At 43.8% G+C, this 144,179-nt stretch overlaps 2 protein-coding genes and 1 pseudogene across 6 annotated transcripts; all 3 read right to left on the bottom strand.

Moving 5' to 3' along the window:
• Window positions 1–37,936: 37,936 nt before the first annotated feature.
• Window positions 37,937–128,113, bottom strand: LOC122545466 (arylamine N-acetyltransferase, pineal gland isozyme NAT-10-like). Of its 5 annotated transcripts, none has more exons than XM_087999224.1 (3): window positions 128,039–128,113; window positions 52,815–52,867; window positions 37,937–39,866 (listed from the first exon to the last, which is right to left on the bottom strand). In XM_087999224.1, the coding sequence occupies exons 2-3, from the start codon at window positions 52,837–52,839 to the stop codon at window positions 38,986–38,988; spliced, it is 906 nt and encodes a 301-aa protein (XP_087855350.1). In that variant the 5' UTR covers window positions 52,840–52,867; window positions 128,039–128,113; the 3' UTR covers window positions 37,937–38,985. The 5 variants fall into 5 exon arrangements, with proteins under 5 accessions (XP_087855350.1, XP_087855349.1, XP_087855347.1 ...); XM_087999223.1 differs by lacking the exon at window positions 128,039–128,113 and adding an exon at window positions 57,017–57,335; XM_087999221.1 differs by lacking the exon at window positions 128,039–128,113 and adding an exon at window positions 55,996–56,016.
• LOC148146009 (arylamine N-acetyltransferase, pineal gland isozyme NAT-10-like) lies at window positions 109,957–128,165 on the bottom strand. Its single transcript, XM_087999137.1, has 3 exons — window positions 128,039–128,165; window positions 125,573–125,625; window positions 109,957–111,886 (listed from the first exon to the last, which is right to left on the bottom strand). The coding sequence occupies exons 2-3, from the start codon at window positions 125,595–125,597 to the stop codon at window positions 111,006–111,008; spliced, it is 906 nt and encodes a 301-aa protein (XP_087855263.1). The 5' UTR covers window positions 125,598–125,625; window positions 128,039–128,165; the 3' UTR covers window positions 109,957–111,005.
• LOC148146010 (uncharacterized) lies at window positions 114,846–123,747 on the bottom strand (annotated as a pseudogene).
• Window positions 128,166–144,179: the final 16,014 nt, after the last annotated feature.

The following is a 144,179-nucleotide window of genomic DNA, read 5'->3' as shown; positions in this document are numbered from 1 at the left end:
ACGGAAATACACACTTCAGTCCAACTCATCCATGCAGACCAGATATCCTATATAAATCTAGTCCAGTTTGCCAGCATTTGACCCATATTCCTCGGCACGGTGACACAGTGGTTAGCACTGCTGCCTCACAGCACCAGGGACCCAGGTTTGATTCCAGCCTCGGGCGACTGTCTGTATGGAGCTTGCACATTCTCCCTGGGTCTGCGTGGGTTTCCTGCGGGTGCCCCGGTTTCCTCGCACAATCCAAAGATGCGCAGGCTAGGTGAATTGGCCATGCTGAATTGCCCGTAGTGATAGGTGTATAAATCAGAAGGAAATGGGTCTGGGTGGGTTACTCTTTAGAGTGTCGGTGTGGACTTGATGGGCCAAAGGGCCTGATTCCACACTGTAGGGAATCGAATCTAAACCCTTCTTATTCATCTACCCATCCAGTTGCCTTTCAAATATTGTAATTGTACCATCCTCCACCACTTCATCTGTCAGCTCATTCCATACATGCATCACTATCTGCATGAAAAAGTTGCCCCTTAGGTCCCTTTTATATCTCTCCCTTCTCATCTTAAACCAATGCCCTCTAGTTTTGGACACCCCCACCCTAGGGAAAAGACCTTGCCTATTTATGCTATCCATGCCCTTCATGAATTTATAAGCTTCTATAAGCCCTTCGCCTCCAACACTCCAGTGAAAATAGCCCCAGCCTATTCTGTCTCTCCCTGGAGCTCAAACCCTCCAATTCTGGCAACATCCTTGTAAATCTTTTCTGGACCCTTTAAAGGTTCACAACATCCTTCCTATAGGAGGGAGACCAGAATTGCATGCAATCATCCAAAAGTGGCTGAACCAATGTCCTGTACAGCTGCAACATGACCGCCCAACTCCTATACTCAATGCACTGACCAATAAAGACAAGAATACCAAATGCCTTCTGCACTATTCTATCTACCTGCAATACCACGTTCAAGGAACTATGAACCTGCACTCCAACGTCTCTTTGTTCAGCAACTCTCCCCAGAACCTTACCATTAAGTGTATAAGAGTTGAACTATGGTGCTGGAAAAGCACAGCCAGTCAAGCAGCATCCGAGGAGCAGGAGAGTCGACATTTCAAGCATAAGCTGTTCATCAGGGTTCTGATCTCCAGCATCTGCAGTTCTCACTTTCTCCCATTAAGTGTATAAGTCCTGCTCTGATGTGCTTTTCCAAAACCCAGCAGCTTGCAGTTATTGAAATTCTATTTATTGTGCTATTTATTATTTATATCCATTGCAATTTGCCCATTAATTTATATTGATTTTGGATTAAATGTTAAAGTAAAAGCTAAAAACAATCCAGTTTCTTGACTTCCTTGTATGTTTTCAGTAAAATAGTTCCGATTGGACTCCACCAGGATCAGAACATCCTCAATGAGAAACCAACATTTAACCAGTGGTTATTTTGTACTTCTGTGGACCAGATGGCCTTGAATCTGGTGGCCGCAGCAGTCTGTGAGTAAAGCCACAGTAGCATTATTGAGGAGAAAGTGAGGTCTGCAGATGCTGGAGATCAGAGCTGAAAATGTGTTGCTGGAAAAGCGCAACAGGTCAGGCAGCATCCAGGGAACAGGAGAATCGACGTTTCGGGCATAAGATTCCTGAAGAAGGGCTTATGCCCGAAACGTCGATTCTCCTGTTCTCTGGATGCTGGCTGACCTGCTGCGCTTTTCCAGCAACACATTATTGGCAGGTTTGGGAGCTGGGCAGGATGTGGTGTGGGTGTTCAGTAGACCCAGGAAGAAAGGAGTAGAGGGACTTCTGAGTTATTTTTATCAGCGCACAGGATTTGGGCAGAGGTATGTGTGTGTTGTTAGAGAGTGGAAATGAGGTTGGAGAAGGTAGATTGGAAGTAATGTATCTTTTATGTGATTTATTGCAAGGACCATTGTTTTGTAGAATTTTGATTATTTTTTTTTTGCGTGGGACTGAAGTGCAGCCAAGGTCCCTGTTTGTTTTTTTTTCACCTCAGTGCGGTAGTGTTTATTTTATCCCCAGCACCCATGGTGTGTGTGTGCAGGTATGAGACACAGTGGAAGACACAAAGTGCACGAATCTTTATTCAATTTCCACCACCAGGAAGATAGGAAAACACCCGGGTGGCCAGTGACAAACATTGCCCTTCATATCAAAGGGCAGTGCTGTGTAATCAAAACAGTGAAGGGGAGGGTAGGGACTAAATCAAAATAGAATTGGAGGGAGAAATGATGCACTCCACTCCCTGTGGCACCCACCTCTCCCTGAACAACTCCAGGGCGTTGGTAGAATTTTGATTAATTCACCGGGTGAGTGGGATGTTATTGGCCAGCATTTATTACCCATCCCTAATTACCTTGAAGAATGTGGCGGCGAGATGTCTTCTTAAATTACTCCTGTCCATGGTTTTTCTTCTGTTAAGTTAATGACGACCAACCTTTTATCCCTAATCTCTGAACTACTGAAGTGTACCTTACTTTGTTTGGTCACTCTGGTTCATAATTGTCCCTTCTCCCTCACATGCTCGCTGAATCTCCCCTTCAGTACATCTTCACTATGTCTCATCCACTCGATGAGGTTGCAAGTTACCCTCTGAATTTCCTATTGGATTGCTTCATGATTATGTTACATAAAGCTGCTTAAATTCCATGTGCCTAATCTTGGCTTTTCACATTTGTATCAGCAGTTGCCCCCATGTGTAACTGAACTCAAATTACAACATTTAATGTACTGAAACTCTAGTGGTGTACACAAGAGATTACTTTGGAAGAATTGTAAAACAAATAAGCAGTAATTTAAGGTTATAAAATGTCACTGGAATCTGCAGTTTAAAGGGGAGTGGCTGTCGGCTGATTTCAGGAAATCACTCATTGTTGGAATATTTTCTTGGGTATCTAATTTCTGTTTCGCTTTGATTTTGAAGCAAATCTTAACTGATTTCGTGTTTTAAGACCATCAGATATAGGAGCAGAATTAGGACATCAATTCTGTTCCACCATTCAATCATATCTGATATATATCTAAACCCCATTCTCCTTCCTTCTCCTCAACTAATCACGAACCTATCTATCTCTGTCTTAAATACAGTGACCAAAATGAGACGGCATAAGTTTAAGGTGAGAAGGGAAACATTTAAAAGGGACCTGAAGGGCAACTTTTTCACGCAGAAGGTGGTGCATATATGGAATAAGTTGCCAGAGGGAGTGGTGAAGGCTGGTCCAATTACAACATTTGAGATTTTGGAGAAGGTTTGTAGTTTAGGTTGTAGAACATTGACCAGATACTCAACTATAGGAGCAACCATCCCAACACTGACAGACAGAGCTGCATCAGGACATTATTAAAATGATCCACAATGCACTGCAGCAGCCAGGAACTATGAGACGCTAAGCAAAAACTCCCATACACCGTAGTCAGGAACAATGAGTATCCGATAAATGCAGTTCATCGATTCCTATACAACAGACCTAAACAGGAAGACACAACACGCCTAGAGACTCTCGCCCCTCTGCCACACATCAAAGACATCTCGGAGATGACGGCCAGACTACTCTGGCCCCTAGGCATCATGGTAGGCCTCAAACCTACCACCAGACTGAAACAGCTGCTGATGAATTTAAAGGACTCCATACCAACAGCTAGCAGAATGAACGTCATATACAAAATACTCTGCAAGGACTGGAACAAACATTACATTGGACAAATGGGCAGGACACTAGCCACCAGGATACATGAGCACCAACTAGCCACCAAAAGACAACTATCACTGGTATCCATACACACAAACGAAGAGGGACACAAGTTCGACTGGGACAATACATCCATCCTGGGACAGGCTAAACAAATACATGCACGGAAATTCCTAGAGGCCTGCCATTCAAACTGGAACTCCATTAACAAATACAAAGATTTGGACCCCATTTGTTAAGTGTGCACTAGAAAATTTTCTAAATCAGTATGTCAATGTCCCTACTAGAGAAGGAGCAAAACCTGACCGACTCTGAGGAAATAAGATAGGGCAGTTAACTAAGGTATTAATGGGGGAGCACTTTGGAACCAGTGACTGTAATTCTATTAGTTTTAATAGTGATTGTGAAGGATAGACTGGATCCACAAATAAATGTACTTTGGAGAAAGGCCAATTTTGACCGTATTGGACATGAACGTTCAATAGTAGAGTGTTTGCAGGTAAAGGGACAGCTGGAAAAGGAGAAGGCTTCAAAAGTGAGATAGTGAGAGTCCAGAGACAGTCTAATCCTGTCAGAATGAAGGACAAGGCTAGTAGGTTTAGGGAATGGGGGACGATTAGAGAAATTGAGGTTTTAGTTAAGAAAAAGAAGGAAGCATATATCAGTATAGACTGCAGTGATCCCATGGAAGAGTATAAAAGCAATAGGAGTATACTTAAGAGGGAAATCAGGAGGACAGAAAGGAGAATGAGATAGCTTTGGCAAATAGAGTTAAGGAGAATTCAAAGGGATTCTACAAATACATTAAGGATTAAAGGGTAACTAGAGAGAGAATAGGGCCCATTAAAGATCAGCAAGGCCAACTATGTGTGGAACCACAGGAAATGGGGGAGATACTACACAAGTATTTTTCATCAGTGTTTATTGTGAAGAAGGATATGGAAGATAGAGAATGTGGGGAAATAAGTAGCAACATCTTAAAACAAAGTCCATTTAACAGAGGAGGAGGTGCTGGATGGCTTAAAATGCATTAAGAGGGATAATTTCTCAGGAGCTGATCAGGATTATCTTTGAACTCTGTGGGAATCTAGGGAAGTGATTGCTGGGCTCCTTGCTGAGATATTTGTATCATCGATAGCCACAAGTGAGGTGCCAGAAGACTGGAGGCTGACTAATGTGGTGCCACTATTTAAGAAAGGTGGTAAGGAAACACCAGGGGACTGTAGACCGGTGAGCCTGACATTGGTGATGGGCAAGTAGTTGTAGGGGATCCTGAAGGACAGGATTTACATGGATTTTGAAAGGCAAGGACTGATTAGGGATAGTCAACATGGCTTTGTGCATGGGAAATGGTGTCTCACAAACTTAATTGAGTGTTTTGAAGAAGTGATGCAGAAGACTGATGAAGGCTGAGTGGTGAATGTGATCTGTACGAACTTCAGTAAGGCGTTCGACAAGGTTCCTCATGCTAGACTGTTTAGCAAGGCTAGGTCACATGGAATAGAGGGAGAAGTAACTATTTGGATACAGACAGGGTTCGAAGGCAGAACACTGACGGTGGTGGTGGAGGTTGCTTTTCAGACTAGAGGCCTGTGATCAGCAGTGTGCCACTGGGTCCATTGCATTTCATCATTTGTATAAATGATTTGGATATAAACATAAGAGGTATACTTAGTAAATTTGCAGGTGACACCAAAATTGGAGGTATAGTGAACAGAGAAGAAGGTTACCTCAGAATACAATGGGATCTTGATCAGATGGACCAAGGAGGAGTGGCAGATGGAGTTTAATTTAGATAAGTGTGAGGTGCTGCTTTTTGGAAAGGTAAATCAGGCTGGGCCTTATACACTTAATGGTAAGGTCCTGGGGAATGTTGCTGAACAAAGAGACCTAGGAGTCAGATTTAAAGCTCCTTGAAAGTGGGGTTGCAGGTAGAAAGCATTTGGATGGTGAAGAAAGCATTTAGAATTGGGCACATAAATGAACACAATGGTACTAATGGACTGAAGTGTGTTTATTTCAATGCAAAGAGTATTATAACAAGGCAGATGAGCTTAGAGCCTGGATCAGTAACATGGGGCTATGATATGTGGCCATTACAGAGACTTGGTTGAAAGAGGGACAGGACTGGCCGCTCAACATTCCAGGGTTTCATTGTTTTAGATGAGATAGAGAAGAGGTAAAAGAGGTGGAGGTGTTGCATGACGAGTCAAGGAGGATGTCACATCTGCACTTAGAGAGGACATACTGGAGGGCTCATTCACTGAAGCAATATGGATGGAACTCAAAAATAAGATGGGTGCAATCACTCTTATAGGAATACACTATACACCCCCCCCCCCACCCCGCCCCCCAACACACACCAAGACATTGAGGAACAAATATGTAGGTAGATTATAGAAAGATGCAATAAAAACAGAGTTGTCATAGTGGGTGAATTTAACTTCCCCAATATTATCTGGGACTCCCTTAGAGAAAAAGGCTTAGATTGGGCAGAATTTGTAAAATGGATTCAAGAGGGTTTCTTGAAACAGTATGTGGATAGTCCAACTAGAGAGGGGGACCTTGTACTGGCTAATGGTCTGACTGACCTTTCAGTGGGAGTGCATTTTGGAAACAGAGATCACAACTCCTTAAGTTTTAAGATAGCTATAAATAAAGATAAGTCAGGACCTTATGATAAGGTATTACATTGGGGGAGGCCAAATTATGTCAATATTAGGCAGGAGCTAGGGAGTGTTAGTTCGGGGAGCTGTTATCAGGCAAGTCCATATTTGACACACGGGAATTATTTAAAGACCTACTGATGAGAGTTCAGGACCAATATGTTCCAATAAGGAGGAATTACTTCCATTGAATCCATACAGTGTGGAGACAGGCTATTCAGTCCAACAAATGCACACCGATCTCTGAAGAGCATCCCACCTAAACCCACATCCCTACTCTTTCCCTGTAACCCTACATTTCCCATGGCTAATGCGCCTAAATTACATATCCCTGAATACTATGGCAATTTAACATAGCCAATCCACCTAACCTGCATATCTTTGGACTGTGGAAGGAAACTGGAGCACCCAGAGGATACCCACACGGACCCGGGGAGAACATGCAAACTTCACATAGACAGTCACCTGAGAATGGAATCAAACCCGGGTCCCTGGAGCTGTGAGGCAGCAGCACTAATCACTGAGCCCCTGTGGTGGACAAGGATGGCCAAGGATGGTGAGGTAAGGGACCCTTGTATAACAAGGGAGATTAGGAATTTACTTAAAAGGGAAAAAAGAAGCATATGTGAGGTTTAGAAGCTAAAATCAGACAGGGCCCATGAGGAATATAAAGAAAGCAGGAATGAAATCAAGCAGGGAATTAGGAGAGCAGAAAGGAGCAATGAAATGACCAAGGTAAGTAGTGTTAAAGAGAATCCCAAGGCATTCTATACATACATTAAAAACAAAGGATAACTAGGAAGAAGGTAGGACCACTCAAGAATAGAAGAGGGAACTTGTGGTTGGAGGCAGAGGATGTGAAGAGCAGAATACGGAAGATGGTGAGATTGCTAATATGCTAATGTGTAGAACATGCTAATATGCTAGGACATTCCAAGATCAAGAAAGAAGTGGTGTTGGGTATCTAGAAGAGCCTTAAAGTGGATAAGTCTTCCATATCCTGCTCCTGGCTGAATACTGTCACAAAGTACTCATTTAGGATCTTACCCACATCCTCTGCCTCCAACCACAAGTTCCCTGAGCAAGGGGGATATTGGCTCCCCTCCTGTTTAGCTGCAACTTGTCTGTCTTGTACATGTCACCCCTGCCCCAGAAGAGATCCCTATGATCCAAGAACCTGAAACCCTGTCCCCTACACCAGCTCCTTAGCCACACAGTCATCTGCCTTGCCTTTCTATTCCTTTTCTCACAATCACATGACAGGGGTAAGATTATTAACCCTGAGGTCCTGTTTTTTTCAGCCTCTTTCCTAACTCCCTGTGCTAACTCTGCAGGAGCTCATCCCTCTTTCTACCTATATCGTTGGTACCAATATACACAATAACTTTTGGCTGTTCACCCTCTCCCTTAAGAATTTTGTGAATCGCTCAGTGGCATCCTTGACCCTGGCACCAGGGAGGCATCACACAATCCTTGAGTTTCGAACACGGCCACAGAAACACTGGCCTGTGTCCCTAACTAGCGAGACTTCTACCACTATTACTTACTTGGATCTTGCTGGACCCTGCTTAATAGCAGAGCCAGTTGTGGTGGCATAGACCTGGCTGTTGTTGTTATACCTCCCTCAGAGGTGATGCTCCCAACAGTATCCAAAACAGTACACCTGTTAGAGAGGGGTATAAGCCACAGCAGACTCCTGCACTATCTGCCTGCTTCTCCTGGTGGTCACCCACCTACCTTACTGAACCTGTGGTGTGATCACCTCCCTGTAACTAGTGTCTATCACATGCTCTGCCCCCCTGAATTCCCCTCTGAGTCCAACTGCTTCTCCAACCAAACAATGCAGTCATACTTGCTGAGGACATAGTTGTCAGGGACACTAGACTGTTCCCCAATCTTCCACATCTGGCAGGAGGAGCACACCACTGCCCTAGCTACCATCTCTGTCCCTTTACACTCTGAAAGATGAAAGAATCTTACCTTGCTCACCTTACTCACTGAAGCTCAGTATTCACCTAAGCCCGCAATTATACCAACTAGCAGCACAGACTGGTTACTTAAATTACAATGCAATGTTTACAAGCAGATCAAATGCCCTCCAGGCTACAATAAACTTCCAAACAGCTTGTCTCAATGTCTCACTTCTTTTCTTTTGGTTAGAGAAGGGGGTGAGGGGTAGGATGGAAACACTACAGTCATGTAATGTTTGGAGCTTACCATTCCTTGGCACTGGGGTCTTCCTCATTCCACTGATCAGTCGTGGTGACTGAGCCGACTTCTCCCAGAATTATTTTATTGCAAAAATATAGTTTATTCATAGAAGGAAATCTTTACGTATATACATAGTTAATGAAGCTGTCCAGACCTATACTGTCTTTACGTACAGACTACAGAAGACAAACATTGGGGTTCTGCTTTCTTTATATTTCAATTAAACTCTTGCCATTTAGCTGAAGTATCAGGGAGGGTTCGAATACTGGATGGACCGCCACTATGCTTTATCAGAAGGACCTTAGACGGTGGTCTTTCTCCACTGTGTCTCAGCACATAGTCCTGGACTTTTGTATGTGCTAGTCTATAACACCCAGTCGGCATCAACTCTTTCCTAGCTCATCAGTCATCATAGAATTCCGACAGTGTGGAAACAGACAATTTGGCCCAACAAGTCCACACTGATTCTCCAAAGAGTATCCCACACAGACCCATTCCCCTATCCTATTACTTTACATTTCCCCTCATTAATGCATCTAACTTACACATCTCTGAACACAGTGGGTAATTTAACATGGCAATTTAGTCACTGAATAAATTTCCTGAAATTTTCTTCCTAACAGCATATGGGTCAACCCACAGCATATGGACTGCAGTGTTCAAGAAGGCAGCTCACCACCATCTTCGGAAGGGCAACTGGGGACAGATAATAAATGCTGGCCAGACAGGAATGCCCATATCCCAAGGAAGAATTTTAAAATAGGAACTAAATTAGTATTTTGCATCAATTTTCAGTGTGAAGGAGACCAGCAGCATACCAGAACTTCAGAGAGTGGGAGAGAGATGAGTGTAGTGGCTATCACTAAGGAGAAGGTGCTGGAGAAGCTGAAAAGCGTTAAAATGGGTAAATGACTTGGATCAGAGGGACCATATCTCAGGGTTCTCAAGGAGATTACTGAGGAGATTGTACAAGAATTTGTGGTGATCTTTCAGGAATCACTGGAGTCAGGGAGGGTATCAGAGGACTGGAAAATGGCAAATATAACACCCCTGTTTAAGAAGGGAGGGAGACAGAAGTGAGCAAATTATAGGCCAATTACCTGACTTAGTCATTGGTAAGATTTTAGAGTCTATTATTAAGGATGGGTTTGCAATAAACCTGGAAATGCATGGTGAAATAGTGCAGGGCTGTATCAAGGGGAGTTCATACCTGGCAAATCTATTAGAATTCTTGGAGGAGGTAATGAGCAAGTTAGATAAAGGAGAGCCAATGGATATGATCTATTTGGAATTCATGGATTGCTGAAAGATTCTGTCTATGAACTCTTGGAATGTCACACCCAGTAGGAAACTTCTGTGGAAACTTCAAATAGCAACTTCAAAAGGGAGACATGCAAGGCTATTTAAGACAAGATATAGTTTCAAGGCCTGAAAGGGTGGTAGAAGCAGACACGCTCAAAATTTGTAGATATGAAGTGAAGAAGGTATTTGGTATGTCTTCCTTTATTGCACAGAGCATTGAGTATGGGAGTTGGGAAGTCATGTCACGGCTGAACAGGACATTGGTTAGGCCACTTTTGGAATATTGTGTGCAATTCTGGTCTCCCTGCTATAGGAAGGATGTTGTGAAACTTGAAAGGGTTCAGAAAAGATTTACAAGGATGTTGCCAGGGTTGGAGGATTTGAGCTATAGGGAGAGGCTGAATAGGCTCGTGCTGTTTTCCCTGGAGCGTCAGAGGTTGAGGCGTGACCTTATAGAGGTTTAAAAAATCATTAGGGGCATGGATAGGATAAATCGACATAGTTTAAGGTGAGAGGGGAAAGATTTAAGAGGGATCTAAGGGGCAACTTTTTCACCCAGAGAGAGTGGTGCATGTATGGAATGAGCTGTCAGAGGAAGTGGTGGAGGCTGGTACAATTAAAACATGTAAAATGCTTCAGAATAGGGTACATATACAGGAAGGATTTAGAGGGATATGGGCCAAATGCTGGCAGATGGGATATCTGGTCGGCGTGGACAAGTTGGACTGAAGGGTCTATTTCCGTGCTATATGTCTCTATGACTCTATGACTCAACGACCCAAACTTAACAGTCCTCTCTGGTAAAGTTTTCCATGAATTCACAACCCTCTGAGAAGAAATTCCTCCTCATCTCTGTCTTAAATTAACCAAGAGGCCATGGAATGAACAAAAAACATCTCTCTTAACCTTGTCTTTTCTTAAAATATAAAATTTATGTTATTAAATGGCATTGCTCTTGTCATGTCTTATACACATTTTACTGCATTTCACAGATACAAGTATCTATCTATCTATCTATCTATCTATCTATCTATCTATCTATCTATCTATCTATCTATCTATCTATCTATCTATCTATCTATCTATCTATCTATCTATCTATCTATCTATCTATCTATCTATCTCTGTACTTTTCCAAATCCCTCTGTGTTGCAGATTTCCGCAGTCATTCCCCAATTACTCAGCTCCTCTATTCTTCCTGCCAAAGTGCTCAATCTCCCATTTCCCCAATTTCTCCTGCATCTGTCATGGGTTTGCCCACTCACTTAACTGGTTTGTATCCCTCTACTCACTCTGTCCTTCTCATCATTTGCCTTTCCTGCATGTTTTTGTCATCTGAAAACCTGGCAACAGTACATTTGCTTTTCTCAACTAAGTCATTAATATTTATTGTAAATAATTGTAGCCCCAGCACTGATCCTTGTGGCACTCCACTAGTTACAGCTTGCCATCCTGAAAATGCTTCCCTCCGTGTCCCCCCCCCCACCCCCACCACTCCATCTTCTTTTAGTTAGTTAATCCTCAAGCTAAAATACTACCGTGGACTTTTAATTGTTGTATCTTACCAAAAGACCTTTGTATATCAAAGTATATTACACCTACAATTTCACTTTTATCTATCCTGATTATTACTATGTTAAAGAATTTTAAAATTGTCAGGCATGATTTGACTTTCATGAAGTCATACTCTCTCTGCCTCATTAAATTATTAAATTAAAAATCACGGACCAGGTTATAGTCCACCAGGTTTAATTGGAAGCACACTAGCTTTTGCAGCAACGATCCTTCTACAGGTTATTGTTAATCACCTGATGAAGGAGCGTCGCTCCGAAAGCTAGTGCTTCCAATTAAACCTGGTGGACTATAACCTGGTGTTGTGTGATTTTTAACTTTGTACACCCCAGTCCAACACCGGCATCTCCAAATCATTAAATTATGCATTTCTAAATGCTCTACTCTTGCATCTTTTAAAACAGACTTTCTATTTACCGATGACAGGTACTAATCCCATTAGTTTCTATAGTTATAGTTATTGTCTTTATTCCCTCCCCATCTTTTGTCACCTGATTATTTATTAATTTTGTAATGTATTTATTCAATTCCTCTGCCATTTCCTGATTCCCTATTATTATTTCTCCAGTCTCATTCGCTAAGGGGCCTGTGTTCACTTTGGACTCATCCTTCCTTATATATTTAAAGAAGTTCTTAGTCATAGAGATGTACAGCATGGAAACAGACCCTTCGTCTAACTTGTCCTTGCCGACCCAAGATACTCTTCGGAGGTCGGTGTGGTCTTCCTGGGCTGAAGGGCCTGTTTCCACACTGTAGGGATTCCATGATGATTTCTATGAAGGAGGAGGAGTAGGATGGGGACAGTTCAAGCCTTTTTTCCAGAAAGAAGCAGCCCGAGACCATCCTGATGGGGGATGGATGTGTAAAGGGATTTGCATATCTATGAAGAGTCGGTGGCTGGAGTCTGGAAATTCTGAAAGTGACGCATAGCTGGAGAAGAATCACGAATATAAGTGGGAATTGGACAGGGGGAGAAAAGAAATTGAGTTGAGGTGGTTTGGTTTGCAATTTCTGTGGGGCAGGAGCAGGCAAAAACAAAGGGTGTGCTGGGCAGTCCTTTGTGTGGGTTTTCGGATGGAGGAAGAAACAGGGTGTGAGAGGTTGGGGAACTATTAGCTTGCAGACAATGGAGAAGTCAGGGTGTGGGCTGTAGATCACCAGATGAAATAAGGTTAGTGACCACTGTGGAAACAACAACTTGGTGTTCACTGATGGGGTCACAGTTCAGGGGGAGGTAAGAGGAGGTGTCCGAGAGCTGGTGCTCAGCCTCCACAATTTAGAGGTCTGTACACCAGATAACGGTAGCACCACCCTTGTCAGCAGGCTTGATTATGAAGTCAGGATTAGATATGAGAGCATGGAGTGCAGTTAGTTCAGAGGGAGATAGGTAGGTTTGAATGGGTAAGACGACTGGGAAATTATGGCAACCGATATCACATTGACAGTTCTTAATGAAAGGGTCGATTGCAGAGGCCAGAGAAGAGTATCCAGGTGGAGGGGAAGAGTATTGGAAGCAGGTGACGTGGTCAGTAAGATGGGGAGAGGACTCTTGTCCAAAGAAATGATCACAGAGGCAAATGGCACAGAAGAAGCATTCAACGTCACGTCATGCCTGAAATTCATTGAGGTGAGTGCATAGAGTAATAAAACTAAGACTTTTGCTGAGTACAGAACATTCAGCATCAGAATGGAAGATCAGGAAGAGAGGATGGAGTCAGAGAAAAGGCAAGGGGTGGGCAGGAATCTTCCAGAGAGCTGTGGGTATCTCTGAGGTGTTGCATCTTGATGTCTGAAAGGAAAAGAGAGTTTTTGTCAGCACGTTGAATGAGCAGGAAGTTGGAGTTGGAAGTTGGAGTGGAACTAGACTAGGTGGGATTGAGGTTCACAAGGAAGAGGTGTTTGAAATCCTGCAGAGTATGAAAATCGATAAGTCCCCTGGGCCAGATGGGATTTATCCTAGGATCCTCTGGGAAGCCAGGGAGGAGATTGCCGAGCCTTTGGCATTGATCTTTAAATCGTCATTGTCTACAGGAATAGTGCCAGAAGACTGGAGGAGAGCAAATGTGGTTCCCCTGTTCAAGAAGGGGAGGAGAGACAACCCTGGTAATTATAGACCAGTGAGCCTTACTTCAGTTGTTGGTAAAGTGTTGGAAAAGAATAATTTGATTGGGGATAGTCAGCACGGTTTTGTGAAGGGTAGGTCGTGCCTCACAAAACCTTATTGAGTTCTTTGAGGTGACCAAACAGGTAGATGAGAGTAAACTGGTTGATGTGGTGTATATGGATTTCAGCAAGGTGTTCGATAAGTTTCTCCACAATAGGCTATTGTACAAAATGCGGAGGAAAGGGATTGTGGGAGATATAGCAGTTTGGATCAGTAATTGGCTTGCTGAAAGAAGACAGAGGGTGGTGGTTGATGGGAAATGTTCATCCTGGAGTCCAGTTACTAGTGGTGTACCGCAAGGGTCGGTGTTGGATCCACTGCTGTTCATCATTTTTATAAACGACCTGGCTGAGGGCGTAGAAGGGTGGGTTAGTAAATTTGCAGACGACACGAAGGTTGGTGGAATTGTGAATAGTGATGAAGGATGCTGTTGGTTACAGAGACACATAGATAAGCTGAAGAGCTGGGCTGAGAGGTGGCAAGTGGAGTTTAATGTGGACAAGTGTGAGGTGATTCACTTAGGTCGGAGTACCAGAATGCAAAGTACTGGGCTAATGGTAAGATTCTTGGTAGTGTAGATGAGCAGAGAGATCTCGGTGTCCAGGTACACAGATCCTTGAGAGTTGCCACCCAGGTTGACGGGGTTGTTAAGAAGGCATACAATGTTTTAGCTTTTATTAACAGAGGGATTGAGTTCCAGCACCATGTGGTTATGCTGCAGCTGTACAAAACTCTGGTGCGGCCGCACTTGGAGTATTGTGTACATTTCTGGTCACCACATTATAAGAAGGATGTGGAAGCTTTGGAAAGGGTGCAGAGGAGATTTACTAGGATGTTGCCTGGTATGGAGGGAAGGTCTTACGAGGAAAGGCTGAGGGATTTGAGGCTGTTTTCATTAGAGAGAAGAAGGTTGAGAAGTGACTTAATAGCGACATATAAGATAATCAGAGGGTTAGATAGGGTTGACAGGGAGAGCCTTTTTCCAAGTATGGTGACAGTGAGCACGAGGCGGCATAGCTTTAAATTGAGGGGTGATAGATATCGGACAGATGTCAGAGGTAGTTTCTTTACTCAGAGAGTAATAAGGGTATGGAATGCTTTGCCTGCAACGGTAGTAGATTCGCCAACTGTAAGTCGTCATTGGACAAGCATATGGATGTACATGGAATAGTGTAGGTTAGATGGGCTTCAGATTGGTATGACAGGTCGATGCAACATCGAGGGCCTGTAGCACGCTGTAATGTTCTATGTTCTATTTAGTCCTATTTGATTAGATTCGATTGCTTACAGTGTGGAAACAGGCCCTTCGGCCCAACAAGTCCACACCGACCCGCCGAAGCGCAACCCACCCAGACCCCTACATTTACCCCTTCACCTAACACTACGGGCAATTTAGCATGGCCAATTCACTGCATTACTGGGCAAAGATATCACAGCTGTGCTGAAGGAGGGCACTATGGAAGACTCGAGCAGTGAGACAACATGGTCAGAGCTCAGAAATAGGAAGGGTTTGGTAACAATGTTGGGATTGTACTACAGGCCTCCCAACAGCGAACATGAGATAGAAGTCCAAATATATAGAGAGATCATAGAAAAATGTAGGAGCAACAGGGTGGTGGTGATAGAGATTTAAATTTTCCAAACATTGACTGGGATTCACTTAGTGTTAGAGGTTCAGATGGAGCAGAATTTGTAAGGGCATCCAGGAGGGTTTTCTAGAGCAATATGTAAATAGTCCAACTTGGGAAGTGGCCATAATGGACCCGGTGTTGGGGAATGAGCCCAGCCAGGGGATTACTTTGGGATTAGTGATCACAATTCACATCACAAAATGAGTATTTTAGACTACTCATGGACAAACACAAGAGTGGTCCTAAAGGAAGAGTGCTAAATTAGGAGAAGGCCAACTATACCAGGAGCTGGAGAATGTAGATAGGGAGCAGCTGTTTGAAGGGAAATCCACATTCGATATGTGGGAGGCTTTTAAAGAGAGGTTGATTAGAGTGCAGGTGAACTAGAGGACTTAGGTTTAGGGTGAGAGGGAAAAGATATAAAAGAGACCTAAGGGGCAACGTTTTCATCCAGAGGGTGGTACGTGAATGGAATGAGCTACCAGAGAAGGTGGTGGAGGCTGGTACAATTGCAACATATGAGCAGGAAGGGTTTGGAGGGATATGGGCCGGGTCTTGGCAGGTTGGTATACCTGGTCGGCATGGACGGGTTGGATCAAAGGGTCTGTTTCCATGCTGTACATCTCTATGATGCTATGACTCTAAGAAGGTAACCAGGGAAAGGGTTGGCCCACTCAAGGACAAAGGGGGAAAGATATGCATGGAATCAGAGAAAATGAGTGAGATTCTTACTGAGTATTTTGCATTAGTAATCACTGAGGAGAGGGACATGGCAAATGTTCAGGATTGGGATAGATCTTTAATTATTCTAAGTCAAGTCAGCATAATGAGGGAGGAAATGTTGTGTATTCTAAAAGGCTTTAAGGTGGACAAGTCCCCAGGTCCAGCTGGAATCTATCCCAGGTTACTGAGGGAAGCAAGAGAGGAAATAGCTGAGGCTTTAACAGATATCTTTACAACATCCTTGAACACGGGAAATGTCCCAGAGGACTGGAGAATTGCTAATGTTGTCCCCTTGTTTAAGAAGGGCAGCAGGGCTAATCCGGGTAATTACAGACTGGTGAGCCTGATGTCAGTGGTAGGGAAGCTACTGGAGAAGATACTAACAGATAAAATATATGCCTATTTTGGAAGAGACTGGGCTTATCAGTGATAGGCAGCATGGTTTTGTGCAGGGAAGGTCATGTCTTACAAACCTTATAGAATTCTTTGAAGAGGTGACAAAGTTGATTGATGAGGAAAGGGATGTAGATGTCATGTACATGGACTTCAGTAAGGTGTTTGATAAGGTTTCCCCTGGTAGGCTGATGAAGAAGGTGAAGTGACATGGGGTCCAGGGTGTTTTAGATTAGATTAGATTAGATTACTTACAGTGTGGAAACAGGCCCTTCGGCCCAACAAGTCCACACCGCCCCGCCGAAGCGCAACCCACCCATACCCCTACATTTACACCTTACCTAACACTACGGGCAATTTATCATGGCCAATTCACCTGACCTGCACATCTTTGGACTGTGGGAGGAAAACGGAGCACCCGGAGGAAACCCACGCAGAGACGGGGAGAACATGCAAACTCCACACAGTCAGTTGCCTGAGGCGGGAATTGAACCCGGGTCTCTGGCGCTGTGAGGCAGCAGTGCTAACCACTGTGCCACCGTGCCGCCTAGCTAGATGGATAGAGAACTGGTTGGGCAAAGGAGACAGAGAGTAGTAGTGGAACAGAGCTTCTCAAAATGGAGAACTATGACCTGTGGTGTTCTATAGGGATCCGTGCTGGGACCACTGTTGTTTGTGATATACATAAATGATCTGGAGGAAGGTATAGGTGGCCTGATTAGCAAGTTTGCAAATGACACTAAGATTGGTGTAGTAGCAGATAGTGAAGAGGACTGTCAGAGAATACAGCAGAATTAGAGAGTTGGGCAGAAAAATGGCAGATGGAGTTCAATTTGGACAAATGCAAGGTGATGCATTTTGAAAGATGCAATTCAAGACAGGAAATGGAAATTAGACAGGAAATTGAAAAGTCTTGGGGAAAATTGATGTACAGAGAGATCTGGCTGTTCAAGTCCATTGTACCCTGAAGGTGGCAATGCATGTCAGTAGAGTGTTTAAGAAGGCATACAGCATGCTTTCCTTCATTGGACGGGGTATTGAGTACAAGAGTTGGCTGGTCATGTTACAGTTTTATAAAACTTTGGTTTGGCCACATTTGAAATACTGCATACAGATCTGGTTGTCACATTACCAAAAGGATGTGGATGCTTTGGAGAGGGTGCAGAGGAGGCTCACCAGGACGTTGCCTGGCATGGAGGGTGCTAGCAATGAGAAGAGATTAAGTAGATTAGGATTACTCCCATTGAAAAGAAGGAGGTTGAGGGGCGGACCTGTTTGGGACCCACAAAATCGTGAGAGGTGTAGACAGGGTGGATAGCAAGAAGCTTTTTCCCAGAGTGGAGAACTCGATTACTAGGAATCACAAGGTCAAAGTTAGAGGGGAAACATTTAGGGGAGAGAGAGAGAGATGGGGCAAGTTCTTCACACAGAAGGTGGTGAGTGCCTGGAATATATTGACAGTGAAGATGGTAGAGGCGGGAATGATAGCGTCATTTAAGATATATCTAGACAGACACATGAATGGGCAGGGAGCAAAAGGATTTGGATCCTTAGAAAACAGGCGGCAGATTTAGATAGAGGATCTGGATTGGCGCAAGCATGGAGGGTCGAAGGGCCTGTTCCTGTGCTGTAATTTTCTTTGTTCTTTGTATGACTAACATGCTGAATTTATATCTCCTGATTTATTCTATCCTATAGTATAGTTCCTGATAGTAAACCTATAGAGTACTCCTATTTCTGCTGTCTTCACCTTATTCTATCTCATCTCCTCCATATGGATTCTCCATTTTCTGATCCAAGATCATTTCTTGCTTTCATACTTATTCCATCCAATATGAACAAAGTTACCCACCACACTTTCCTTCCTGCCTGTCCTTTCAAGGTCCAATATCCCTGAATATTTAGTTCTCAGCTCTGATTTCCTTGTAAACGTGTTTCTGTAATGACTATAAGAGCATTCCCATTAATGTCTATTTGTCCATTTATTTTCTACTGAACACTACATGCATTGAAGGCTCAGTTATTTTGCCTTTATATCAACTTTGATCTTAGTTACTGCTTCTTGTTTGTTTGTACCCTCCATCCCTACCTTTCTCACTTTGGATATTATTACATAAATAACTGCCCTTCAATGCTGCCACATTCTTTTATTTTGTAGGCTGATGTAACCCTTTGTGAAAATCCACTCCATTTTTACTTAGTTTTGAAACTGACTCTACAGTCCTAGTTATTCAATTCGCAAGGACACTGGTCCCAGCACAGTTCAAGTTAGGCCTGTCCTATCAGAACAGCTTGCTTTAAGCACGTACAGGTGTCAATGGTACACATTCGACCACTCCAATCTTTGAGCCATGCATTTAATTCCTCGACTTTATTTGCCCTTGTGACACCAGGTATTTTATATTGTGAACTACACAGGTCCAGTGATTGCAGGGCAATTGATGAGCAATGAGCTATCCTCAGACTCGATTCCTGGTAATGGTCAGAAGTCACATGACACCTGGTTATAATCCAACAGGTTTATTTGAAAGCACAAGCTTTTGGAGCATTGCTCCTTCATCAAGTGAAGTGAAGAGATGCAGACAGGCACAGAATTTATATGATTCGGAGATGCCGGTGTTGGACTGGGGTGTACAAAGTTAAATATCACACACCAGTTTATAGTCCAACAGGTTTAATTGGAAGCACACTAGCTTTCGGAGCGACGCTCCTTCATCAGGTGATTGTGGAGGGCTCGATCGTAACACAGAATTTGTAGCAAAAATTTGCAGTGTGATGTAACTGAAATTATACATTGAATCATTGATTGTCTGTTAAGCATTTCATCTGTTAGAATACAGTGATAGTTTCACTTCTTTCATGTGTAAATCACAAACCCCTTTTTTTAAATTTGCATTCTCGGGTTACCTGTTAACAATGGTGATAGCAAGACAATATGTTGAAGGTGTTAGCCCCCTGTGTTCTCTGTCTATGACCTGATGTTTAGATTGATTCCAATCTAAAAAGTGAAATAACAGATTTATTTCTATAACAAGCTATCAAAACAAGAAGTAAGTAAAATTCTGTAAATACAGAACAGTGTGGTGCTGTTACATGTATGCAACATGAACCCAAGATTATGGGTGAGGCTGTCTTCATGGGTATGATTTGGACTTGCCCGTGTTGGACTGGGGTATACACGTTAAAAATCTCACACCGGGGATCCAACATGGCGGCGACCCAGCAAGACTGAGTCTATAGTGCTCCTCCCAAGACTTGGGTACAGTGGGTCACCCACCCCCTACCACGCTCACCAAATCATTTATAATAGTTGTGTAATTTAATTAGTTGTGTAATACTACATTTAAACAATTTAATCCTAAGTAAAAATGACTAAAAGGAAGGGAGCCCGCAGCTCTCAGCAAGCAGGATCCCCTCCCCCACCCTCTCCAGCTGCAGCAGAGGCGTCCACAGCCGCCCCGGGGGACTTACCTACAGTAACAAGCCTTGCAGAAATGATTTCCAAGCTGGATTCGAAAAACGAAGCCTTTATTGCAGAATCCAGAAATCGTTGGGACTCGCTCTTGGCCGCGCTGCAGAAACACGACCGAGAAATCCAAGAAATTGAATGCCGAGTGGGAGCGGCGGAGTTAAAGGCCGCGACCTCCGAAAATACCGCGCAATCGGCCGTGGATCAGGTCCGGACTCTCGAGCAGCGAGTCCGGACCTTGGAAAATCATATTGACGACCTCGATGATCGAGGAAGAAGAGAAAGGCCAGCTTACAGCATTCCTGGAGCAGTGGCTGCCACAGCTATTAAATCTGCAAGCTGGATCAGGCCAGGTAAGGGTGGAATGGGCCTACCGGGTCACAATACGCGGGCCCGGCTCGAACCAGCGCCCACGCCCGGTCCTGTTCCGGGTGCAGAGCTACAAGGAGAGGCAGATACTCCTAAAAGCCTCTAGAAATCTCGGAAAAGACCCCCAAGCTATGATCTATAAAGGATCCAAGATCATGCTATTTCAGGACTTTTCCCCGGCTCTGGTTCGAAACAGGAAGGCATTCATAGAACATAGAACATAGAACAATACAGCACAGAACAGGCCCTTCGGCCCACGATGTTGTGCCGAACTTCTAACCTAGATTAAGTACCCATCCATGTACCTATCCAAATGCCGCTTAAAGGTCGCCAATGATTCCGACTCCACCACTCCCACGGGCAGCGCATTCCATGCCCCCACCACTCTCTGGGTAAAGAACCCACCCCTGACATCTCCCCTATACCTTCCACCTTCACCTTAAATTTATGTCCCCTTGTAACACTCTGTTGTACCCGGGGAAAAAGTTTCTGACTGTCTACTCTATCTATTCCTCTGATCATCTTATAAACCTCTATCAAGTCACCCCTCATCCTTCGCCGTTCCAACGAGAAAAGGCCGAGAACTCTCAACCTATCCTCGTACGACTTCCTCTCCATTCCAGGCAACATCCTGGTAAATCTTCTCTGCACCCTCTCCAAAGCTTCCACATCTTTCCTAAAGTGAGACGACCAGAACTGCACACAGTACTCCAACTGTGGCCTAACCAAAGTCCTGTACAGCTGCAACATCACTTCACGACTCTTGAATTCAATCCCTCTGCTAATGAACGATAATACTCCATAGGCCTTCTTACAAACTCTATCCACCTGAGTGGCAACCTTCAAAGATCTATGTACATAGACCCCAAGATCCCTCTGTTCCTCCACCTGACTAAGAACCCTACCATTAACCCTGTATTCCGCATTCTTATTTGTTCTTCCAAAATGGACAACCTCACACTTGGCAGGGTTGAACTCCATCTGCCACTCCTCAGCCCAGCTCTGCATCATATCTAAGTCCCTCTGCAGCCGACAACAGCCCTCCTCACTGTCCACAACTCCACCTATCTTCGTATCATCTGCAAATTTACTGACCCACCCTTCGACTCCCTCATCTAAGTCATTAATAAAAATTACAAACAGCAGAGGACCCAGAACTGATCCCTGCAGAACTCCACTTGTAACTGGGCTCCAGGCTGAATATTTACCATCTACCACCACTCTCTGCCTTCGACCAGTTAGCCAGTTTTCTATCCAATTGGCCAAATTTCCCTCTATCCCATGCCTCCTGACTTTCCGCATAAGCCTACCATGGGGAACCTTATCAAATGCCTTACTAAAATCCATGTACACTACATCCACTGCTCTTCCCTCATCCACATGCTTGGTCACCTCCTCGAAGAATTCAATAAGACTTGTAAGGCAAGACCTACCCTTCACAAATCCGTGCTGGCTGTCCCTAATCAAGCAGTGTCTTTCCAGATACTCATAAATCCTATCCCTCAGTACCCTTTCCATTACTTTGCCTACCACAGAAGTAAGACTAACAGGCCTGTAATTCCCGGGGTTATCCCTATTCCCTTTTTTGAACAGGGGCACAACATTCGCTACTCTCCAGTCCCCTGGTACCACCCCCGTTGCCAGTGAAGACAAGAAGATCATTGCCAACGGTACTGCAATTTCCTCTCTTGCTTCCCACATAATCCTAGGATATATCCCGTCAGGCCCGGGGGACTTGTCTATCCTCAAGTTGTTCAAAATGTCCAACACATCTTCCTTTCTAACAGGTATCTCTTCTAGCTTACCAGTCCATTTCACACTCTCCTCTTCTACAATACGGTCCCTCTCGTTCGTAAATACTGAAGAGAAGTACTTGTTCAAGACCTCTCCTATCTCTTCCGACTCAATACACAGTCTCCCACTACTGTCCTTGATCGGACCTACCCTCGTTCTCGTCATTCTCAGGTTTCTCACATACGCATAAAATGCCTTGGGGTTATCCTTGATCCTATCCGCCAACGATTTTTCATGCCCTCTCTTAGCTCTCCTAATCCCTTTCTTCAGGTCCCTTCTGGCTATCCTGTATCCCTCCACTGCTCTGTCTGAATCCTGTTTCCTCAACCTTATGTAAGCCTCCTTTTTCCTCTTTACCAGACATTCAACCTCTCTCGTCAACCAAGGCTCCCTCACACGACCATTTCTTTCCTGCCTGATAGGTACATACATATCATGGACACGTCGTATCTGCTCTTTGAAAAAGTTCCACATTTCCACCACATCCTTCCCTGACAGCCTATGCTCCCAACGTATGCTCCTCAAATCCTGCCTTACAGCATCGTAATTTCCCTTCCCCCAATTATAAAATCTACCTTGTTGTGCGCACCTATCTCTCTCCATAACCAAGGTGAAAGTCACAGAATTGTGGTCACCATCACCAAAATGTTCACCCACTAACAAGCCCACCACTTGTCCCGGTTCATTACCGAGTACCAAATCCAATATGGCCTCCCCTCTGGTTGGACAATCTACATACTGCGTTAGAAAAGCTTCCTGGACACACTGCACAAACACCGCCCCATCCAATCTACTTGATCTAAAGAGCTTCCAATCAATATTTGGGAAGTTGAAGTCGCCCATGACTACGACCCTGTGGCTTCTGCACCTTTCCAAAATCTGTTTCCCAATCTGTTTCTCCACATCTCTGCTGCTATTGGGGGGCCTATAGTAAACACCCAACAAGGTGACTGCACCTTTCCTATTTCTGACTTCAGCCCATACTACCTCCAGAGGCAGATCCCCCTCAAACTTCCTTTCTGCAGCCGTTATACCATTTCTAATTAGCAATGCCACCCCCCCTCCTTTTTTCCCACCCTCCCTAATCTTACTGAAACACCTGTAACCAGGAACCTCCAACAGCCATTCCTGTCCCACATCTATCCACGTTTCCGTGATGGCCACAACATCGTAGTCCCAGGTACCGATCCACGCCTTAAGTTCACCCACCTTATTTCTGATACTCCTTGCGTTGATGTATACGCACTTGAGCCCATCTCTGTGTCCGCTAGTAGTCCCTGTCAGTGCTACCTTCTCCACAGCCCCCCTACAGTCTTGGGCATCCTGACAAACAGCTAACCTACTTGCTGGACTACAAGTCCGGATCCCATCCCCCTGCCAAATTAGTTTAAACCCCCCCGAAGAGTGCTAGCAAACCTACCCCCCAGGATATTGGTGCCCTTCTGGTTCAGGTGCAACCCGTCCTGTTTGTACAGGTCCCACCTTCCCCAGAATGCAGTCCAATTGTCCAAATATCTGAAGCCCTCCCTCCTACACCAGCCTTGCAGCCACGTGTTCAACTGCACTCTCTCCCTATTCTTTGCCTCACTGTCACGTGGCACCGGCAACAACCCAGAGATGACGACTCTGTCTGTCCTAGCTTTTAGCTTCCAGCCTAACTCCTTGAGCTCTTGAATGACCTCCCCACCCCTCTTCCTACCTATGTCGTTGGTGCCAATGTGCACCACGACTTCTGGCTGCACACCCTCCCCCTTAAGGATTCTGAAGACACGGTCTGAGATGTCTCGGACCCTAGCACCCGGGAGGCAACAAACCATCCGTGAGTCTCGCCCATGTCCACAGAACCGCCTGTCCGTCCCTCTAACTAGAGAGTCCCCTATAACTAGCGCTCTCCTCCTCTCCCCCTTTCCCTTCTGAGTCTCAGAGCCACAGACCCCTTCACTGCAGCTTACACTTGCAACGCTATCCCCCCCAACAGTTTCCAAAGCTGTATATTTATTTTTTAGGGGAACGACCACAGGGGAACCCTGCACTGCCTGCTTCTTCCCCTTCCCACCTCTAATTGTTACCCAGCTACCTCTGTTCTCTGGCGTAGCTATGTCCCTGTAGCTTCTATCTATCACCCTCTCAGTCTCTCGAATAATCCTCAGTTCATCCAACTCCTGCTCCAGTTCCCTAACGCGGTCTGTGAGGATCAGGATCTGACTGCATTTCCTGCAGACGAAGTCGGCAGGAGTATCGGTGGTCACCCCTACCTCAAACATCCTGCAGGAGGAACATTCCACCGCCTGCGCTGCCATGACTGTACACTTTCTCCAAAAACAAGAACACTGAGTCAATAACACTGAGTCACTTACCTGTGGACTTTAAAGTTAGGTTAGAGGAGGAGGGTGGGAGGGAGGCCCTACGGAAGTAGGACCTGGGGTCTAGAACACACCCACTCAAATACTAATCACTTACCTTCCCGCCCAGCTATGCGCTCCAACCTCACTTCCGCTGCTCCCACTCAAATGACCGTTGGTGATTAAAGGGTGAGTATTTATACTCACAGTTCTCCTTCCCGGCTGCCCCTCTGCTTGCCGTCACTTCCTCTGCTGCTCCCGCTCTTTTTGTGAAGAGAGAATAAAAAACACCGCTGCCCGCTACAGGTAAGTAATTTTGAAACAAACTGTTTTACCTTAGCTGTAGTCTCCCGGGTTTGCCTTTACTCGGCCGCTGCTCCCACTCAAAAAAAAACGACGAGGCGAAGAAGCGTTTAAGGGACTTAAATATTCAGTACTCCTTACGCTACCCAGCGACGTTACGCTTTAACCATGAAGGATCCGTATATAACTTTGGATCACCAGAAAAGGCTAAGGAATTCTTGGACTCTCTTAGATAAACTGTAAGACATAATGGATGTTGGTCTGCCTTTCCCCCTGCTTTGGTTTATATCCCCCCCTTGTTTTTTTTCTCTTACCTTACTGTTTAATATTATCATGGGGGGGTGGGGAGAGGGATTTGAATTTCACCCCCCCCCCCTTGGGGTTGTTTTCTGTTATTATTTTATGTATATATGAGGGATGTATGTATATGTGTGTGTATATATATATAAAAGCTGGGGGGTTTGGTTAATGTTGGTGGGGGGAGGTGGTTACCTTATTCAATCTTACCTCTGTCTCTAGGAGCGGGGTTGTTTTCCCCTTGTTATTTTGTATTATCATATTTAATTATTATTTGTTGAGGTGGTAATTTTATAGTTATATGTTTATATATGGTATTAACATTACCAAATATATCCAGGTGTTGGTATGGGTGGGGGTAGGGTGCTCACTGTTAACTCTAGCTTTGTATTATATCTGAATTCTCCTCATTTTATTGAGGCGTGCCTGGGTCAAGGGTGGGGCATTGGTTGGGAGAGGATATGATGGACTTTTGGAGAGGAAGTGACACCCCCTGGGAACAAGGGGGAAAGTCTCCACTTAGATACGTTTTATATTTTTTTAATTTAGAAATAGTTTTTTATTGTATTGTTGTGGGTGTATTAAAGAGGTTTTATTTTTGTAAATTTTATGTGTTCTATGCTCGGGATGTTCTGGATAGGGTTCCCTCTTCCGAGGGGTCTCGGATTGGCCCAGAGGATTATGGTTGCTCAGTCGGTTAAGTGGTGCACCTGGAATGTCAAGGGGAGTAATTCGCCAGTTAAAAGGAAGAAAATATTATCAAATCTTAAGAAGGAAAGAGTTGATATAGCTCTCCTACAGGAGACACACCTGTTAGATAAAGAACACTTGAAATTACCACAGGGCGGATTTGATCAGGCCTTTTTTTCTTCTTTTAGTTCAAAAAGCAGGGGAGTTGTTATTCTTGTTCGGAAGAATTTCCCTTTCAAAATCCTAAAGCAGATAAAAGACGAATCTAGACGATATATCTTGATTAAAGCCCTCATAAATGGAGAGGAATATGGGATTTTAAAATTGTACTGCCCCCCCCGGCACACCCCTTTAAATTTATAACGGAAGCCTTTTCAAAATTGATGGCTTTTGATGCCCGTCATATAATTATAGGGGAGACTTTACTTGTATTATGGATCCGGAAATGGATAGGATTCCCAAGAGTACTGCAGGAGTATCTCCCAGATCTGGACAATTGATGGATTTGAACAAAGAATTAGAATTAGTAGATGTATGGAGATGTCTTCATCCACAGGGCAGAGATTTTTCTTTCTACTCTAATCCACATAAATGTCATACAAGAATTGATATGTTTTTTGCCCCCTCGATTTTTTAAAATTCCATATCACCCTGTAAAATAGGTAGTATAGCAATTTCTGACCACGCTGCTGTATATATGGAAACTAAGGCGAGGAACAATGGGACATCCCCTCGGCATTGGCGTATGGACCCCTTCCTAATGAAAGATAATAAATTTGTAAAGTACTTCTCTCAAGAATTTAAAACTTTTTTTAGAAATTAATTCAGGTACAGCTAGCAACACGTCAATGATGTGGGAGACCATCAAAGCTTACACACGAGGCTTGATCATCTCCTACTCAGCGACCCAGAAGAAATTAAAGGGAGAACAACAGCGTCTGCTTGAAGCCCGCTTAAAAGCGGCTGAAACAGCATACACTGTTAGACCTTCTATTATTAAATTGCAAAGGATTACAGCTCTTAGGATAGCTCTAAACACTACGCTTACTCAAACGGCTAAGAAGGAAATATTATTTACAAAGCAAAGGTTATGTGAATATGGCGACAAACCGGGTAGATACTTAGCATTTCTTGCAAAGAAGAAAAAGGCCCCTCAGACTATTACATCTGGTCCACTTATGGACATGTATAACTATGCATATAGTCAGGGCTGTCTCCCGCCTTCGCTGAAAGAGGCAAATATCTGTCTTATCCTTAAAAAAGAAAAGGACCCAGAAGATTGTACATCATACAGACCAATATCCTTGCTAAATGTAGATTTTAAAATCCTCTCTAAAACGTTAGCACTGAGACTAGAAAGGATACTGCCACATATTATAAAGGAGGATCAGACGGGGTTTATTAAGGGCCGTAGATCATCCAATAATGTTAGAAGGGCTCTGAATATGATTCAAACCTGTCATCAGGGAAAGATACCAGGAGTAGTGGTTTCATTAGACGCGGAAAAGGCATTTGATAGGGTCGAATGGTCATATTTGTTTTACACATTGGAACGGTTTGGCGTTGGACAGGTGTTTACCAAATTAGATTAGATTAGATTACATTAGATTAGATTAGATTACATTACAGTGTGGAAACAGGCCCTTCGGCCCAACAAGTCCACACCGACCCGCCGAAGCGAAACCCACCCATACCCCTACATTTACCCCTTACCTAACACTACGGGCAATTTAGTATGGCCAATTCACCTGGCCCTGCACATCTTTGGACTGTGGGAGGAAACCGGAGCACCCGGAGGAAACCCACGCAGACACAGGGAGAATGTGCAAACTCCACACAGTCAGTCGCCTGAGGCGGGAATTGAACCCGGGTCTCTGGCGCTGTGAGGCAGCAGTGCTAACCACTGTGCCACCGTGCCGCCCATAAATGGGTCTCAACATTGTATAGTGATACCAAAGCAGTTGTGGTTACCAATGGATTAGGTTTGGATAGCTTCAGTGTGGGTAAGGGCTGCCGTCAGGGATGTCCCCTCTCGCCATTGTTATTTACGCTAAGAATTGAACCACTTGCAGAAGCTATATGAGCTGATCCTAATAAAGCGGCCCTGAGGATTGGTACAGGTAAACATAAAATTACCCTTTATGCAGATGATGTTCTTCTATTCCTCAGTAACCCTCTGATGTCCATACCTCGCCTAATCCAAGTTATCAATACATTTAGTGCATTCTCAGGCTATAAAATTAATTTTTCAAAATCGGAGGCTATGCCAATGGGTGGCCTTGCTATGATACCCCGCTTAGCGGATGGATCCCTTTTTCCCTTTCGCTGGTCCCTGGAGGGCTTCTTATATTTAGGCATTTTTATTACTCCTGTATTTGGTCAGTTGTATAAGGCTAATTTTGTGTATTTATTGGAAAGGATAAGGCAGGACCTCTAGCGATGGGGAGACCTTCCAATTTCCTGGTTGGGTAGAATAGCACTAATCAAAATGAATGTCCTGCCCCGTCTCCTTTCTCCAATGAGAATGCTTCCGGTGATGCTGCCGAGGACGGCTCTACGTAAATTATATGGCTGGCCGGGTTCCTTTATCTGGAATCATAGGCGGCCCTTCATTAAGCTGAAGAAGCTACAGCTTCCACAGACAAGGGGTGGATTGGACTTCCCAGACTTTAGGAAATATCAGTTAAGTTCCCTATTAAGTTACATAGCTGATTGGGTCTTGTCTGATCCACAATCAATCTGGTTGGACATCGAGGCCTCTCAAGTAAAATACCCACTTATTAACCTTTTATTCTCAGACAAGAGGAAAATCATTACAGATCACTGTAAAAACCCTATAATACTAAATACAATCAAGGCTTGGAATATAATGCGGCAAAATGAGGGCAATTCACATAAAACATCCACCTATGCACCGATAGTGGGAGCATGGGGATTCCAACCGGGGTTAACAGATGCCACTTTTAAACTCTGGAGATCCAGGGGTATCTCATGTCTAGGGGATCTATTTAAAGACGGGGTCCTGATGTCTTTTGAACAGCTGCATCAGAAATTCGGATTACCCAATGGAGACCTCTTTTGATACTTCCAAATTCGAGATTATATACAGAAGAAGACTACGTTATTAGATAGTCTTTATATATAAGATAGAGAATGTAGTGTCCTACGACCAGTGGGGGTATCTTCCGTCAGTACTATTTATCATTTACTACATGATGAAGTATCGGGAGATATGGATAGAACATAGAACATAGAACATAGAAGAATACAGCGCAGTACAGGCCCTTTGGCCCTCGATGTTGCGCCGATCCAAGCCCACCTAACCTATACTAACCCACTATCCTCCATATACCTATCCAATGCCCGCTTAAATGCCCATAAAGAGGGAGAGTCCACCACTGCTGCTGGCAGGGCATTCCATGAACTTATGACTCGCTGAGTGAAGAACCTACCCCTAACTTCAGTCCTATATCTACCCCCCCTTAATTTAAAGCTATGCCCCCTTGTAATACCCGACTCCATACGCGGGAAAAGGTTCACACTGTCAACCCTATCTAACCCCCTAATCATCTTGTACACCTCAATCAAGTCACCCCTAAACCTTCTTTTCTCTAATGAAAACAGCCCCAAGTGTCTCAGTCTATCCTCATACGATCTTCCTTCCATACCAGGCAACATCCTGGTAAACCTCCTCTGCACCCGTTCCAGTGCCTCCACATCCTTCCTATAGTATGGCGACCAAAACTGCACACAATATTCCAGATGCGGCCGCACCAGAGTTTTATACAACTGCATCATGACCTCAGGACTCCGGAACTCAATTCCTCTACCAATAAAAGCCAGTACGCCATATGCCTTCCTCACCGCACTATTTACCTGGGTGGCAACTTTCAGAGATCTGTGTACATGGACACCAAGATCCCTCTGCTCATCCACACTACCAAGTATCCGACCATTAGCCCAGTACCCCATCTTTTTGTTATTCTTCCCAAAGTGAATCACCTCACACTTAGCTACATTGAATTCCATTTGCCACCTTTCTGCCCAGCTCTGCAGCTTCTCTATATCCTGCTGTAACCTGCCACATCCTTCCTCACTGTCAACAACTCCTCCGACTTTCGTATCATCCGCAAACTTGCTCACCCAACCTTCTAACCCCTCTTCCAGGTCATTTATAAAAATGACAAACAGCAATGGTCCCAAAACAGATCCTTGTGGAACACCGCTAGTGACGGCACTCCATGAAGAAACTTTGCCATCAACTACTACCCTCTGTCTTCTTCCATCCAGCCAATTCCTAATCCAAACCTCCAACTCACCCTCAATGCCATATCTCCGTATTTTCTGCAGTAGCCTACCATGGGGAACCTTATCAAACGCCTTACTAAAATCCATATATACCACATCTACCGCTTTCCCCTCATCAACCTCCTTCGTCACCTTTTCAAAGAATTCAATAAGGTTTGTGAGGCACGACCTGCCCTTCACAAAACCATGCTGACTATCCTTGATCACATTATTCCTATCCAGATGTGCATAAATCCTATCCCTTACAATTCTCTCTAAGACTTTGCCCACAACAGAAGTGAGACTCACCGGCCTATAGTTACTAGGGTTATCCCTACTCCCCTTTTTGAACAAGGGAACCACATTTGCTATCCTCCAGTCTTCTGGCACTACTCCTGTAGACAAAGAGGACATAAAAATCAAGGCCAATGGCTCTGCAATCTCCTCCCTTGCTTCCCAGAGAATCCTAGGATAAATGCCATCAGGCCCAGGGGACTTATCTATTTTCACCTTTTCCAGGATTTCCAACACCTCTTCTCTACTTACCTCAAAGCCATCCATTCTACTTATTTGTGACTCAGTATTCACATCGACGACAATGCCCTGTTCCTGAGTAAATACTGAAGAAAAGTATTCATTCAGTGTCTCCCCAATCTCTTCCGCCTCCACACGCAACTTCCCACTACTATCCTTGACTGGACCTATTCCTACCCTAGTCATTCTTTTATTCCTAACATACCTATAGAAAGCCTTAGGGTTTTCCCTAATCCTACCGACTAAGGACCTTTCATGTCCCCTCCTTGCTGCTCTTAGCTCTCTCTTCAGGTCCTTCCTGGCTACCCTATAACTCTCAATCGCCCCAATTGAACCTTCACGTCTCATCTTGAGATAGGCCGCCCTCTTCCATTTAACAAGGGATTCCAATTCCTTATTAAACCACGGCTCCCTCGCACGACCCTTTCCTCCCTGCCTGACAGGTACATAATTATCAAGGACACTCAATAGTTGCTCCTTGAACAAGCTCCACATATCATTTACACTCTTGCCTTGGAGTCTACTTTTCCAAGCCACACATCCTAAATCATGCCTCACCGCATCATAATTTCCCTAACCCCAGCTATAACTCTTGCCCTGTAGTACACACTTATCCCTCTCCATCACGAGAGTAAAAATCACCGAATTATGGTCACTATCCCCAAAGTGCTCACCTACCTCTAATTCTAACACCTGGCCTGGTTCGTTACCCAGAACCAAATCCAGTATGGCCTCACCTCTTGTTGGCCTGTCTACATATTGTGTCAGGAAACTCTCCTGCACACATTGAACAAACACTGACCCATCTAACGAACTTGAGCTATAGCTTTCCCAATCAATATCAGGAAAGTTAAAGTCCCCCATAACCACCACCCTATTACTGTCACTCATCTCCTGAATCACCTTCCCTATCCTTTCTTCTACGTTTCTAGGACTATTGGGAGGCCTGTAAAAGACTCCTAACAGGGTGACCTCACCTTTCCTATTCCGAACCTCAGCCCAAACTACCTCAGATGGCAAGTCCTCATCCATCGTCCTTTCCACCACTGTAATACTATCTTTGACAAGCAATGCCACACCTCCCCCTCTTTTACCCCCACCTCTGACCCTACTAAAACATTTAAATCCTGGAACCTGCAACAGCCAATCCTGTCCCTGTTCTAGCCATGTCTCCGTAATAGCCACAACATCGAAGTCCCAGGTACCAACCCACGCTGCAAGTTCACCTACCTTATTTCGTATACTTCTTGCATTGAAGTATACACACTTCAAGCCACTTTCCTGTTTACAGACACCCTCCTTGGAAATTGATGCCATGTTCCTAACCTCCCTACACTCCAGGCCCTGCACCCTGAAGCTACAATCTGGGTTCCCATGCCCCTGCAGAGTTAGTTTAAACCCCCCCCCCCAAGAGCACTAGCAAACCTCCCCCCAAGGATACTGGTGCCCCTCAGGTTCAGGTGTAGACCATCCTGTTTATAGAGGTCCCACCGTCCCCAGAAAGAACCCCAGTTATCCAAAAACCGGAATCCCTCCCTCCTGCACCATCCCTGTAGCCACGCATTTAAGTGTTCTCTTTCCCTATTCCTCGAATCTCTATCACGTGGCACGGGTAACAAACTAATTATGGATAATCTGCTTAAAACATGGGATCAGGATTTAGGACTAGAAATCTCTACAGAAACGTGGAATGATATTTGGGAAAATGCTAGAAGAATTACTATTTGTAACAGAACCCAGGCTATCCAGCTGAAGATAGTTCAAAGGGCCCATATAGCGCCGGTTCGATTGGCAAAATTTAAGGCAGGAGCATCTCCAATGTGTCCTAAATGTAAAATAGAGGTGGGCACTCTTGTACATTGCTTATGGACCTGTCATAAGATCCGTAGATATTGGACTAAAGTAGCAAGTACCCTGACAGAAATTTTAGGAACGGAAATTAAAGTGGACCCTGTATCTCTCCTCTTGGGCTTTTCGAACTTTCCCTCCCTGGACACGTACGGGAAGAGACTATTTTCTATTCTTTCTTTCTGTGCAAGGAAAAATATTTTGGTGAACTGGGCGGCTGAGGGCCCCCCTGGACTTTCAAATTGGCACAGACTAATTATGGAAAGTATTCCCCTTGACTTCCTTACAAATATGGTGCACCGAAAGGATGAATTATTTTATAAAATATGGAAGCCCTTCTTGAATTACATAAATACAGATAGTTCGGCTATCCTAACAAGGGCTTTTATTGAATTGAGATTACAAACCTGGCTGGTCCGGGGTCCCTCAGTGGAGGAATCCCGCACGAATACGGGTTTTATTACATCTGATGCTAACACATTCCGAGCATGTAAGAGACTTAAATATACACTCTGGTTAGTTGTAGATTAGATTAGTAGATAGTTGAGTCTTGTTTGTTTTTTTTTTCTTTTTTTCATTTTTTTTTGTTAAATTTTGGCTATTGTATATTTGAGCTAATTGTATATCAATGTTTATATCTGAGAGTTTTGTTTATTTTTGTAAACTTGTAAAAATGTTAAATTTCTAATAAAAATATCTATATATAAAAAAAATCACACACCAGGTTATAGTCCAACAGGTTTAATTGCAAGTACACTAGCTTCCAAAACCTAATGTGCTTCCAATTAAACTTGTTGGACTATATCCTGGTGTTGTGTGATTTTTAACTTCATGGGTATGGAACTTGGCTCAGTTTCTGTTCGGTGAGTATATATCTTGAAGTCTGCCCTGGAGGGTACTTACCTGAAGATCAGAAGCTGAACGTACTTGACTGCTGAAGTATTCCCCGATTGGGAGGGAACATTACTATCTGGCAATAGTTGTGCAGTGTCCATTCATCCGTTGTCATAGCATCTGCATGGTCTCACCAATATACCATGGCTTCCATGTTTGGAAGTCGATCTAACAATTCCAATAGATCCTGCAAATGTTCCCTCCACATGTGACTAAAAATCACCAGGTTGTCGATATACACCACACAATTGGAAAATCCCAAAATGACTTTATTAGTCTTTGAAATGTGGCTAGCACATTTTTTCATATTGAATGGCATGAGTTTAGATTGGTAGGTTCACTCAGTGAGACAAAAGCCAAAATTGTCTTCGCTCTTTCAGATAAACCAGTATCCCCTGATTAAGTCCAACTTAGAAATATAAGTTGCTAGTCTCATCTTCTCAACAGCATTCCAAACGCAGAATAGGATGTAAATCAGATTTTGTAAGTGCATTGGCTTTGTGATAGCCCACACATAATTGTCAGGTACCATCTAGTTTTAACACCATTACTATGGGTGAACTCGAGTCACTGCAATTCACTTTGATTTTGTTGTCTTTGAGCATGCGTTCAATCTCTTTTTGAACCTGTCCCAACTTTCAAAGTTTAAGTCGAAAAGGATGTTGCTTAATTGGAACAGCATTTCCCACAGCTACATCAAGCATAATTAGATTAGTAGTTCCCAGCTTATCCCCATATATCTTCCCATGTGATTGTAATAACTCTTTCAGGTCATTTTGATTTTCATCTGGAAGGTAACAATAATTTAACCTAAGTTGAGAACTTAATTTAATTTAATTAAATTTAATTTGAGGAATGTCCAATTCTGAATCATCTGAACTTTATACTTCACTCTGTGTTGTAACCAGTAACACATTCACCTTTTTCTTTCCTTCCCTATCAAAATAACCTTTTGAGCATAGTCACATGGCATACACAGATTTCTTTCTATCTGGTGTTCTTATCAAATAATTCACTCACTCTAACTCCTTTGGATTTGCAACACAAAACTTTGTTTTTAAAGGTTCACCTTCCACTGGAAGTAACCCTAACACTACTTCTGCTAGCAAAATTGTGAATTTTTGATTTCTTGTCAGTTTCCTATTGCATCACATACTGTGCAACTTCTAAATGCTGTCTGGCCAACTCTTCTATTCTATTTAACCTTTCCCTCAAATTTGATACACAGTACAAACAGAATTCCTTTATCCCAAACCTCTGGATAGTCTTGACTATAAGTCCTCAACATGGTATTTAAAGTTTGCTGCCACCATTCTAATGCTTCCAACAATTCTGGATCCTATTTTTGATTATTATTATTGACACCGTATAGTGTGAAAACAGACCCTTTGGCCGAACAAGTCCACAGGGACCCTCCAAAGAGTAACTCATCCAGGCCCATTCCCTTACCCTATTATCCTATATTTACCCCTGATTAATACACCTTACCTAACACATCTCTGAACACTATCGGCAACTTAGCATAGCCAATTCACTTCATCTGCACATTTTTGGATTGTGGGAGGAAACCGGAACATCCAGAGAATATGCAAACTCCACACAGCCAGACGCCCAAGGCTGGAATTGAACCTGGGTCCTTACTTTAGGGACTCTATATTAGAATAAAGTAACTCGACAGGAAAACCTACCAGAAAAATAGTTACAGTAACTATTACTAATTAACTGTTCTGAAATATCACAAACTCAATTGAGCTTTTTGAGGAAGTTACCTGATGGCAAAGGTTCCACATGGTAGACTAATTAGTAAAGTTAGATCACATGGGATTCAGGGTAAGCTTACTAATTAGATACAAAATAATTCCACAGCATCATAACTGGCTTAACGGCAGGAGACAGAAAGTAATGGTGAAGGATTCCTTTTTCAGAATGGAGGCCTATGACCAGTGGTGTTCATTTATGTAAACAATTTAGATGAGAATATAGAAGGCATGGTTAGTAAATTTGTGGATGTCATCAAAATTGTCAGCATAGTGGACTGTGAAGAAAGTTTTCTAAAATTACAAAGGGCTCTTGATCAAATGGGTCAATGGGCTGAAATATGAATAAATCACCTGGACCAGATGGTCTACACCCCAGCATTTTAAGAGAGAAAGCTAAAGAGATAGTGGAGGTGTTAGTGGTGATCTTTCAGGAATCATTAGAATCAGGGAGGTGATGGTGATAGGTTGGAGGGGAGAGCGGGGCAGATAGATGGGAAGAAAGATAGACAGGTAGGACAGTTCAAGAGGGTGGGACCAAATTGGAGGGTTGGATCTGGGATGAGGTGGGAGAAGGGGTGAGGAAGAAATTGGTGAAGTTGACATCGATTCCGTATGGTTGGACAGTTCCAAAGTGGAAGATGAGGCGTTCTTCCTCCAAGTATCAGGTGGCTTCAATTTGACAGTGGAGAAGGCCCAGGACTTGCATGTCCTTGACAGAGTGGATGGGGGAGTTGAAATGTTTGGTGGGTGTGTCCCAGAGATGTTTTCTGAACATTCCATAAGTTGGTGTCCTGTCTCCCAAGTCCAGAGGAGACCACATTGACAGCAATGGACACAGTATCTGGGAAAAGATCTGCCACCCTACCAGCCTATAAAAGTCCCACACAGAACATAGGAAAGCAATCTTGGCCAAACTTTACCAAAAACACCCAGAATGTCTCAGCAGGGACCAAGCAGACTGACAAGTGATACTAGACAGCACTCGCAGACAAGGGAATATACTTCCCAACACCCACTAACAATAGCAGATCAACACAGCTGTCCCAAAGTCCCGAGGGCAGTCTGACAAAAAAGAACAAAATAATTCCACAGCATCATCACAGGACAAAGGTGTCTTTTCTCAGGGTGGCAACTCGTGACCAGTGGAGTTGGACTATAACTTGGTGTTGTGTAATTTTTAACCTGGAAACATAGTTTAATTATACCAGTTCACTTTTACACATATTCTTCTATTGCATTCCATCCACCACTTATTTGCCCATTCTCCGAGCTTGTACAAGTCCTTATACAGCCTCCTTGCTTCCTCACCACGACCTGCCCCTCCACCTATCTGTCATCTGCAAACTTAGCAACATTGCCCTCTCTTTCTTTGTCCAGATTGTTAATATATGATGTGAATAGTTATGGTTCCCAGCCACTGACGCCTGTTGGACTATAACTTGGTGTTGTGTGATTTTTAACTTTGTACACCCCAGTCCAACACCGGCATCTCCAAATCATGTTTCCCAGGTTATTTTTCCCTCCATGTTGACAAACAAAAACATTATTTTATAGGACTGTTTATTTTATTTGTCGGAGTTTTAAAAGGTTAGACTTTTAACTAGATTATATGCTGATTGTTTGTAAGTTTACATGAGATTAGCATTTACTTATATGTAACAAATTCTGGATTAGTGGTGCTGGAAAAGCACAGCAATTCAGGCAGCATCCGAGGAGCAGCAAAATCGACGTTTCGGGCAAAAGCCCTTCATCAGGAATACAGGCAGAGAGCTTGAAGGGTGGAGAGATAAGTGAGAGGAGGGTGGGGTGGGGAGAAAGTAGCATGGAGTACAATAGGTGAGTGGGGGAAGGGATGAAGGTGATAGGTCGGGGGGGGGGGGGGAGGGTGGAGTGGATCGGTGGAAAAGAAGATAGGACATGTCGGACTGAGCTGGAAGTTTGGAACTGGGGAGTGAGGTGGGGGAAGGGGAAATGAGGAAACTGGTCAAGTCCACATTGATGCCCTGGGGTTGAAGTGTTCCGAGGTGGAAGATGTGGCGCTCTTCCTCCAGGCGGTGAAGGAGGCCCAGGACCCCATGTCCTCGGCAGAGTGGGAGAGGGAGTTGAAACGTTGGGCCACAGGGCAGTGTGGTTGATTGGTGCGGGTGTCCCGGAGATGTTCTCTAAAGCGCTCTGCTAGGAGGCGTCCAGTCTCCCCAATGTAGAGGAGACCACATCGGGAGCAACAGATACAATAAATGATATTGGTGGATGTGCAGGTAAAACTTTGATGGGTGTGGATGGCTCCTTGAGTGCCTTGGATGGAGGTGAGGGAGGAGGTGTGGGCACAGGTTTTGCAATTCCTGCGGTGGCAGGGGAAGGTGCCAGGACAGGAGGGTGGGTGGTAGGGGGGCGGGGGGGGGGGGGGGGGCGTGGATCTGACCAGGTAGTCACAGAGGGAACGGTTGTTGCGGAAGGCGGGAGGGAAATATATCCCTGGTGGTGGGGTCTGTTTGAAGGTGGCGGAAATGTCAGCGGATGATTTGGTTTATGCGAAGTTTGGTAGGGTGGAAGGTGAGTACCAGGTGGTTCTGTCCTTGTTATGGTTGGAGGGGTGGGGTCTGAGGGCGGAGGTGCGGGATGTGGACGAGATGTGTTGGAGGGCATCTTTAACCACGTGGGAAGGGAAATTGAGGTCTCTAAAGAAGGCGGCCATCTGGTGTGTTATATGTAACAAAGCCATTCCTGTAAAGTATGGCAACTCAATCAGTATTATTGGTTCACTTGAGTGCAAGAGATGGCTAAATGTAGGACTCTACACTTTGATTAACTTTTGTAATGGGATTTGAGACTCAATACACTTTCCTAAATGGGTCATAACACACGGTTCCTGGGCAAACAGTCAATAACAGATTATAACAGATGAATTTTCAAACAGGTATGCTTCTGAATTCAACATGCACTTAAACATGTCTCAAAGCTATAAAGAACGAGACAAAATTCCTTGAATTAGTCACATTTAATTTATTTGTTAAGATCCTCAGCAAAAGGTATAACTGCATCAAATTGCACAAGGTGGGGTGAAGGTTGAATCGGAGAAAAAAGTGCACTTTTTTTTTTACAATGAAGGAATTAAATGCTGAACTGGTAGTTCATCTGGAAACAGTTATATGTCAGCTTTTAAAAATGTGGAAATCTCTTGGTTTGCCATCAACTTTCTCTCAGGAATGATCACTTTTTTTGCAGAATGCAGTCACCACAGAAATTCCTTCTTCTTGATGTTACTGGATACTACTCCAAGCTTTTGGCTGTCTTTTTCCCCCTGGAACAATACCAGCAGGTTTATAAAGATAGCTTCTCACAGGAGGTTTTTGTACCTGGCTGTTGGATCACAAAAACGACAATCAATTTTTTCCAGAGAATTTTGATGGCTCATTCTCAGATATCCCCGTGCTATTCTTTGCTACAGAAATCCTCCCCTGGAGGACACATTACAGATTTAAACTTTTGTTTCAGCAACAAAAGGTATTTGAAAAGCTTCATCACCAGAGATACTTGAAGATCTCAATGTCGGCCATACTTTCTAGTGGATTAATATTCACGTTCAGGTATTTACCCCAAGATAACCTTTTCAAGCTGCTTTAGATAATGCTATTTAGAAATCCCTTAGTAAATTTTCATTTTATAATGTCCCAGCTTATTTTAAATTATTTTTCTCTGAAAACAAAATCCAAGGCTTTTAATCAGTTGATGAGATTTTAGATGAGTAGTTTGCATATTATGTCATCAATACAATGGAGAGCAGCATCCTTTGAAACCAGTAAACTGATTTCACTTCACCCCAATAAAACAAAAGGTAAATCTATAAATTGCCATCATTTAGCTATAAAATGATTAATCTTTAAATCTATAAATTGTTTTTTCATGTGTGATATTATTGTACATGTCCTAATAAAATTACTGATTTATTCCCCAATGAAATTGGTAAACCTGACAGATCTGAACTTCTATAATGCATTAACTTTCAGAAGAGGAAATATGATGCTGGAGATTTTTTTCTGATGTTATTCAATCAGGAAACAAGTAAAATTATTCACAGGTGTTATCTTCTTGTCCAAAATCAAATTGAATGTCTCCTTGATTGCATGTTGTAATTCCTCTTCAGTCAGAGTTACGGAGGTTCTCAGGTCCTTTCCATCTTTCCCATTATAGATCTGTTCAGTGTAGGTTGTACCCTTCAGAGTTTTTATGCCATTCGGGGTTTGATAGCAAACAAAGGATAATTCTTTAAACATGGCCCCAGGAGTTGTTAATAAGTAGGTTAATTTGTCTTCAAAATCCTCAATTCTACAAGGTTTGAGGTCAAAGCAAAACAGTTTTTGGTAGGAAGGTTGGTTCTGCAGAGACTCACTGTTAGTGCTTTGACCTTCAATGTAAATTTTTCTGACAGTTTTATCCATATACCAGATATTGTTATCTTCAGTCAGACGGTATGTACCTGGAAACTGAGTCTGCTCTTTGCCTGATACCAGCTCCAGGGGCTGTCGCATTTGGTTGGATGAAATAAAGCCCACATCAGCCATGTAACGCTTGGAATCAATGGTGACTATGAGGACACAATGAGATGGGTAGGATTCATAAGTATCCTTTGCTGGTTTGTACAATCTTACTGGTATAAACATCACTTCGTACCCCATCTCCTTTAGTACCCACCAGAATAATGCATTATTTTCCACACAGCAACCACCTCGATGCTTCCTCACCATTTTATTAAAGATCGCTTCCATGTTGAGCTCAATTGTTTCTCCACAGTGTGGACTGAGATTTTCATAGGGAATAGATGTGACATGTTTTTCAAGTATTATGCTTAGTGTCTCCAGGTCAGTGTTGTAGGAAGATCCTGTGTAGCCGATTCGTGCAAAATACTCAGAAAGCTTCATCTTCTCTGTGATAAAGAGAATAGGTTAGAAAGAAGGACAGTAAAGTCCAATATGCATGCAGTCAAAAGCTAGCTACTAATTTTTGGTTTATTTACTTCTTCAATATTTTGACTCTTTACGAGTTTCTTTATGGCTAGTCTTCCGCCTATCCAAATCATGGTCCTGTTACTGCCATGGTCTGGATCACTAACACAACTTCTGTTGATCCATAATGCTAGCGAGACCTGTTCTTTTTCAAAATTACATGTCAGAAATGCTGATTCTTCAATTACTGAAGAAAACATCCTTGCTCTGTAGGTAGAAAAAAAGAAAATGTGTTGCTTAATGCTAGAAGCTAGTCAACAAACCAGTAACTATTGAAATGAAATGGGATAAAAAGAGTTTCAGCTGCTGTGCAAAACTAAAACTCAAACTCAGCTGCTTAAATACCAGTGTCAATTCTACCAGTATCATCCTGCAAAATTTTGCAATCTATTCTTCATAAATAACCCAGAGACTTTCTGTATATCTTTTAACTTGATTTGAATTCGCTTCCCTTTTCTAATCTGTCTATTGGTATTGTGTATTCAATTCTCACATTTACTCACTAATAAACTCACTCATTAATCAAGAAAGTCTACTTAAATTGGTTCCTTCGAAACATATTTATTTCACTTTGGGAGAAAAGATATCCACATCGCAAAGGAATCTTTCTTCAGAAATTTCTAAAGAAAAAGTAAATATAATGTTTTTGAATCTCCCTTTATCTGGATCATTTCTTCCCATTGTGCTGCTTTTCATTTGATGCTGGATGCACATCCCACAGCACAACTTTGCTCGAAGCTGATCCCAGTCCAGTTTCAGTTCAGCTCCTTCCCTTCTGAATACAGGTTGCAGTAGCCAATGAATCAGAGCGCCCCCCCATACCTGTTAACCATATATTTGATTGCAATCTCTATTGCCTTTTTTTAAACCTTAATTGGCACATGGCTCAGGAAACAGTCAATACATTATCAATGTTGAGGTCCTGATTTTTAAATCTCATCTTCAACTTCCCAAATTCACATGGCAGAACATGTGAATGTTCTAATTCTCAGTTCTAATGACAATTTTTAAAAAAATGTGAACCCCAATGACCCAATCTGAAACTTCTTACCCAATGTTCATCTCCAGACAAGAGGATGCTCTTCAAATCTGGCATCACACAGGCAACACTCAGAACTCTTGGTCTCAGCCCAGAGAACAGTATCTATCTCCCTGGCTACACTGTTGCCTATCACTGTTATATTCCTTCCCATTCCCCCCTTCAGTCTGGTGACATCTGACACCACAGATGAAAAAAGCATGGTATTACTTAAACTGAGAATGACTGCAGAATTCGAAGGATCGAGGAAAGTTTTCAATCTAACACTGGTAGAGTTGAGAACAAAGTTGAGTCAAACAGTCAGGGCGGGTGGGGACAAAGCAGAGAAAGAAGAACCAAGCGCCACAATATCGTTTTTTTTAAACTTATCATTAAACTCTACAGTTGGTAATTGTCCTGTCACTTCCTCATCATTTCTTCTAATTAGGGTTGGCTCAAAAATAGGCACCAAGAATTCTTCCAGGAGAAAGTGAGGGCTGCAGATGCAGGAGATCAGAGCTGAAAATGTGTTGCTGGAAAAGCACAGCAGGTCAGGCAGCATCCAAGGAACAGGGGAAATCGACTTTTTGGGCATAAGCCCTTCTTCAGGAATGAGGAATGAGGAACGTTTCAGAGAGACAGGCCGCCTACTTGCGGAACTTTTCAGAAAACACCTCTGGGACACCCGGACCAACCAACCCAACCACCCCGTGGCTCAACACTTCAACTCCCCCTCCCACTCCACCAAGGACATGCAGGTCCTGGGACTCCTCCATCGCCAGACCATGGCAACACGACGGTTGGAGGAAGAGCGCCTCATCTTCTGCCTGGGAACCCTCCAACCACAAGGAATGAACTCAGATTTCTCCAGTTTCCTCATTTCCCCTCCCCCCACCTTGTCTCAGTCAAATCCCTCGAACTCAGCACCGCCTTCCTAACCTGCAATCTTCTTCCTGACCTCTCCGCCCCCACCCCACTCCGGCCTATCACCCTCACCTTGACCTCCTTCCACCTATCGCATTTCCAAAACCCCTCCCCCAAGTCCCTTCTCCCTACCTTTTATCTTAGCCTGCTGGACACACTTTCCTCATTCCTGAAGAAGGGCTTATGCCTGAAAGGTCGATTCTCCTGTTCCTTGGATGCTGCCTGACCTGCTGCGCTTTTCCAGCAACACATTTTCAACCAAGAATTCTTCGCCTTTTACTCCTGAAACCCTGAGATTCTTGTTAGTCAATTTAACACCGGTAGGTCTAAAACTTAGGGATGATCATGCCGCTCCCCTGTCCACCAAAAATACTGCCTCCTCCCCTTCAGGTCCCACCTTCAGATTTATCAAGGGTTCCTGGTGGGTTTCAGGAGGAAGGAACCCCTGACTCCCCTATTCCTCATCGAAGGTCATTAGGGAAACGGTTTCCCTTTCTCGAGCTAATCCCAGGCATTCCCGTTTAAAATGCCCCACTTTTCCGCAATGGTAACATCCTGCCTGTTGCCTCCTTCCCCGGATGTCTGACCTTTGTCTTTCGTGTCCTCCCCTATCCTTCCTGTTATCCCCGATCCCAGCCTCCTTTTTGTTATTTCTTCTACTGCCGCCACCATCATTTTGGCTTTCTGTTTCTGCTTCTCGTCTTCCCTTTTCACATACACTTTCTGTGCCTCACATAACAGCTCTTCCATCCGTCTTTCACTCCATCCATCTAATTTCTGTTATTTCTTTTCTATGTCCGGCCATGATTTAGTCACAAACTGGGCCTTTAAGAGTCCCTGAGCTACCGGATCATCGGGATCCATTCCCGAATATTTCCTTGTGGCCTCCTTGAGCCTTTGAAGAAATGCAGAAGGGGTTTCATCCTTCTCTTGTCGTACTTCGAAAGATCTAGGTGCCGCCTCTTTAATTCCCAATATTACCATTTCCTTTAGATCCCACCGGATCCTCTATCAGACTTTTCATTTCCTTCTTAAAAGCCCTAACTTCACTACTAGTTAAGGGAGCGTCTACGTATCCTATTTCCTGTCCTCAATCGGGACCTCTCTTAAGGGACATAATTTTATATTTTCCTTTATCTCTGCCCCTCCTTACGTGTGGTGGCTCGAGGGACTCTGGGCCCCCTAGGTTCTGCATCTTTTAGCTCAGAGTCCGTTTCTCTTTCAGTTACTGGAGTTGCTTTTGGTTCTGGGGCCACAGGCTAGCTGTAGAGGCGAGATAGACATGTCTCCAGAGGAGGGTATGGGGGCGGTAAGCAGGTTAAGGGATCCCATTGTGGTTTCCCTTGTTCATTCTTTTCTTGCTCTTTCCCCGATTCTTCCACCTCCATGGGATATAGTTTTACCCCCGCACCCCCTACCCAGCAAGCCGCATACTCTGACTCATCTTGACTGTATGTTTCTTTCCGACTGACGTATATATTCAGATCTTGGCACAGCCAATCTTCATCGGACCCATGTTTGGGCCAAAAAATACCAGAATCCTTAATGCTTTCTCGAGTCCAGACAAAACAACAATAGTTTATCATTATAGCCTTATCTTTCCCCTGCGTCCGGGAGTTGTGTACCCAATTTCCCAACATTTTCCCCATAGGACTGTCGGGTGGAATATATTCCCCTTTAACGTTATTTACAGATCGATCGTTACCCAGGCAACTCCCCGTGCCTCCCATTGTTGCTAATTTAAATAATGTCAACGAGGTCCGGTGTCACCTTCTTCCACACCCACTTCAGGGTCCTGACTAGACACCTTACTTGTCCGATTAATCTGACCAACTATATTTTATTTCATAATCTGTAAACTCATTAACCTTAAAAGAAATCATGTTAAAATTTCCAGAGTAGAAATCAGATTCAAAACAGTCCTGGATCTCAAGCTCCAGGAAACAAAGCACAAACATTCAATCACCAACAAACAAATGTGCATTCAAACTGAATCACAAAGGGTAAAACTTTCTATTAGCTGTACAGCTCTTCAGTACCCTCAGTAGCCCTTCAGCTACTAGCCCTTCTGACAAGGGCTGTTTCTCATTGACATATGCTTTATTCTATATCTTGCCAATTCCCCATACTTTTCGTATGTCCCCGACCACCAAGGCAATATTTAAAGGTCTATTTTCTTACGTTGGTCTGTGCACAGAGTTACCTGGTCGTTTCAGTGCGCCCAGTCCCGCGGCAACACCTGCAGCAACTACTGCTGCCTACCCCGGTCGCCCGGATATATCTTTTAAGACCTTTCCTTACCCGGGTCTTGTGCACAAGAGTTACCCAACCGAACCCGCCGCATCAGCCCGTCTTGTTTCCAGGGTCTTCCAGTCCGGATCACAGTCGCCCAAACCGCGAACGACAAGCAAGGGAGACAGAGATCACCGAAATCGGCGAGGTGCACCTCCCCAGTCATCCCAAGCGGTCGGCGTTTTGGGTCTCGGACGAGCCCCCAACTGTGAGAAACAAAACTCACTCACAATTCAGCTTGAGACAAAGCCTTGGAAACAAGAAGATTTTATTCTTTATGGCCTTGCAAGAACAGGCGTTTGCTCAAGCAATCAGGCTAGCTAAAGCGCAAATTACAAAGCATGTAAGCATTCTTTATTCAGTTTGCAAGTTGCGGAATCATGCCTTTCTTTTCCCATTTGTCTAGTCTTATCCTATCATAAGCCGCTACTTCACTTGTTTTTCTTTAATTTTCCTTATCTGACTACCCTGCAGTCCTTGTCCTTGTTTGTTACAGCCTGCCTGTTATTTTATCCAGTTCCCCTTCTCATACTATAAGCTTATTGCGAAATGCCCCGACTGCTTCTTTTGTGGTCAGCTACAACACTTTCAAGTTATTTCTTAGTTTAAAACTATTTCGTAAACAAAAGCCTCTATATTCGTTAAAATCTTAACCTCAAGTATGCTGCGAGAATCCCGCAACCGTTTGTGTAATGTTCCCCTTCCCCTCGCCCCACAACATCTCCTCACCCATCTGCAAAAACAACATCTCTAACCACCACCACCTGCAGAAACTACATTTCTAATCTCCCACAATAGTGTTCAGGATATAGATGGAGAAGAATTTGTTACATGCGTACAAGACAATTTTCTGATTCAGTGTGTGGATGTACCGACTAGAAAAGATGCAAAACTTGAGCTATTCTTGGGAAATAAGGCAGGGCAGGTGACTGAGGTGTCAGTGGGGGAGCACTTTGGGGCCAGTGACCATAATTCTATTCGTTTTAAAATAGTGATGGAAAAGGATAGACCAGATCTAAAAGTTGAAGTTCTAAATTGGAGAAAGGCCAATTTTGACGGTATTAGGCAAGAACTTTCAAAAGCTGATTGGAGGCAGATGTTCGCAGGTAAAGGGACGGCTGGAAAATGGGAAGCTTTCAGAAATGAGATAACAAGAATCCAGCGAAAATATATTCCTGTCAGGGTGAAAGGAAAGGCAAGGATGGTAGGTATAGGGAATGCTGGATGACTAAATAAATTGAGGGTTTGGTGAAGAAAAAGAAGGAAGCATATGTAAGGTATAGACAAGATAGATCGAGTGAATCCTTAGAAGAGTATAAAGGAAGTAGGAGTATACTTAAGAGGGAAATCAGGAGGGCAAAAAGGGGACATGAGATAGCTTTGGCAAATAGAATTAAGGAGAATCCAAAGAATTTTTACAAATACATTAAGGACAAAAGGGTAACTAGGGAGAGAATAGGGCCCCTTAAAGATCAGCAAGGCAGCCTTTGTGTGGAGCCGCTGAAAATGGAGGAGATACTAAATGAGTATTTTGCATCAGTATTTACTGTGGAAAAGAATATGGAAGATATAGAATGTAGGGAAATAGATGGTGACATCTTACAAAATGTCCATATTACAGAGGAGGAAGTGCTGGATGTCTTGAAACGGGTAAAGGTGGATAAATCCCCAGGACCTGATCAGGTGTACCCTAGAACTCTGTGGGAAGCTAGAGAAGTGATTGCTGGTCCTCTTGCTGAGATATTCGTATCACCGATTGTCACAGGTGAGGTGCTGGAAGACTGGAGGTTGGCTAACGTGGTACCATTGTTTAAGAAGGATGGTAAGGACAAGCCAGGGAACTATAGACCAGTGAGCCTGACCTCGGTGGTGGGCAAGTTGTTGGAAGGAATCCTGAGGGTCAGGATGTACATTTATTTGAAAAGGCAAGGACTGATTAGGAATAGTCAACATGGCTTTGTGCATGGAAAATCATGTCTCACAAACTTGATTGAGTTTTTTGAGGAACTAACAAAGAGGATTGATGAGGGCAGAGCAGTAGATGTGATCTATATGGACTTCAGTAAGGTATTCGATAAGGTTCCCCATGGGAGACTGGTTAGCAAGGTTAGATCTCACAGAATACAAGGAGAACTAGCCATTTGGATGTAGAACTGGCTCAAATGTAGAAGACAGAGGGTGGTGGTGGAGGGTTGGTTTTCAGACTGGAGGCCTGTGACCAGTGGAGTGCCACAAGGATCAGTGCTGGGTCGTCTACTTTTTGACATAAATGATTTGGATGCGAGCATAAAAAGGTACAGTTAGTAAGTTTGCAGATGACAACAAAATTTGAGCTGTAGTGGACAGCAAATAGGGTTACCTGAGATTACAACAGGGTCTTAACCAAATGGGCCAATGGGCTGAGAAATAGCAAATGGAGTTTAATTTAAATAAATGTGAGGTGCTGCATTTGGGGAAAGCAAATCTTAGCAGGACTTATACACTTAATGGTAAGGTCCTCGGAAGTGTTGTTGAATAAAGAGACCTTAGAGTGCAGGTTCATAGCTTCTTGAAAGTGAAGTTGAAGGTAGATAGGTTAGTGAAGGCGGCTTTTGGTAAGCTTTCCTTTATTTGCCAGAGTATTGAGTACAGGAGTGGGGAAGTCATGTTGCGACTGTTGGAATATTAAAGTAGATTCCCTACAGTGTGGAAACAGGCCCTTCGGCCGACAAGTCCACACCGACCCTCTGAAGAGCAACCCACCCACACCTATTCCCCTACATTCACGACTGACTAATACACCTAACACTATGGGCATGGCTAACTTACTTAACCTGCACATCTTTGGACTATGGGAGGAAACCGGAGCACCCGGAGGAAACCCACGCAGACACGGGGAGAATGTGCAAACTCCACACAGACAGTTGCCCGAGGCAGTAATTGAACCTGGGCCCTGGCACTGAGGCATCAGTGCTAACCACTGAATATTGCGTGCAATTCTGGTCTCTTTCCTATCGTAAAGATGTTGTAAAACTTGAAAGGGTGGCACAGTGGTTAGCACTGCTGCCTCGCAGTGCCAGAGACCCGGGTTCAATTCCCGCCTCAGGCGACTGACTGTGTGGAGTTTGCACATTCTCCCCGTGTCTGCGTGGGTTTCCTCCGGGTGCTCCGGTTTCCTCCCACAGTCCAAAGATGTGCAGGTCAGGTGAATTGGCCATGCTAAATTGCCCGTAGTGTTAGGTAAGGGGTAAATGTCGGGGTATGGGTGGGTTGCGCTTTGGCGGGTCGGTGTGGACTTGTTGGGCCGAAGGGCCTGTTTCCACACTGTAAGTAATCTAATCTAAAAAAAGATTTACAGGAATGTTGTCAGGGTTGGAGGATTTGATCTCTCGGGAGAGGCTTAACAGGGTAGGGCTGTTTTCCCTGGAGCATTGGAGGCTGAGGGGTGACCTTACAGAGGTTTATAAAATCATGAGGGGCATGGATAGGATAAATAGACAAATTCTTTTCCCTGGGGTCGGAGATCCAGAACGGGAGGGCATAGGTTTAGGGTGAGAGGGGAAAGATATAAAAGAGACCGAAGGGGCAACTTTTTCACACAGAGGGTGGTACGTGTATGGAATGAGCTGCCAGAGGAAGTGGTGGAGGCTGGTACAATTGCAACATTTAAGAGGCATTTGGGTGGGTATATGAATAGGAAGGGTTTGGAGGGATATGGGCCAGGTGCTAGCAGGTGGAATTAGATTGGGTTGGGATAGCTGGTAGGCATGGATGAGTTGGACTGAAGGGTCTGTTTCCATCCTGTACATCTCTATAAATCTATGAGTAATCAATGTCTTATTTAAAGTGTACAAGATTGTGAATAGTCTTGATCAGGTAGTCATAGAAAGAACACCTCATCTTGGAGGTGAATCCAGATCAAGGGGCCACTGTTAAAAAGTATGAGTTGCCCTTTTAGGATAGAGGTAAAGAGAATTTGTCTTCTGTCTAAGGGTTGTGCAACTTTGAGCTTCTCTCCTACCGAAGACAGTGGAGGTAGGGGCAATTAGTATTTATTTTTAAAAAATATATATTTTTTTAGATTAGATTAGATTACATTACATTACAGTGTAGAAACAGGCCCTTCGGCCCAACAAGTCCACACCGACCCGCCGAAGCGAAACCCACCCATACCCGTACATTTACCCCTTACCTAACACTACGGGCAATTTAGCATGGCCAATTCACCTGACCCTGCACATCTTTTGGACTGTGGGAGGAAACCGGAGCACCCGGAGGAAACCCACGCAGACACGGGGAGAACGTGCAAACTCCACACAGTCAGTCGCCTGAGGCGGGAATTGAACCCGGGTCTCAGGCGCTGTGAGGCAGCAGTGCTAACCACTGTGCCACCGTGCCGCCCCAAATTTTTATTGAAATAGACTTTTTAATAGTACAAATACTAAACAATACAATTCAAAGCAGTACAAAAAAAAGTTTAAAAACCCAACCCTCATGTACAAATGTATAAACATATATAGAAAAAAACCAAACTAACTATTTAGCTGAATAAATAATAGCCAAACTAATAAATAAATAAAAATAACTCAGCCAGACAAGACACTTACGTTCACAGTTCCTCCTCCCCGGATATTGGACTCGTCAAACACAATTGTTACGGCTATATTAAAGCCCTTGTTAGTGTGGCTAATAAGTCTGCATCCAGGTATTCCAAAAAGGACTGCCATGTCTTTATAAAAATTCTCAGTTTTGTGGTGTACCAGATTTGTGAGAAAATCCAGGGGAATATGCTCCACAGCAATCTTCTGCCAACCTAGCAAAATATTCTTTTTTTGCGCAGAAAGTGAGGATACTGAAAAGATGTTTCTTCTGCACGACTACAGAGAACACACTGGGCAGACCCAGAAGGAGCGAGATAGGGTCCTTTTCCACCCTTACACCCAAAATCCTCTCCATTGCACCCGCCATAGCAATCCAATATGTTTGAAGCCTACCACAAGACCAGAGACAATGGGTAAGAGTGCCATACAGACCTTGCATTTGGGATATGAAGATAGCCCTGGTTTGAATTTTGACAAACAATCCGGAGCCAAGTGGACCCCGTGGAGAATCTTCAACTGTAAAGCATGGGTCCTATTGCAAATTGATATCTTTCTTGCATTTTCCCAAATATCTTCCAATGCCTCAGAGGAGACTTCACATCTAGCTCTCTCTCCTACACCCTGCAGAGGGGATCGAACTCATCTGAGGGGGCACCCCCCAATTGATGATATAAAGTACTGACAAAGTATAGTCTTAGCACTGAGCACATCCCCCCCAAGTCGGATTTGTAGAGATCAAAAGTGTAGTTTTTTAAAAAAAATAAAATCCCTAACTTGGAAAAAAACTAAAGGTCCCTATTAGATAGCTTGTATTTCCATACTAACTGTTCGCAGGACATCAGTACATCTCCCTCAAATAAATCCCCCATGCAAGACACACCCCTCACTGCCCAATGTTTAAATCCTGAATCTATCATCCCTGGTTGAAAACCCAGCATACTCACTAAAAGGTGTAAAAGATGTTTTGCCAATATTGCCTTCCCTCTGTCAAATTGCCCTCCATGCTTTAACAGTATTGATGACTCCTGGGTTATGGCAATATTCCCTAACTGTCCTCATTTTGTCCAAAAACAGCAAACTGGTAAGGGGCCACCTTGCCTGGGAGGCTTTGACATCTAACCATATTGAAAGAGGATCCCCACAGGCCCAATCACTCGCTTAGGACAAAAGTGAGCTTAGTTGGTAATTTTTAATGTCTGGAAGTCCCACTCCCTCCCGCCCTCCCTCACCCCCCCCCCGCCCCCCCCCACCCCGCCCCACAACCTGTGAGGCAGTTGCAGTTTAGCTCATGTAATGAGGCCCCACTTACAAAGCCAAATAAAGGAGCTGAACCAGCCATTCAGTCTTCTGAATATTTGCTTATTGAAAGTCAGGGGGAGCATCCGTATAGGGTATAGCAAACGGAGGAGAATATTCACCTTAATAAGCACTATCTGAGCCAACCACAAGATCAGAAGTGCCTCCCATCTTTGAAGGGATTGTTTGATTTTGTCAAATTGAATAAAATTGACTTAGAACAACCTATCCAGAACTGGAGTAATGAATATGCCCAAATACACAAAATCTCCCCAGAGACTACTTAAATGGGAATCAATATTGGCCCTCAAGAGCTAGCTCCTTCGTAAGACCACCCATAGTTATACGTAGGTATGCCCCTAAAAAGGTGCCAAATGCACAGATGCAATGTATCAGGCGAGGCACTGAAACTGCTGGGACTTGACAAAAAAAAAATTAGGACTTCATTTGCATACAATGAAGTCTTATGCAACTTTGACCCCACTTCTGGAGCTAATATACTGGGATCCCCATGAAAGGCCTCCGCCAATGGTTCAATCACCAATGTAAAAAGCAATGGCAAAAGGGGACAGCCCTGCCAGCTGTCCCTGAAAATGTCAAAATTGCTTGCTCGTACCCAATTGGTGACACCCACCGTGAGAGGGCCACTATAGAGAACTTTTTACCATTTTATAAAGATTTCACCCAAACCAAACCACTCAACTCTGTCAAATGCCTTCTCTACATCTAGAGAAATCACCAATCTCTGTATTGACTATTGTTGACATGCTTGAATTACATTAAGCAGCTTCCTATCATTATTGGAGGATCTGCAGCCCTTTATGAAGCCCGTCTGATCCTCTAACAATAGAAGGTAACACAGTCTCCAGCCTTCACAAGACTCTTAAACGTGGATTTTAAAATCCTCTCAGAGTGAAATGGGCCTGTATGAAGCACAGTCCTCTGGGACCTTTCCTTTTGTAAGAATAAGGGAAATATTGGCCTCTCTCAGAGATGACGGAAGACAATCACGACTGTATGAATCATTAAACATATTGAGCATCGGGCCTGACAATATATTTATAAAATCCTGAGAGAATTTGCTGGGAGGTCCATCAGGACCAGGCGCCTTTCCACTCTGAAGCTGCCTCACAGCTTCCTCCACCTCTTGCTTTGATAAGGGGCATTGAGAAAGGACTCTTGTTCAGAGGTCACACCCGGGAGCTTCAGATCCTTAAAATAAAGATTCCGTTTTGGCCCACCTCTCCTCACAACCCTCAGATGGTGATAACAGAGTAAAATCTCTAAAATACCACATTAATTTAGAGTCATATGTCAGTTTCCCATACCCTTCCCTAATCGCCATAATGGCTTGTGGGGCACTCCTTTTCCTAGCAAGATATGCTAAGTATTTGCCTGGCCTGTCACTATGCTCATATAACTTTTGCTTTGCAAAAGCAAGCTTCTTCTTTGCCATCTGTGAGAGCATGGAATTCAATGCAGACCACAGTGCCATAATCCTCTGCAGTTTGACCAACAAGAGACTGTCAAAGTAGGCTTTCTCGGCTGCCTTCAACCGTGCTTCAAGGAGACTTTGCTGCTCCACCTTCTGCTCCTTTCTACTGGTGGAATAGGAAATAACTAACCCCGGCATAGGCTTTGGCAGTTTCCCAAAGGATGGATGGACTATTAGTGGGCGGCACGGTAGCACAGTGGTTAGCACTGCTGCCTCACAGCGCCAGAGAGCCGGGTTCAGTTCCCGCCTCAGGCGACTGACTGTGTGGAGTTTGCACATTCTCCCCGTGTCTGCGTGGGTTTCCTCCAGGTGCTCCGGTTTCCTCCCACAGTCCAAAGAGCTGCAGGTCAGGTGAATTGGCCATGCTAAATTGCCCATAGTGTTAGGTAAAGGGTAAATATAGGGGTATGGGTTTATCAGTTTAGAAAAAGCTTCTACCAAAAATATAAGGGAATGAGCTGGGGGCAATAAACATTAAAACACCATATTCTTCCCCATTTATCAAAGCTTTAAGAATTACAAACCTCCCGTGTGTGTCTTTAACACACTCTAGTAACTTAAATGAGAGATTCTTCCTTACCAATATAGCCACTCCATTACTTCTGGTATTAATTGATGAAAGATAAACTCAATCAAAACCATTCTGCTGTAATTTCAAAAGCTCCCTATCATCCAAGTGTGTCTCCTGTAACAAAACAATATCCAGCTTCTCTTTCTAAGGTTCAAATGTACCTTCTTCCTCTTAATTGGTGGGTGACTTCCCTCAATATTCCAGGTACACCATTTAATCAAGTCATTAGCATAACCTTCTGCAGTAACATTCCAGAAAGGAGAAACTTGAACCGCAAGTCACTGAGCCTTAGTGTCGCATGATCCATCGAGCATAAAAACTACACAAACTAAAACCACATGTAACAAACCTACAAAACTATTAAAAACAAAAACCAAACCAACAGATAAAGCGCCAACAGTGCTGAATAGGGGGATTCACCCCTGCCCATAAGTAGGCATCTAGCCAGCCCACCCATTTTCTCTTTTTCTTGCTAGAGCTGCACCATGAACACAAACAGAAAAAGAGTAAACACACCATAGAATAGCAATATTAATAAAGAAAACATTGTTAAAGAAAAAAAAGGGTGAATACACCACCCATTCTTTGGTATATCTTAACTTAGAAAATGGTATCTTTGGTATGTACAGTCTATGCTCTCAATTCTAGTTTGATACCAAAGAGAAACAGCATCAGAACCAGGATTGGTCTTACCACCACACACTGGTGTCTCCGACATACTTCCGGCACTTCAGTTACTTCTTCACCTGTTGATGTAAAAGCACCAGTGAGTTCTGGATTTCAGAAATTCAATTCCATCAATTTAGAAAACAGAGCTTTTGAATTGCAAACAGATCGACCCAGGGAAGGAGCATTAAACAAAATCCTGCACCCGAATTCTGTTTTATTTCTGTTTATGAAATTTGGTGGAGAAATGAGTCAGACATTTAGCAATTCTTAAAATCAAACACTCCTGGTTGGCTCAGATCAAGCAGAAAACACTTTCATAGTAACCCTAAATCCAATCGCTCACAAAAAACATTGAGGCAGCTCCAGTTTATTGAACACAGGAACCCTTCAAAGTGCAGAGCAACATGGTACCTTCCCTCAATTAATCAATACTAGCACACCAGTGCTTCATCACTGAATGGCCTTTTAGCTTGTTTTATGATTTTTTTCTAAGTGAAGCAAACAATGAAAGTATTGTGGCAAAAATCAGCACTTTAGAAATAGTTACATCATATAGGCCTGAGAACTTCACATTAGATGATTTAACAACATGTTAAAGATAGTGTCACACAAGTTCTACACACAGTGTAATCCAGTGACAAAGAGAGATTTCGAAACACCGACTGAGACAGAACCAGGGACAGAGCAGCATGCTTAACTATCGCAAAATTTGATACCTGAATTCCGTATTCAATTGCTTTGATAAAATGCGACTGGAAAGTACTTCCCTACAAGTCAGTACCAATCTCTCCTCACTCCAATCCAACAATGATCTGGATAGAATATGCTTTGAGTGATTAGACAGTCACAGAAGGAATATCACAAGCTAAAATCAGATAGTCTGCTCTGTAAATTGCACAAACAAGTAACTAAGTTTGTGCAATGGAGGGGTAGAGAAAGGAGACAAACAGGCAAAATTAAAGGCCACAGATTAGAGGAGGAGGGGCTCAGGGCAATTACACAAATTAATAGAATAGTCTTAGGAACACATATTGGATATATAGGACTTGGTGCAACCATCCCATAAATGTGTCGATGATCCACTGCAGTTTTCTCTCATGTTTTCCCAATTAAGTCTACACTTCAAACCACCTGTTCCCTTTCCCCTCAGATTCTTTCCCATCTGACTGCTCAAATCACAGCCTTTCACATTTCTTTCAATTCTCTTTGCTAGATGTGATTTTGAAAGTATTTGAGTTATTTGTATTCATCACTTTGCTATTCCACCCCAGGAAGCTTTCAGCCGCCAAGCTTTTCATCTGAAGGGCCATGTTTGAGTCAGGTGCTCATCAGGCAGGTCACAAATGCTCAAGGATTTAACAATTAAATAGAAACAATACAAACTTGTTTTAAAATCAACACAACATTCCACTAATACACAGTTGTACTTCTGCATCATTAGATACAACAGTGGGTTATTTGTTGACTTGAACATATAGCAACATCTCCCAATAAAATCTTCATAACATTGAAAACTTCATTGCACTGTTCTGTTTCTCCAGTCAAATGCCATCAGTCTTTGTGGAAAGATCACCCAAAACTCTGTATGAGACATTGTAAGACCACATTTGACTTAGGGGTTTCCTGATAGAGGGTTTATCAAATCATGAAGAGCAATGATAAAGTGAATAGCCAAGTTTTGTTTCTCAGGGTAGGAGCGTCCAAACATAGAGGGCATAGGTTTAAGGTGAGAGAGGAAAGATTTAAAAGGGAATGAGGGGCAACTTTTACACACAGAGTGTGGTGCATATATGGAATGAGCTGCCAGAGGAAGTGGTGGAAGTGAGTACAGTTTCAATATTTAAAAGAAATTTGGAGAGGTACATGGATAGGAAAGGGATATGGGCAAATGGAAGCAAATGTCACAAGTTTTACTGTGCTTTGGATAAGTTGAGTAGACAAATGCATAGCAGATGATGTATAATGTGGGTAAGGGGTAGATGCAGAGACCTTGGTGTTCTTGTGCACCAGTAGCTAAAAAGCTGCACTCAGGTGCAGGAAGAAGGCCTGTCCATCTTCCTTCCTACCTATCCACTCCACCCTCTTCGCTGAAATATCACCTTCTATCCCCACCTTCATCTGCCTATCAGATTCCCAGCTACCTTTCCCCTGCCTCAACCCCCCCCCCTCTCCCATTTATCTCTCAGTACCCTGGCCCGTTCCTGATGAAGGACTTTGCCTGAAATGAGGATTTTCCTGCTCCTCGGATGTTGCCAGATTTGCTGTGCTTTTCCAGCACCACACTCTATTCTGATCTGTGGCATCTGTAGCCCTCACTTTCTCATATGGGAGTTGGGAGATCATGTTGCGGCTGTCCAGGACATTGGTTAGGCCACTTTTGGAATAATGTCTGCAGTTCTGGTCTCCCTCCTATTGGAAGAATGTTTTGAAACTTGAAAGGGTTCAGAAAAGATTTACAAATATGTTGCCAGGGTTGGAGGATTTGAGCTACAGGGAGAGGTTGAATACGCTGGGGCTGTTTTCCCTGGAACATCAGAGGGGTGACCTTATAGAGGTTTATAAAATCATGAATAGCATAGACAGGATAAAGAGACAAGGTCTTTTCCCTGGGGTGGGGGAAGTCCAGAACTAGAGGACATAGCTTTAGGGTGAGAGGGGAAAATTTTAAAAGGGCCCTAAGGGGTAACTTTTTAAAACAAAAAGTGGGTGGTGCGCGTATGGAATGAGTTGCTGGAGGAAGTGGTGGAGGCTAATACAATTACAACGTACACATCCAGATGCCTTTTAAATATGAATAGGAAGGGTTAAAGGGGATGTGGGCCAAATGCTGACAAATTGCACTCGATTAGGGTCGGATATCTGGTCGATATGGACGAGTTGGACCGAAGTTAGTTTCCTTGCTGTACATCTGTCTGACGATCTGCTCTTTGATCCTGCTCTGCCACTCAACAAAATCATAACTCAAAATCTACCACCCCAATTCCACTCTCCCTATGTCCCTCAAATCCCAAAAAGCGAGCAATCTCTGAATTTACTTGATAGTCGAACAGCCATAGCTCTCTAAGACTGTGGTTCCAAAGATTCACAAATCAGTGAAGAAATCTCATCTCAATGATTCATTCCATATTCTCAAACTGAGTCCTTGCTATCAAATCGCGTTGAATATAAAAAAGTGAGATGTCCTCAGAAATGGGGTTGCTCTTACCGCCACACCCCTGGTCTCTGGGACAGACCACCGGGAGATCTTCAGTTGCCGCTGTAAAAGCGTCAGTGAGATCTGCAATTCAGAAATTCACTTTCATTCAGATAGAATGAGGTGTCGCTGTTGGACACTGGGCTGGACAAGTTAGAATTTACACAACACCAGGTTATAGTTATTGTCCAACAGGTTTGTTGGAAGTGGTTGATTTCGGGGCGTTGCTCCTTCATCAGGTGTTGGACTCTGGTATTGTGTGATCTTTAACTTATCCAGATAGAAAACAGAGCTTTTGAAGCATTAATAGACGGACCCAGAGATAGAGCATTAAACAGTGCTAAAATACTGCACCCGAATTCTGTTTTCATGTGTTTGTGAAATCTGAATGAGAAATGAGCCAGACATTTAACGACTCTTAAAGTCGAACACTCTCGGCCAAGTGAGAAACAAGCAGAAGATGCAGGCTCACAGTCACCGCAAAGCCCATCGCACGAAAATATTCAATCTTTCCACCACTTCTTTTAATAGTCAACAGAACCTTCTGGTTTAATTTTCATTAATGATGTGAATCTGATCGAACTCTCATAAGAGGCACCTCCAGTTTATTGCACACAGGAACCCTTCAAACTCCAGAACAATGTGATCTTCCCTGAATTAATCGATCTGTGCTGTTTCGCTAAATGGCCTTCAACTAACTCGCTTTGCGATTTAAAAAGGAAGTTTGCTAAGCACAAAAAATGTTGGAGCAAAACCTGCCCGACAACTTGATGACATCAGATGATTTACCGACATATTAAAGCTGATCTCACATAAAGTCCTATACAATACGCGGTGTCATCGAGTGACACAAACAGAATTTTTGAGACAGGGAGAAAGTGAGGACTGCAGATGCTGGAGACCAGAGCTTAAACATTTTCGAGACACCGACTGAGAGCGAACAGGGACACAGCAGCACACTAAACCAGCCCAAAACCCGACACCTGAATTCGGGATCACTTACTTTGATAAAATGGGACTGGAAAATATTTACCTCCAAGTCAGCAAATCCAATGTGTAGCAATCTCCTCCTCGCTCCAACCCAGCCAACGATCTGAACAGAGTGTGCTCTGCCTGATTCGACTGTCACGGAAGGAATATCTCACAAACTGGAATCATACTCTCTATAAGTTGCACAAACAAATGACTAAACTGACTCAGGAATCGGAAACAGGGAGAGAAACGAGACGAACTGTCCACGGGCAAAATTACGAAACAAATTAAAGGGGCTCGAGGCAATTACACAAAGATCCAGACATGACATGTCGGACTAAATCTGAAAAATGTGTTGCTGGAAAAGCGCAGCAGGTCAGGCAGCATCCAAGGAGCAGGAGAATCGACGTTTCGGGCATGAGCCCTTCTTCAGGAATGAGGAAGGTGTGCCCAGCAGGCTAAGATAAAAGGTAGGGAGGAGGGACTTGGGGGAGGGGCGTTGGGAATGCGATAGGTGGAAGGAGGTTAAGGTGAGGGTGATAGGCCTAGAGGGGGTGGGGGTGGAAGAATATTGCAGGTCAAGAAGGCGGTGCTGAGTCCGAGGGTTGGGACTGAGAAAAGGTGGGGGATGGGGTAATGAGAAAGCTGGAGAAATCTGCATTCATCCCTTGTGGTTGGAGGGTTCCTAGGGGGAAGATGAGGCGCTCTTCCTCCAGGCTACCTTTTATCTTAGCCTGCTTGGCACATCCTTCTCATTCCTGAAGAAGGGCTTATGCCCGAAACGTCGATTCTCCTGCTCCTTGGATGCTGCCAGCAACACATTTTTCAGCTCTGATTTCCAGCATCTGCAGTCCTCACTTTCTCCATGTCTGACTATATACCGGGTCCACAACACAAGAGGAGGTCATTTGAGGCAACCATTCCCATGAATGTGTTGATGATTCCCTGGAGTTTCTTCCCATGTTTTCTCAATTAAATCTACAATTGAAACCACCGATTCCTTTTCCTCTCACGTTCGTTTATTCCCATCTGACTGCTCAATCACAGCCTTCCACGTTTCTTCCAAGTCTCCTTTCAGTAGTCATGACTTGGAGATGCCGGTGTTGGACTGGGGTGTACAAAGTTAAAAATCACACAACACCAGGTTATAGTCCAACAGGTTTAATTGGAAGCACACTATCTTTCGGAGCAACGCTCCTTCATCAGGTGATAGTGGAGGGCTCGATCGTAACACAGAATTTATAGCAAAAATTTACAGTGTGGCTTTTATTGGTAGAGGAATTGAGTTCCGGAGTCCTGAGGCCATGTTGCAGTTGTATAAGACTCTGGTTCGGCCGCATCTGGAGTATTGTGTGCAGTTTTGGTCGCCATACTTTAGGAAGGATGTGGACGCACTGGAACGGGTGCAGAGGAGGTTTACCAGGATGTTGCCTGGTATGGTAGGAAGATCGTATGAGGAAAGGCTGAGGCACTTGGGGCTGTTTTTATTGGAGAAAAGAAGGTTTAGGGGTGACTTGATCGAGGTATACAAGATGATTAGGGGTTTAGATAGGGTTGACCATGAGAACCTTTTTTCCATGTATGGAGTCAGCTATTACGAGGCGGCATAGCTTTAAATTAAGGGGTGGTAGGTATAGGACAGATGTTAGGGGTAGATTCTTTACTCAGCAAGTCGTGAGTTCGTGGAATGCCCTGCCAGTAACAGTGGTGGACTCTCCCTCTTTATGGGCATTTAAACGGGCATTGGATAGGCATATGGAGGATAGTGGGCTAGTATAGGTTAGGTGGGCTTGGATCGGCGCAACATCGAGGGCCAAAGGGCCTGTACTGCGCTGTACTTTTTCTATGTTTCTATGTTTCTATCATTGAATATCTTTAAGAGGTGTCAAGGCCACTCTCCCTTCATTAACATGCACTAGATTGGAATCCTGGACCCGGAGATAAAATACAGTTTTTAAGGATACTTGTGGTGCGGGGATAGCAGTCATCTGAGCCAGCAGGCCTGGATTCAAATCCCATCTACTCCAGAGGTGTATAATAACATGTCTGAGCTGGTTAATCTGAAAAAAATATCTAAACTTTGATTTCAAACCAACACCAACACCAATGATTGCTGCATTGAAAGGACAAAGTATTTAAGAGACAATTTACAACATAACTGGTATAAAGAGAACATAGAACATAGAACATAGAACAATACAGCACAGAACAGGCCATTCAGCCCACGATGTTGTGTCGAACATTTGTCCTAGCTTAAGCACCCATCCATGTACCTATCCAATTGACGCTTAAAGGTCACCAAAGATTCTGACTCTGCCAATCCCACAGGCAGCGCATTCCATGCCCCCACCACTCTCTGGGTAAAGAACCTACCCCTGACATCCTCCCTATACCTTCCACCCTTCACCTTAAATTTATGTCCCCTTGTACCCGGGGAAAAAGTTTCTGACTGTCTACTCTATCTATTCCTCTGATCATCTTATAAACCTCTATCAAGTCACCCCTCATCCTTCGCCGTTCCAATGAGAAAAGGCCTAGCACTCTCGTAAGACCTATTCTCTATTCCAGGCAACATCCTGGTAAATCTTCTTTGTACCCTCTCCAAAGCTTCCACATCTTTCCTAAAGTGAGGCGACCAGAACTGCACACAGTACTCCAAATGTGGCCTAACCAAGGTGCTGTACAGCTGCAACATCACTTCACGACTCTTGAATTCAATCCATCTGGTAATGAACGCTAATACACCATAGGCCTTCTTACATGCTCTATCCACCTGAGTGGCAACTTTTAAAGATCTATGAACATAGACCCCAAGATCCCTCTGCTCCTCCACCATACTAAGAACCCTACCGTTAACCCTGTATTCCACATTCTTATTTGTCCTTCCAAAATGGACAACCTCACACTTGACAGGGTTGAACTCCATCTGCCACTCCTCAGCCCAGCTTTGCATCATAAGTAAATCGCTTTGCAGCAGACAACAGCCCTCCTCACTATCCACAACTCCACCAATCTTCGTATCATCTGCAAATTTACTGACCCACCCTTCGACTCCCTCTTCCAAGTCATTAATAAAAATTACAAACAGCAGAGGACCCAGAACTGATCCCTGCGGAACTCCACTTGTAACTGGGCTCCAGGCTGAATATTTACCATCTACCACCACTCTCTGACTTCGACCGGTTAGCCAGTTTTCTATCCAACTGGCCAAATTTCCCTCTATCCCATGCCTCCTGACTTTCCGCATAAGCCTACCATGAGGAACCTTATCAAATGCCTTACTAAAATCCATGTACACTACATCCACTGCTCTACCCTCATCCACATGCTTGGTCACCTCCTCAAAGAATTCAATAAGACTTGTAAGGCAAGACCTACCCTTCACAAATCCGTGCTGGCTGTCCCTAATCAAGCAGTGTCTTTCCAGATACTCATAAATCCTATCCCTCAGTACCCCTCCATTACTTTGCATACCACCAAAGTAAGACTAACTGGCCTGTAATTCCCGAGGTTATCCGTATTCCCTTTTTTGAACAGGGGCACAACATTCGCCACTCTCCAGTCCCCTGGTACCACCCCCGTTGACAGTGAAGACGAAAAGATCATTGCCAATGGCTCTGCAATTTCCTCTCTTGCTTCCCTCATAATCCTAGGATATATCCCGTCAGGCCCGGGGGACTTGTCTATCCTCAAGTTGTTCAAAATGCCCAACACATCTTTCTTCCTAACAAGTATCTCTTCTAGCTTACCAATCCGTTTCACACTCTCCTCTTCAACAATACGATCCCTCTCGTTTGTAAATACTGAAGAAAAGTACTCATTCAAGACTTCTCCTATCTCTTCCGACTCAATACACAGTCTCCCACTACTGTCCTTGATCGGACCTACCCTCGTTCTCTTCATTCTCATGTTTCTCACATACGCCTAAAATGCCTTGGGGTTATCCTTGATCCTATCCGCCAAAGATTTTTCATGCCCTCTCTTAGCTCCCCTAATCCCTTTCTTCAGCTCCCTTCTGGCTATCCTGTAACAAGACTTTCAACCTCCCTTGTCAACCAAGGTTCCCTCACACGACCATCTCTTTCCTGCCTGACAGGTACATACATATCAAGGACACGTCGTATCTGTTCCTTGAAAAAGTTCCACATTTCCATGACATCTATCTATGACAGCCTGTGCTCCCAACTTATGCTCCTCAGATCCTGTCTTACAGCAACATATTTACCCTTCCCCGAATTGTAAAACCTACCCTGTTGCATGCACCTATCTCTCTCCATAACCAAGGTGAAAGTCACAGAATTGTGGTCACCATCACCAAAATGTTCACTCACTAAAGCCCAGAAACATCTATTAAAATTGGTTTGTACTATCAGTTTTTTAAATTTCATTTGAAATTAGTTGTTTTCTTTTAAAAAGAAATTGCCATTACAAAAGCAAAATGTTGCAGAAACTAAAACCATGATGTTGGGAATACTCACTAGGTATCACATATCACCAGGTATACACATCAATGGTGAGTACTTATAATATTTCCTGCTTTTATTGTAATTTACCATGTAACCTATAAATGTAAAATAACTTTGAAAGACCAGCTTCTTGAAACACCTCACAACAAAGGCATCAGACCAAAAGGAAATAGCATTGTTTTACCAAGTACAGTGTTTCAAGAGTGAGGACTCACCAAGGGTCCTCGGCCCTGATGCCAAGCCTCCTCAATTGGCCACACTGGGAACTGAAATGCAAGTTGACATGACGATTGCTAGGTATCTTGCAAGTGATCAATTAAAGTAACTCCTCCCTTATGCTAAAATTCAGCAAATCCAATCAGTCCCAATCTCCTATCGTTTCAACCTCCAATCAAGGGATCTGAATGGAATGAGCTGCAATGGACAATCGCTAGGGGAATGTCAGAGAAGCTGGTATCATTGTCTCCCTCTGTGTCTCATTGACAGTGAAATAATATGTAAATTGTGCAAATAGGTAACGATATTGCAGATGAAATGTAGGTCAGGAGATGGCAAGAGGGAATTCCAGGCTGCTGACTCCAGCTATGGACTTCTTGAAATGCACTTTTAAAGCAACAACATTAATGAACTGTTATCAATCAATTATTTGGTACTCAAGTTGCTGGTAGTTGAATAATTCAGTATCTGCTTGTATGTATGCTTGTTTCACACCCTACCCACCCGATAGTTCAGAGTTGTGAAATAAATCCTGCTTCGAGTTTAACTTTACAACAATGCCATTGCAGTCATTTCAGGGAAGGAATAGGAAAACACATTACCACTTCTTAAGAAACAAGAAAAATTAAATCGCCATCTGATTACTGACATGCTGAAAATCAGGAAATTCATTTTAATACTTACAATGTGTCAATAAATCAGCTTTCTCTTGGTGCTCATTCCTGCATCTTTCAGTTCATTGTTCAATCTGTAACCTAATCGGGTTTTACCATCATAGAATTGAGACAGGTCCATTTTGATTTAACCTCTATCCTCACCTTCACACTTTCATTCATGCAGACTTTGCCAATCAGGAATGGGGCACTGCTTGTCCCTGGCCTCTCTGATGGTTTTTCTTCCTGGTCGTGGAATATGAATAAAGTTTTCTGCACTCAATGTTTCTTCACTGTCTCCTACACCTACACGCACACGACATGAGTGCTGAGGAGAAATAGGCACTACTGCTGTTTGGCAGGAAATAAAAAGAACTGAGACAGTGTTCCAGTGGTCTGTAGCTGTGTTTTAAAACTGGAAAGTCATTCCGTCAGTGATCATCCCAATATCAATGTGACTGATTTTGATGGTGATTTACAAATCAGACTCTCCTGTTTTCAAGACACAATGATGAGGGAAAGATTGATATGACAATTTCCAAACTCCCCCACTGTTCTTCAGGAAGGAAAGCTTAATGGCCTTTGAGAATTCACATAACTCATACAGATGGACCATCACCCTGGGGACTCATTTGGAAGAGCAATTCACTTGGGAGAGTAACTCATATTCTGAGACCTGGATGTTATTACCAAGCACAATCGCGATTGTTAAATTCCAAATGGTAACCTGTCTGGATACTATTCGCAGAGAAAGTGACAGCACAGAAACAGACCCTTTGGTCTAAGCCATCCATGCCAACCAGATATCCTAACTATGCATCTCTAACACTCTGACTGCAGATGCTGCAGAATCAGAGTGGAAGAGTGTGGCACAGGAAACGCACAGCAGGTCAGGCAGCACTAGGATAAAGGGTTCATGCCTGAAACGTTGACTCTCCCGCTCCTCGGATGCTCCCTGACCCACTGTGCTTTACCAGCATCATACCTTTCAACTCTGGAAATTATTCTAAGGTGAGTCTGTGGGGACTGAGAACAGGGGCAGGTCAAACTGGTGAAAGTGAAATTTTTAGGCCATTTTAAATGCGTTTCATCACAGGGTACAAGACCATTAGACAAAATTATTAGTAGACCATCTGGACCAAATAGTCTCCTTCTCTTTTCAGTGAGATCAGAGCTGATGGTAACTCAGCTTTTCTGCCTTATTCCCCATAAGCGTTATTCCCTCACTGACTCGAAATCTGTATATCACAGCCCGAAATACAATTAATGACCCAACCTCAATAGACCTCTGCTGCAAAACATTCCACTGAATTCACTAACCTCTAACAGAAGAAATTCCTCCTCATCTCTATCTTAAATATGGCTACGGGTCGTAAAGTTTGCATGTTGGGATCCCTTAAAAACTGAATTTTCCTACTGTTTACGATATAGCATGCGATTTTATTTAACAGCTATTGCAGCATGAATTAACTTTGCAAAAGTCTAATATTTTTATTTTTTCATTCATAGGATGAGGGTTTTGCCAGCTAGGCCAGCATTTGTTGCCCATCTCTACTTGTCCAGAGGGCAATTCAGAGTCGACCACATTGGGGTCTGGAGTCACATATAGGCCAGACCAAGTTAGGATGACAATTTCCTTCCCTAAAGGACATTAGTGAACCAGATGGGTTTTTTTCCCCAACAACTGACATGGTCACAATTACCTGTTAATTCCAGATTTTTATTGAAATCAAATTCCACCACCTGCTGTGCAGGATTTGAACCCAGGATCCCAGAACATTACCCTGGTTTCTGGATTAACATTCCAATGATAAAACTACTCGGGCATCACCTCCCTGAAACAAGACAAAAGGAGGATTTATAAAAAACGGAGGTCACGATGCCCATTGAAATAACATCAAAAATTCATCTGGACCAGATAAATTCTATTATCAGGATTCGGAGATGCCGGTGTTGGACTGGGGTGTACAAAGTTAAAAATCACACAACACCAGGTTATAGTCCAACAGGTTCAATTGGAAGCACACTTGCTTTCGGAGCGACACTCCTTCATCAGGTAGTAGTGGAGGGCTCAATCCTAACACAGAATTTATAGCAAACATTTACAGTGTGATGTAACTGAAAAATTGATTGTCTGTTAAGCCTTTCATCTGTTAGAATACAGTGATAGTTTCACTTCTTTCATGTGTAAATCACAAAACCTTTTTTATATATAAAAAGTTGCATTCTCAGGTTAGCTGTTAACAATGGTGATAGCTAGACAATATGTTGAAGGTGTTGGCCCCTTGTGTTCTCTGTCTATGCCATGATGTTTAAATTGATTCTAATCTAAAAAGTGAGATAACAGAGTTTTACATAAATCCATGCAGTTTTTGAGCAAAGTACACTGTAACCCTGCAAGTACAAATTCACCCCACAAAATATGTGTGTGCATGTGACGGACACCTGGAAGTACTCAGGGATGCCCTCACAAGAACGAGATATGATGCCCAACTCATCGACCGCCAGTTCCGACGTGCCACAGCAAGGAACCGTAATGACCTCCTCAGGACACAGACACGTGCTGCAACCGACAGGGTACCCTTCATTGTTCAGTATTTCCCAGGAGCTGAAAACTTACGCCATATTCTTCGTGACCTGCAACACATTATCAATGAGGATGAGCACCTCACCAAGATCTTCCCCACAACTCCGCTATTTGCCTTGAAACAACCGCCAAACCTCAAACAGATCGATGTTCGTAGCAAGCTGCTCGGCTTTCAGGACAACTCCATACAACCCTGTCACGGTAGACGCTGCAAGACGTGTCAGAGTGTGGACATAGATACCACCATTACGCACTGGGGTCAAAGAAGTCGCTTTGGAATTAAGAAGCCAAGATTCCACGCTAGAGTAACTGCCTTGGGCTGGGTCAAATCTGCACCAGAGGATCCACACAGAGGCCAAGAATAGACAAGTTTCAGCACAGAGGTAAGTTTCGCCAGACAGCAATCTTCATTGAGCAGTCTTCACTAGGAAGGTGGCAGACAGATCACAAGTAGATGAGAAAGACTGAGAGAAATGTTCCCAAACACCCCCACAATAGAGAGCAGGATGCTCTCCCAACCACTTTAATAAGACCGAAACGTTCCATATTGACAACTTGTCTGACCTCTGGTATCAGTCAACCATCCCCAATTGTCACCGGTGTGTAGCGAGAACATTGAACATAGCGCAGTACAGGTCTTTCACCCTCTATGTTGCACTGACCTGTGAAACCTATCTGTCCTACACTATTCCATTATCATGCATATGTTTATCCAATGACCATTTAAGTGCCCTGAAAGTTGGCGAGTCTAATACTGTTGCAAGCAGTGCGTTCCATGCCCCTACTAATCTCTGCGTAAAGAAATTACTTCTGACATCTGTCCTACATCTATCACCCCTCAATTTAAAGCTATGTCCCCTCGTGCTAGCCATCACCATTCGAGGAAAATGGCTCTCCATGTCCACCCTATCTAACCCTCTGATTATCTTATATGTCTCAATTAAGTCACCTCTAGATTAGATTAGATTAGATTAGATTAGATTACTTACAGTGTGGAAACAGGCCCTTCGGCCCAACAAGTCCATACCGACCCGCCGAAGCGCAACCCACCCATACCCCTACATCTACCCCTTTAACCTAACACTACGGGCAATTTAGCATGGCCAATTCACCTGACCTGCACATCTTTGGACTGTGGGAGGAAACCGGAGCACCCGGAGGAAACCCACGCAGACACGGGGAGAATGTGCAAACTCCACACAGTCAGTCGCCTGAGTCGGGAAATGAACCCGGGTCTACAGGCGCTGTGAGGCAGCAGTGCTAACCACTGGGCCACCGTGCCGCCCACACCTCTCAACCTTCTCTCTCATGAAAACAGCTTCAAGTCGCTCAGACTTTCCTCATAAGACCTTCCCTCCATCCTAGGCAACATCCTAGTAAATCTCCAAAGTTTCCATATCCTTCCTACAATGCGGCGACCAGAACCTTACGCAATACTCCAAGTGCATCTGCACCAGAGTTTTGTACAGCTGCAGCGTGACCTCATGGCTCCAAAACCTCTTGAGAACAGATAAGAGGTTCTTGGGAGGGTCTGTGTTGACCCGATGGGCCAAAAGGCCTCTTTCCACCGTATACCTTCTTTATCTAATGTATCATAGCTAAGCTACTAGGTGGCACAGTGGCTCAGTGGTTAACACTGCTACCTCACAGCACCAGGGTCCCAGGTTCGACTCCACTCAACTACTGTGTGGAGTTTGCACATTCTCCCCATGTCTGCATGGATGTCCTCCCACAACCTAAAGATGTATATGTTAGGGTAGATTGGCCATGCTAAATTTCCCATAGTACCAGGGATGTGTAAACTAGGTGGATTAGCCATTGAAATGCCGGGTTTCAGGGATGGTGGTGGTGGTGATGGTGTTGGGGGGAGGGGGGAGCAGTTGGCTTGCTTTTGGGAGGGTCTGTGTGAACTCGATGGGCTGAATGGCCTCTTTCCATACTGTAGGGGTTCTATGATACTGCTCCCTAATAAACTCAATAAGCTATCAGAAAATTACTACAAATGTAACCATGATCTCAAACTCCTAAAATGGATAATTGGGAAGGATGATGGGATCACAGGAGTCAGGGTTTAATTGGCTTTACGTTTGAGAGGCTGGGAGAAGCAGCATTCTTTCATTGAAATTAACATGTCACTGGGATATTCTGAAATGAAATTGCTAAATATAGTGTAATGGAACAATTAGCATCATTGGCAGCAGGACCTCCACAGGAAATTGTGGAAATGTGTGATGGCAATTATGCGTGTTTCCTTCAAGGGTTTTAAAAAAGGTTATGAAAGTAACAACTGAGTTAGGTACAGTCTGCAATAAGTTAGCCTATGGTACCTATTTATGTCCTTTACAGTTAGATATGGATTTAAAAATCCATGGAAACTGGTAAAAAGAACTGCAGGGTAAATATTATTTCTAACAGGTAAGCAATGTACCCATTATGTGTAATTTGAGGAAAAGGCTGCAGGTTGACCTAGTCTTGTGACTGGACTAACTGGATATTGACATTGAAACTGATCATGAAATGAACCTGTCCCTAGGTTTAGCAAATATCAAGCGTGCCAGACAGAGATCTGTGGACAGACAGCAGCTGGGACTGTTATCTTGCAAGACAAGAAAAGATGAGCTTGGGATGTCAGTAAGAATGTTTTCCCAACTGTTTTATACCAATGCAAAGTTAAAAATCACACAACACCGTGTTGCTGTCCAACAGGCTTATTTGGAAGCACTAGCTTTCAAGTAAATCTGTTGAACTACAACCTGATTTGGTGTTTTTGGACTGGGGTGAACAAGGTTAAAAATCTCACCACCAGGTTATAGTCCCAAATCACACAACACCAGGTTATAGTTCAACAGGTTTAATTGGAAGCACCCTAGCTTTCGGAGCGACGCTCCTTCACCAGGTGATAGTGGAGGGCTCGATCTTAACACAGAATTTATAGCAAAAATTTGCAGTGTGATATAACTGAAATTAAACATTGAAAAATTGATTGTCTGTTAAGCCTTTCGTCTGTTAGAATACAGTGAAACTATCACCCAGGAGTCAGATAGTGTGGACAAAAGAGTAGGACCATTAGGCAGAGTTAAACAAGTCTTTTTCCCCCATAGAAGTCAAAGAAGCATTCTGTGAAAATGGGATTATCTTCACAGAGAGCTCACTTGACAGTTACATTCAACTGAAATCAGAACAAGAACATCGATAAGATTAAAAACAATTTTTCACCTGCTGTATAAAAGATGATGTTATGGAAAAAAGTGGGTTCGCAAGAAATGCTTCTCAAAACATAAAACGTTTTGGGAGCCATCTCGTTTGAAGTCAGAATTTGGAATGAGAAATAGTTTGTCCATGTCGTCACATTGTTTTATTGAAGGTGGTCTTAGAAAAGGATTAAAAAGACTTTCTTTTAAGACAATATCAATTTAAAAGTTGAAAACTGTGGTGCTGAGAAAAGCACAGCATTCGAGAAGCAGGAGAGTTGACGTTTTGGGCATAAGCCCTTCATCAGGAATGTGGAGGGAGAAGGGGGCTGAGAGATAAATAATGAGGAGGGGGTGGGGCTGGGGGGAAAGGTAGGTGGGATGGCGATAGGTGGATGCAAGTGGGTGGTGATTATAATAGATTGATGAGGAGGGTGGAGTGGACAGGTGGGAAGGAAGATGGACAGGTAGGTCAGGTCAAGAGGGTGGTGCTGAGTTGGAGAGTTGGATCTGGGATGATGTAGGGGTGGGGTGATACAGACACTCGTGAAGTCAATGTTGATGCCATGTGATTGTAGGGTTCAGGGGCAGAAGATGAAGCATTCTTCTTCCAGTTGGTGAGTGGCTTTGATTTGGTGGTGGAGGGGGTGCCAGGATTTGCATGTCCTTTGAGGAGTACGAGGGTGGAGTTGAAGTGGTTGGCTGGGGGCGATAGGATTGTTTGGTGCATGCACACCAGAGATGTTCCCTGAACCGCTCCGTGAGTTGGTGCTCAGTCTCCCCAGTGTAGAGTAGACCAAGAGCAATGAGGTGGGATGGTGTGCAGGAATATCTGTGCCAGATTTGAAATGATCTCACGGAGATGAGAGGGGAAGTGTGGGCACAGGCTTTGCACCTCGTGCGGCAGCAAGGGATTGTACCAGGTGTAGAGGGTGGGTTGGTGGGGAGTGTGGACCCAACGAGGGAGTCGTGGAGGGAATGGTCACTGTGGAATGCAGTCAAGGGAGAGGAGGGAAACATATGCTTGTTGATGGGGTCTCACTTGTAGGTGGAGAAAATGCTGGAAGATTCATGGGGTGGAATGTAAGGACTGGGAGATTCTATCCTTGTTGCAGTTCGGTGGGGGTGGGGTTCAAGGGCGGAGGTGCAGTAAGTGGAGAAAATGCGATGGAGGGCAATATTGATCATGTGGGAAAGGAAATTGCAATAGGAGGAAATCTGGGATATCCTGGAGTGGAATTGCTTCTCCTGGGAGCACATGTGGTGGAGGCAGAGAATTGGGAGTAAGGGACCACATCTTTATAGGAAGGGGAGTGGGAAGATGTGTAATCAAACCTGGGAATCTTCAACACTCCAACCCCTTCCCCGGCCCTCTCTGGAACCGATTGGATGCCATTATCCATGCGGTCACTACAATCGCCACCACTGCCGCAAACAATGACATAATTACCGCGGAAACCGCTGCTGAGAACACCGCGGCCACCGCCAACCATGCGGCCTCTGTGAACACCACCGGAACCACCGCTTCCACAAACACCACCTGCTGTGTCGACACTTCCACCCCCGCAGTTGCCACCGAACACGCTACTTCTGTCTCTGCGACCACCGCGCTGATGTCAGTTCCCGGGATAGCCCCATCCATTTTGCCTCCATGGCCACCGCCAACCATGCTCCCTCTGCTAACACCACCGAAACCACCGCCTCCACAAATGCTGCCGAATATACCACTTCCACAAACACTGCCAGCCACATCATTTCTGCCCCCCACGGTTGCTGAGAAACACACCACTTCCACTCCTATGACTGCCACCGCTGACGTCGCTTACTGGAATATCACCGATGATGCCACCTCCGTATACACCGCCGGTGAAAACACCACTGCCACGTACACCACCGAGAATGTCACTTCTGTCCCCGCAGTTGCTACAGAATGCACCACTTCCACTCCCACGACCACCACCATCACTTCCTCCGATGAGATCACTTACAATGTCACCAACGATCGCATGACCGACTCCTCTCCAGAGACAGTCTCCACCTCCACAACTCCAGCTCCACACCAGGTCCCAGCCCCAAGCCCTACTGGGTATTCAGTATCCCTCCAAGGCCTCCCCCTCACTGAGGATGAACAGTCAGTCCTCAGCAAAGGCCTTACCTTTATCCCACTATGCCCCCGTGTGAGTGAATTCTGTATGCACTGCAATATTTAACTTTTCTACCGCCACCTCCGCCTCATCCTTACTTTTTGATTGCGACTCCCACCCATCCTCCAAAGATCCAGATCCATTCTCCTGCCTCCAATCTACTCCATCCTCTTGGACACACCGTGTTCACCTCTTATCCTCCTTCAACCTCTTTATCTCCAGCTGCCATTGTGACATTGACTGCCTCAACCTGTCTACCCCTCTCACCTCCTCCAACCTCCCACCCTCGCAACTTGCAGCCCTCCACTCCCTCCGCTCCAACCCCAACCTCAGCACCAAACCAGCTGACAGGGGGTGTACAGTGGTCATTTGGCACACTGGCCTTGACCTCACTGAAGCCAAACACCAACTCACCAATGTCTCCTCCTACTGCACTCTCAACCATGACACCATCTCTCAATACCAAGCCATCATCTCCCAAACCATTCACAACCTCATCACTTTAGAGGATCTCCCATCCACAGTCTCCAACCTCACAGTTTCCCAACCCTGTGCAGCCCAGTTTTACCTCTTACCCCAAATCCACAAACCTGACTGTCCCGATCGACAGATTGTCTCTGCCTGCTCCTGCCCCCCAGAACTCATCTCCTCATATCTCGATTCCATTCCGTCCCCCTTGGTCCATGAACTCCCCACATACATCCAAGATGCCACCCATGTCCTCCAAGTCCTCCATGAGTTTTGATTCTCCGGCCCCAACACCTCATCTTCACCATGGACATCCAGTCCCATTATACCTCCATCCACCATGAGGAAGGCCTAACAGCCCTCCATTTCTTCCTCTCCAGCTGACCCAACCAGTCCCCCTCCACTGACACTCTCATTTGATTGGCGGAACTGGTCCTCACTCTCAACAACAGCTCCTTCAAATCCTCCCATTTCCTTCAGACAAGAGAGGTAGCTATAGACTTGTGTGTGGGAGCCAGCTATGCCTGCTTCTTCATTGGATACGTGGAACAGTCCCTCCTCCACAGCTACACCGGCACCATCCCAACACTGACTTCACAACTTTCCATATCTCCCCACCACCCTCTTGACCTGACCTCCTGTGGCCAGATGAGCCACTCAAGATAATGAATTTATGATGGAAAATAATGAGCATATCATGGACTTACAAAAGAGGGATGATAATTAAAGCATGCTGAGAAATGGGAACCAGCCTTGACCAAAGTGACTGTGCTAATCAACAGACACGGCTGCAGCTACCAACAGGTAATTTGCAAACAAACCAGGTAGCTGCAGACCCTACAATACACACCCAAATTTGGGTTTGAATGGGACAATGGAATGTCGTCCCTGGGAAACTTGGAAACATCAAGGTGTGCACCTGACATGGAGGTGCCTTGCACCCTTATCTGGAAGAGGCTACGTGCACCAGCACTTCCAGTAATAGACATCTAACAAACACCTTAACTTGCCAACATTTTGTTGGGTCTGATCGATCAGGGTAATCGAACCTGATCAATCCATTGAAAGATACTACCAAGGCCTTCGTAAAAAAGGCGCAAAGACTTTGGAGTATAAGATTCGCCGCAAAACCACACTCAGGGCGGTAAGTTGCGAATAACCACCTGAAGAGAAGACACCTCTGAAACAATCGGAAGAAGACTAGACGATATCACCATGTGGAGCCCACCCACGTTCTAGTGTGGTGGTATAAGATCATCCAAAGTTAAGTTAAAGCATAAGATAGATTTGTAGTGCTTACCGTTCATAGTGTATTTGTTGTTCTAATATTAATGTGTAAAATAAACAAATATTATTGTTTTGCTATTATTAAGAATCGACTCCAGTTCTTTTGCTCGGATAAGAGTTCAAACACACCTGGGCCAGATGCAACAAATTAGCGACCCAGATGGGACCTCGATAAGAAGTGACTTTGTTGCTCTGAGATCGAATCCAGTGGAACCTAATATTCCTTGAGATTTTGCCTGAGCCGGTTTTAAGAGGACAGCTGTCCTACACGAAGACCAGGAATTCAAGTAAATCGATTGAAATAGAAAGGTCTAAACTGAACTGTTCTTTAAAAGATAAAGCCAACAGGCGTTTACTCCTTATCCAACAAATTGTGTGCGTGTGTGTATGTGTGTATATGTGTGTGTGTGTGTGTGTGTCTGTTGGTACCGCCCGGTTGTATTAGGACCAGAACATAGAGCACCCTCAGACTGATCCAACCCCTATACACCATAGTTTAGTTGAATATGACAGAGAAAGATGCCAGAGTCGAGGATTGTTCCGTATGGGAAACAAAACTGAGGCAGAATACCAACAAGGAAAATGCACCATCCGGGCAGGACTTTGCTGCAATGGTGAAATGGGACCAGGATGCCTAGGGCAGAAGTAACGGGAGGATTTTTGGAGAATTCAAGGGAAGCAGGTTTCCAAACTTGAGAACGTTACCACGATAATGTGCTGTTTAGGGCAGTTACGAGACACAGGGCAGGAATTAAAATTCGTCCGTAAGGAACTAGAGGATGCAGAAAGGGAGATTGCAGAGTTAAAATTGAAACAAACCCAGCTCAGGACCAGAGCAATCAGACAAACCTGCTCCACATGGGACAATTCCAGTCCTATTGTGAATCAGCATCTCAGGATAGTCAGCGCGCAGTGTTAGGGAAAGAGGCAGCTGAGAAGGAAGCAAGCCAATTGAAGAACAAATGTGCGAATTTGCAAGTTGCAGTCAAAGTATGACACCAGACAAACAGGGAGAAGGAGCAGGTCACTGCAGACCACACCAAGTGCCTGCAGTAGATTGACAAATTAAAAGCTCAGCTCTCAGTTCGAAATGGAATAATGTGCACATATGGAGAGGTTCGAGAAAAAGGGAACAGAACAAGGGATAGTCTGGTATGAGGTCAGGGAAGATGTCCAGCATATGCCAGGAGCATGGAGGATTGGGGTCAACTCCTTCAGCGCCCAGGAACACTCCCCGTCGCAATGAACCCGATAATAACTGAAAGGTGGGTCGGGGACACCAAAGCCCCAGCAATCACATACACCAGCCCATTTACCATGACACAGTTAGCAGAGATCGTGAAAAAGATTCCCAAATTTGAACCATCAGCTGATCCATTTACGTTCTTTGAGAGGGTCAGGCAGCAGAAAGTTTTACATGGGCTGGACGAGAGAGAGGAAATGGAATTCATTGAAATGCAACAGTCCGCAATAGCAGCACCACTAAATGTAGGGGACAGAACTGTCGCTGTTAGGAAAACAGCCATCCTGACTGAAATTGGCTATAATAAGGGAGACCGCGTAGATGGGTTAAACAAGTATAGGCAAAAGGGGGAACTTGACTATCTTTGCTAGTCATTATGGGTGCACTTCATAGGAATCTACAGAGACTTAGACTGGGGTCAGTTATCTGAAGCTGACTCAGCTAAGTGGTCTAGGACTCTAGTTTTCCATGCCGCCGAGGAGAGCAGGAAGGCCTGTGTGAATTTCAATCCTGCAGAGCCAAGCCACAATGAGGCATGGATTCTGAGGAGAATGTCCCGGGTGTGACAGAAAGAAGCCCAGCAATTGAAGGAAGGCAAGGTAGAGAGTGGAGGGAAAATGCTTCTTTTCTGAACCTCCAACCAGGGCCCGGTGTGGAGGAATGAAGGAAAAAGGGGGAGCTCTTACCAAAGAAACTCAGCTCCACCGTACACAGCCACCCACAGGGAGAGATTGAGGGATACAGCAAGGAAACACTTGGTAGCCAGCATGGTGCTAACATTGTGGTTAGTTAATAAAAGGGAAATTGGAAAATGACGGCAGACAGCAGAACCAAATCCTGTTGGGAATATATGGACAATGGATGATAGAATAGTTGAGGGAAAATGTGGATCAGGTTAGACAGGGACAGGTTCCATTCTGGATCAGCAACGAACAGATAGAACATTTATTTAAGGCAAAGAAACACCCCAAATTATCAGATTGCCAAATGAGATGACTGACTAAGGTCTGGGTCAATGATGATTGTAAAAGGACTCCCGGGAAAGCATTGGGGATGGTATTAGGGCTCCCAATAACCACGCATGACAGAATGGGACTAAGGATGTTCAAAGGAAAACATAGGCACTATACATGAGGATCTGTGGATAGGATATGAAGACACCCTACTGTACATGGTAGAAAAGAACAGAAGGCTCATAGGCACCATTTTGAATGAATGTCAACAAAGTAATACTGTGATAACATGCCCGTATCCAATTTATTCAAATAAACACGCACTGTGAGGCTTCAAGACAAATACCAGCCTGAACTGCCCCATAGAGGCTCGCAATCTGTGCACCAACATAACCCAGGTTGCCTACTAGGGAGAAGGGGAATACTGCCTCACAACCTCACTTAGCACTTATCAGTATGGAACAGCCCAATGTAATGTCATCAACACCACCTTCTATATTAGGCTACACATACCCGCCAGAATAGGCCTAATCCGGCTCATAAATGAACATAAGAGGTTCCGACTTATGTCACATTTGTCTGTGCTGCTGATTCTGGTTACCCTGGTACACCGCACTGTCCTCACTGTTACATTTACCCAGTGGAAGAACAAACTCTCAAAACAAACTGAACTTGGAGACCTCAATCCACTTATGGTCTCCCTGAGCTCATTGATTCATTGTAAATATTTGATGGGTCCGAGTGAATCTTAGTTATCATCATATATAAAATGCTCTGTAATGTTTGTTCAAAATTGTTATTACAAATTTTATGATTTTATAATATTTGTTTGATTCTTTTCATTTTCGTTATTTGTTTGTACAAAATATTCTCTGTTTTTATAATATAAACTTTTCTTGTGTTTTGATAACGTTTGTTTTGATATGATTTTCTTTTTGTATTTTTTTTGTTTTGTAGTTTTATAATCTTTGTTTCTTTTTTTCCATTGGCCTGTATCCTTCTAAAGCTTTCCTGTCCATGTATTTGTCCAAATGCCTTTTAAATGTTTTGCCATTTGCCATTTGCCATTTCTCGGCCCACTTCCCCAGCTGATCAACGTCCTGCTGAAATTTCTGATAATCTTCCTTATTGTACACAATACCACCTATTTTAGTGTCATCAGCAAACTTATTGACCATGCTTTGTATATTCTTATCCAAATCATTGATATAGATAACAAACAGCAATGGGCCCAGTACCGACCCCTGAGGTATACCACTATTCAGAGGCCTCCAGTCTGACAAGCATCCTTCCACGAGTACTGTCTGCTTCCTACCATCAAGCTAATTGTGTATCCAATTTGCTGGAATCCATGCGACCTAACCCTCCAGAGTAGCCTACCATGTGAAACCTTATCAAAGGTCTTACTAAATTCTATATAGACTACATCTACCACCCTGCCCTTGTCAACCTTCCTGGTCACCTCATCAAAGAACTCTAACAAATGTGTGGGGCATGATCTCTCATGCTGACTACTTCTAATCAAACCCTGGCTTTCCAAATGCATGTATATTTTATCCCTCAGAATCTTCTCAAGTAACTTACCTCCCATAGATGTTAAGTTTACTGGTCTATAGTTCCCAGTTTTTCTTAAATAACATTCGCTATCCTTCAGTCTTCCGGGACCCGTGGTTAATGATGATGCAAAAATATCAGCCAGGGCTCCTGCAATTTCTTCTCCAGCCTCTTGCAGGGTTCTTGGATATATCTGGTCAGGACCAGGAGATTTATCCACCATCATACATTCTAATATGTCCAAAACCTCCTCTACTGTGATATGGACTGTCCCCAAGACATCACTACTGACATCCCCAAGTTCCTAAGTCTTCATGGTCTTTCTCCACGGTAAACACAAATGAGAAATATTCATTGAGGACCTCACCCATCTCCTCCTAAGTTCTTACAAATGATGAGCAGACTGCTCATTTCAGTGCCTGTGCAGCTCCGGTGCTTGGCAAGAGGGAGGGCTAGCCACTTGATCTATTTTAAAAAGCAATAATTTTCACTGTATTTGTTATAAATTGTCATGATAATAATTGAAATGAAATGAAATCAAATCAAATCACTGGAAGTACATCTGACAGGGGCATGTAACATCTGGTTACTGCTGGTGCCTCAGTTATTTTGCAGTAACTGATTGACCCAGCACTGGCCATACCATGCCTAGGACAGTTACTGAGGGTTCGGATCAATATGATTATGCTGGGTCCACACCATTCAGACTGTCAGTAGCAAGCAGAGGAGGCTTCACAAAGGTGCACTACTTTGGTGAAAATTAGACCTGGATAACTGGTTAAATTGAGAACTGCTGTTGGACGGCAATCGCTGGGTACATCCTCAAAGAAATGGAGCTGCAATTCCACTTCAGAAAGTCCAGAGGTTTTAAGGAGTTTGTGGCTAAACTAATCAGTCCCTGAGGGGACTGATACAAAGTCGAGATGATTAATCTTTATAGAATCCCTACAGTATAGAAGCAGGCCATTTGGCTGAATGAGTCCACACCAACTCTTCAGAGAACATCCCATCCAGACCCAACCCCTATCAGTAACCCTGCATTTCCCATGGCTAATCCATCTAGCCAGCACATCCCTGAACATTGTGGGCAATTTAGCATGGTCAATCCACCTAACCTGCACATTCTTGGACAGGAGGAAACCAGACCACCTGGAGGAAATCCACGCAGACACAGGAGAATGTGCAAACTCCACACAGCTAGTCACCCGAGGGTGGTATCAAAGCTGGGTCTCCAGTGCTGTGAAGCAGCAGTGCTAACCACTGAACCACCATGCCACCCCTAGATAATACCAATATACACATTACTCTCGCATTGTCATTCAGTACAGATATAAGGGATCTACACAATAAGATAGATAATGACTGCAATGAGACAGAGAATATACATTCTTGGGTTTGTAGCTAATGTTAAAAGGCATTTCTTTTAAGTACCAAACATAGGGATAACAGATGGTGTAGATAAAGGTCACTTTTAAAAGGTGTTTGAAAATCTAGGAGGTTTTGTGTATTTTCAAATTAAATGTTCAAATCATGGTGTAAAGGTGGCTATTCAGCCTATTCTAGCTCCATACAAGATAACTTAGCCAAACCCTTCATTGTAGCTTTACCAATCACTTTGGACTTTATCCAATTCCCATTTGTAATGGCAAATTAGATTAGATTAGATTAGATTACTTACGGTGTGAAAACAGGCCCTTCAGCCCAACAAGTCCACACCGACCCGCCGAAGCGCAACCCACCCAGATCCATTCCCCTACATTTACCCCTTCACTTAACACTGCGGGCAATTTAGCATGGCCAATTCACCTAACCGGAGCACCCAGAGGAAACCCACGCAAACACGGGAAGAATGTGCAAACTCTACACAGTCCAGGAAGGGGAGCGGGGAATCTGAGATGGTCCAGGTGAATTTTAGGTTGGGGTGGAATGTGTTGGTGCAGTTGATGAACTGTTCAAACTCCTCATGGGAGCACAAGGTGGTGCCGATGTAGTCATCAATGTACCCTCCCATGTGGTTAATGATGCTCTCCTGGGCATCTCATCCACTTCCCACATCTCAGCCCTCAAACCCCACCCCTCCAACCGCAACAAGGACAGAACCCCCCTGGTCCTCACTTTCCACCCCACCAACCTCCATATACATTGCATAGTCCTCCTCCTTAACATCACCCTGCCTCTGCCACACCCTCAGGCAATTCATCCTAGATCCTAACCATTCATTCACAAAAATAATTTTCCTTACGTCGCCATCAGTTTAATTGCCATTCATCTTAAATTGGTGCTGCCTGGTTCTTGATCATTAAACAATGGGAAGAGTTTCTCCCCGTTTACTCTGTCCAGGCCCTGCACGATATTGATACATCTGTCAAAACCTCTCTCAGATTTCTCTAAGGAACTCTCCAATCTATCTACATAACTGAAATTACTCCTTCATGGCATAATTCTCGCAAATCTTTCCTGTTCCATCTATCTAATGCATTCAAATCCTTCCAAAAAAATACGACTGGACAAATACCCCAGTTAAAAATGAACCAGCAACTTACAGTACTGCCAGAAGTTATGTCAAACTTATATGTTCCTATTAGTAGCGGCTAAGATCTGTACACCTTCCTCAACCTACCTTGACACCTTCAATAATTTGTGCACATTCAGTCCCAGGTCCCCCTCTTCCTACAGTCGAGAGTGTGCAGGCACCATCCAAGGAGCAGGAGAGTCAACTTTTCAGGCAAAAGCCCTTCATCAGGAATGAGGCTGTGAGCCAAGAGGCTGTTGAGATAAATGGGAGGGGGCTGGGGCTACTCCACCTGATACTCTCCTGTCCTGTCCTCCTTACTGCAGGATCTCCCCACACCATCCACCCCTCCTCCTCCTCCAAGACTTTTGTTTCCATGGCCCCCAATGCCTCATCTTCACCATGGACATCCAGTCCTTATACACCCCCATCCGGCATGACCAGGGCCTCCAAGACCTCCATTTCTTCCTTTCCCAATGTCCTCACCAGTACCTTCCATTGACACTCTCATTCATTTGGTTGAACTGGTCCCCATCCTCATTAATTTCTCCTTTGAATCCTCCTACTTCCTCCAGACAAAAGGGGTAGCCAAAAGCACCTGCATGGCCCCCAGCTATGTCTGTCTCTTTGTCGATTACATGGAACAGTCCATCTTCCACAGTTACACTGGCACCATTCCTCACCTCTTCCTCCGCTACATTGATGACTGCATCGGCGCCACCTCATGCTCCCATGAGCAGTTTGAACAGTTCATCAACTGCACCAACACATTCCATCCCAACCTAAAATTCACCTGGACCATCTCAGACACCCCCCTCCCCTTCCTGGACTGCTCCATCTCCATCAACAGTGACCGACTCAACACTGACATCTTCTACAAACCCATCAACTCCCACAGCTAGCTGGACTACACCTCCTCCCACCCTGCTTCCTGCAAAAGTGCTATCCCTTATTCCCAATTCCTCCGCCACCGCTGCATCTGTTCCTAGGAGGACCAGTTCCACCATAGAACATACAGATGGCCACTTTCTTTAAAGACTGCAATTTCCCTCCCATGTGGTTGATGATGCCTCTCCAGGGCATCTCATCCACTTCCCACATCTCCGCCTTCAAATCCTACCCCTCTAACCGCAACAAGGACAGAACCCTCTGGTCCTCACTTTCCACCCCACCAACATTGCATCATCCTCCGCTATTTCCACCACCTACAAACGGATCCCACCACCAGAGATATATTTCCCTCCCCACTCATATCTGCTTTCCATAAGGACTATTCCCTCAGCGATTCCCTCTTCAGGTGCATGTCCCCCCCCACCATCCCACCCTCCCCTCCCAGCACTTCCCCTCCCATTGCAGGAATTGCAAAACCTGCACCCACATCACCCCCCTCACCTCCGTCCAAGGCCGCAAAGTATCTTTCCACATCCATCCATGTTTCACCTGCACTTCCACACATGTCATTTACTGTATCCGTTGCTCCCGATGCAGGCTCCTCTACATTGGAGAGACAGGATGCCTACTCACAGAGCGCTTCCGAGAACAGCTCGGGGACACCTGCACCAACCCACTGCCCTGTGGCCAAACACTTCAAATCCCCCTCCTACTCCATCAAGGACATGCAGGTCCTGGGCCTTCTCCATCGCCACTCCCTAACCACCTGACGCCTGGAGGAAGAATGCCTCACCTTCTGCCTTGGGACCTTCAACCCCACGGCATCAATGTGGATTTCACCAGTTTGCTCATTTCTCCTCCTCCCACCTCATCTCAGATCCAATCTTCCAACTCGGCACCACCCTCATGACCTGTCCTACTGGTTCACCTTCCTTCCCACCTATCTGCTCCACCCTCCTCTCCGACTTATCATCATTGCCCCCACCTCCATCCATCTATCAGCTACCTCCCCCCCGAGCCCCACCTACTTATCTCACCACCCCCTCGGCTCACAGCCTCATTCTTGATGAAGGGCTTTTGGCCGAAACGCCAACTCTCTTGCTCCTCGGATGCTGCCTGACCTGTTGTGCTTTTCCAGCACCACACACTCAACTCTAATCTCCAGCATCTGCAGTCCTCACTTTCAGACCCTGTTTCTACACTCGACATTCAGAGGCTGCCCGTTATTTTCTGTTACGTCTCTACATGGCTCCTTACAGAGTCATAGAGATACACAGCACGGAAACACACACTTCAGTCCAACTCATCCATGCAGACCAGATATCCTATATAAATCTAGTCCAGTTTGCCAGCATTTGACCCATATTCCTCGGCACGGTGACACAGTGGTTAGCACTGCTGCCTCACAGCACCAGGGACCCAGGTTTGATTCCAGCCTCGGGCGACTGTCTGTATGGAGTTTGCACATTCTCCCTGGGTCTGCGTGGGTTTCCTGCAGGTGCCCCGGTTTCCTCGCACAATCCAAAGATGTGCAAGCTAGGTGAATTGGCCATGCTGAATTGCCCATAGTGATAGGTGTATTAATCAGAGGGAAATGGGTCTGGGTGGGTTACTCTTTAGAGTGTCGGTGTGGACTTGATGGGCCAAAGGGCCTGATTCCACACTGTAAGGAATCGAATCTAAACCCTTCTTATTCATCTACCCATCCAGTTGCCTTTTAAATATTGTAATTGTACCATCCTCCACCACTTCATCTGTCAGCTCATTCCATACATGCATCACTATCTGCATGAAAAAGTTGCCCCTTAGGTCCCTTTTATATCTCTCCCTTCTCATCTTAAACCAATGCCCTCTAGTTTTGGACACCCCCACCCTGGGGAAAGGACCTTGCCTATTTATGCTATCCATGCCCTTCATGATTTTATAAGCTTCTATAAGCCCTTCGCCTCCAACACTCCAGTGAAAATAGCCCCAGCCTATTCTGTCTCTCCCTGTAGCTCAAACCCTCCAATTCTGGCAACATCCTTGTAAATCTTTTCTGGACCCTTTAAAGGTTCACAACATCCTTCCTATAGGAGGGAGACCAGAATTGCATGCAATCATCCAAAAGTGGCTGAACCAATGTCCTGTACAGCTGCAACATGACCGCCCAACTCCTATGCTCAATGCACTGACCAATAAAGACAAGAATACCAAATGCCTTCTGCACTATTCTATCTACCTGCAATACCACGTTCAAGGAACTATGAACCTGCACTCCAACGTCTCTTTGTTCAGCAACTCTCCCCAGAACCTTACCATTAAGTGTATAAGAGTTGAAGTATGGTGCTGGAAAAGCACAGCCAGTCAAGCAGCATCCGAGGAGCAGGAGAGTCGACGTTTCAAGCAGAAACTGTTCATCAGGGTTCTGATCTCCAAGATCTGCAGTTCTCACTTTCTCCCATTAAGTGTATAAGTCCTGCTCTGATGTGCTTTTCCAAAACCCAGCAGCTTGCAGTTCTTGAAATTCTATTTATTGTGCTATTTATTATTTATATCCATTGCAATTTGCCCATTAATTTATATTGATTTTGGATTAAATGTTAAAGTAAAAGCTAAAAACAATCCAGTTTCTTGACTTCCTTGTATGTTTTCAGTAAAATAGTTCCGATTGGACTCCACCAGGATCAGAACATCCTCAATGAGAAACCAACATTTAACCAGTGGTTATTTTGTACTTCTGTGGACCAGATGGCCTTGAATCTGGTGGCCGCAGCAGTCTGTGAGTAAAGCCACAGTAGCATTATTGAGGAGAAAGTGAGGTCTGCAGATGCTGGAGATCAGAGCTGAAAATGTGTTGCTGGAAAAGCGCAGCAGGTCAGGCAGCATCCAGGGAACAGGAGAATCGACGTTTCGGGCATAAGATTCCTGAAGAAGGGCTTATGCCCGAAACGTCGATTCTCCTGTTCCCTGGATGCTGCCTGACCTGCTGCGCTTTTCCAGCAACGCATTTTCAGCACAGTAGCATTATTGGCAGGTTTGGGAGCTGGGCAGGATGTGGTGTGGGTGTTCAGTAGACCCAGGAAGAAAGGAGTAGAGGGACATCTGAGTTACTTTTATCAGTGCACAGGATTTGGGCAGAGGTATGTGTGTGTGTTAGAGAGTGGAAATGAGGTTGGAGAAGGTAGATTGGAAGTAATGTATCTTTTATGTGATTTATTGCAAGGACCATGGTTTTGTAGAATTTTGATTAATTCACCGGGTGAGTGGGAAGTTATTGGCCAGCATTTATTGCCCATCCCTAATTACCTTGAAGAATGTGGCGGCGAGATGTCTTCTTAAATTACTCCTGTCCATGGTTTTTCTTCTGTTAAGTTAATGACGACCAACCTTTTATCCCTAATCTCTGAACTCCTGAAGTGTACCTTACTTTGTTTGGTCACTCTGGTTCATAATTGTCCCTTCTCCCTCACATGCTCGCTGAATCTCCCCTTCAGTACATCTTCACTATGACTCATCCACTCGATGAGGTTGCAAGTTACCCTCTGAATTTCCTATTGGATTGCTTCATGATTATGTTACATAAAGCTGCTTAAATTCCATGTGCCTAATCTTGGCTTTTCACATTTGTATCAGCAGTTGCCCCCATGTGTAACTGAACTCAAATTACAACATTTAATGTTCTGAAACTCTAGTGGTGTACACAAGAGATTACTTTGGATGAATTGTAAAACAAATAAGCAGTAATTTAAGGTTATAAAATGTCACTGGAATCTGCAGTTTAAAGGGGAGTGGCTGTCAGCTGATTTCAGGAAATCACTCATTGTTGGAATATTTTCTTGTGTATCTAATTTCTGTTTCGCTTTGATTTTGAAGCAAATCTTAACTGATTTCGTGTTTTAAGACCATCAGATATCGGAGCAGAATTAGGACATCAATTCTGTTCCACCATTCAATAATAACTGATATATATCTTAACCCCATTCTCCTGCCTTCTCCTCAACTAATCACGAACCTATCTATCTCTGTCTTAAATACAGTGTCCAAAATGAGACGGCATAAGTTTAAGGTGAGAAGGGAAACATTTAAAAGGGACCTGAAGGGCAACTTTTTCACGCAGAAGGTGGTGCATATATGGAATAAGTTGCCAGAGGGAGTGGTGAAGGCTGGTACAATTACAACATTTGAGATTTTGGAGAAGGTTTGTAGTTTAGGTTGTAGAACATTGACCAGATACTCAACTATAGAAGCAACCATCCCAACACTGACAGACAGAGCTGCATCAGGACATTATTAAAATGATCCACAATGCACTGCAGCACTCAGGAACTATGAGACACTAAGCAAAACTCCCATACACCGTAGTCAGGAACAATGAGTATCCGATAAATGCAGTTCATCGATTCCTATACAACAGACCTAAACAGGAAGACACAACACGCCTAGAGACTCTCGTCGCTCTGCCACACATCAAAGACATCTCGGAGATGACGGCCAGACTACTCTGGCCCCTAGGCATCATGGTAGGCCGCAAACCTACCACCAGACTGAAATAGCTGCTGATGAATTTAAAGGACTCCATACCAACAGCTAGCAGAATGAACGTCATATACAAAATACTCTGCAAGGACTGTAACAAACATTACATTGGACAAATGGGCAGGACACTAGCCACCAGGATACATGAGCACCAACTAGCCACCAAAAGACATGACCAACTATCACTGGTATCCATACACAAAAATGAAGAGGGACACAAGTTTGACTGGGACAATACATCCATCCTGGGACAGGCTAAACAAATACATGCACGGGAATTCCTAGAGGCCTGGTTCCATTCAAACTGGAACTCCATTAACAAATACAAAGATTTGGACCCCATTTACCAACCTCTCAGAAATAGAATTGGAAATGATATCATCCACCACAACAAACCGAGACAGATAAATAGCAAGAGGGACAGAACACCAACACTTCACTGGAGGCTCACTGATGATGTTACCGAGCAGGGTGATGAAATATTTGAGAGCACATCTACCAGTTGAGCAAGCAAATTTTCAATCTAATTATAAAATTTAAAAGGCATCTGGATGAGTACATGAGCAGGAGGGGTTTAGAATGCCAAATTAAGGCAAACAGGATTAAATCAGTTTAGGATATCTGGTTGGCACGGATGAGTTGGATCAAAGGGTCAGTTTCCGTGCTGTGTAAGTCTGTGACTTGGCCTCCGTAGCCTTCTGTGGTAATGAGTTCTACAGATTCACCTACCCTCTGGCTGAAGAAATTCCTCTTTATCTCAGTTTTAAACGATTGCTCCCTCATTCTGAGACTGTGCCCTTGGGTGCTAGCCTCTCCACCTTGTGGAAACATCTTTCCTACATACACTGTCTCCAGACCTCTGAGTATTCTGTTCCTTGCAGTAAGAAGGAGAAAGTGAGGACTGCAGATGCTGGAGATCAGAGCTTAAAAATGTGTTGCTGGAAAAGCACAGCTGGTCAGGCAGCATCAAAGGAGCAGGAGAATTGACGTTTCGGGCATAAGCCCTTCTTCAGGATTCAGATGAACTCCATCGAGTACAGATCCACAATTCTCAACCACTCCTCATATGACAAACCCTTCATTCCAAGGATTATTCTGTTAAAGCTTCTCTGCATCTCCTCCAATACCAGCACATCCGTTGAGCAAGGATGTACTGGCACTGGAAGGGGAGCAGAGGACGTTCACTAGGGTTGATTCTGGAGTTGAGAGGATTAGTTTATGCAGAGAGATTGTGTAGACTGGGACTCTACTCATTGGAATTTAGAAGAATGAGGGGGAGAATCTTATAGAAACATATAAAATAATGAATAGAACAGCTAAGATAGAAGCATGGAGGTGGTTTTCACTGGGCAGATGAAAGCAGAATTAAGGGCAGACCCTCAGAATAAGGGGAAGCAGATTTAGGACTGAGTTGAGGAGGAATATCTTCACCCAAAGGGTTGTGAATCTGTAGAATTCCCTGCCCAGTGAAGCAGTTGAGGCTTCCTCGGTGAATGTTTTTAGGGCAAAGATAGATTTTTGAACAGTAAAGGAATGAAGGGTTATGATGAGTGGGTGGGTAAGTGGAGCTGAGTTCATAAAGAGATCAGCCATGATCTTATTGAATGGCAGAGTAGGATCGATGGGCCAGACGGCCTACCCCCGCTCCTATTTCTTACATTCATAGAATCCCTACAGTGTGAAAACAGGTCCTTTGGCCCAACAAGCCCACACTGGCCCTCCCAACAGTAACCACCTAGACTCATCCCCCTTCATTTACCTCTGACTAATGCACCTAATGCATACATCCCTGAACACTACGGGCAATTTAGCATGGCCAATTCACCTAACCTGCACATCTTTGGATTGTGGGAGGAAACCAGAGCACCCAGAGGAAACCCACACAGACACGGGGAGAGCATGTAAACTCCACACAGACACTCGCCTGAGGTTGGAATCAAACCCAAGTCCCTGGTGCTGTGAGGCAGCAGTGCTAACCACTGAGCAACCGTACTGCTCATTCTCATCCTTCCTTAGATACGGACCCCAAAACTGCTCACAATATTCCAAATGTGGTCTGACCAGAGCCTTACACAGCCTCAGTAATACATCTCTATTCTTGTATTCTTTCCCTATTGAAGTGAATGTTAACATTACATTTGCCTTCCATCCATGAGCTGAACCTGCAAGTTAATCTTAAGGGAATCCTGAACTAGGACTCCCAAATTTCTTTGTGCTTCAGATTCTGAAGCCTTTCCGCATTTAGAAAATAGCCTACAACCAAAGTGCATAACCTCACACTTTTCACAGTGCATTCCATCTGCCACTTCTTTGCACATTCTCCTAGCCTGTCCAACTTCCTCTGCAGTGCCCCCGCTTTGTCAACACTACCTGTTCCTCCACCTATCTTTATGTCATCTGCAATCGCAGCACCAATGCCCTCAGTTCCGTTGTCCAGATTGTTCATGTATAATATGAATAGTTTAGTCCCACCACAGACCACTGCAGAACTCCACTAGTCACTAGCTGCCATCCTAAAACAGTCACTTTTATCCATACCCTCTGGCTTCTGCCAGTCAGCCAAACTTCTATCCATCCAGAACCTTTCCCTGCACACCATGGTTTCTTATCTTGTTTAACAGCTTCCTGTGCCACACCTTGTCAAAGACTTTCTGGAAATCCAAACAGATTATATCCATTGGCTGTCTCATTTGCTTGTCACTTCCTCAAAGAATTCTAACAGATTTGTCAGGCATGACCTTCCCTTGAAGAAGCTGTGCTGACTGCCCAGGTGTGAAGTCAGCCTGTTGTTGTTAGAGCAGTAAGACTGTGCTATTTTCTGGGTCTGGAGATTGTTAAGGTGCAAAGATGGCCTTTAGTAGAATTATGTGCTCTTCCTGTTTATGTGGGAGGTTATAGAGGTTATAGAGAATTTCCATGTTACTGATGATAACGTCTGCAGGAAGTGTGTTTGGTTGCAAATCCCATCGAATTGCATGGATCGGTTGGAGTGGCAGTTAGAGGCAATGAGGAATTTATAGGAGCTAGGGAGTGTGATGGATGGTAGTTGCAGGGAGGAAGATAAACTGAACATACAATCAGATAGATGGGTGACCTCCAGGAAAAATAGAAGAGGGAAGCAGATAGCGTAGGAGTCTCCTGTGGCTATTCCCACCTCAAACATGTATGCTGTTTCGGAAAATGTTGGGGGTGCTGAACTCTTAGGGGAACGCAGCACTGATTCAGGTTTCTAGTACTGAGACTGGCTCACATGTAATGAGGGATATGTTAGGTTCCAAGCGATCGATTGTGATAAGGAACTGTCTAGTCAGAGGCACAGACAGATGAATCCACGGCCGACAGCGAGCCGTCAGAATTGTGTGTTACCTCCCTGATGTCCGGTTCAAAAGTATCTCAGAGAGGATGCAGAATATTCTCAAAGGGGACAGGAACCAGCAGGAGGTTGTTGTATACATTGGAACTAATGACAAAGAAAGAGAAAAGGACAAGATTTCTTTTCCTATGAGTAGAGAGCATAGGAACTTAGGCAGGAATTTAAAAAGTAGGTCTTTCAAGATAGCAGCATTTGGATTAATCCCAGTGCCATGAGCCAAGGACGGTTGGGATAGGGATAGGGATACTGCTGATGAATGTGTGGCTGAGGAGCTGGTGCAGGGGAGAAGAATTCACATTTTTGGATAATTGGAATCTTTTCTGGGGTGGAAGTGACCTTATAAGATGGATAGGTTGAACCTGAATTGAAAGGGGACAAATATGCTGGAGGGGAGATTTGCTAGTACTGCTGGGGAGGATTTAAACTAGTAAGGGGTGAGTGAGGAAAGAGATCAGTCTGAGACTGGCACAGTTGGGAAAAGGAGTAAGTCAAACAAAGCAAAGAGCGAGGTAGAACTGATAAATCAAACTGCATTTATTTCAATGTAAGAGGTCTAACAGGGAAGGCAGATGAACTCAGGACACAGTTGAGAACATGGGATTGGGATATCATAGACTTGGCTCAAGGATGGACAGGATGGACAGCCTGGTATAGGTGTTTAAAACTAATAGGATTACAGTCACTGGTCCCAAAGTGCTCACCCATTAACACCTCAGTTAACTGCCCTATCTTATTTTCCAAGAGTAGGTCAGGTTTTGCTCCTCCTCTAGTAGGTACATTGACATACTGATTAAGAAAATTTTCTAGTGCACACTTGACAAATTCTTCTCCATCCCAAGGTATAAATGTTATCGGACGGAGGGCAAGAGAGGAGGGGATTGGTATTTTTGTTTTGGGATAACATTATGGCTGTAATTAGGGGGGATATTCCTGGGAATACATCCAGGGAAATAAGAAATAAGAAAGGGATGATCACCTTATTAGGATTGTATAATTGACCCCCAAAATAGTTAGCAGGAAATTGAGAAACAAATTTGTAAGAAGGTCTCAGTTATCTGTAAGAATAATAGGGTGGTTACGGTAGGGGATTTTAACTTTCCAAACATAGACTGGAACTGTCATTGTGTTAAGGGCTTGGATGGAGAAGAATTTGTTAAGTGTGCACTTGAAAATTTTCTTAATCAGTATGTCAATGTACCTACTAGAGGAGGAGCAAAACCTGACCTACTCTTGGGAAATAAGATAGGGCAGTTAACTGAGGTGTTAATAGGGGAGCACTTTGGAACCAGTGACTGTAATTCTATTAGTTTTAATAGTGATTGTGAAGGATAGACTGGATCCACAAGTAAATGTACTTTGGAGAAAGGCCAATTTTGACCGAATTGGACATGAACGTTCAATAGTAGAGTGTTTGCAGGTAAAGGGACAGCTGGAAAAAGGGAAGGCTTCAAAACTGAGATAGTGAGAGTCCAGAGACAGTCTAATCCTGTCAGAATGAAGGGCAAGGCTAGTAGGTTTAGGAAATGGGGGACGATTAGAGAAATTGAGGTTTTAGTTAAGAAAAAGAAGGAAGCATATATCAGTATTGACTGCAGTGATCCCCTAGAAGAGTATAAAAGCAATAGGAGTATACTTAAGAGGGAAATCAGGAGGACAGAAAGGAGAATGAGATAGCTTTGGCAAATAGAGTTAAGGAGAATTCAAAGGGATTCTACAAATACATTACGGATAAAAGGGTAACTAGAGAGAGAATAGGGCCCCTTAAAGATCAGCAAGGCCAACTATGTGTGGAACCACAGGAAATGGGGGAGATACTACACAAGTATTTTTCATCAGTGTTTATTGTGAAGAAGGATATGGAAGATAGAGAATGTGGGGAAATAAGTAGCAACATCTTAAAACAAAGTCCATTTAACAGAGGAGGAGGTGCTGGATGGCTTAAAATGCATTAAGAGGGATAATTCCTCAGGAGCTGATCAGGATTATCTTTGAACTCTGTGGGAATCTCGGCAAGTGATTGCTGGGCTCCTTGCTGAGATATTTGTATCATCGATAGCCACAAGTGAGGTGCCAGAAGACTGGAGGCTGACTAATGTGGTGCCACTATTTAAGAAAGTTGGTAAGGGAAAAACCAGGGGACTGAAGACCGGTGAGCCTGACATTGGTGATGGGCAAGTAGTTGTAGGGGATCCTAAAGGACAGGATTTACATGGATTTTGAAAGGCAAGGACTGATTAGGGATAGACAACATGGCTTGTGCATGGGAAATGGTGTCTCACAAACTTAATTGAGTGTTTTGAAGAAGTGATGAAGAAGACTGATGAAGGCTGAGTGGTGAATGTGATCTGTACGAACTTCAGTAAGGCGTTCGACAAGGTTCCTCATGCTAGACTGTTTAGCAAGGCTAGGTCACATGGAATAGAGGGAGAAGTAACTATTTGGATACAGACAGGGCTCGAAGGCAGAACACTGACGGTGGTGGTGGAGGTTGCTTTTCAGACTAGAGGCCTGTGATCAGCAGTGTGCCACTGGGTCCATTACATTTCATCATTTGTATAAATGATTTGGATATAAACATAAGAGGTATACTTAGTAAATTTGCAGGTGACACCAAAATTGGAGGTATAATGAACAGAGAAGAAGGCTACCTCAGAATACAATGGGATCTTGATCAGATGGACCAAGGAGGAGTGGCAGATGGAGTTTAATTTAGATAGGTGTGAGGTGCTGCTTTTTGGAAAGGTAAATCAGGCTGGGCCTTATACACTTAATGGTAAGGTCCTGGGGAATGTTGCTGAACAAAGAGACCTAGGAGTCAGATTTGAAGCTCCTTGAAAGTGGGGTTGCAGGTAGAAAGCATTTGGATGGTGAAGAAAGCATTTAGTATTGGGCACATAAATGAACACAATGGTACTAATGGACTGAAGTGTGTTTATTTCAATGCAAAGAGTATTATAACAAGGCAGATGAGCTTAGAGCCTGGATCAGTAACATGGGGCTATGATATGTGGCCATTACAGAGAATTGGTTGAAAGAGGGACAGGACTGGCTGCTCAATATTCCAGGATTTCATTGTTTTAGATGAGATAGAGAAGAGGTAAAAGAGGTGGAGGTGTTGCATGACGAGTCAAGGAGTATGTCACATCTGCACTTAGAGAGGACATACTGGAGGGCTCATTCACTGAAGCAATATGGATGGAACTCAAAAATAAGATGGGTGCAATCACTCTGATAGGAATACACTATACCCCCCCCCCCCCCCCCCCCCAACACACACCAAGACATTGAGGAACAAATATGTAGGTAGATTATAGAAAGATGCAAGAAAAACAGAGTTGTCATAGTGGGTGACTTTAACTTCCCCAATATTATCTGGGACTCCCTTAGAGAAAGAGGCTTAGATTGGGCAGAATTTGTCAAGTGGATTCAAGAGGGTTTCTTGAAACAGTATGTGGATAGTCCAACTAGAGAGGGGGACCTTGTACTGGCTAATGGTCTGACTGACCTTTCAGTGGGAGTGCATTTTGGAAACAGAGATCACGACTCCTTAAGTTTTAAGATAGCTATGAATAAAGATAAGTCAGGAACTTATGGTAAGGTATTACATTGGGGGAGGCCAAATTATGTCAATATTAGGCAGGAGCTAGGGAGTGTTAGTTAGGGGAGCTGTTATCAGGCAAGTCCATATTTGACACACGGGAATTATTTAAAGACCTGCTGATGAGAGTTCAGGACCAATATGTTCCAATAAGGAGGAATTACTTCTATTGAATCCATACAGTGTGGAGACAGGCCATTCAGTCAAACAACTGCACACCGATCTCTGAAGAGCATCCCACCTAAACCCACATCCCGACTCTTTCCCTGTAACCCTACATTTCCCATGGCTAATGCGCCTAAATTATATATCCCTGAATACTATGGCAATTTAACATAGCCAATCCACCTAACCTGCATATCTTTGGACTGTGGGAGGAAACTGGAGCACCCAGAGGATACCCACACGGACCCGGGGAGAACATGCAAACGTCACATAGACAGTCACCCGAGAATGGAATCAAACCCGGGTCCCTGGAGCTGTGAGGCAGCAGCACTCATCACTGAGCCACTGTGGTGGACAAGGATGGCCAAGGATGGTGAGGTAAGGGACCCTTGTATAACAAGGGAGATTAGGAATTTACTTAAAAGGGAAAAAAGAAGCATATGTGAGGTTTAGAAGCTAAAATCAGACAGGGCCCATGAGGAATATAAAGAAAGCAGGAATGAAATCAAGCAGGGAATTAGGAGAGCAGAAAGGAGCAATGAAATGCCCGAGGAAAGTAGTGTTAAAGAGAATCCCAAGGCATTCTATACACACATTTAAAACAAAGGATAACTAGGAAGAAGGTGGGACCACTCAAGAATAAAAGTGGGAACTTGTGGTTGGAGGCAGAGGATGTGAAGAGCAGATTACGGAAGATGGTGAGATTGCTAATATGCTAATGTGTAGAGCATGCTAATATGCTAGGACATTTTGAGATCAAGAAAGAAGTGGTGTTGGGTATCTAGAAGAGCCTTAAAGTGGATAAGTCTTCCATATCCTGCTCCTAATTTAGGATATCTGGTCGGCGTGGACGAGTTGGACTGAAGGGTCTATTTCCGTGCTATATGTCTCTAAGACTCTATGACTCAATGACCCAAACTTAACAGTCCTCTCTGGTAAAGTATTCCATGAATTCACAACCCTCTGAGAAGAAATTCCTCCTCATCTCTGTCTTAAATTAACCAAGAGGCCATGGAATGAACAAAAAACATCTCTCTTAACCTTGTCTTTTCTTATAATATAAAATTTATGTTATTAAATGGCATTGCTCTTGTCATGTCTTATACACATGTTATTGCATTTCACAGATACAAGTATCTATCTATCCATTTATCTATCTATCTATCTATCTATCTATCTATCTATCTATCTATCTATCTATCTATCTATCTATCTATCTATCTATCTATCTATCTATCTATCTATCTATGTATGTATCTATCTATCTATCTATCTATCTATCTATCTATCTATCTATCTATCTATCTATCTATCTATCTATCTATCTATCTATCTATCTATCTATCTATCTATCCATCTATCTATCTATGTACTTCTCCAAATCCCTCTGTGTTGCAAATTTCCGCAGTCATTCCCCAATTATTCAGCTCCTCTATTCTTCCTGCCAAAGTGCTCAATCTCCCATTTCCCCAATATACTGCATTTGTCATGGGTTTGCCCACTCTCTTAACTGGCTTGTATCCCTCTACTCACTTTGTCCTTCTCATCATTTGCCTTTCCTGCATGTTTTTGTCATCTGAAAACCTGGCAAGAGTACATTTGCTTTTCTCAACTAAGTCATTAATATTTATTGTAAATAATTTGTAGCCCCAGCACTGATCCTTGTGGCACTCCACTAGTTACAGCTTGCCATCCTGAAAATGCTTCCCTCCGTGCCCCACCCGCCCCCCCCACCACCCACCACTCCATCTTCTTTTACTTAGTTAATCCTCAAGCTAAAATACTACCGTGGACTTTTAAGTGTTGTATCTTACCAAAAGACCTTTGTATATCAAAGTATATTACACCTACTATTTCACTTGTATCTATCCTGATTATTACTATGTTAAAGAATTTTAAAATTGTCAGGCATGATTTGACTTTCATGAAGTCATACTCTCTCTGCCTCATTAAATTATTAAATTAAAAATCACGCATCAGGTTATGGTCCACCAGGTTTAATTGGAAGCACACTAGCTTTCGGAGCGACGGTCCTTCTACAGGTTATTGTTAATCACCTGATGAAGGACCGTTGCTCCGAAAGCTAGTGCTTCCAATTAAACCTGGTGGACTATAACCTGGTGTTGTGTGATTTTTAACTTTGTACACACCAGTCCAACACCGGCATCTCCAAATCATTAAATTATGCATTTCTAAATGCTCTACTCTTTTATCTTTTAAAACAGACTTTCTATTTACCAATGACAGGTACTAATCCCATTAGTTTCTATAGTTATAGTTATTGTCTTTATTCCCTCCCCATCTTTTGTCACCTGATTATTTATTAATTTTGTAATGTATTTATTTAATTCCTCTGCCATTTCCTGATTCCCTATTATAATTTCTCCAGTCTCATTCACTAAGGGGCCTGTGTTCACTTTGGACTCATCCTTCCTTATATATTTAAAGAAGTTCCTAGTCATAGAGATGTACAGCATGGAAACAGACCCTTCAGTCGAACTTGTCCTTGCCGACCCAAGATACTCTTCGGAGGATCGGTGTGGACCTCCTGGGCTGAAGGGCCTGTTTCCACACTGTAGGGATTCCATGATGATTTCTATGAAGGAGGAGGAGGAGGGTACTGGATGGGGACAGTTCAAGCCTTTTTTCCAGAAAGAAGCAGCCCCGAGACCATCCTGATGGGGAATGGATGTGTAAAGGGATTTGCATATCTATGAAGAGTCGGTGGCTGGAGTCTGGAAATTCTGAAAGTGACGCATAGCTTGAGAAGAATCATGAATATAAGTGGGAATTGGACAGGGGGAGAAAAGAAATTGAGTTGAGGTGTTTGGTTTGCATTTTCTGTGGGGCAGGAGCAGGCAAAAACAAAGGGTGTGCTGGGCAGTCCTTTGTGTGGGTTTTGAGATGGAGGAAGAAACAGGGTGTGAGAGGTTGGGGAACTATGAGCTTGCAGACAGTGGAGAAGTCAGGGTGTGGGCTGTAGATCACCAGATGAAATAAGGTTAGTGACCACTGTGGAAACAACAACTTGGTGTTCAGTGATGGGGTCACAGTTCAGGGGGAGGTAAGAGGAGGTGTCCGAGAGCTGGTGCTCAGCCTCCACAATTTAGAGGTCAGTACACCAGATAACGGTAGCACCACCCTTGTCAGCAGGCTTGATTACGAAGTCAGGATTAGATATGAGAGCTTGGATGCAGTTAGTTCAGAGGGAGATAGGTAGGTTTGAATGGGTAAGACGACTGGGAAATTATGGCAACCGATATCACATTGACAGTTCTTAATGAAAGGGTCGATAGCAGAGGCCAGAGAAGAGTATCCAGGTGGAGGGGAAGAGTATTTGAAGCAGGTGACGTGGTCAGTAAGATGGGGAGAGGACTCTTGTCCAAAGAAATGATCACAGAGGCAAATGGCACAGAAGAAGCATTCAACGTCACGTCATGCCTGAAATTCATTGAGGTGAGTGCATAGAGTAATAAAACTAAGACTTTTGCTGAGTACAGAACATTCAGGATCAGAATGGAAGATCAGGAAGAGAGGATGGAGTCAGAGAAAAGGCAAGGGGTGGGGAGGAATCTTCCAGAGAGCTGTGGGTATCTCTGAGGTGTTGCATCTTGATGTCTGAAAGGAAAAGAGAGTTTTTGTCAGCACGTTGAATGAGCAGGAAGTTGGAGTGGGAAGTTGGAATGGAACTAGACTAGGTGGGATTGAGGTTCACAAGGAAGAGGTGTTTGAAATCCTGCAGAGTATGAAAATCGATAAGTCCCCTGGGCCAGATGGGATTTATCTTAGGATCCTCTGGGAAGCCAGGGAGGAGATTGCCGAGCCTTTGGCATTGATCTTTAAATGGTCATTGGCTACAGGAATAGTGCCAGAAGACTGGAGGATAGCAAATGTAGTTCCCCTGTTCAAGAAGGGGAGTAGAGACAACCCTAGTGTAGGTTAGATGGGCTTCAGATTGGTATGACAGGTCGATGCAACATCGAGGGCCTGTACCACGCTGTAATGTTCTATGTTCTATTTAGTCCTATTTGATTAGATTAGATTGCTTACAGTGTGGAAACAGGCCCTTCGGCCCAACAAGTCCACACCGACCCGCCGAAGCGCAACCCACCCAGACCCCTACATTTACCCCTTCACCTAACACTACGGGCAATTTAGCATGGCCAATTCACTGCATTACTGGGCAAAGATATCACAGCTGTGCTGAAGGAGGGCACTATGGAAGACTCGAGCAGTGAGACAACATGGTCAGAGCTCAGAAATAGGAAGGGTTTGGTAACAATGTTGGGATTGTACGACAGGCCTCCCAACAGTGAACATGAGATAGAAGTACAAATATATAGAGAGATCATAGAAAAATGTAGGAGCAACAGGGTGGTGGTGATAGAGATTTAAATTTTCCCAACATTGATTGGGATTCACTTAGTGTCAGAGGTTCAGATGGAGCAGAATTTGTAAGGGCATCCAGGAGGGTTTTCTAGAGCAATATGTAAATAGTCCAACTTGGGAAGGGGCCATAATGGACCTGTTGTTGGGGAATGAGCCCAGCCAGGGGATTACTTTGGGATTAGTGATCACAATTCACATCACAAAATGAGTATTTTAGACTACTCATGGACAAACACAAGAGTGGTCCTAAAGGAAGAGTGCTAAATTAGGAGAAGGCCAACTATACCAGGAGCTGGGGAATGTAGATTGGGAGCAGCTGTTTGAAGGGAAATCCACATTCGATATGTGGGAGGCTTTTAAAGAGAGGTTGATGAGAGTGCAGGTGAACTAGAGGACTTAGGTTTAGGGTGAGAGGGGAAAGATATAAAAGAGACCTAAGGGGCAACGTTTTCACCCAGAGGGTGGTACGTGAATGGAATGAGCTACCAGAGAAGGTGGTGGAGGCTGGTACAATTGCAACATTTAAAAGGCATTTGGATGGTTATATGAACAGGAAGGGTTTGGAGGGATATGTGCTGGGTCTTGGCAGGTTGTGATACCTGGTCGGCATGGACGGGTTGGATCAAAGGGTCTGTTTCCATGCTGTACATCTCTATGATGCTATGACTCTAAGAAGGTAACCAGGGAAAGGGTTGGCCCACTCAAGGACAAAGCGGGAAAGATATGCATGGAATCAGAGAAAATGAGTGAGATTCTTAATGAGTATTTAGTAATCACTGAGGAGAGGGACATGGCAAATGTTCAGGATTGGGATAGATCTTTAATTATTCGAGGTCAAGTCAGCATAATGAGGCAGGAAATGTGTAATCTAAAAGGCATTAAGGTGGACAAGTCCCCAGGTCCAGCTGGAATCTATCCCAGGTTACTGAGGGAAGCAAGAGAGGAAATAGCTGGGGCTTTAACAGATATCTTTACAACATCCTTGAACACGGGAAATGGCCCAGAGGACTGGAGAATTGCTAATGTTGTCCCCTTGTTTAAGAAGGGCAGCAGGCCTAATCCGGGTAATTACAGACTGGTGAGCCTGATGTCAGTGGGAGGGAAGCTACTGGAGAAGATACTAACAGATAAAATATATGCCTATTTTGGAAGAGACTGGGCTTATCAGTGATAGGCAGCATGGTTTTGTGCAGGGAAGGTCATGTCTTACAAACCTTATAGAATTCTTTGAAGAGGTGACAAAGTTGATTGATGAGGAAAGGGATGTAGATGACATATACATGGACTTCAGTAAGGCGTTTGATAAGGATTCCCATGGTAGGCTGATGAAGAAGGTGAAGTGACATGGGGTCCAGGGTGTTTTAGATTAGATTAGATTAGATTACTTACAGTGTGGAAACAGGCCCTTCGGCCCAACAAGTCCACATTGCCCCGCCGAAGCGCAACCCACCCATACCCCTACATTTACCCCTTACCTAACACTACGGGCAATTTATCATGGCCAATTCACCTGACCTGCACATCTTTGGACTGTGGGAGGAAACCGGAGCACCCGGAGGAAACCCACGCAGAGACGGGGAGAACGTGCAAACGCCACACAGTCAGTTGCCTGAGGCGGGAATTGAACCCGGGTCTCTGGCGCTGTGAGGCAGCAGTGCTAACCACTGTGCCACCGTGCCGCCTAGCTAGATGGATAGAGAACTGGTTGGGCAAAGGAGACAGAGAGTAGTAGTGGAACAGAGCTTCTCAAAATGGAGAACTATGACCAGTGGTGTTCCATAGGGATCCGTGCTGGGACCACTGTTGTTTGTGATATACATAAATGATCTGGAGGAAGGTATAGGTGGCCTGATTAGCAAGTTTGCAAATGACACTAAGATTGGTGTAGTAGCAGATAATGAAGAGGACTGTCAGAGAATACAGCAGAATTAGAGAGTTGGGCAGAAAAATGGCAGATGGAGTTCAATTCGGACAAATGTAAGGTGATGCATTTTGAAAGATGCAATTCAAGACAGCAAATGGAAATTAGACAGGAAATTGAAAAGTCTTGGGGAAAATTGATGTACAGAGAGATCTGGCTGTTCAAGTCCATTGTTCCCTGAAGGTGGCAATGCATGTCAGTAGAGTGTTTAAGAAGGCATACAGCATGCTTTCCTTCATTATTCGGGGTATTGAGTACAAGAGTTGGCTGGTCATGTTACAGTTGTATAAAACTTTGGTTTGGCCACATTTGAAATACTGCATACAGATCTGGTTGTCACATTACCAAAATGCTTTGGAGAGGGTGCAGAGGAGGCTCACCAGGATGTTGCCTGGCATGGAGGGTGCTAGCAATGAGAAGAGATTAAGTAGATTAGGATTATTTTCATTGAAAAGAAGGAGGTTGAGGGGGGGACCTGTTTGGGACCCACAAAATCATGAGAGGTGGAGACAGGGTGGATAGCAAGAAGCTTTTTCCCAGAGTGGAGGACTCGATTACTAGGAATCACAAGGTCAAAGTTAGAGGGGAAAAGTTTAGGGGAGAGAGAGAGAGATGGGGAAAGTTCTTCACACAGAAGGTGGTGAGTGCCTGGAATATATTGACAGTGAAGATGGTAGAGGCGGGAATGATAGCGTCATTTAAGATATATCTAGACAGACACATGAATGGGCAGGGAGCAAAAGGATATAGATCCTTAGAAAACAGGCGGCAGCTTTAGATAGAGGATCTGGATTGGCGCAGGCATGGAGGGTCGAAGGGCCTGTTCCTGTGCTGTAATTTTCTTTGTTCTTTGTATAACTAACATGCTGAATTTATATCTCTTGATTTATTCTATCCTATAGTATAGTTCCTGATAGTAAACCTATAGAGTACTCCTATTTCTGCTGTCTTCACCTTATTCTATCTCATCTCCTCCATGTGGATACTCCATTTTCTGATCCAAGATCATTTCTTGCTTTCATACTTATTCCATCCAATATGAACAAAGTTACCCACCACACTTTCCTTCCTGCCTGTCCTTTCAAGGTCCAATATCCCTGAATATTTAGTTCTCAGCTCTGATTTCCTTGTAAACGTGTTTCTGTAATGACTATAAGAGCATTCCCATTAATGTCTATTTGTCCATTTATTTTCTACTGAACACTACATGCATTGAAGGCTCAGTTATTTTGCCTTTATATCAACTTTGATCTTAGTTACTGCTTCTTGTTTGTTTGTACCCTCCATCCCTACCTTTCTCACTTTGGATATTATTACATAAATAACTGCCCTTCAATGCTGCCACATTCTTTTATTTTGTAGGCTGATGTAACCCTTTGTGAAAATCCACTCCATTTTTACTTAGTTTTGAAACTGTCTCTACAGTCCTAGTTATTCAATTCGCAAGGACACTGGTCCCAGCACAGTTCAAGTGAAGCCTGTCCTATCAGAACAGCCTGCTTTAAGCACGTACAGGTGTCAATGGTACACATTCGACCACTCCAATCTTTGAGCCATGCATTTAATTCCTCGACTTTATTTGCCCTTGTGACACCAGGTATTTTATACTGTGAACTCCACAGGTCCAGTGATTGCAGGGCAATTGATGAGCAATGAGCTATCCTCAGACTCGATTCCTGGTAATGGTCAGAAGTCACATGACACCTGGTTATAATCCAACAGGTTTATTTGAAAGCACAAGCTTTTGGAGCATTGCTCCTTCATCAAGTGAAGTAAAGAGATGCAGACAGGCACAGAATTTATATGATTTGGAGATGCCGGTGTTGGACTGGGGTGCACAAAGTTAAAAATCACACAACACCAGGTTATAGTCCAACAGGTTTAATTGGAAGCACACTAGCTTTCGGAGCGACGCTCCTTCATCAGGTGATTGTGGAGGGCTCGATCGTAACACAGAATTTATAGCAAAAATTTGCAGTGTGATGTAACTGAAATTATACATTGAAGAATTGATTGTCTGTTAAGCCTTTCATCTGTTAGAATACAGTGATAGTTTCACTTCTTTCATGTGTAAATCACAAAACCCTTTTTTTTTAAGTTGCATTCTCGGGTTAGCTGTTAACAATGGTGATAGCGAGACAATATGTTGAAGGTGTTAGCCCCCTGTGTTCTCTGTCTATGACCTGATGTTTAGATTGATTCCAATCTAAAAAGTGAAATAACAGAGTTATTTCTATAACAAGCTATCAAAACAAGAAGTAAGTAAGATTCTGTAAATACAGAACAGTGTGGTGCTGTTACATGTATGCAACAAGAACCCAAGATTACGGGTGAGGCTGTTTTCATGGGTATGATTTGGACTTGCCTGTGTTGGACTGGGGCATACACGTTAAGAATCACACACCGGGGATCCAAGATGGCGGCGACCCAGCAAGACTGAGTCTCTCGTGCTCCTTGGTCACCCACCCCCTACCACGCTCACCAAATCATTTATAATTGTTGTGTAATTTAATTAGTTGTGTAATATTAGATTTAAACAATTTAATCCTAAGTAAAAACGACTAAAGGGAAGGGAGCCCGCAGCTCTCAGCAAGCAGGAACCCCTCCCCCACCCTCTCCAGCTGCAGCAGAGGCGTCCACAGCCGCCCCGGGGGACTTACCTACAGTAACAAGCCTTGCAGAAATGATCTCCAAGCTGGATGCGAAGATCGATGCCTTTATTGCAGAATCCAGAAATCGTTGGGACTCGCTCTCGGCCGCGCTGCAGAAGCACGACCGAGAAATCCAAGAAATTGAATGCCGAGTCGGAGGGGCGGAGTTAAAGGCCGCGACCTCCGAAAATACCGCGCAATCGGCCGTGGATCAGGACTGGACTCTCAAACAGCGAGTCTGCACCTTGGAAAATCATATTGACGACCTCGATAATCGAGGTCATCGAAAAAATATTCATTTGCTGGGCCTTCCCGAACGGGAAGAGGAAGGCCAGCTTACAGCATTCCTGGAGCAGTGGCTGCCACAGCTATTAAATCTGCAAGCTGGATCAGGCCAGGTAAGGGTGGAATGGGCCTACCGGGTCGCAATACGCGGGCCCGGCTCGAACCAGCGCCCACGCCCGGTCCTGTTCCGGGTGCAGAGCTACAAGGAGAGGCAGATACTTCTAGAAGCCTCTAGAAATCTCGGAAAAGACCCCCAAGCTACGATCTATAAAGGATCCAAGATCATGCTATTTCAGGACTTTTCCCCGGCTCTGGTTCGAAAGAGGAAGGCATTTGACGAGGCGAAGAAGCGTTTAAGGGACTTAAATATTCAGTACTCCTTACGCTACCCAGCGATGTTACGCTTTAACCATGAAGGATCCGTATATAACTTTGGATCACCAGAAAAGGCTAAGGAATTCTTGGACTCTCTTAGATCAACTGTAAGACATAATGGATGTTGGTCTGCCTTTCTCCCTGCTTTGGTTTATATCCCCCCCTTGTTTTTTTTCTCTTACCTTACTGTTTAATATTATCATGGGGGGGTGGGGAGAGGGATTTGATTTCCCCCCCCCCCTTGGGGTTGTTTTTTGTTATTATTTTATGTATATATGAGGGATGTATGTATATGTGTGTGTATATATATAAAAGCTGGGGGTTTTGGTTAATGTTGGTGGGGGGAGGTGGTTACCTTATTCAATCTTACCTCTCCCCTTGTTATTTTGTATTATCATATTTAATTATTATTTGTTGAGGTGGTAATTGTATAGTTATATGTTTATATATGGTATTAACATTACCAAATATATCCAGGTGTTGGTATGGGTGGGGGTAGGGTGATCACTGTTAACTCTAGCTTTGTATTATATTTGAATTATCCTCATTTTATTGAGGCGTGCCTGGGTCAAGGGTGGGGCATTGGTTGGGAGAGGATATGATGGACTTTTGGAGAGGAAGTGACACCCCCTGGGAACAAGGGGGAAAGTCTCCACTTAGATACGTGTTATATTTTTTTTATTTAGAAATAGTTTTTTATTGTATTGTTGTGGGTGTATTAAAGAGGTTTTATTTTTGTAAATTTTATGTGTTCTATGCTCGGGATGTTCTGGATAGGGTTCCCTCTTCCGAGGGGTCTCGGATTGGCCCAGAGGATTATGGTTGATCAGTCAGTTAAGTGGTGCACCTGGAATGTCAAGGGGAGTAATTCGCCAGTTAAAAGGAAGAAAATATTATCAAATCTTAAGAAGGAAAGAGTTGATATAGCTCTCCTACAGGAGACACACCTGTTAGATAAAGAACACTTGAAATTACGACAGGGCGGATTTGATCAGGCCTTTTTTTCTTCTTTTAGTTCAAAAAGCAGGGGAGTTGTTATTCTTGTTCGGAAGAATTTCCCTTTCAAAATCCTAAAGCAGATAAAAGACGAATCTGGACGATATATCTTGATTAAAGCCCTCATAAATGGAGAGGAATATGGGATTTTAAATTTGTACTGCCCCCCGGCACACCCCTTTAAATTTATAACGGAGCCTTTTCAAAATTGATGGCTTTTGATGCCCGTCATATAATTATAGGGGAGAGTTTACTTGTATTATGGATCCGGAAATAGATAGGATTCCCAAGAGTACTGCAGGAGTATCTCCCAGATCTAGACAATTGATGGATCTGAACAAAGAATTAGAATTAGTAGATGTATGGAGATGTCTTCATCCACAGGGCAGAGATTTTTCTTTCTACTCTAATCCACATAAATGTCATACCAGAATTGATATGTTTTTTGCCCCCTCGATTTTTTTAAATTCCATATCATCCTGTAAAATAGGTAGTATAGCAATTTCTGACCACGCTGCTGTATATATGGAAACTACGGCGAGGAACAATGGGACATCCCCTCGGCATTGGCGTATGGACCCCTTCCTAATGAAAGATAATAAATTTGTAAAGTACTTCTCTCAAGAATTTAAAACTTTTTTAGAAATTAATTCAGGTACAGCTCGCAACACGTCAATGATATGGGAGACCATCAAAGCTTACACACGAGGCTTGATCATCTCCTACTCAGCGACACAGAAGAAATTAAAGGGAGAACAACAGCGTCTGCTTGAAGCCCGCTTAAAACGGCTGAAACAGCATACACTGATAGACCTTCTATGATGAAATTGCAAAGGATTACAGCTCTTAGGACAGCTCTAAACACTACGCTTACTCAAACGGCTAAGAAGGAAATATTATTTGCAAAGCAAAGGTTATATGAATATGGCGACAAACCGGGTAGATACTTAGCATTTCTTGCAAAGAAAAAAAAGGCCCCTCAGACCATTACATCTGGTCCACTTATGGACATGTATAACTATGCATATAGTCAGGGCTGTCTCCCGCCTTCGCTGAAAGAGGCAAATATCTCTCTTATCCTTAAAAAAGAAAAGGACCCAGAAGATTGTACATCATATAGACCAATATCCTTGCTAAATGTAGATTTTAAAATCCTCTCTAAAACATTAGCACTGAGACTAGAAAGGATACTGCCACATATTATAAAGGAGGATCAGACGGGGTTTATTAAGGGCCGTAGATCATCCAATAATGTTAGAAGGGCTCTGAATATGATTCAAACCTGTCATCAGGGAAAGATACCAGGAGAAGTGGTTTCATTAGACACGGAAAAGGCATTTGATAGGGTCGAATGGTCATATTTGTTTTACACATTGGAGAGGTTTGGCGTTGGACAGGTGTTTACCAAATGGGTCTCAACATTGTATAGTGATCCCAAAGCAGTTGTGGTTACCAATGGATTAGGTTCGGATAGCTTCAGTGTGGGTAGGGGCTGCCGTCAGGGATGTCCCCTCTCGCCATTGTTATTTACGCTAATAATTGAACCACTTGCAGAAGCTATATGAGCTGATCCTAATAAAACGGCCCTGAGGATTGGTACAGGTTAACATAAAATTACCCTTTATGCAGATGATGTTCTTCTATTCCTCAGTAACCCTCTGATGTCCATACCTCGCCTCGTCCAAGTTATCAATACATTTAGTGCATTTTCAGGCTATTAAATTAATTTTTCAAAATCGGAGGCTATGCCAATGGGTGGCCTTGCTATGATACCCCGCTTAGCGGATGGATCCCTTTTTCCCTTTCGCTGGTCCCTGGAGGGCTTCTTATATTTAGGCATTTTTATTACTCCAGTATTTGGTCAGTTGTATAAGGCTAATTTTGTGTATTTATTGGAAAGGATAAGGCAGGACCTCCAGCGATGGGGAGACCTACCAATTTCCTGGTTGGGTAGAATAGCACTAATCAAAATGAATGTCCTGCCCCGTCTCCTATATCCTATGAGAATGCTTCCGGTGATGCTGCCGAGGACGACTTTATGTAAATTATATGGCTGGCCGGGTTCCTTTATCTGGAATCATAGGCGGCCCTTCATTAAGCTGAAGAAGCTACAGCTTCCACAGGCAAGGGGTGGATTGGACTTCCCAGACTTTAGGAAATATCAGTTAAGTTCCCTATTAAGTTACATAGCTGATTGGGTCTTGTCTGATCCACAATTAATCTGGTTGGACATCGAGGCCTCTCAAGTAAAATACCCACTTATTAACCTTTTATTCTCAGACAAGAGGAAAATCATTACAGATCACTGTAAAAACCCTATAATACTAAATACAATCAAGGCTTGGAATATAATGCGGCAAAATGAGGGCAATTCACATAAAACATCCCCCTATGCACCGATAGTGGGAGCATGGGGATTCCAACCGGGGTTAACAGATGCCACTTTTAAACTCTGGAGATCCAGGGGTATCTCATGTCTAGGGGATCTATTTAAAGACGGGGTCCTGATGTCTTTTGAACAGCTGCATCAGAAATTCGGATTACCCAATGGAGACCTCTTTCGATACTTCCAAATTAGAGATTATATACAGAAGAAGATTACGTTATTAGATAGTCTTTATAAATAAGATAGAGAATGTAGTGTCCTACGACCAGTGGGGGTATCTTCCGTCAGTACTATTTATCATTTACTACATGATGAAGTATCGGGAGATATGGATAATCTGCTTAAAACATGGGATCAGGATTTAGGACTAGAAATCTCTACAGAAACGTGGAATGATATTTGGGAAAATGCTAGAAGAATTACTATTTGTAACAGAACCCAGGCTATCCAGCTGAAGATAGTTCATAGGGCCCATATAGCGCCGGTTCGATTGGCAAAATTTAAGGCAGGGGCATCTCCAATGTGTCCTAAATGCAAAATAGAGGTGGGCACTCTTGTACATTGCTTATGGACCTGTAATAAGATCCGTAGATATTGGACTAAAGTAGCAAGTACCCTGACAGAAATTTTAGGAACGGAAATTAAAGTGGACCCTCTTGGGCTTTTCGAACTTTCCCTCCCTGGACACGTACGGGAAGAGACTATTTTCTATTCTTTCTTTCTGTGCAAGGAAAAATATTTTGGTGAACTGGGCGGCTGAGGTCCCCCCTGGACTTTCAAATTGGCACAGATTAATTATGGAATGTATTCCCCTTGACTTCCTTACAAATATGGTGCACCGAACGACCGAATTATTTTATAAAATATGGCAGCCCTTCTTGAATTACATAAATACACATATTTCGGCTATCCTAACAAGGGCTTTTATTTAATTGAAATTACAAACCTGGCTGGTCCAGGGCCCCTCAGTGGAGGAATCCCGCACAAATACGGGTTTTATTACATCTGATGCTAACACATTCCGAGCATGTAAGAGACTTAAATATACACTCTGGGTAGTTGTAGGTTAGATTAGTAGATAGTTGAGTTTTGTTTGTTTTTTTTTCTTTTTTTCATTTTTTTGTTGGTTTTTTTTGTTAAATTTTGGCTATTGTATATTTGAGCTAATTGTATATCAATGTTTATATCTGAGAGTTTTGTTTATTTTTGTAAACTTGTAAAAATGTTAAATTTCTAATAAAAATATCTATATATAAAAAAAATCACACACCAGGTTATAGTCCAACAGGTTTAATTGCAAGTACACTAGCTTCCAAAACCTAATGTGCTTCCAATTAAACTTGTTGGACTATAACCTGGTGTTGTGTGATTTTTCACTTCATGGGTATGGAACTTGGCTCAGTTTCTGTTCGGTGAGTATCTCTCTTGAAGTCTGCCCTGGAGGGTACTTACCTGAAGATCAGAAGCTGAACGTACTTGACTGCTGAAGTATTCCCCGATTGGGAGGGAACATTACTGTCTGGCGATTGTTGCGCAGTGTCCATTCATCCGTTGTCGTAGCATCTGCATGGTCTCACCAATATACCATGGCTTCCATGTTTGGAAGTCGATCTAACAATTCCAATAGATGCTGCAAATGTTCCTTCCACATGTGACTAAAAATCACCAGGTTGTCGATATACACCACACAATTGGAAAATCCCAAAATGACTTTATTGGTCTTTGAAATGTGGCTAGCACATTTTTTCATATTGAATGGCATGAGTTTAGATTGGTATAGTTCACTCAGTGTCACAAAAGCCAAAATTGTGTTCGCTCTTTCAGATAAACCAGTATCCCCTGGTTAAGTCCAACTTAGAAATATAAGTTGCTAGTCTCATCTTCTCAACAGCATTCCAAACGCAGAATAGGATGTAAATCAGATTTTGTAAGTGCATTGATTTTGTGATAGCCCACACATAATTGTCAGGTACCATCTAGTTTTAACGCCATTACTATGGGTGAGCACCTGTCACTGCAATTCACTTTGATTTTGTTGTCTTTGAGCATGCGTTCAATCTCTTTTTGAACCTGTGCCAACTTTCAAAGTTTAAGTCTATAAGGATGTTGCTTAATTGGGACAGCATTTCCCACATCTACATCAAGCATAATTAGATTAGTAGTTCCCCGCTTATCCCCACATATCTTCCCATTTGATTGTAATAACTCTTTCAGGTCATTTTGATTTTCATCTGGAAGGTAACAATAATTTAACCTAAGTTGAGAACTTAATTTAATTTAATTAAATTTAATTTGAGGAATGTCCAATTCTGAATCATCTGAACTTTATACTTCACTCTGTGTTGTAACCAGTAACACATTCACCTTTTGCTTTCCTTCTCTTTCAAAAAAACCTTTTGAGCATATTCACATGGCATACACAGATTTCTTTCTATCTGGTGTTCTTATCAAATAATTCACTCACTCTAACTCCTTTGGATTTGCAACACAAAACTTTGTTTTTAAAGGTTCACCTTCCACTGGAAGTAACCCTAACACTACTTCTGCTAGCAAAATTGTGAATTTTTGATTTCTTGTCAGTTTCCTATTGCATCACATACTGTGCAACTTCTAAACGCTGTCTGGCCAACTCTTCTATTCTATTTAACCTTTCCCTCAAATTTGATACACAGTACAAACAGAATTCCTTTATCCCAAACCTCTGGATAGTCTTGACTATAAGTCCTCAACATGGTATTTAAAGTTTGCTGCCACCATTCTAATGCTTCCAACAATTCTGGATCCTATTTTTGATTATTATTATTGACACCCTATAGTGTTAAAACAGACCCTTTGGCCCAACAAGTCCACAGGGACCCTCCAAAGAGTAACTCATCCAGGCCCATTCCCTTACCCTATTATCCTATATTTACCCCTGATTAATACACCTTACCTAACACATCTCTGAACACTATCGGCAACTTAGCATAGCCAATTCACTTCATCTTCACATTTTTGGATTGTGGGAGGAAACCGGAACATCCAGAGAATATGCAAACTCCACACAGCCAGACGCCCAAGGCTGGAATTGAACCTGGGTCCTTACTTTAGGGACTCTATATTAGAATAAAGTAACTCGACAGGAAAACCTACCAGAAAAATAGTTACAGTAACTATTACTAATTAACTGTTCTGAAATATCACAAACTCAATTGAGCTTTTTGAGGAAGTTACCAAAACGGTTGGTGATGGCAAAGGTTCCACATGGTAGACTAATTAGTAAAGTTAGATCACATGGGATTCAGGGTAAGCTTACTAATTAGATACATAACTGGCTTAACGGCAGGAGACAGAAAGTAATGGTGAAGGATTCCTTTTTCAGAATGGAGGCCTATGACCAGTGGTGTTCATTTATGTAAACAATTTAGATGAGAATTTCGAAGGCATGGTTAGTAAATTTGTGGATGTCATCAAAATTGTCAGCATAGTGGACTGTGAAGAAAGTTTTCTAAAATTACAAAGGGCTCTTGATCAAATGGGTCAATGGGCTGAAATATGAATAAATCACCTGGACCAGATGGACTACACTCCAGCATTTTAAGGGAGATAGCTAAAGAGATAGTGGAGATGTTAGTGGTGATCTTTCAGGAATCATTAGAATCAGGGAGGTGATGGTGATAGGTTGGAGGGGAGAGCGGGGCAGATAGATGGGAAGAAAGATAGACAGGTAGGACAGTTCAAGAGGGTGGGACCAAATTGGAGGGTTGGATCTGGGATGAGGTGGGAGAAGGGGTGAGGAAGAAATTGGTGAAGTTGACATCGATTCCGTATGGTTGGACAGTTCCAAAGCGGAAGATGAGGCGTTCTTCCTCCAAGTATCAGGTGGCTTCGATTTGACAGTGGAGAAGGCCCAGGACTTGCATGTCCTTGACAGAATGGATGGGGGAGTTGAAATGTTTGGTGGGTGTGTCCCAGAGATGTTTTCTGAACATTCCATAAGTTGGTGTCCTGTCTCCCAAGTCCAGAGGAGACCACATTGACAGCAATGGACACAGTATCTGGGAAAAGATCTGCCACCCTACCAGCCTATAAAAGTCCCACACAGAACATAGGAAAGCAATCTTGGCCAAACTTTACCAAAAACACCCAGAATGTCTCAGCAGGGACCAAGCAGACTGACAAGTGATACTAGACAGCACTCGCAGACAAGGGAATATACTTCCCAACACCCACTAACAATAGCAGATCAACACAGCTGTCCCAAAGTCCCGAGGGCAGTCTGACAAAAAAGGACAAAATAATTCCACAGCATCATCACAGGACAAAGGTGTCTTTTCTCAGGGTGGCAACTCGTGACCAGTGGAGTTGGACTATAACTTGGTGTTGTGTAATTTTTAACTGGGAAACATAGTTTAATTATACCAGTTCACTTTTACACATATTCTTCTATTGCATTCCATCCACCACTTATTTGCCCATTCTCCGAGCTTGTACAAGTCCTTATACAGCCTCCTTGCTTCCTCACCACGACCTGCCCCTCCACCTATCTGTCATCTGCAAACTTAGCAACATTGCCCTCTCTTTCTTTGTCCAGATTGTTAATATATGATGTGAATAGTTATGGTTCCCAGCCACTGACACCTGTTGGACTATAACTTGGTGTTGTGTGATTTTTAACTTTGTACACCCCAGTCCAACACCGGCATCTCCAAGTCATGTTTCCCAGGTTATTTTTCCCTCCATGTAGACAAACAAAAACATATGACTGTTTATTATATTTGTCGGAGTTTTAAAAGGTTAGACTTTTAACTAGATCATATGCTGGTTGTTTGTAAGTTTACATGAGATTAGCATTTACTTATATGTAACAAATTCTGGATTAGTGGTGCTGGAAAAGCACAGCAATTCAGGCAGCATCCGAGGAGCAGTAAAATCGACGTTTCGGGCAAAAGCCCTTCATCAGGAATACAGGCAGAGAGCCTGAAGGGTGGAGAGATAAGTGAGAGGAGGGTGGGGTGGGGAGAAAGTAGCATGGAGTACAATAGGTGAGTGGGGGAAGGGATGAAGGTGATAGGTCGGGGGTGGGGGGAGGGTGGAGTGGATAGGTGGAAAAGAAGATAGGACATGTCGGACTGAGCTGGAAGTTTGGAACTGGGGGGTGAGGTGGGGGAAGGGGAAATGAGGAAACTGGTCAAGTCCACATTGATGCCCTGGGGTTGAAGTGTTCCGAGGCGGAAGATGAGGCGCTCTTCCTCCAGGCGTCTGGTGGTGAGGGAGCGGCGGTGAAGGAGGCCCAGGACCTCCATGTCCTCGGCAGAGTGGGAGGGGGAGTTGAAATGTTGGGCCACAGGGCGGTGTGGTTGATTGGTGCGGGTGTCCCGGAGATGTTCTCTAAAGCGCTCTGCTAGGAGGCATCCAGTCTCCCCAATGTAGAGGAGACCACATCGGGAGCAACGGATACAATAAATGATATTGGTGGATGTGCAGGTAAAACTTTGATGGGTGTGGATGGCTCCTTGAGTGCCTTGGATGGAGGTGAGGGAGGAGGTGTGGGCACAGGTTTTGCAATTCCTACGGTGGCAGGGGAAGGTGCCAGGACAGGAGGGTGGGTTGTAGGGGGGGGGGGGGGGGGCGTGGATCTGACCAGGTAGTCACAGAGGGAACGGTCGTTGCGGAAGGCGGGAGGGAAATATATCCCTGGTGGTGGGGTCTGTTTGAAGGTGGCGGAAATGTCAGCGGATGATTTGGTTTGGTAGGGTGGAAGGTGAGCACCAGGTGGTTCTGTCCTTGTTATGGTTGGAGGGGTGGGGCCTGAGGGCGGAGGTGCGGGATGTGGACGAGATGTGTTGGAGGGCATCTTTAACCACGTGGGAAGGGAAATTGATGTCTCTAAAGAAGGAGGCCATCTGGTGTGTTATATGTAACAAAGCCATTCCTGTAAAGTATGGCAACTCAATCAGTATTATTGGTTCACTTGAGTGCAAGAGATGGCTAAATGTAGGACTCTACACTTTGATTAACTTTTGTAATGGGATTTGAGACTCAATACACTTTCCTAAATGGGTCAGAACACACGGTTCCTGGGCACACAGTCAATAACAGATTATAACAGATGAATTTTCAAACAGGTATGCTTCTGATTTCAACATGCACTTAAACATGTCTCAAAGCTATAAAGAACGAGACAAAATTCCTTGAATTAGTCACATTTAATTTATTTGTTAAGATCCTCAGCAAAAGGTATAACTGTATCAAATTGCACAAGGTGGGGTGAAGGTTGAATCGGAGAAAAAAGTGCACTTTTTTTAAATGAAGGAATTAAATGCTGAACTGGTAGTTCATCTGGAAACAGTTATATGTCAGCTTTTAAAAATGTGGAAATCTCTTGGTTTGCCATCAACTTTCTCTCAGGAATGATCACTTTTTTTGCAGAATGCAGTCAGCACAGAAATTCCTTCTTCTTGATGTTACTGGATACTCCTCCAAGCTTTTGGCTGTCTTTTTCCCCCTGGAGCAATACCAGCAGGTTTATAAAGATAGCTTCTCACAGGAGGTTTTTGTACCTGGCTGTTGGATCACAAAAACGACAATCAATTTTTTCCAGAGAATTTTGATGGCTCATTCTCAGATATCCCCGTGCTATTCTTTGCTACAGAAATCCTCCCCTGGAGGACACATTACAGATTTAAACTTTTGTTTCAGCAACAAAAGGTATTTGAAAAGCTTCATCACCAGAGATACTTGAAGATCTCAATGTCGGCTATACTTTCTAGTGGATTAATATTCATGTTCAGGTATTTACCCCGAGATAACCTTTTCAAGCTGCTTTAGATAATGCTATTTGGAAATCCCTTAGTAAATTTTCATTTTATAATGTCCCAGCTTATTTAAATTATTTTTCTCTGAAAACAAAATCCAAGGCTTTTAATTAGTTGATGAGATTTTAGATGAGTAGTTTGCATTTTATGTCATCAATACAATGGAGAGCAGCATCCTTTGAAACCAGTAAACTGATTTCACTTCACCCCAATAAAACAAAAGGTAAATCTATAAATTGCCATCATTTAGCTATAAAATGATTAATCTTTAAATCTATAAATTGATTTTTCATGCCTGATATTATTGTACATGTCCTAATAAAATTACTGATTTATTCCCCAATGAAATTGGTAAACCTGACAGATCTGAACTCCTATAATGCATTAACTTTCAGAAGAGGAAATATGATGCTGGAGATTATTATCTGATGTTATTCAATCAGGAAACAAGTAAAATTATTCACAGGTGTTATCTTCTTGTCCAAAATCAAGTTGAATGTCTCCTTGATTGCATGTTGTAATTCCTCTTCAGTCAGAGTTACAGAGGTTCTCAGGTCCTTTCCATCTTTCCCATTATAGATCTGTTCAGTGTAGGTTGTACCCTTCAGAGTTTTTATGCCATTCGGGGTTTGATAGCAAACAAAGGATAATTCTTTAAACATGGCCCCAGGAGTTGTTATTAAGTAGGTTAATTTGTCTTGAAAATCCTCAATTCTACAAGGTTTGAGGTCAAAGCAAAACAGTTTTTGGTAGGAAGGTTGGTTCTGCAGAGACACACTGTTAGTGCTTTGACCTTCAATGTAAAATTTTCTTACATTTTTATCCATATACCAGATATTGTTATCTTCAGTCAAACGGTATGTACCTGGAAACTGAGTCTGCTCTTTGCCTGATACCAGCTCCAGGGGTTGTCGCGTGTAGTTGGATGAAACAAAGCCCACATCAGCCATGTAACGCTTGGAATCAATGGTGACTATGAGGACACAATGAGATGGGTAGGATTCATAAGTATCCTTTGCTGGTTTGTACAATCTTACTGGTATAAACATCACTTCGTATCCCATCTCCTTTAGTACCCACCAGAATAATGCATTATTTTCCACACAGCAACCACTTCGATGCTTCCTCACCATTTTATTAAAGATCGCTTCCATGTTGAGCTCAATTGTTTCTCCACAGTGTGGACTGAGATTTTCATAGGGAATAGATGTGACATGTTTTTCAAGTATTCTGCTAAGTGTCTCCAGGTCAGTGTTGTCGGAAGATCCTGTGTAGCCAATTCGTGCAAAATACTCAGAAAGCTTCATCTTCCCTGTGATAAAGAGAATAAGTGAGAAAGAAGGGTAGTAAAGTCCAATATGCATGCAGTCAAAAGCTAGCTACTAATTTTTGGTTTATTTACTTCTTCAATATTTTGACTCTTTACGAGTTTCTTTATGGCTCGTCTTCCGCCTATCCAAATCATGGTCCTGTTACTGCCATGGTCTGGATCACTAACACAACTTCTGTTGATCCATAATGCTAGAGAGACCTGTTCTTTTTCAAAATTACATGTCAGAAATGCTGACTCTTCAATTACTGAAGAAAACATCCTTGCTCTGTAGGTAGAAAAAAAAGAAAATGTGTTGCTTAATGCTAGAAGCTAGTCAACAAACCAGTAACTATTGAAATGAAATGGGATAAAAAGAGTTTCAGCTACTGTGCAAAACTAAAACTCAAACTCAGCTGCTTAAATACCAGTGTCAATTCTACCAGTATCATCCTGCAAAATTTTGCAATCTATTCTTCATAAATAACCCAGAGACTTTCTGTATATCTTTTAACTTGATTTGAATTCACTTCCCTTTTCTAATCTGTCTATTCGTGTTGCGTATTCACTTCTCACATTTACTCACTAATAAACTCACTCATTAATCAAGAAAGTCTACTTAAATTGGTTCCTTCTAAACATATATTTATTTCACTTTGGGAGAAAAGATATCCACAACGCAAAGGATTCTTTCTTTAGAAATTTATAAAGAAAAAAGTAAATATAATGTTTTTGAATCTCCCTTTATCTGGATCATTTCTTCCCATTGTGCTGCTTTTCATTTGATGCTGGATGCACATCCCACAGCACAACTTTGCTCGAAGCTGATCCCAGTCCAGTTTCAGTTCAGCTCCTTCCCTTCTGAATACAGGTTGCAGTAGCCAATGAATCACAGCCGCCCCCCCCCCCCCCATACCTGTTAACCATATATTTGATTGCAATCTCTATTGCCTTTTTTTAAACCAGAATTGGCACATGGCTCAGGAAACAGTCAATACATTATCAATGTTGAGGTCCTGATTTTTAAATCTCATCTTCAACTTCCCGAATTCACATGGCAGAACATGTGAATGTTCTAATTCTCAGTTCTAATGACAATTTTTTAAAAAATGTGAACCCCAATGACCCAATCTGAAACTTCTTACCCAATGTTCATCTCCAGACAAGAGGATGCTCTTCAAATCTGGCATCACACAGGCAACACTCAGAACTCTTGGTCTCAGCCCAGAGAACAGTATCTATCTCCCTGGCTACACTGTTGCCTATCACTGTTATATTCCTTCCCATTCCCCCCTTCAGTCTGGTGACATCTGACACCACAGATGAAAAAAAGCATGGTATTACTTAAACTGAGAATGACTGCAGAATTCGAAGGATCTAGGTGCTTGGGTGCATTAGCCACAACAAGTTAAAATGCAGGTGCAGCATATAATCACAAAATCTAGTGAGATACTATCTTTTATTATCAGAGGAATTGGATGTAAAAATGAGAAATATTAAGCTGCAATTTTACAGGCACTGATGACACCACATCTTGAGATAATGAGGAAAGTTTTCAATCTAACACTGGTAGAGTTGAGAACAAAGTTGAGTCAAACAGTCAGGGCAGGTGGGGACAAAGCAGAAAACAATGTAGGACTAATAAATTAAACTCCATTTATTTCAATGCAAGGGGCCTAACAGGGAAGGCAGATGAATTCAGGGCATGGTTAGGAACATGGGACTGGGATATCATAGCAAATACAGAAACATGGCTCCGGGATGAGCAGGACTGGCAGCTTCATGTTTCAGGATACAAATGCTATAGGTAGGACAGAAAGGGAGGCAAGAGAGGAGGAGGAGTGGAATGTTTGATAAGGAATAGCACTACAGCTGTGCTGAGGGAGGATATTCCCGGAAATACATCCAGGGAATTTATTTGGGTGGAACTGAGAAATAAGAAAGGGATGATCACCTTATTGGGATTGTATTATAGACTCCCTAATAGTCAGAGGGAAATTGAGAAACAAACTTGTAAGGAGATCTCAGCTATCTGTAAGATAGACCGGAACTGCCATAGTGTGAGAACAAAACTCACTCACAATTCAGCCTGAGACAGCCTTGGAAACAAGAAGATTTTATTCCTTATGGCCATGCAAGAACAGGCGTTTGTTCAAGCAATCAGGCTAGCAATAGCGCAAATTACAAAGCATGTAAGCATTCTTTATTCAGTTTGCAAGTTGCGGAATCATGCCTCCCTTTTCCCATTCGTCTAGTCTTATCCTATCATAAGCCGATTACTTCACTTGTTTTTCTCTAATTTTCCTTATCTAACTACCCTGCAGTCCTTGTCCTTGTTTGTTACAGCCTGCCTGTTATTTTATCCTGTTCCCCTTCTCATATTGCGAAATGCGAATATAGCTTATTGCGAAATGTCCCTACTGCTTCTTTTGGTGTCAGCTACGACACTTTAAAGTTATTTCTTAGTTTAAAACTATTTCTGAAACAAAAACCTCTGTATTCGTTAAAATCTTAACTTTAAGTATGCTGCAAGAATCCCGCGACCGTTTGTGTAATGTTCCCCTTCCCCCCCCCACAACACCCCCTCACCTATCTGCAAAAACAACATCTCTAACCACCACCACCTGCAGAAACTACATTTCTAATCTCCCACAATTCCCCCTTTTTCTTTTTCTCTAACTGTTGTTTCTGCACGTGAGTCTCCTTTAATTCATTTTCTTATGTTCTGCCCTCTTACACCTTTTGGCGATGAGGTTCACAATCTTATACACAGTATCATTTTACATTTGTGTTTTTCGTCTCTCGAACTCTAGGAGCGTTCTTTGACTTTCCCTTTGTTGCATATCACCTGTTGATTGTAAAAGCACCTGATGATGTATTTGGGTTCCTTCCCCAAGGGATGTCATCAGTCGGCTCAGTACCCATTTTAGGACATTGAACCCTACCACCAGACCCACCAATATCAATAATCCATAGACAGCCAGATTGACGAACCACCTTCCCCAATTAGTGCACCTTCCCCTTTCTCTGCCAGAATATAATCTAGAGCCATCCTGTTCTGAAGAGTCGTTAGCCTCGTGGCAATCATTTCGGTCGTTATGGCTGCTATTTGGGATTGGGTTTTGGCCAATGCAGCAGCAGTATTGTTGGCCAGCTCTTCCAGGGAAGTCGCCAACATTTGTATTTCTCCTCCTGCTCGAGCGGTCCCATACATAGGTATCAAAGTCCAGAGGAGGCGATCTCCTTCGGTTACTTTCCGGGTTACTCGCCTTCCTCCCTGTTTATTTTGAGGTATTTTTGGGGCTCTCTTTAACAGCCTCATATGGGGAATTATGTAGGCAAGATAGCAGCAGCCACTCCAAACTTTCTGGTTTTGAGGCAGTGTTTGATCAACATCATAACATGCATGCATTCCTATACATTCGGTCACGCGAATGTATTTTTCCCCGGGAATAAATGGATAGGCCTTCAGGCCGCATTCCCAATATGTTCCGTTTAATATTCGTGGAATGGTCGTGGCTGTGGCTTGGCTGGTGTGGACACAAGATGATTTTCCTAATCGGAAGGGTGCGGTATCATTCTGATTACAGAAACAAGTGGTAATTACTGCTCCTCTCGGTGGGGAAACTCTAAGGCCATGGATAGCACCCAGAGTTTTCGGGGCTGGTCGAGTGAACCATCCCGCAAAGTTATAATTACCCCTGTCAGATCTCCATTTTGTATTGTTTGAGCATGAGTCAAATTGTTGTACATCGTACACTTCTCTTTTGGTAAGTGGTATTACCGTGAGAGGAATTCCGGATTCCCCATGGTGTAGGATCTCCGCACGTTCCCAACAGTCGGTATGCCCCTTTAGTTTAGCATAATTCTGACAAAGCGGTAAAACAATTTTTCCCACCCCCCCTTGGCAGCTAACGCCAATATTATCGTGACAATATAAAGCTGACCACTCATTACACAGCCCTATCTGTCTATTCCCTAACCCTCTGTATGCCAGGGAGGAGTGAGTCCATGCAACACTTACAATTGTTTTGGGATACAGTTTTTGAACCAATACTTAATAGTCTCTTATCTCAGTCCATTCTTTTTGCTCAGCTTGACTTTCAGAGGGTTGTCTGTAGGATAAGCTTGCCACTCTGCCAAAGGGGAAGGAGCGTCCACAAGGCCCTCAACATGAGTATGATGACTCCACCCTTTTTCAGCAGTTCAGATGGCTGTTTTAGTAGTCAGTAGGGTTAGGAACGGTCCCTCCCAGCTTGGGTGCAGTTTGGTATCTTCCGAGGTTTTGATCAGGACCCAATCACCCGGTCGTATCCAATGTACGGCAAACTCAAGTGGAAGTGTCTGGGTCAACAGACCCTTCTTCCTAAGGACAGAGAAAGAAGAACCAAGCGCCACAATATCGTTTTTTTTAAACTTATCATTAAACTCTACAGTTGGTAATTGTCCTGTCACTTCCTCATCATTTCTTCTAATTAGGGTTGGCTCAAAAATAGGCACCAAGAATTCTTCCAGGAGAAAGTGAGGGCTGCAGATGCTGGAGATCAGAGCTGAAAATGTGTTGCTGTAAAAGCACAGCAGGTCAGGCAGCATCCAAGGAACAGGGGAATCGACATTTCGGGCATAAGCCCTTCTTCAGGAATGAGGAATGAGGAACGTTTCAGAGAGACAGGCCACCTACTTGCGGAATGTTTCAGAGAACACCTCTGGGACAACTGGACCAACCAACCCAACCACCCCATGGCTCAACATTTCAACTCCCCCTCCCACTCCACCAAGGACATGAAGGTCCTTGGACTCCTCCATCGCCAGACCATGGCAACACGACGATTGGAGGAAGAGCACCTCATCTTCTGCCTGGGAACCCTCCAACCACAAGGAATGAACTCAGATTTCTCCAGTTTCCTCATTTCCCCTCCCCCCACCTTGTCTCAGTCAAATCCCTCGAACTCAGCACCGCCTTCCTAACCTGCAATCTTCTTCCTGACCTCTCCGCCCCCACCCCACTCCGGCCTATCACCCTCACCTTGACCTCCCTCCACCTATCGCATTTCCAAAACCCCTCCCCCAACTCCCTTCTCCCTACCTTTTATCTTAGCCTGCTGGACACACTTTCCTCATTCCTGAAGAAGGGCTTATGCCCGAAACGTCGATTCTCCTGTTCCTTGGATGCTGCCTGACCTGCTGCGCTTTTCCAGCAATACATTTTCAACCAAGAATTCTTCGCATTTTACTCCTGAAACCCTCAGATTCTTGTTAGTCAATTTAAGACCGGTTGGTCTAAAACTTAGGGATGATCATGCCGCTCCCCTGTCCACCAAAAATACTGCCTCCTCCCCTTCAGGTCCCACCTTCAGATTTATCAAGGGTTCCTGGTGGGTTTCAGGAGGAAGGAACCCCTGACTCCCCTATTCCTCATCGAAGGTCATTAGGGAAACGGTTTCCCTTTCTCGAGCTAATCCCAGGCATTCCCGTTTAAAATGCCCCACTTTTCCGCAATGGTAACATCCTGCCTGTTGCCTCCTTCCCCGGATGTCTGACCTTTGTCTTTCGTGTCCTCCCCTATCCTTCCTGTTATCCCCGATCCCAGCCTCCTTTTTGTTATTTCTTCTACTGCCGCCACCATCATTTTGGCTTTCTGTTTCTGCTTCTCGTCTTCCCTTTTCACATACACTTTCTGTGCCTCACATAACAGCTCTTGCATCCGTCTTTCACTCCATCCATCTAATTTCTGTTATTTCTTTTGTATGTCCGGCCATGATTTAGGAACAACATCTCGAAGTTTCTTCTTTTTAAACTATTTCTTAAACAAAAACCTCTATATTCGTTAAAATCTTAACCTTAAGTATGCTGCAAGAATCCCGCGACCGTTTGTGTAATGTTCCCCTTCCCCTCCGCCCACAACACCCCCTCACCCATCTGCAAAAACAACATCTCAACCACCACCACCTGCAGAAACTACATTTCTAATCTCCCACAATAGTGTTAAGGGTTTAGATGGAGAAGAATGTGTTACATGCGTACAAGACAATTTTCTGATTCAGTGTGTGGATGTACCGACTAGAGAAGATGCAAAACTTGACCTATTCTTGGGAAATAAGGCAGGGCAGATGACTGAAGTGTCAGTGGGGGAGCACTTTGGGGCCAGTGACCATAATTCTATTCGTTTTAAAATTGTGATGGAAAAGGATAGACCAGACCTAAAAGTTGAAGTTCTAAATTGGAGAAAGGCCAATTTTGACGGTATTAGGCAAGAACTTTCGAAAGCTGAAGGGAGGCAGATGTTTGCAGGTAAAGGGACGGCTGGAAAATGGGAAGCCTTCAGAAATGAGATAACAAGAATCCAGTGAAAGTATATTCCTGTCAGGGTGAAAGGAAAGGAAAGGGTGGTAGCTATTGCAAATGCTGGATGACTAAAGAAATTGAGGGTTTGGTGAAGAAAAAGAAGGAAGCATATGTAAGGTATAGACAGGATAGATCGAGTGAATCCTTAGAAGAGTCTAAAGGAAGTAGGAGTATACTTAAGAGGGAAATCAGGAGGGCAAAAAGGGGACATGAGATAGCTTTGGCAAATAGAATTAAGGAGAATCCAAAGAGTTTTTACAAATACATTAAGGACAAAAGGGTAACTAGGGAGAGAATAGGGCCCCTTAAAGATCAGCAAGGCAGCTTTTGTGTGGTGCCGCTGAAAATGGAGGAGATACTAAATGAGTATTTTGCATCAGTATTTACTGTGGAAAAGAATATGGAAGGTCGAGAATGTAGGGAAATAGATGGTGACATCTTACAAAATGTCCATATTACAGAGGAGGAAGTGCTGGATGTCTTGAAACGGGTAAAGGTGGATAAATCCCCAGGACCTGATCAGGTGTACCCTAGAACTCTGTGGGAAGCTAGAGAAGTGATTGCTGGTCCTCTTGCTGAGATATTTGTATCACCGATTGTCACAGGTGAGGTGCCGGAAGACTAGAGGTTGGCTAACGTGGTACCATTGTTTAAGAAGGATGGTAAGGACAAGCCAGGGAACTATAGACCAGTGAGCCTGACCTCGGTGATGGGCAAGTTGTTGGAAGGAATCCTGAGGGTCAGGATGTACATTTATTTGAAAAGGCAAGGACTGATTAGGAATAGTCAACATGGCTTTGTGCATGGAAAACCATGTCTCACAAACTTGATTGAGTTTTTTGAGGAAGTAACAAAGAGGATTGATGAGGGCAGAGCAGTAGATGTGATCTATATGGACTTCAGTGAGGTGTTCGACAAGGATCCCCATGGGAGACTGATCAGCAAGGTTAGACCTCACAGAATACAAGGAGAACTAGCCATTTGGATATAGAACTGGCTCAAATGTAGAAGACAGAGGGTGGTGGTGGAGGGTTGGTTTTCAGACTGGAGGCCTGTGACCAGTGGAGTGCCACAAGGATCAGTGCTGGGTCGTCTACTTTTTGTCATTTACATAAATGATTTGGATGCGAGCATAAAAAGGTACAGTTAGTAAGTTTGCAGATGATAACAAAATTTGAGCTGTAGTGGACAGCAAATAGGGTTACCTCAGATTACAATAGGATCTTAACCAAATGGGCCAATGGGCTGAGAAATAGCAAATGGAGTTTAATTTAAATAAATGTGAGATGCTGCATTTTGGGAAAGCAAATCTTAGCAGGACTTATCCACTTAATGGTAAGGTCCTAGGGAGTGTTGTTGAATAAAGAGACCTTAGAGTGCGGGTTCATAGCTTCTTGAAAGTGAAGTTGAAGGTAGATTGGTTAGTGAAGGCGGCTTTTGGTAAGCTTTCCTTTATTTGCCAGAGTATTGAGTACAGGAGTGGGGAAGTCATGTTGCGACTGTTGGAATATTAAAGTAGATTCCCTACAATGTGGAAACAGGCCCTTCGGCCTACAAGTCCACACCGACCCTCTGAAGAGCAACCCACCCACACCTATTCCCCTACATTCACGACTGACTAATACACCTAACACTATGGGCATGGCTAACTTACTTAACCTGCACATCTTTGGACTATGGGAGTAAACCGGAGCACCCGGAGGAAACCCACGCAGACACTGGGAGAATATGCAAACTCCACACAGACAGTTGCCCGAGGCAGTAATTGAACCTGGGCCCTGGCACTGAGGCAACAGTGCTAACCACTGAATATTGCGTGCAATTCTGGTCTCTTTCCTATTGGAAAGATGTTGTAAAACTTGAAAGGGTTCAGAAAAGATTTACAGGGATGTTGTCAGGGTTGGAGGATTTGATCTATAGGGAGAGGCTTAACAGGGTAGGGCTGTTTTCCCTGGAGCATTGGAGGCTGAGGGTGACCTTACAGAGGTTTATAAAATCATGAGGGGCATGGATAGGATAAATAGACAAATTCTTTTCCCTGGGGTCGGGGAGTCCAGAACGAGAGGGCACATGTTTAGGGTGAGAGGGGAAAGATATAAAAGAGACCGAAGGGGCAACTTTTTCACACAGAGGGTGGTACGTATATGGAATGAGCTGCCAGAGGAAGTGGTGGAGGCTGGTGCAATTGCAACATTTAAGAGGCATTTGGATGGGTATATGAATAGGAAGGGTTTGGAGGGATATGGGCCAGGTGCTAGCAGGTGGAATTAGATTGGGTTGGGATAGCCGGTAGGCATGGATGGGTTGGACTGAAGGGTCTGTTTCCATCCTGTACATCTCTATAAATCTATGAGTAATCAATGTCTTATTTAAAGTGTACAAGATTGTGAATAGTTTTGATAAGGTAGTCATAGAAAGAACACTTCATCTTGTAGGTGAATCCAGGTCAAGGGGCCACTGTTAAAAAGTATGAGTTGCCATTTTCGGATAGAGGTAAAGAGAATTTGTCTTCTGTCTAAGGGTTGTGCAACTTTGAGCTTCTCTCCTACCGAAGACAGTGGAGGTAGGGGCAATTAGTATATTTTTAAAAAATATATATTTTTACTGAAACAGACTTCTTAATAGTACAAATACTAAACAATACAATTCAAAGCAGTACAAAAAAAAGTTTAAAAACCCAACCCACCCTCATGTACAAATATATAAACATTTATAGAAAAAAACCAAACTAGCTATTTAGCTAAATAAATAATAGCCAAACTAATAAATAAATAAATAAAAATAACTCAACTCAGCCAGACAAGACACTTATGTTCACAGTTCCTCCTCCCCGGATATTGGACTCAACAAACACAATTGTTACGGCTATATTAAAGCCCTTGTTAGTGTGGCTTATAAGTCTGCGTCCAGGTATTCCAAAAAGGACTGCCATGTCTTTATAAAAATTCTCAGTTTTGTGGTGTACCAGATTTGTGAGAAAATCCAGGGGAATATGCTCCACAGCAATCTTCTGCCAACCTAGCAAAATATTCTTTTTTTGCGCAGAAAGTGAGGATACTGAAAAGATGTTTCTTCTGCACGACTGCAGAGAACACACTGGACAGATCCAGAAGGAGCGAGATAGGGTCCTTTTCCACCCTTACACCCAAACTCCTCTCCATTGCACCCGCCACAGCACTCCAATATGTTTGAAGCCTACCACAAGGCCAGAGACAATGGGTAAGAGTGCCATACAGACCTTGCATTTGGGATATGAAGATAGCCCTGGTTTGAATTTTGACAAACAATCCGGAGCCAAGTGGACCCTGTGGAGAATCGTCAACTGTAAAGCATGGGTCCTATTGCAAATTGATATCTTTCTTGCATTTTCCCAAATATCTTCCAACGCCTTAGAGGAGACTTCACACCTAGCTCTCTCTCCTACACCCTGCAGAGGGGATCGAACTCATCTGAGGGGGCACCCCCCAATTGATGATATAAAGTACTGACAAAGTATAGTCTTAGCACTGAGCACATCCCCCCCAAGTCGGATTTGTAGAGATCAATCAAAAGTGTAGTTTTAAAAAAAAAAATCCCTAACTTGGAAAAAATCGAAAGGTCCCTATTAGATAGCTTGTATTTCCATACTAACTGTTCGAAGGACATCATTACATCTCCCTCAAATAAATCCCCCATGCAAGACACACCCCTCACTGCCCAACGTTTAAATCCTGAATCTATCAACCCTGGTTGAAAACCCAGCATACTCACTAAAAGGTGTAAAAGATGTTTTGCCAATATTGCCTTCCCTCTGTCAAATTGCCCTCCATGCTTTAACAGTATTGATGACTACTGGGTTATGGCAATATTCCCTAACTGTCCTCATTTTGTCCAAAAACAGCAAACTGGTAAGGGGCCACCTTGCCTGGGAGGCTTTGATATCTAACCATATTGAAAGAGGATCCCCATAGGCCCAATCACTCGCTTAGGACAAAAGTGAATTAGTTGGTAAATTTTAATGTCTGGAAGTTCTCCCCCCCCCCCCCCCACCCACCTGTGAGGCAGTTGCAGTTTAGCTAATGTAATCAGGGGCCACTTACAAAGCCAAATAAAGGAGCTGAACCAGCCATTCAGTCTTCTGAATATTTGCTTATTCAAAGTCAGGGGGAGCATCCGTATAGGGTATAGCAAATGGAGGAGAATATTCCCCTTAATAAGCACTATCTGAGCCAACTACAAGATCAGAAGTGCCTCCCATCTTTGAAGGGATTGTTTGATTTTGTCAAATTGAATAAAATTGACTTAGAACAACCTGTCCAGAACTGGAGTAATGAATATGCCCAAATACACAAAATCTCCCCAGAGACTACTTAAATGGGAAACAATATTGGCCCTCAAGAGCTCGCTCCTTCGTAAGACCACCCATAGTTATACGTAGGTATGCCCCTAAAAGGTGCCAAATGCACAGATGCAATGTATCAGGCGAGGCACTGAAACTGCTGGGACTTGACAAAAAAAATTAGGACATCATTTGCATACAATGAAGTCTTATGCAACTTTGACCCCACTTCTGGAGCTAATATACTGGGATCCCCATGAAAGGCCTCCGCCAATGGTTCAATCACCAATGTAAAAAGCAATGGCAAAAGGGGACAGCCCTGCCAGCTGTCCCTGAAAATGTCAAAATTGCTTGCTTGTACCCAGTTGGTGACGACCACCGTGAGAGGGCCACTATAGAGAACTTTTACCCATTTTATAAAGATTTCACCCAAACCAAACCACTCAACTCTGTCAAATGCCTTCTCTACATCTAGAGAAATCACCAATCTCTGTATTGACTATTGTTGACCTGCTTGAATTACATTAAGCAGCTTCCTATCATTATTGGAGGATCTGCAGCCCTTTATGAAGCCCGTCTGATCCTCTAACAATAGAAGGTAACACAGTCTCCAGCCTTCACAAGACTCTTAAACATGGATTTTAAAATCCTCTCAGAGTGAAATGGGCCTGTATGAAGCACAGTCCTCTGGGACCTTTCCTTTTGTAAGAATAAGGGAAATATTGGCCTCTCTCAGAGATGACGGAAGACAATCACGACTGTATGAATCATTAAACATATTGAGCATCGGGCCTGACAATATATTTATAAAATCCTTAGAGAATTTGCTGGGAGGTCCATCAGGACCAGGCGCCTTTCCACTCTGAAGCTGCCTCACAGCTTCCTCCACCTCTTGCTTTGATAAGGGGGCATGGAGAAAGGACTCTTGTTCAGAGGTCACACCCGGGAGCTTCAGATCCTTAAAAAAAAGATTCCATTTTGGCCCACCTCTCCTCACAACCCTCAGATGGTGATAACAGAGAAAATCTCTAAAATACCACATTAATTTAGAGTCATATGTCAGTTTCCCATACCCTTCCCTAATCGCCATAATGGCTTGTGGGGCACTCCTTTTCCTAGCAAGATATGCTAAGTATTTGCCTGGCCTGTCACTATGCTCATATAACTTTTGCTTTGCAAAAGCAAGCTTCTTCTTTGCCATCTGTGAGAGCATGGAATTCAATGCAGACCACAGTGCCATAATCCTCTGCAGTTTGACCAACAAGAGACTGTCAAAGTAGGCTTTCTCGGCTGCCTTCAACCGTGCTTCAAGGAGACGTTGCTGCTCGACCTTCTGCTCCTTTCTACTGGTGGAATAGGAAATAACTAACCCCCGGCATTGGCTTTGGCAGTTTCCCAAAGGATGGATGGACTATTAGTGGGCAGCACGGTAGCACAGTGGTTCGCACTGCTGCCTCACAGCGCCACAGATCCGGGTTCAGTTCCCGCCTCAGGCGACTGACTGTGTGGAGTTTGCACATTCTCCCTGTGTCTGCGTGGGTTTCCTCCAGGTGCTCTGGTTTCCTCCCACAGTCCAAAACCTGCAGGTCAGGTGAATTGGCCATGCTAAATTGCCCATAGTGTTAGGTAAAGGGTAAATATAGGGGTATGGGTGGGTTACGCTTCGGCAGGTTGGTGTGGACTTGTTGGGCCGAAGGGCCTGTTTCCACACCGTAAGTAATCTAATCTAATCTAATCTTAACCGAGCCGGAGTTAATGTCTAGGAACCCACCTGAAATTCCCTAGAGAAATACTCCACAAACTTACTATCCTTGAGGATAAAGGGATCCATTTGCCAGTGCCTCTAACCCACTGTAACATCCTTAATCCTAACCAACAGGTACATTGGAGAATGATCAATGATAATCAAACAAGATGCCACCAAGTCCAGTGTTGCCACAGAAGTCAGGAAAAAAAAAACAATCCTGGTGTAACATCTGTGTGGATTGGAGAAAAATGTAAAATCCTTGCCTGTCGGGTTGGCTGGAGGCATCTCCACCCTAACTCCACATAACCATCCACTAATTGTTTAGTTTGTACAGAGAGTAGAGACACCTTTGGGCAACCTGCCTACTGTGGGATCCACGAGACAGTTCAAATCTCCCCCTATAATGATGTGCCGGGACTCAAGACTTATCAGTTTAGAAAAAGCTTCTACCAAAAATTTAAGGGAATGAGCTGGGGGCAATAAACATTAAAACACCATATTCTTCCCCATTTATCAAAGCTTTAAGAATTACAAACCTCCCGTCTGTGTCTTTAACACACTCTAGTAACTTAAATGAGAGATTCTTCCTTACCAATATAGCCACTCCATTACTTCTGGTATTAATTGATGAAAGATAAACTCAATCAAAACCATTCTGCTGTAATTTCAAAAGCTCCCTATCATCCAAGTGTGTCTCCTGTAACAAAACAATATCCAGCTTCTCTTTCTAAGGTTCAAATGTACCTTCTTCCTCTTAATTGGTGGGTGACTTCCCTCAATATTCCAGGTACACCATTTAATCAAGTCATTAGCATAACCTTCTGCAGTAACATTCCAGAAAGGAGAAACTTGAACCGCAAGTCACTGAGCCTTAGTGTCGCATGATCCATCGAGCATAAAAACTACACAAACTAAAACCACATGTAACAAACCTACAAAACTATTAAAAACAAAAACCAAACCAACAGATAAAGCACCAATAGTGCTTTAGAATAGGGGGATTCACCCCTGCCCATAAGTCGGCATCTAGCCAGCCCACCCATTTTCTCTTTTTCTTGCTAGAGCTGCACCATGAACACAAGCAGAAAAAGAGTAAACACACCATAGAATAGCAATATTAATAAAGAAAACATTGTTAAAGAAAAAAAAGGGTGAACACACCACCCATTCTTTGGTATATCTTAACTTAGAAAATGGTATCTTTGGTATGTACAGTCTATGCTCTCAATTCTAGTTTGACACAAAAGAGAAACAGCATCAGAACCAGGATTGGTCTTACCACCACACACTGGTGTCTCCGACATACTTCCGGCACTTCAGTTACTTCTTCACCTGTTGATGTAAAAGCACCAGTGAGTTCTGGATTTCAGAAATTCAATTCCATCAATTTAGGAAAGGGATATGGGGCAAATGGAAGCAAACGTCACAAGTTTCACTGTGCTTTGGATACGTTGAGTAGACAAATGCATAGCAGATGATGTATAATGTGGGTAAGGGGTAGATGCAGAGACCTTGGTGTTCTTGTGCACCAGGAGCTAAAAAGCTGCACGCAGGTGCAGGAAGAAGGCCTGTCCATCTTCCTTCCTTCCTATCCACTCCACCCTCATCGCTGAAATATCACCTTCTATCCCCACCTTCATCTGCCTATCAGATTCCCAGCTACACTTCCCCTGCCTCACCACCCCCCCTCCCATTTATCTCTCAGTACCCTGGCCCATTCCTGATGAAGGACTTTGCCTGAAATGAGGATTTTCCTGCTCCTCGGATGTTGCCAGATTTGCTGTGCTTTTCCAGCACCACACTCTATTCTGATCTGTGGCATCTGTAGCCCTCACTTTCTCATATGGGAGTTGGGAGATCATGTTGCGGCTGTCCAGGACATTGGTTAGGCCACTTTTGGAATAATGTCTGCAGTTCTGGTCTCCCTCCTATTGGAAGAATGTTTTGAAACTTGAAAGGGTTCAGAAAAGATTTACAAATATGTTGCCAGGGTTGGAGGATTTGAGTTACAGGGAGAGGTTGAATACGCTGGGGCTGTTTTCCCTGGAACATCAGAGGGGTGACCTTATAGAGGTTTATAAAATCATGAATAGCATAGACAGGATAAAGAGACAAGGTCTTTTCCCTGGGGTGGGGGATGTCCAGAACTAGAGGACATAGCTTTAGGGTGAGAGGGGAAAATTTTAAAAGGGCCCTAAGGGGTAACTTTTTAAAACAAAAAGTGGGTGGTGCGCGTATGGAATGAGTTGCTGGAGGAAGTGGTGGAGGCTAATACAATTACAACGTACACATCCAGATGCCTTTTAAATATGAATAGGAAGGGTTTAAGGGGATGTGGGCCAAATGCTGACAAATTGCACTCGATTAGGGTCAGATATCTGGTCGATAAGGACGAGTTGGACCGAAGTTAGTTTCCTTGCTGTACATCTGTCTGACGATCTGCTCTTTGATCCTGCTCTGCCACTCAACAAAATCATAACTCAAAATCTACCACCCCAATTCCACTCTCCCTATGTCCCTCAAATCCCAAAAAGCGAGCAATCTCTGAATTTACTTGATAGTCGAACAGCCATAGCTCTCTAAGACTGTGGTTCCAAAGATTCACAAATCAGTGAAGAAATCTCATCTCAATGATTCATTCCATATTCTCAAACTGAGTCCTTGCTATCAAATCGCGTTGAATATAAAAAAGTGAGATGTCCTCAGAAATGGGGTTGCTCTTACCGCCACACCCCTGGTCTCTGGGACAGACCACCGGGAGATCATCAGTTGCCGCTGTAAAAGCGTCAGTGAGATCTGCAATTCAGAAATTCACTTTCATTCAGATAGAATGAGGTGTCGCTGTTGGACACTGGGCTGGACAAGTTAGAATTTACACAACACCAGGTTATAGTTATTGTCCAACAGGTTTGTTGGAAGTGGTTGATTTCGGGGCGTTGCTCCTTCATCAGGTGTTGGACTCTGGTATTGTGTGATCTTTAACTTATCCAGATAGAAAACAGAGCTTTTGAAGCATTAATAGACGGACCCAGAGATAGAGCATTAAACAGTGCTAAAATATTGCACCCGAATTCTGTTTTCATTTGTTTGTGAAATCTGAATGAGAAATGAGCCAGACATTTAACGACTCTTAAAGTCGAACACTCTCGGCCAAGTGAGAAACAAGCAGAAGATGCAGGCTCACAGTAACCGCAAAGCCCATCGCACGAAAATATTCAATCTTTCCACCACTTCTTTTAATAGTCAACAGAACCTTCTGGTTTAATTTTCATTAATAATGTGAATCTGATCGAACTCTCATAAGAGGCACCTCCAGTTTATTGCACACAGGAACCCTTCAAACTCCAGAACAATGTGATCTTCCCTGAATTAATCGATCTGTGCTGTTTCGCTAAATGGTCTTCAACTAACTCGCTTTGCGATTTAAAAAGGAAGTTTGCTAAGCACAAAAAATGTTGGAGCAAAACCTGCCCGACAACTTGATGACATCAGATGATTTACCGACATATTAAAGCTGATCTCACATAAAGTCCTATACAATACGCGGTGTCATCGAGTGACACAAACAGAATTTTTGAGACAGGGAGAAAGTGAGGACTGCAGATGCTGGAGACCAGAGCTTAAACATTTTCGAGACACCGACTGAGAGCGAACAGGGACACAGCAGCACACTAAACCAGCCCAAAATCCGACACCTGAATTCGGGATCACTTACTTTGATAAAATGGGACTGGAAAATATTTACCTCCAAGTCAGCAAATCCAATGTGTAGCAATCCCCTCCTCGCTCCAACCCAGCCAACGATCTGAACAGAGTATGCTCTGCCTGATTCGACTGTCACGGAAGGAATATCTCACAAACTGGAATCAAACTCTCTATAAGTTGCACAAACAAATGACTAAACTGACTCAGGAATCGGAAACAGGGAGAGAAACGAGACGAACTGTCCACGGGCTAAATTACGAAACAAATTAAAGGGGCTCGAGGCAATTACACAAAGATCCAGACATGACATGTCGGACTAAATCTGAAAAATGTGTTGCTGGAAAAGCGCAGCAGGTCAGGCAGCATCCAAGGAGCAGGAGAATCGACGTTTCGGGCATGAGCCCTTCTTCAGGAGTGAGGGAGGTGTGCCCAGCAGGCTAAGATAAAAGGTAGGGAGAGGGGCCTTGGGGGAGGGGCGTTGGGAATGCGATAGGTGGAAGGAGGTTAAGGCGAGGGTGATAGGCCTAGAGGGGGTGGGGGTGGAAGAAGATTGCAGGTCAAGAAGGCGATGCTGAGTCCGAGGGTTGGGACTGAGAAAAGGTGGGGGATGGGGAAATGAGAAAGCTGGAGAAATCTGCATTCATCCCTTGTGGTTGGAGGGTTCCTAGGGGGAAGATGAGGCGCTCTTCCTCCAGGCTACCTTTTATCTTAGATGGAAATGTGTTGCTGGAAAAGCGCAGCAGGTCAGGCAGCATCTAGGGAACAGGAGAATCGACGTTTCGGGCATTAGCCCTTCTTCAGGAATGCCCGAAACGTCGATTCTCCTGTTCCCTAGATGCTGCCTGACCTGCTGCGTTTTTCCAGCAACACATTTCCATCTCTGATCTCCAGCATCTGCAGACCTCACTTTCTCCTACCTTTTATCTTAGCCTGCTTGGCACATCCTTCTCATTCCTGAAGAAGGGCTTATGCCCGAAACGTCGATTCTCCTGCTCCTTGGATGCTGCCAGCAACACATTTTTCAGCTCTGATTTCCAGCATCTGCAGTCCTCACTTTCTCCATGTCGGACTATATACCGGGTCCACAACACAAGAGGAGGTCATTTGAGGCAACCATTCCCATGAATGTGTTGATGATTCCCTGGAGTTTCTTCCCATGTTTTCTCAATTAAATCTACAATTGAAACCACCGATTCCTTTTCCTCTCACGTTCGTTTATTCCCATCTGACTGCTCAATCACAGCCTTCCACGTTTCTTCCAAGTCTCCTTTCAGTAGTCATGACTTGGAGATGCCGATGTTGGACTGGGGTGTACAAAGTTAAAAATCACACAACACCAGGTTATCGTCCAACAGGTTTAATTGGAAGCACACTATCTTTCGGAGCAACGCTCCTTCATCAGGTGATAGTGGAGGGCTCGATCGTAACACAGAATTTATAGCAAAAATTTACAGTGTGGCTTTTATTGGTAGAGGAATTGAGTTCCGGAGCCCTGGGGTCATGTTGCAGTTGTATAAGACTCTGGTGCGACCGCATCTGGAGTATTGTGTGCAGTTTTGGTCGCCATACTTTAGGAAGGATGTGGAGGCACTGGAACAGGTGCAGAGGAGGTTTACCAGGATGTTGCCTGGTATGGTAGGAAGATCGTATGAGGAAAGGCTGTTTTATTGGAGAAAAGAAGGTTTAGGGGTGACTTGATAGAGGTGTACAAGATGATTAGGGGTTTAGATAGGGTTGACCATGAGAACCTTTATCCACGTATGGAGTCAGCTATTACGAGGGGGCATAGCTTTAAATTAAGGGGTGGTAGGTATAGGACAGATGTTAGGGGTAGATTCTTTACTCAGCGAGTCGTGAGTTCGTGGAATGCTGTGCCAGTAGCAGTGGTGGACTCTCCTTCTTTATGGGCATTTAAACGGGCATTGGATAGGCATATGGAGGATAGTGGGCTAGTGTAGGTTAGGTGGGCTTGGGTCGGCGCAACATCGAGGGCCAAAGGGCCTGTACTGCGCTGTGTTTTTTCTATGTTTCTATGTTTCTATCATTGAATATCTTTAAGAGGTGTCAAGGCCACTCTCCCTTCATTAACATGCACTAGATTGGAATCCTGGACCCAGAGATAAAATACAGTTTTTAAGGACACTTGTGGTGCGGGGATAGCAGTCATCTGAGCCAGCAGGCCTGGATTCAAATCCCATCTACTCCAGAGGTGTATAATAACATGTCTGAGCTGGTTGATCTGAAAAAAATATCTAAACTTTGATTTCAAACCAACACCAACACCAATGATTGCTGCATTGAAAGGACAAAGTATTTAAGAGACAATTTACAACATAACTGGTATAAAGAGAACATAGAACATAGAACATAGAACAATACAGCACAGAACAGGCCCTTCAGCCCACGATATTGTGCCGAACATTTGACCGAGCTTAAGCACCCATCCATGTACCTATCCAATTGCCGCTTAAAGGTCACCAAAGACTCTGACTCTGCCACTCCCACAGGCAGCGCATTCCATGCCCCCACCACTTTCTGGGTAAAGAACCTACCCCTGACATCCTCCCTATACCTTCCACCCTTCACCTTAAATTTATGTCCCCTTGTACCCGGGGAAAAAGTTTCTGACTGTCTACTCTATCTATTCCTCTGATCATCTTATAAACCTCTATCAAGTCACCCCTCATCCTTCGCCGTTCCAATGAGAAAAGGCCTAGCACTCTCGTAAGACCTATTCTCTATTCCAGGCAACATCCTGGTAAATCTTCTTTGTACCCTCTCCAAAGCTTCCACATCTTTCCTAAAGTGAGGCGACCAGAACTGCACACAGTACTCCAAATGTGGCCTAACCAAGGTCCTGTACAGCTGCAACATCACTTCACGACTCTTGAATTCAATCCATCTGCTAATGAATGCTAATACACCATAGGCCTTCTTACATGCTCTATCCACCTGAGTGGCAACTTTTAAAGATCTATGAACATAGACCCCAATATCCCTCTGCTCCTCCACCATACTGAGAACCCTACCGTTAACCCTGTATTCCACATTCTTATTTGTCCTTCCAAAATGGACAACCTCACACTTGACAGGGTTGAACTCCATCTGCCACTCCTCAGCCCAGCTTTGCATCATAAGTAAATCGCTTTGCAGCTGACAACAGCCCTCCTCACTATCCACAACTCCACCAATCTTCGTATCATCTGCAAATTTACTGACCCACCCTTCGACTCCCTCTTCCAAGTCATTAATAAAAATTACAAACAGCAGAGGACCCAGAACTGATCCCTGCGGAACTCCACTTGTAACTGGGCTCCAGGCTGAATATTTACCATCTACCACCACTCTCTGATTTCGACCAGTTAGCCAGTTTTCTATCCAACTGGCCAAATTTTCCTCTATCCCATGCCTCCTGACTTTCCGCATAAGCCTACCATGGGGAACCTTATCAAATGCCTCACTAAAATCCATGTCCACTGCTCTACCCTCATCCACATGCTTGGTCACCTCCTCAAAGAATTCAATAAGACTTGTAAGGCAAGACCTACCCTTCACAAATCCGTGCTGGCTGTCCCTAATCAAGCAGTGTCTTTCCAGATACTCATAAATCCTATCCCTCAGTACCCCTTCCATTACTTTGCCTACCACCAAAGTAAGACTAACTGGCCTGTAATTCCCGAGTTTATCCGTATTCCCTTTTTTGAACAGGGGCACAACATTCGCCATTCTCCAGTCCCCTGGTACCACCCCCCATTGACAGTGAAGACGAAAAGATCATTGCCAACCGCTCTGCAATTTCCTCTCTTGCTTCCCTCATAATCCTAGGATATATCCCGTCAGGCCCGGGGGACTTGTCTATCCTCAAGTTGTTCAAAACGTCCAACACATCTTCCTTCCTAACAAGTATCTCTTCTAGTTTACCAGTCAATTTCACACTCTCCTCTTCAACAATACGGTCCCTCTCGTTTGTAAATACTGAAGAAAAATACTCATTCAAGACCTCTCCTATCTCTTCCGACTCAATACACAGTCTCCCACTACTGTCCTTGATCGGACCTACCCTCGTTCTCGTCATTCTCATGTTTCTCACATATGCCTAAAATGCTTTGGGGTTATCCTTGATCCTATCCGCCAAAAATTTTTCATGCCCTCTCTTAGCTCCCCTAATCCCTTTCTTCAGCTCCCTTCTGGCTATCCTGTAACAAGACTTTCAACCTCCCTTGTCAACCAAGGTTCCCTCACACGACCATCTCTTTCCTGCCTGACAGGTACATACATATCAAGGACACGTCGTATCTGTTCCTTGAAAAAGTTCCATATTTCCATGACATCCTTCCCTGACAGCCTGTGCTCCCAACTTATGCTCCTCAGATCCTGTCTTACAGCATCATATTTACCCTTCCCCCAATTGTAAAACCTACCGTGTTGCATGCACCTATCTCTCTCCATAACCAAGGTGAAAGTCACAGAATTGTGGTCACCATCACCAAAATGTTTACCCACTAACAAGCCCAGAAACATCTATTAAAATTGGTTTGTACTGTCAGTTTTTTTAATTTCATTTGAAATTAGTTGTTTTCTTTTAAAAAGAAATTGCCATTACAAAAGCAAAATGTTGCAGAAACTAAAAACATGATGTTGGGAATACTCACCAGGTCTGGCAACATCAATGGTGAGTACTTATAATATATCCTGCTTTTATTGTAATTTACCATGTAACCTATAAATGTAAAATAACTTTGAAAGACCAGCTTCTTGAAACACTTCACAACAAAGGCATCAGGCCAAAAGGAAATAGCATTGTTTTACCAAGTACAGTGTTTCAAGAGTGAGGACTCACCAAGGGTCCTCGGCCCTGATGCCAAGCCTCCTCAATTGGCCACACTGGGGAACTGAAATGCAAGTTGACATGACGATTGCTAGGTATCTTGCAAGTGATCAGTTAAAGTAACTCCTCCCTTATGCTAAAATTCAGCAAATCCAATCAGTCCCAATCTCCTATCGTTTCAACCTCCAATCAAGGGATCTGAATGGAATGAGCTGCAATGGACAATCGCTAGGGGAATGTCAGAGAAGCTGGTATCATTGTCTCCCTCTGTGTCTCATTGACAGGGAAATAATATGGAAATTGTGCAAATAGGTAACTATATTGCAGATGAAATGTAGCTCAGGAGATGGCAAGAGGGAATTCCAGGCTGCTGACTCCAGCGATGGACTTTTTGAAATGCACTTTTAAAGCAACAACATTAATGAACTGGTATCAATCAATTATTTTGTACTCAAGTTGCTGGTAGTTGAATAATTCAGTATTTGCTTGTATGTATGCTTGTTTCACACCCTACCCACCCGACAGTTCAGAGTTGTGAAATAAATCCTGCTTCTAGTTTAACTTTACAACAATGCCATTGCAGTCATTTCACAAAGGGAAGGAATAGGAAAACACATTACCACTTCTTAAGAAACAAGAAAAATTAAATCACCATCTGATTACTGACATGCTGAAAATCAGGAAATTCATTTTAATACTTACATTGTGTCAATAAATCAGCTTTCTCTTGGTGCTCATTCCTGCATCTTTCAGTTCATTGTTCAATCTGTAACCTAATCGGGTTTTACCATCATAGAATTGAGACAGGTCCATTTTGATTTAACCCCTATCCTCACCTTCACACTTTCATTCATGCAGGCTTTGCCAATCAGGAATGGGGCACTGCTTGTCCCTGGCCACTCTGATGGTTTTTCTTCCTGGTCGTGGAATACGAATAAAGTTTTCTGCACTCAATGTTTCTTCACTGTCTCCTACACCTACACGCACACGACATGAGTGCTGAGGAGAAATAGGCACTACTGCTGTTTGGCAGGAAATAAAAAGAACCGAGACAGTGTTCTAGTGGTCTGTAGCTGTGTTTTAAAACTGGAAAGTCATTCCGTCAGTGATCATCCCAATATCAATGTGACTGATTTTGATGGTGATTTACAAATCAGACTCTCCTGTTTTCAAGACACAATGATGAGGGAAAGATTGATATGACAATTTCCAAACTCCCCCACTGTTCTTCAGGAAGGAAAGCTTAATGGCCTTTGAGAATTCACATAACTCATACAGATGGACCATCACCCTGGGGACTCATTTGGAAGAGCAATTCACTTGGGAGAGTAACTCATATTCTGAGACCTGGATGTTATTACCAAGCACAATCGCGATTGTTAAATTCCAAATGGTAACCTGTCTGGATACTATTCGCAGAGAAAGTGACAGCACAGAAACAGACCCTTTGGTCTAAGCCATCCATGCCAACCAGATATCCTAACTATGCATCTCTAACACTCTGACTGCAGATGCTGCAGAATCAGAGTGGAAGAGTGTGGCACAGGAAACGCACAGCAGGTCAGGCAGCACTAGGATAAAGGGTTTATGCCTGAAACGTTGACTCTCCCACTCCTCGGATGCTCCCTGACCCACTGTGCTTTACCAGCGTCATACCTTTCAACTCTGGAAATTATTCTAAGGTGAGTCTGTGGGGACGAGAACAGGGGCAGGTCAAACTGGTGAAAGTGAAATTTTTAGGCCATTTTAAATGCGTTTCATCACAGGGTATAAGACCATTAGACAAAATTATTAGTAGACCATCTGGACCAAATAGTCTCCTTCTCTTTTCAGTGAGATCAGAACTGATGGTAACTCAGCTTTTCTGCCTTATTCCCCATAAGCGTTATTCCCTCACTGACTCGAAATCTGTATATCACAGCCCGAAATACAATTAATGACCCAACCTCAATAGACCTCTGCTGCAAAACATTCCACTGAATTCACTAACCTCTAACAGAAGAAATTCCTCCTCATCTCTATCTTAAATATGGCTACGGGTCGTAAAGTTTGCATGTTGGGATCCCTTAAAAACTGAATTTTCCTACTGTTTACGATATAGCATGCGATTTTATTTAACAGCTATTGCAGCATGAATTAACTTTGCAAAAGTCTAATATTTTCATTTTTTCATTCATAGGATGAGGGTTTTGCCAGCTAGGCCAGCATTTGTTGCCCATCTCTACTTGTCCAGAGGGCAATTCAGAGTCGACCACATTGGGGTCTGGAGTCACATATAGGCCAGACCAAGTTAGGATGACAATTTCCTTCCCTAAAGGACATTAGTGAACCAGATGGGTTTTTTTCCCCAACAACTGACATGGTCACAATTACCTGTTAATTCCAGATTTTTATTGAAATCAAATTCCACCACCTGCTGTGCAGGATTTGAACCCAGGATCCCAGAACATTACCCTGGTTTCTGGATTAACATTCCAATGATAAAACTACTCGGGCATCACCTCCCTGAAACAAGACAAAAGGAGGATTTATAAAAAACGGAGGTCACGATGCCCATTGAAATAACATCAAAAATTCATCTGGACCAGATGTATTCTATTATCAGGATTCGGAGATGCCGGTGTTGGACTGGGGTGTACAAAGTTAAAAATCACACAACACCAGGTTATAGTCCAACAGGTTCAATTGGAAGCACACTTGCTTTCGGAGCGACACTCCTTCATCAGGTAGTAGTGGAGGGCTCAATCCTAACACAGAATTTATAGCAAAAATTTACAGTGTGATGTAACTGAAAAATTGATCATCTGTTAAGCCTTTCATCTGTTAGAATACAGTGATAGTTTCACTTCTTTCATGTGTAAATCACAAAACCTTTTTTATATATAAAAAGTTGCATTCTCAGGTTAGCTGTTAACAATGGTGATAGCTAGACAATATGTTGAAGGTGTTGGCCCCTTGTGTTCTCTGTCTATGCCATGATGTTTAAATTGATTCTAATCTAAAAAGTGAGATAACAGAGTTTTACATAAATCCATGCAGTTTTTGAGCAAAGTACACTGTAACCCTGCAAGTACAAATTCACCCCACAAAATATGTGTGTGCATGTGACGGACACCTGGAAGTACTCAGGGATGCCCTGACAAGAACGAGATATGATGCCCAACTCATCGACCGCCAGTTCCGACGTGCCACAGCAAGGAACCGTAATGACCTCCTCAGGACACAGACACGTGCTGCAACCGACAGGGTACCCTTCATTGTTCAGTATTTCCCAGGAGTTGAAAAATTACGCCATATTCTTCGTGACCTGCAACACATTATCAATGAGGATGAGCACCTCACCAAGATCTTCCCCACAACTCCGCTATTTGCCTTGAAACAACCGCCAAACCTCAAACAGATCGATGTTCGTAGCAAGCTGCTCGGCTCTCAGGACAACTCCATACAACCCTGTCACGGTAGACGCTGCAAGACGTGTCAGAGTGTGGACATAGATACCACCATTACGCACTGGGGTCAAAGAAGTCGCTTTGGAATTAAGAAGCCAAGATTCCACGCGAGAGTAACTGCCTTGGGCTGGGTCAAATCTGCACCAGAGGATCCACACAGAGGCCAAGAATAGACAAGTTTCAGCACAGAGGTAAGTTTCGCCAGCAATCTTCATTGAGCAGTCTTCACTAGGAAGGTGGCAGACAGATCAGAAGTAGATGAGAAAGACTGAGAGAAATGTTCCCAAACACCCCCACAGTAGAGAGCAGGATGCTCTCCCAACCACTTTAATAAGACCGAAACGTTCCATATTGACAACTTGTCTGACCTCTGGTATCAGTCAACCATCCCCAATTGTCACCGGTGTGTAGCGAGAACATTGAACATAGCGCAGTACAGGTCTTTCACCCTCTATGTTGCACTGACCTGTGAAACCTATCTGTCCTACACTATTCCATTATCATGCATATGTTTATCCAATGACCATTTAAGTGCCCTGAAAGTTGGCGAGTCTAATACTGTTGCAAGCAGTGCGTTCCATGCCCCTACTAATCTCTGCGTAAAGAAATTACTTCTGACATCTGTCCTACATCTATCACCCCTCAATTTAAAGCTATGTCCCCTCGTGCTAGCCATCACCATTCGAGGAAAATGGCTCTCCATGTCCACCCTATCTAACCCTCTGATTATCTTATATGTCTCAATTAAGTCACCTCTCAACCTTCTCTCTCATGAAAACAGCTTCAAGTCGCTCAGACTTTCCTCATAAGACCTTCCCTCCATCCTAGGCAACATCCTAGTAAATCTCCAAAGTTTCCATATCCTTCCTACAATGCGGCGACCAGAACCTTACGCAATACTCCAAGTGCATCTGCACCAGAGTTTTGTACAGCTGCAGCGTGACCTCATGGCTCCAAAACCTCTTGAGAACAGATAAGAGGCTCTTGGGAGGGTCTGTGTGGACCCGATGGGCCAAAAGGCCTCTTTCCACCGTATACCTTCTTTATCTAATGTATCATAGCTAAGTTACTAGGTGGCACAGTGGCTCAGTGGTTAACACTGCTACCTCACAGCACCAGGGTCCCAGGTTCGACTCCACTCAACTACTGTGTGGAGTTTGCACATTCTCCCCATGTCTGCATGGATGTCCTCCCACAACCTAAAGATGTATATGTTAGGGTAGATTGGCCATGCTAAATTTCCCATAGTACCAGGGATGTGTAAACTAGGTGGATTAGCCATGGAAATGCCGGGTTTCAGGGATGGTGGTGGTGGTGATGGTGTTGGGGGGAGGGGGGAGCAGTTGGCTTGCTTTTGGGAGGGTCTGTGTGAACTCGATGGGCTGAATGGCCTCTTTCCATACTGTAGGGGTTCTATGATACTGCTCCCTAATAAACTCAATAAGCTATCAGAAAATTACTACAAATGTAACCATGATCTCAAACTCCTAAAATGGATAATTGGGAAGGATGATGGGATCACAGGAGTCAGGGTTTAATTGGCTTTACGTTTGAGAGGCTGGGAGAAGCAGCATTCTTTCATTGAAATTAACATGTCACTGGGATATTCTGAAATGAAATTGCTAAATATAGTGTAATGGAACAATTAGCATCATTGGCAGCAGGACCTCCACAGGAAATTGTGGAAATGTGTGATTGCAATTATGCGTGTTTCCTTCAAGGGTTTTAAAAAAGGTTATGAAAGTAACAACTGAGTTAGGTACAGTCTGCAATAAGTTAGCCTATGGTACCTATTTATGTCCTTTACAGTTAGATATGGATTTAAAAATCCATGGAAACTGGTAAAAAGAACTGCAGGGTAAATATTATTTCTAACAGGTAAGCAATGTACCCATTATGTGTAATTTGAGGAAAAGGCTGCGGGTAGACCTAGTCTTGTGACTGGACTAACTGGATATTGACATTGAAACTGATCATGAAATGAACCTGTCCCTAGGTTTAGCAAATATCAAGTGTGCCAGACAGAGATCTGTGGACAGACAGCAGCTGGGACTGTTATCTTGCAAGACAAGAAAAGATGAGCTTGGGATGTCGGTAAGAATGTTTTCCCAACTGTTTTATACCAATGCAAAGGAGGCTTATTTGGAAGCACGAGCTTTCAAGTAAATCTGTTGAACTACAACCTGATTTGGTGTTATTGGACTGGGGTGAACAAGGTTAAAAATTACACCACCAGGTTATAGTCCCAAATCACACAACACCAGGTTATAGTTCAACAGGTTTAATTGGAAGCACACTAGCTTTCGGAGCGACGCTCCTTCACCAGGTGATAGTGGAGGGCTCGATCTTAACACAGAATTTATAGCAAAAATTTGCAGTGTGATATAACTGAAATTAAACATTGAAAAATTGATTGTCTGTTAAGCCTTTCATCTGTTAGAATACAGTGAAACTATCACCCAGGAGTCAGATAGTGTGGACAAAAGAGTAGGACCATTAGGCAGAGTTAAACAAGTCTTTTTCCCCCATAGAAGTCAAAGAAGCATTCTGTGAAAATGGGATTATCTTCACAGAGAGCTCACTTGACAGTTACATTCAACTGAAATCAGAACAAGAACATCGATAAGATTAAAAACAATTTTTCACCTGCTGTATAAAAGATGATGTTATGGAAAAAAGTGGGTTCGCAAGAAATGCTTCTCAAAACATAAAACGTTTTGGGAGCCATCTCGTTTGAAGTCAGAATTTGGAATGAGAAATAGTTTGTCCATGTCGTCACATTGTTTTATTGAAGGTGGTCTTAGAAAAGGATTAAAAAGACTTTCTTTTAAGACAATATCAATTTAAAAGTTGAAAACTGTGGCGCTGAGAAAAGCACAGCATTCGAGAAGCAGGAGAGTTGACGTTTTGGGCATAAGCCCTTCATCAGGAATGTGGAGGGAGAAGGGGGCTGAGAGATAAATAATGAGGAGGGGGTGGGGCTGGGGGGAAAGGTAGGTGGGATGGCGATAGGTGGATGCAAGTGGGTAGTGATTATAATAGATTGATGAGGAGGGTGGAGTGGACAGGTGGGAAGGAAGATGGACAGGTAGGTCAGGTCAAGAGGGTGGTGCTGAGTTGGAGAGTTGGATCTGGGATGATGTAGGGGTGGGATGATACAGACACTCGTGAAGTCAATGTTGATGCCATGTGATTGTAGGGTCCCGGGGCAGAAGATGAGGCATTCTTCTTCCAGTTGGTGAGTGGCTTTGATTTGGTGGTGGAGGGGGTGCCAGGATTTGCATGTCCTTTGAGGAGTATGAGGGTGGAGGTGAAGTGGTTGGCTGGGGACGATAGGATTGTTTGGTGCATGCACACCAGAGATGTTCCCTGAACCGCTCCGCGAGTTGGTGCTCAGTCTCCCCAGTGTAGAGTAGACCAAGAGCAATGAGGTGGGATGGTGTGCAGGAATATCTGTGCCGGATTTGAAATGATCTCACGGAGATGAGAGGGGAAGTGTGGGCACAGGCTTTGCACCTCGTGCGGCAGCAAGGGATTGTACCAGGTGTAGAGGGTGGGTTGGTGGGGAGTGTGGACCCAACGAGGGAGTCGTGGAGGGAATGGTCACTGTGGAATGCAGTCAAGGGAGAGGAGGAAAACATATGCTTGTTGATGGGGTCTCACTTGTAGGTGGAGAAAATGCTGGAAGATTCATGGGGTGGAATGTAAGGACTGGGAGATTCTATCCTTGTTGCAGTTGGGTGGGGGTGGGGTTCAAGGGCGGAGGTGCAGTAAGTGGAGAAAATGCGATGGAGGGCAATATTGATCATGTGGGAAAGGAAATTGCAATAGGAGGAAATCTGGGATATCCTGGAGTGGAATTGCTTCTCCTGGGAGCACATGTGGTGGAGGCAGAGAATTGGGAGTAAGGGACCACATCTTTATAGGAAGGGGAGTGGGAAGATGTGTAATCAAACCTGGGAATCTTCAACACTCCAACCCCTTCCCCGGCCCTCTCTGGAACCGATTGGATGCCATTATCCATGCGGTCACTACAATCGCCACCACTGCCGCAAACAATGACATAACTACCGCGGAAACCGCTGCCGAGAACACCGCGGCCACCACCAACCATGCGGCCTCTGTGAACACCACCGGAACCACCGCTTCCACAAACACCACCAGCTGTGTCGACACTTCCACCCCCGCAGTTGCCACCGAACACGCTACTTCTGTCTCTGCGACCACCGCGCTGATGTCAGTTCCCGGGATAGCCCCATCCATTTTGCCTCCATGGCCACCGCCAACCATGCTCCCTCTGCTAACACCACCGAAACCACCGCCTCCACAAATGCTGCCGAATATACCACTTCCACAAACACTGCCAGCCACATCATTTCTGCCCCCCACGGTTGCTGCAAAACACACCACTTCCACTCCTATGACTGCCACCGCTGACGTCGCTTACTGGAATATCACCGATGATGCCACCTCCGTATACACCGCCGGTGAAAACACCACTGCCACATACACCACCGAGAATGTCACTTCTGTCCCCGCAGTTGCTACAGAATGCACCACTTCCACTCCCACGACCACCACCATCACTTCCTCCGATGAGGTCACTTACAATGTCACCAACGATCGCATGACTGACTCCTCTCCAGAGACAGTCTCCACTTCCACAACTCCAGCTCCACACTAGGCCCCAGCCCCAAGCCCTACTGGGTATTCAGTATCCCTCCAAGGCCTCCCCCTCACTGAGGATGAACAGTCAGTCCTCAGCAAAGGCCTTACCTTTATCCCACTATGCCCCCGTGTAAGTGAATTCTGTATGCACTGCAATATTTAACTTTTCTACCGCCACCTCCGCCTCATGCTTACTTTTTGATTGCGACTCCCACCCATCCTCCAAAGATCCAGATCCATTCTCCTGCCTCCAATCTACTCCATCCTCTTGGATACACCGTGTTCACCTCTTATCCTCCTTCAACCTCTTTATCTCCAGCTGCCATTGTGACATTGACTGCCTCAACCTGTCTACCCCTCTCACCTCCTCCAACCTCCCACCCTCGCAACTTGCAGCCCTCCACTCCCTCCGCTCCAACCCCAACCTCAGCACCAAACCAGCTGACAGGGGGTGTACAGTGGTCATTTGGCGCACTGGCCTCGACCTCACTGAAGCCAAACACCAAGTCACCAATGTCTCCTCCTACTGCACTCTCAACCATGACACCATCTCTCAATACCAAGCCATCATCTCCCAAACCATTCACAACCTCATCACTTTAGAGGATCTCCCATCCACAGTCTCCAACCTCACAGTTTCCCAACCCTGTGCAGCCCAGTTTTACCTCTTACCCCAAATCCACAAACCTGACTGTCCCGATCGACAGATTGTCTCTGCCTGCTCCTGCCCCCCAGAACTCATCTCCTCATATCTCGATTCCATTCCGTCCCCCTTGGTCCATGAACTCCCCACATACATCCAAGATGCCACCCATGTCCTCCAAGTCCTCCATGAGTTTTGATTCTCCGGCCCCAACACCTCATCTTCACCATGGACATCCGGTCCCATTATACCTCCATCCACCATGAGGAAGGCCTAACAGCCCTCCATTTCTTCCTCTCCAGCTGACCCAACCAGTCCCCCTCCACTGACACTCTCATTTGATTGGCGGAACTGGTCCTCACTCTCAACAACAGCTCCTTCAAATCCTCCCATTTCCTTCAGACAAGAGAGGTAGCTATAGACTTGTGTGTGGGAGCCAGCTATGCCTGCTTCTTCATTGGATACGTGGAACAGTCCCTCCTCCACAGCTACACCGGCACCATCCCAACACTGACTTCACAACTTTCCATATCTCCCCACCACCCTCTTGACCTGACCTACTGTGGCCAGATGAGCCACTCAAGATAATGAATTTATGATGGAAAATAATGAGCATATCATGGACTTACAAAAGAGGGATGATAATTAAAGCATGCTGAGAAATGGGAACCAGCCTTGACCAAAGTAACTGTGCTAATCAACAGACACGGCTGCAACTACCAGCAGGTAATTTGCAAACAAACCAGGTAGCTGCAGACCCTACAATACACACCCAAATTTGGGTTTGAATGGGACAATGGAATGTCGTCCCTGGGAAACTTGGAAACATCAAGGTGTGCACCTGACATGGAGGTGCCTTGCACCCTTATCTGGAAGAGGCTACGTGCACCAGCACTTCCAGTAATAGACATCTAACAAACACCTTAACTTGCCAACATTTTGTTGGGTCTGATCGATCAGGGTAATCGAACCTGATCAATCCATTGAAAGATACTACCAAGGCCTTCGTAAAAAAGGCGCAAAGACTTTGGAGTATAAGATTCGCCGCAAAACCACACTCAGGGTGGTAAGTTGCGAATAACCACCTGAAGAGAAGACACCTCTGAAACAATCGGAAGAAGACCAGACGATATCACCATGTGGAGCCCACCCACGTTCTAGTGTGGTGGTATAAGATCATCCAAAGTTAAGTTAAAGCATAAGATAGATTTGTAGTGCTTATCGTTAGTTCATAGTGTATTTGTTGTTCTAATATTAATGTGTAAAATAAACAAATATTATTGTTTTGCTATTATTAAGAATCGACTCCAGTTCTTTTGCTCGGATAAGAGTTCAAACACACCAGGGCCAGATGCAACAAATTAGCGACCCAGATGGGACCTCAATAAGAAGTGACTTTGTTGCTCTGAGCTCGAATCCAGTGGAACCTAATATTCCTTGAGATTTTGCCTGAGCCGGTTTTAAGAGGACAGCTGTCCTACACGAAGACCAGGAATTCAAGTAAATCGATTGAAATAGAAAGGTCTAAACTGAACTGTTCTTTAAAAGATAAAGCCAACAGGCGTTTACTCCTTATCCAACAAATTGTGTGCGTGTGTGTATGTGTGTATATGTGTGTGTGTCTGTTGGTACCGCCCGGTTGTATTAGGACCAGAACATAGAGCACCCTCAGACTGATCCAACCCCTATACACCGTAGTTTAGTTGAATATGACAGAGAAAGATGCCAGAGTAGAGGATTGTTCCGTATGGGAAACAAAACTGAGGCAGAATACCAACAAGGAAAATGCACCATCCGGGCAGGACTTTGCTGCAATGGTGAAATGGGACCAGGATGCCTAGGGCAGAAGTAACGGGAGGATTTTTGGAGAATTCAAGGGAAGCAGGTTTCCAAACTTGAGAACGTTACCACGATAATGTGCTGTTTAGGGCAGTTACGAGACACAGGGCAGGAATTAAAATTCGTCCGTAAGGAATTAGAGGATGCAGAAAGGGAGATTGCAGAGTTAAAATTGAAACAAACCCAGCTCAGGACCAGAGCAATCAGACTAACCTGCTCCACATGGGACAATTCCAGTCCTATTGTGAATCAGCATCTCAGGATAGTCAGCGCGCAGTGTTAGGGAAAGAGGCAGCTGAGAAGGAAGCAAGCCAATTGAAGAACAAATGTGCGAATTTGCAAGTTGCAGTCAAAGTATGACACCAAACAAACAGGGAGAAGGAGCAGGTCACTGCAGACCACACCAAGTGCCTGCAGTAGATTGACAAATTAAAAGCTCAGCTCTCAGTTCGAAATGGAATAATGTGCACATATGGAGAGGTTCGAGAAAAAGGGAACAGAACAAGGGATAGTCTGGTATGAGGTCAGGGAAGATGTCCAGCATATGCCAGGAGCATGGAGGATTGGGGTCAACTCCTTCAGCGCCCAGGATCACTCCCCGTCGCAATGAACCCGATAATAACTGAAAGGTGGGTCGGGGACACCAAAGCCCCAGCAATCACATACACCAGCCCATTTACCATGACACAGTTAGCAGAGATCGTGAAAAAGATTCCCAAATTTGAACCATCAGCTGATCCATTTACATTTTTTG

The sequence above is a fragment of the Chiloscyllium plagiosum genome, unplaced genomic scaffold (assembly GCF_037043375.1).
Source record: "Chiloscyllium plagiosum isolate Xiang-an unplaced genomic scaffold, Cpla_swu_hap1 HiC_scaffold_22, whole genome shotgun sequence".
Lineage (NCBI taxonomy): Eukaryota > Metazoa > Chordata > Chondrichthyes > Orectolobiformes > Hemiscylliidae > Chiloscyllium > Chiloscyllium plagiosum.
The sequence above is the reverse complement of the archived record's forward strand: the minus strand, read 5'-3'. Positions and strand labels throughout refer to the sequence as shown.

Coding starts and splice junctions, on each gene's coding strand:
- LOC122545466 (XM_087999224.1), bottom strand. CDS start 52,839: ATGTCGGAGACACCAGTGTGTGGTG. Junction 39,867..52,814: donor GGAGACACCAGTGTGTGGTG/GTAAGACCAATC, acceptor TCTTTATCACAG/AGAAGATGAAGCTTTCTGAG.
- LOC148146009 (XM_087999137.1), bottom strand. CDS start 125,597: ATGTCGGAGACACCAGTGTGTGGTG. Junction 111,887..125,572: donor GGAGACACCAGTGTGTGGTG/GTAAGACCAATC, acceptor TCTTTATCACAG/GGAAGATGAAGCTTTCTGAG.